The sequence below is a fragment of the Momordica charantia genome (genome assembly GCF_013281855.1).
Source record: "Momordica charantia cultivar OHB3-1 chromosome 5 unlocalized genomic scaffold, Mcharantia_2.0 BLBB01000005.1, whole genome shotgun sequence".
NCBI classification, from domain to species: Eukaryota; Viridiplantae; Streptophyta; class Magnoliopsida; order Cucurbitales; family Cucurbitaceae; genus Momordica; species Momordica charantia.
The window spans coordinates 7,011,442-7,155,620 of record NW_028275163.1 but is presented as its reverse complement, the minus strand read 5'-3'; the positions used below and the strand labels follow the sequence as shown (position 1 = coordinate 7,155,620).

The following is a 144,179-nucleotide window of genomic DNA, read 5'->3' as shown; positions in this document are numbered from 1 at the left end:
CCCCACATGGGTCTAAAAAGATTTTATCCCAATGTAATAGATAAGAAATGATATGAAGAAAGTCATCAAAATAAAACTAAAAAAGTAGGTGCATTGCATTCTTCCAATTCACTACAACAATCTAACTTAAAAACTCCACACTTGATAAACACAATGAATGTATTTCACATGTTCACAAGAAAGTCTTCATCATCTTTCATGTCAAATAATGCCCATTTATTTTGAGTTGGCTTCTTTGAAATTTTTAGATGAGTCATAGATCGGTAAGTTTAAGAGGCCAATTTAAGAGTAAATTGTCATTATAAAATCTTAAAACAGTAGATTTTATCCTGAACTAAGGTTCTCGTTCAAACATAGGATCTCTGGCTCGGATACTATTTTACACATGATCAAATTACTTCCTTTCAAAATAAAAAAAAGAAAAAGAAAGAAAGAAACATGATCAAATCACCCATCATGAACTTAAAAGCTTAAGATCATGGGTGGTAAATTCAATCATATATAGATACTCAACATAAATCAATCGGAATGAGAATGTTATTTATTTGATGTTGTTTATCTTTAATTTTTCAGAATCGGAAGAAATCTCTATCGATATTGTTTAAAAAACGGTCTGACATTAGAATATGATTAAGATATATAATAATTATTAAAATACATGTTTCTTATTTCTAGCTAAAATACAAATACACTAAGTAAATAGGTGCTTTTTAATTAAAACAATAAAAAAGTGTCATCTAATTTTAATGTATATAATAGGACACTTTTTTTTTCATACCATGTACTTTTGAGAGAGCTTCTAATAATGTGTAGTGTGGAATTTTGTTATTGTTTACTAGTGTCTTTGGGAATAAATTTTGAAAAAGTAATTTTTAAATAAAAATATATTTTTTTATAAGAGCCTAAAGAATAATTACTAATTAAGGATATATATTTATTTTAGCCTCTTACATAATTTGAGATGAGTAAATTTTTTTTTTAATTATTCCATGTTTGATAATAAAAAAAATCATCTCTTTTGATTGATCAAAAAGCTGAAGAAATATTTGAAAGATTAATTATCCAAAAAAATAACTTTAAAATGATTGAAACTACTATAATTACGTTTATGTACATTTTTTACTCTAAAATATATAAAAAAGTGTAGGGTCGTTTGATAACCATTTCTGTTTTTGATTTTTTGTTTTCTTATTTTTGGTTTTTAGTTTCATGTTTTTAAAAAAGAAAAACCATATATGTTATAACTTGTTTTTGTTTTTTGTTTTTAAAAAAATAGAAAAACAAATATGTTTATAACCATTTTTGGTTTTCTGTTATTAAAAAGTTAGAAAATTGAAAATATATATTAGAGATAAAATTCTATCTAGAGTAGAGATGACAATAGTGTGGGGCAGGATTGAAAATGCGCTCCCTCATTCTTGTACTCGTGAAAATTTTTAGTCCATCATCTCTACCTCGTTCTTCGATAAAGAAATCCAGAACCATATTAAAGAATGGTTATATTTTAATGATAATTTTATTTTGTTGATTATGTAAATTTAAAAACCAAAATAAAATATTCACACACATCTAAAAAATGAATTAGTATAGAAGTTTAAGGTCGAAATGAGTAAAGTTTCATTGTTCAAGACAAAGAAAATAATTATTTTAATACATAAATTAACATTAAAAAAAGGATGAAAATTAATGGTAAAACAACTATAGCATAATTTTAAACCGAAATAAATATATATATATATATATCACATTTTTTAAATAAAAAGAAAAAAAAAATTCCACTACAAATTGTTTTTTTTTACCTTTATCATTGCCTGCCAAATCTTATTAAATAAAAATATGAAAATCTTTTCAAATAAATAAAAAGGATGAACATATCATGTTATGGTGGAAAAAAAGACAAGTGGAGTCTGCCAATGAAGCATGAAGCAATAATTGACATTACTACTCATCTAAATTTCTTCCAATTCTTCATATTTTCATTTTATCTTCATATCATGTGAGGAGACACTAGACAAGAAGTTTTGTTTTATTATTATTATTTTTTTTCAAAAGAGAACTATTTGGGACATTTGATTACATGTTCTCTTTCTAGCTTCTTTAGAGAAAAAAAATGACTATTTCACATTTCATCAAAATTAGATTTTTATTTATGCCTTCAAAAATAGATTTTAAGTTTATACTGTTTTGGTATTTTTACTTTTGCGTTGATTCAGTTTGAGTAATGTAATTTCAAAACGTATATTTTGGTACATGTACTTTTAAAAAGTGGCTGTTTTGGTCATTTCATTTTCATTTATTTTGACCATAATTTTAACATGATAATTCACTCACTATTCTTGAAATGTAGTTATAAATTTGTATTAAAGTATTCTATTGTGTATAAAATTGCTATTATAATTTTGTAAGTATGGACCAAACTGAACATTTTTTTAATATACAAAGATCAAAATGAACATTTTGAAGGTATAATGACTAAAATAAATAAAAACTGAACATACAAAAACTAAAATGAACATTTTAAAAGTTAAAAGGTTCAAAATAAACCAAAATCAAAAGTACAATGGATCAAAGTAACGTCTGTACCAAGATTTTAACCCTTTTTTTTTAATAAAGTTTTGACAACGATTTATTAGTAACTTATAAAACAAAGATTGTTGGATACCTTCAATACAATAATTTTAGAAGAAAAATGAACAATTATTTTGAACCATTAGCTATATTTTCGCTCAACTTTTTATCATAAAAGGTGGATTTATTTTATGTAGAAAAAACTTACCTCGTGAATATTCATGACCACGATCCTCCTAATTATAACATTGCCCAATAGTAAATTGTCATATGTTGCTTTGAGATTTTAAAATTATTTTATTGAAATTCACATATCATCTATATCTACCAAATATCTCTTCAGTATATCTTTTACTTTTTTCTTCAAAACGCATTTGATGTTTCTCCTCTCTTTTCTCTCCCCCTACAATCTCTTACCTTCCACTTTTTTCTCTGCATCTCTTCCACTTTTCCTCTCTTGCTACAATCTCTCACCCCCAATTTTTTAAGCATCATCTTCATTTTTATTTAACGAGTTTTCTAAAAAATAAAAAAGCTATAAATTGTGATCAAGGGAACTAAAAACAAAGTATTAAATGAAAATATTTAAGAGGAAAAAACAAAAAATAAAAATATTGACAAAAAATATATAAAAAAAATAAAGAGAACTAAAAAACTTAACTCACTTGTTCAAAATTAGTCGTTCTTTATTCTCGATTATTAGAACTTGTTGATATGTTTCTCACATTGTTGCTATGAACATCCCAATCTAATCAAACTGCTGAAAATTATGTAGTACTTCATTTTAAATATGAGAAAAAACTATAAATGATAAGAAAAATAAAAAGTAAATCGGGATTGTGTACCTTTATACTTTAAATTGTCATTCTCTGTAGCTTAGAAAGGAAAAGTGAAGAAGATGTGTTCCAGAAGAGAGAAAAAAGAGGTGCATTAAAAGTGAGAAATAAAAAATATATTGAAGAGATATCGTGGAGATATGAATGAGATATGAATTTTAATAAAATAATAGGAAAAATCTCAAATCTGACCATACATGTAATAATAAGAAGCTTGTGGTCCTCAATTTAGAAGCTAGATATTTTTCTTTTTACCTAGCTCTACAATTTTTTTAATCCTTCAAACCCAAAAGTAACTATAAACATTATTGGGAAGAAAATGACAAAGTTTGACAAGATCATTTGTAATACTTATTAACATGACACAAGTTGATAAGTATGTAAATATTTAATTTTTAAATATATTCTTACATAAAATTATTAGATTTTTTTAAAATATTAAAATATAGGTTAAGTAATAAACTTAACCCATAAATTTTGATATTTATATCTTCGTCGATGTGACATGACAATTGGACTAACATAGGGTAACCAAAGAAAAAAGCTAGCTAGATAAAAATAAGAGTGAACTAAGGTAAAAAAAAAAAAAAATGGATGCAAAATGGGCTTACTTTTTAACTTTTTGTTTTTTTTTAACCATTAGCTCTTAATTTTATCTACCTAATTAAGTTTATTCCTTTATGCCATATTATGCAAAAGCATTATTGGTTAGTCTAGTCCGCGCGTCACATTCATTAATTAATTAAATAATGTTGTTAATCAAATGAAAACATATTAAACTTATCAAAATCTAAAATTTAAAAACGCGTAATTGAAACTTCTAAAAACTTTGAGACTAACCGACATAAAAAATTGTAACTTAACAACCTAACTTACATTTCGGAAAATATACTTCAAATAGATGTGTGTCATTAGTCAACGTCCATGTCGTAATTAATTTTTAATTTTGATTATTGAAAAAAAAAACAATATGTCACCTTGTCAATGTCCTTTATTTTCCTAGGTTCATGTCTTAATTATTTTTATAAAAAATGATATATGTGACTATGTTTTATGTCGTGTTGTGTCTTGTCTATTATCATAAGAAAAGTAAACTAAAATCATATGGAAACAAAAGCCCATCGATAATTCCATGTAGAATATGCAATGTCTGCCCACATTTTAAGGTACACAAAGACATGAAACATTGAATACCAAAACTTATTTGGAGATGATGATGCTTACTAGACAAACATAACAACTTATAAGAAAATATAACATGAAATTAACTAGGGTATGTACGTTATATAAGTACCGTTAAATTAAAGTCTAAAAAAAACAGAGAAAATCAAGGTCGGCTTGGTATGCAATCCAGATTTGTTTTCAGATTCACTGAATCAAATGGATTCAATGAATACATGTTTGACATATTTATTTTGAAAAACTGTTCTTCGATGTTGTGACCCAAAGAATTGAAATTCTAAAACAAGTTTCAATGTTTTTTGGTTTTTGACTTTGGAACTTTAAAATGCAGAATTAGATTAAGAAAGATAAAAACTTTCATAAATATATTATGACATGTTATTAACTTTTTTTGTTAGAATTAAATAATGTAAAATATATAATATTGTAAAATAATAATTCTACAAATTTATAAGGTGCTAATAAATTAATTAATATTATTCTATATCTAACTAACTACCACTAGTCTACAAATATAATACTAAACTCCTTGAATAATTTTTTAAATCGAGATTCAATTTTCAAATCTATACCAAACACAAAAACACTAGAAAAACCTTTGTTTGTGTTGAATCTCTTGTTTTCAGATACTTACTTCTGCTCATTGCTTCGCTGCCTACTCATGGTTAAGGTTATTCTTTGAACATTTAATTTTATCTTGGAAAGTTTTTTATGTTGTGACTTTAATTCTCTCATTTGCTTCGTTTGTATTATTGTTGTGTAAATAGGCCTTGGTTTGCCATTGAAACCTAAGGAAAATGAGATTTTTTTTTTAAAATAATTGGTTTTACCCTTTAGTTATACCATTGTAGAAATAATATATGGATCAAGTAAGAATTGTACTTGATTGATAATCTTGTGATAGATGAGTTGGATGAAGTTATTAGCTCGTAGAGAAGAAAAAGTGACGAAATACAATCACTTTACAACATGTAGATGGGCCTATTTGGGTGCACGTCTTTTCTCTCCAATATGGGACGTGCTCCAATTGAGTAATAATTTTGATATCCTTGAAAAATATATATATAACGCTCAAAATAAAATATGTTTAGTCAAAAGTGGCCTCTAGATTTTGGTCTTGAATGATGTATATATCGATAGTTTTTAAGAGAATTAAAGTCTTGATATCTCTTGCATCTCGGTTTCGATTATTAGAGATAAAAGGCTAAAGATGATTTTGGATTACAAAAAGAGAGAGGATTAAAGCATGATTGAGAATTATTTTAAGAATGGAAAATGTTTTTTAAAAATATAATATTAAAAAAATTATGTAAATTTAGACCCAAGAATCAAAATATCATATCGTTATAAAAATGTAGAACAAAATAAATTATCACAGTACCAAACATTCATACATTTGAAAAATGTTCTATATGACAATGCCGGGTGAGAATAATGATTAGCTAAAAAATAAGAGATCCAAATGACATCACACACCACACATGTAGAGGTAGGGGGGAGATGTTTGATGTCGGACACCGTTGAACATGTAACTCTCCCTACTTGGAGTCTTTCCTCTCACTCATTGGAAATGTCTCAAACAAAACATATCTTTCGGTATTTGACATGTATTCCTCTCTTAAAGTCGGAGATTCAAACTCTCGTACTCCCGATTTATTGTTCTAAAAAAAGAGTGCTCACCCTTCAAATTTTGCTCTAGAATGATGTGTAGGATAAATAGATTGAACCTTCTCACATCAACCGCACAATTTTCAAAAGAATCAATTCATCCGCATCATCGGGACCATGTCTAGGACCCAACATCAAATTAACACTTAGTTCCAAGAGCAAAGCAAAACCTAATTATTTTGTTACCATCTCTATGTTGCCATGCTCCCTCAAATCTCCTCAAACTATTAAAGAAAGTGCTCCTCAAGCTCTCTCCTTTCAAGAAATCTCCTCAACACAAGCACAAGATGAAGGTAAAAGAAATCCATTATTATTCTTTGTTGTTCCTTTGAAAGAACCATCCGAGCCATAGACCCTAATTATATCCCTCTTCTCTTTGTAAATTGAATAGTTATTAGGATGGATGCATCGCAAGTTTCGGCAAAACAGTGGCGAACCACTGAGAGATTTTGTTATTGGTAATTCCCTCTCTCTCATACCATATTGTATATGTTTTTAAATTTTGATATAATATGTTGTCAAGGTCAGTGTTGAAAACTACTACTACTTCGAGGAGTATTTGTAGGAACTAATAATCATAAATATCTACTCATTGCAACTATGAGTCCCCAAAGAATTAAAGTCATTCTTAAATTTCGGCTTTTTCCACTAGAAAAAAGACATTTTTTTTTCATAGATACTCAAGATGTGGTCAAACTAACAATCTTGGACTAACGGTAAAAATTTTTAAAATTTTTCAGACATCTATAAAATGTCATAAAATCTGAAAAATTTGTAAATCTCCATTTTTTCCTGTTAAAATTGTGCATCCACCAAGAGTCATTTAGTAAAACAAAATTTCAGTTTTTTGACAATTAACTGTCATAAAATTTTAAAAATTTGGAAAGTAGTGTTTTTTCCGACAAAAAACTTATCCTACAATTTGTGACAACCTTTTTTTTCCTCAATATTTTTTACTGTTCATAATTGTCATAGAAGACCAAATTCATAGTACTGTTTAGATGTTGAAGTATAGTTTTTGTCATTAAAATTTATCTCTAAATTCTCGATTTCTAATTCTTTAGAGGTTTTAATATTACAAAGAGGGTTAAAGGATAATGTTGGCAACCACAACTTATGAAATTGTTAGTTTTTGTTTTTGTCTTTTTTTTTTTAAGTACAAGTGGGTGGAAATTCAAATTCATGATCGTGCTAGTTATCACAAAGCTAAACTCGTATTGGTAAAATTGCTAAAGCATGTTAGGACTTTTTTGATAAAGGGAAAAAATGATTATCTTCGTGCTAAAACGATTTATGACAAGATTTATCTTTTCTTCTTTTTTTTTTTTTATAAATTCTTTATACGAGTGGTTGTATAAAATTTTCATCTTTTTATCTCTTCTTTATGTTATGAACCATTTCATTACACGTAAATGGTATAATCAATAATAAAACAAGTCTCGTTAGTTTTTTTTTTTCATTAATTCCCAACTCAGAATGTTACAAGAGTGATTTTCTTTTTAATTTATATCTAATTTATTTGTTTTATAAAATATTATAAAAAAAGTCAAGTATTTAAGGTATTACAAAATTAGATAGATTAAACTGTAATTTCATACCACTATTGTTAAAAAAATTTACATTTTTGTCCTTTTATAAATGATGAATTCTTATTTTTATTTTTTGTAAATTTAAGGGACCAAATAGAATCTTTAAAAATTTTCATATCAAATTATGAATAGGGACCATAACTATATTTTGATTTCCTTTTAAAGATCTTAAATTAGTTTCTATTTTATAGGATAATTAATAATCCGATTGTAAATTGTGATGGGTTCACTCTCAATAGGAAAAAATTAGTGACTATTTTTTTCCCTCTTTTAAGAAAAGGAATCTTAGAACTTCTAAATTTGTAGAACATTTTTTAAATAAACCACATCTTAGAAACATTATACACTTTTTTTTTTTGGTAAATAAAAATTATAAACTTTTTTAAATCTTTCAAAGTTTTTTGCAGGCCAAGCACCAAGTGATGACCCACAACAATATTTCCCAAGAACAAACATTATCAACAACAAACCCAATTTCAAACAAGCCCAAAGATCAGCAGACCTGAACCAAAGAAAATCCATAGATCATCAAGACTATGAATTAGATGAACCATTGGTGTCAATATCTGAGATCTTCCCAGGCTTTCTTGCCATTGGAACCCTAGGCTCCTCAGACCCAGCAACCCCAAAATTCTCCATCTCCATTGACAACATCACTGAAAGAGAGACTGAAAAAGTCACGGAGAATGAGCTGAAGCTGATCAACGATGAGCTGGAAAAGGTGCTGCTCGAGGCGGCCGACGAGGCCAAAGACGACGCTGGTGCTGGGTCGAGGCGGAACAGCCATGTCAGCATGGGAAGAAGCAGCCATGGGAGCATTGCTACTGCACTGAGTGGTAAGCCATTGGATGGGCAGCTGCCTGATCAGAGCAATGCGGTCAACGGTGGCGGTGCCGGGGTTTGCCCGCTGCAAGGGTATTTGTTCGGGTCTGCGGTGGAGCTGTCGGAGACGAGGACGGTGGCGAAGAAGGAGAACCGGACCTCGCTCGGGGAGCTGTTCCAGAGGAGCAAAGTGATGGAGGAAGTTGGAGGAGGTGATAATAAGGATGAGAATAAGGATCCAGGGGACAAGTATGGGATGCAGTTGATTAAAAAGAAGCCGAAGAAAAGGATGCTTAATGCTGCTTCAAGGAGCTCTTCTACTGCTGCTGCTGGAGCCTTTGATGTTTCAACTGAATCCAAAAAACTTCATAAGGTATACATCAAATTCTTTTTTTCTTCTTCTGATATATGGTATCACTCCTCGTGAGAGGAATTATTTAAGTCTCTGAAATTGCAAGTGATTTGTTTGAGTCCCTGACTCCATGCTTATTTCATTTTGGTTCCTACCGGTTAAGATCCCATATTGATAAGATAAAAAGATTAAAAAAATTTATAATAGAGATTGACTACTCCTCTCATTATCAATAAATTTTAAGATGAATCCAGGAACGAATGTAGTATTCAAAAGGAACCATAAAAATATTTATATATCTTACTTCTTGTTGTTAATTTTGGTTAATTATTTAACATGTACAAGTTAGAATCTTATAAGATAATTAAAAATAAACGAAATTCATTAAAATGGTTTTTATGCAAAACCAAAGATATTCAAAACACAAACAACAATGTATTAATGTCGTTACTTTTATTTTCAACGTGGGATCCTTTAACAATTCTAGAAACCATTAAAATTTAGTCCATGTTTCTCATCCTTAAAATGCTTGGCTATGGCTTTGTAGATTCTTCAAATGTTCAATAGGAAAGTTTATCCAGAAAGCCCCACAATGGTCAAAGAAAAGTGGGATCACAAGCCCCAAAAGAATGACAAGAAGAAAAAGACAACCATTGATGGAGGAGTCAATAACAATAAGACCATCAACAATGGAGCTGATAGAACCTCCACAGATGAAGACATCATGATGTTTCCAAAAAAGCTCATCCTGAAAAACACCTTAAGACGCTACAACAGCCAGTCTATTCCTCCACAAAACTCAGTTGATGATGATGATGCAGATTCTAACAAGGAGCAATGGATCAAAACAGATGCAGAATGTAAGTGAAATGCTCTTTTATTTCAAAGCGAAAAAAAAGTAAAATTTGCGAGCGTAAATTTATATTTTTAAGTCTTGATCACTGTGTGTTTTTAGAATTTCCACTATTTTATCGTTTTCTTTTGATTGAAGTTTAATTAGGAGACATCCTTTTATTTGACAACAAATTTCCAGCATTTCAAGTTATTTATAGATGTGTGACCTATAGGGTTTATGATGTGATTTTTTTTTAAGAATGATGTGGGATTATGGATGATTGAATATTAATCTTGGTTGAGAAACAAGAATTTGCATGAGATATTAATTAGTAGAAGTTGATCATTGTTACCTTTCAAGAATGAGAATCTATGGGACCAAATTTGTTCACGTCGGTAGGGAAAAGTTAGGCGACCTCCGTTACCCTTTGGGAGGCCTACACCCCATAGAAATTGTATATCTTAGATTGTCCCTTGGCCCGTAGATCTTGATACAAGGTTAGAATTCTAGTTCTTACAGGATGATATCTCACTGATGGCTGGGGGCCTTCTCCGCCCTCCACTCAAACTACGTAGGTCACCGTTACCTTTTAAGAATGATAATCTACTTTAAATTATTTATGAAATAGATCTAACCCCTTAATGTGTTTTTTTTAAAGTGAAGTTACAAAACTCAACTCAAATTTAATGCTTATGTTTCAACCAAAACAATATTATTCCTAGCTCTTTCCTAATTCATACATATCATTAAAACAAAATGTAATATCATAAAATTGGATCTAATATCATAAAATTGGATCTATCACACTCATAAATAACTTGTTTATTTTAAAATTTTGTGTTACTCTTCACTAGCATCCCACGTGAATGTTTTATTTTTCTTAACCAAAAGATATGACCAAGTTATGAAATTTTTTAAAAGCGCAAAAGGTTAAATTTTAAAATCTTAAAAAAGAATTTTAAACATATATATATATGTATATATGTATGAAACATATTGTAAACTTATGAATATATGAATACATCTTAGAAGGAGAGGATTTCTCACAATTATAATCTAGCCTTTCCAAATGAAATGTATTTATATAAATCCAATTTGCAACTTTGAAGATTGAACATCTTTAATTATTGCTTTAATTTTTAGTACTAACCATTAATATTATTGTTGTATATATGTCTCTTAGACCTGGTGCTGGAGCTCTGAAGCACACAAGAAAACAAGAATATGGCCACTTGAGCATATAACCTAGTATTCCTCGAATGCATGCATGTAGTGATGATGGTCTTGATCATGTAGTAAATAAACATAAGAGGGGACCTTTCCTCTGAAACGTTATTGTTTTGATGTTTGTGATTGTGAAATGTAAAGGGTATTGCATAATTAATAATGTTATTGTTAAGAAAAGAATATAGAAAATGCATATGTTTGTTTCTCGAGATAATGAAGGTAAATGAAAGAAATATATATATTTGTCTATTATCTGAGGAGTCGGCGGTAGCCCTTAGCCTTTATGTCCCTATACATGGGGTATAGACATTGTCCCCATACCTGTATATACCCAAGAAGTCATCGATTGGTGAAAGATGCGTCTCATGTGGCTTGAATCCAAGACCTAACTTCGAGGTCCCAAGTCACACCCAAGGTATCCTTTCTTTCCAAAGAAATATATTACTCATTTGGATTGATAAAAAAACAATGAGAAAATAATAAGAAAACATTTTGGGTGTAAATTTGTGTAGAAAGAGATTGGCGAGTGAAAGTATGTCGGTTAAAAGAGGAGGTTGTTAAGTTTTCCAACCCAATAAAACTAGAAACTATGATGTTTAAGGATCCGCGTCAAAAAGATAAAGGATCTAACATAGGTTTATAACACTGATTAAAAAACAGAGTGATCTGTAGTATATATAATAGATAAGGAAAATTATATCTTATAATATACCTGACCTAATTATACAACTAATTATAAGTCAAATAATAGACATAAAATAAGATGGTATGCGCTGTTTGGTCATAACCCAACCTCTACGAGTTTCTATTAGGATTTTTTTTGCTTTTGCTTTTGTTATTATTTTTTCACTCCTACAACAAAAATAGAGACTTTCAAACTTGTAACATATTATTCAAATGAAAGTACTTGAACATGAGAGACACCAAATTGTTAGAATTTCTAATAATATGGGTCTACCCATGTAAACATTTGATTTGTTCTTTTACTATTTAATTAGATCAAGAGAAATGATCTTGTGTAAGTTTGTTTAATGGAGTAATTATAAAATGAATATGGAAAAAATGTATAGATACCATAAAATAATTTCCAATTTGATGAAGGGCAAAATTGGAAATATAAAAACCATGTAACCGACCCGTGTTTTCATTTTGATCGGTTACATAGAGGTTATAGTCCCCAAGTTAGACAACGTTTCACAATATTCTCTCTATCCCTTCAGAGAGAAACGACTCCCTACTTCTTCTATTCAATAGAGAAGAGATTTGAGAACATAACAAGTCCAATCGTGGGTTATCTTAACTTGGAAGATCAAATCCCATAAATTTGCTTTTATCGTGGATTCAGGTACGCTTCATCTCATTTCTTGTTTAACTCTCTTGAATCAACATGGGAAATAGATCTATGGTCTTTTAAGTTATGTGTTTATTTTTCCTACAAGTGGTATCAGAGTCCTCCCATTGTTAATTCTTGAATTATGTTGATATCAATTCAATAAGGATTTTTAATCTTCCATCTTGAATGTTTTTTTTCTCTAGTGCATGTAGGGATGAAATTTGTGGTTAAATTGCCTTTGCAATTAGCAAGCGAAAATTGTCGTTTTTTTTATTAATCAATAAGTTCATATTTTGACTTTAAATGGTCAAAACAAAATATGAACGTATGTAAATTGATTTGAGTAAGTATTCTATCAATTTTATAGTTAATTTTCATATCTTCCATTAATGGTGGTTAAAGTTCAAACTTTTCATCGAAAGTTTTTTTTAAGCCCCTGTTTGCGGTTACGTTTTTTAGAGTTATTTATTTTGTTGGGTGTACGTATTTCGGTTGGCATGGATTTAGTGTTCATGTGCAGTCTTCAATTTATGAATTCGATTAAAATAAGAATTTCTTTTATTTTCCCATGGGTTTCATGGATTCAATGACCCTGAACATTTCACGTTTGTGTTTAAATTCAATTAATTAATTTTATAATACAACAAAGTGCAGTATTTAATTTTATGGTTCATAACATTAAAGTTTAGTGATTAACTTTGAGGATATACTGTGTTTAATGCATATTTTTTTTATGCATTTGATAATGTTATGAAATTTTTGCACTAAATTTATATTGTGTACCATTACATTGTTATATATTTTATTTTAGACAATCATGAATTCAAGTTTGGTAAATTAATTTTATGGTTAATTAAGATTACGTTAAACATATAATTGAATAATTGAAATTCGATGTCACCAAAGTGACCTCTCTTGCAGAGATTATTCATGAAAGTGTTTAATATTTGAGTGTTTGTATATTTTAACAAGTACTAGTCGGCCCAAAGAAAGGTTAATATTTGACGTGAATTACAGACATTTTTGTGGTGATAAATGTGTGACAATTATAAGGCTTTTGGGCATGTAAATAATAAATCGATCCAAATATATGTTTGTAATTTGACGTGCATTTATTCTCAATATTTGATCACTATGCCAAGATTATCGCTTACAGTCAATATTACTGTCCAAAGATTTGATGCTGATGTTGGGTTAGATATCTTGTGAAGGGATTAACCATTATTTGAATTTAATGATTATTATGGTTAATTGTGTTGGGTGTGTTTTCCTAAACTCGTAGTTTGTATTTATGTAGAAACAAATGTATATTCAATAAAGTTTTATTCAATAAATTTGTTGTTAAATTCATAGCATTGCATTGTCCAAAATCCAATAAACTAAACATCCAAGGTTATTATCATGTAACCGGGACAGTATATATATTCGGTATATATTTGATATACTGGCTATATAATTGATATACCCCTGATATATGAGGTATATATTTGATATACCTCTGATATACAATGGATAATGTCTCGTGAATAACCTAAACGGTCTATAGTATATGGATAAGGCTAGGTATCTTATTCTGGCAACACTTTGGATCCGGCCCACTCTATAAATGTTACAGACGACTCGATGCAGGTCGTTCGTGTGGAGACATGCGAGTGGGGGTATCCTATACAATGAGTTTGTATAAGATCGGACTGCGAAATAGTCAATCTTTAGATGTAACGCCTTTGACTAACAAATTGCTATTTTGATCAGACAACTCATTCTCAATCCTGAGTGAATTATGGACTCCTGCTCGTGAGGACTCGTCCTTTGATTTGTATGGGTGAGAATGACCCAAGTTGCCGACTCAATATTCCTACCATTTTGGGGACGAGACCGAGTGGGGAGCTAGGAACATAACTTCACAAGATGGAATTCACTCCTCCCCGACCTTAGGGGAGTAGATGAGTGTTCTCTTAATTACTGACTCTGGGACTTGAACAAGGGGCCCCACCCTCTCACTAGCTTGAGAGAGACTTCCGGTTATTGGTCGGACAATAATCGGGCTGTTCACTAAAGGAGCAGTGATATTTAAGGAGCAAGATGTAACTTAGAGGTAAAATGGCAATTTGACCCAACTTGAGTTACAAGTAGTCGTGAAGGATTGACTTGTCATTAATGGTCGTATATCCGTGGACACGAAAACATTCTGCAGTGAGAAGAGTGCAGTTCACTAAAGACCCGCAGTTAACGAATGTTGATTAACTCGGTTAATCACCCGCAGTTAACATATGTTTCTCTCATTCTCACGTTCTCCTTTATATTCACACTGTGAGTTCCATGCTCAGCCTCGTGTCGCCCTAGGCGCGGCTACCCTACGGAAGGTGTTTGCATGGTTCAATATCGAGGTGAATGGAGATATTATTCATAATAAGTGGGAGAAGGACATGTGACAACACATCCAGTGGTCTCCGCCATTGGTTTGCACCGTGAGGTTTCATACATGACCTGCGTGTCGTCCTGGAGCGACCATCCCTACGGAGGGTTCATTTTATTGAATCAAATCCAAGGAAAACACCAGAAATGGATAAGGGTCTTTTAGGTTTTGCTCCAATATTTTCCTTCCTTACTGCGGGATTATTGGGGCGGACCTCTGAGGTCTGAAAATGGTGAGTCACACTTAGAGTTGTTAAGTTAGTTAACAATTTTCTAACCAAATAAACGATGACTAAGGAATATAGGAATAAGAGTTATTCTGGTGTAAAATTTAGTTGAGAACATCTCAATTCAGTGAAGGAGTACTTGTCTGCCCTACGGTGGCTATTGCTCTAAATCACTGAAGCGTCGTTGCAAAACAATTTTGTTAGGGTGCTTAATTACTTTTGCTAAAATTTGATTGGGTTTAAAGGCTAATGTATGAAACTAATATAGGTTTGTTTTTACTTTCAGCATGTCTACTTCTATTATTGCACTCCTAGCCGCGCAAAAACTTAACGACGAGAATTACAAACAATGGAAATCGAATCTAAACACTATTCTCGTGATAGATGATCTTAGGTTCGTCTTGAAAGATGATTGTCCTCAAGCTCCTACGCCTAACGCCACTGTGGCGGTGCGCAACGTCTATGACAAATGGATCAAGACCAATGACAAGGCCAAGGTCTAAATCTTGGCAAGCATATCTGATGTGCTTGCTTAGAAGCACGAAGACACAGTCACCCTAAGGAGATCATGGACTTGCTGCTGAGCATGTTTGGACAACTGTCCTTACAGGCTCGACATGAAGCCCTTAAGTTCATTTACAACTCCCGCATGAAGGAGGGCTCCTTAGTGCGAGAACACATTCTCAACCTGATGGTCCACTTCAACGTGGCAGAGTCGAACAGGACTGTCATAGACGGGTAGAGTCGGGTCAGCTTCATTTTGGAATCTCTCCCGAAGTGTTTCCTGCCATTCCACAGCAATACCGTTATGAATAAGCTGGAGTACAATCTTACCACGCTCTTAAATGAGCTACAGGCTTACCAGTCTCTTATGAAAAGTTAGGGATAGGAATGGGAGGCAAACATTGACACCTTGGAAAAGTTCCACCGAGGTTCGACCTCTGGAGCCAAGTCTGTGCCATCCTCTTTTGGAAGTAAGACTTTCAAGAAGAAGAAGGTCACTGGTAAGGGGCCTAGACCTGACCCCACTGCTACCACTGCCAAGAAAGGCAAGGCCAAGGTGGAAGATAGAGGAAAGTGTTTCCATTGCAATATGGATGGGCATTGGAAGCGCAACTACCCAAAATACTTGGCCGAAAATAAGAAAGCCAGCGAAGGTAAATATGATTTACTTGTTTTGGAAACATGTTTAGTGGAGAACGATGAATCCACCTGGATACTGGATTCATGAGCCACTAATCATGTTTGTTATTTGTTTTAGGGAATTAGTTTATGGAGGCAGCTTGACGCCGGAAAGATGACTCTCAAGGTCGGAACGAGAGAGGTCGTCTCAACTGTGGCGATAGGGGAGCTGAAGTTGTTTACAAACAAGAATATGTATATATTATTAGATAATGTGTACATAGTTCCTAAAGTTAAAAGGAACTTACTTTCAGTTTCCTGTTTGTTAGAACATTTATATTTCATTTCTTTTAATTTAACTGAAGCGTTCATTTCAAGAAATGGTGTCAATATTTGTTCTGCCTTGCTTGAAAACAACTTGTATGTGCTAAGACCAACCATAACTAAAGCAGTTTTAAATACCGAGTTGTTTAAAAATGCTAAAACTCAAAATAAAAGGCAAAAAGCTTCTCACAAAGAAAATATCTATCTTTGGCACTTAAGATTAGATCACATTAATCTCAATAGGATTGAGAGGTTGGTTAATAATAACATTCTAAGTGAGTTAGAAGACGATTCTTTACCACCATGTGAGTCTTGTCTTGAAAGCAAGATGACTAAAAGACCTTTTACTGGTAAAGGTTATTGAACCAAAGAGCCCTTAGAACTTATATATTCAGACTTTTGTGGTCCGATGAATGTTAAAGCTCGAGGAGGGTATGAATACTTTATCTCTTTTATAGATGATTATTCAAGGTATGGTTATTTATACCTAATGCAACATAAATCTAAAGCCCTTGAAAAGTTCAAGGAGTACAAGACTAAAGTTGAAAATCAATTAGGTAAAACCATTAAAACACTTCGATCTGATCTTGGTGAAGAGTATATGGACTTGAGATTCCATGACTATATGATAGAACATGGAATCACGTCCCTGATGGGATGTGAGTCCCGGAGCGGAAGCGGATCATCACTCATCAATTTTGAGAAAACAAAATCAAAAGTGTGTAAAAGATGAAATACAGGGGGAAAATATTTTTACCTTTGAAGAACTCTTCTTCAAGTTAATTTCCACTCGAACACCACCACCGAATCTTTCGAGCTATCTTCTTGGGTCTCGAGAACACGCTTGTGGGAGCGTTTCTTTGGAACGAGAGGGAGAATTGAGAGAGCTTTTTTCTTGAGAAAGATGCAACTTGAAAGCACTCATTCATCTGGGTTGTTCTGCAGAACTGTTCTGCATAACCCAAAAGTAGGACGTTGGGTAACTCCCCACGTCATAACTGCCACCCCACTCCCCTGCCATTAAGAAGGGAGTGTTAATATTAAAATTAATATTAATATTAAATTCATATAAATAATTCATATAAATAATTCATATATAAATAATTATTAATATATATAATTAATTAATCATATTAATTAATAAATATTAATTAATTATTAATCTAATTAATAATCAATTAATATATATATGTATATATAAATCAAATAAATAATTAACGCTTAATTATTTATCACATAAATAGAATCATATTCTATAACATTTCTCTCCTATAACCTATAGTCGTAATATACATCTTATGCACATTATTTTTAACCTATAAGTTTTAATATGAATCATATTCATATTAATTTTATTTGAATCTCATTCAAATAATTTCTCTCGTAATATATAGTTTTAATTTAGAATTAACTATATATTATAATGTATCAATATACATATATTCCCTTGAGCAATTTGAACAATTCAAATTCTTCCAAAAATTTGATCATTGTTTTACCCGTAATGAGCTAGCAAAGGGACCTAATGGACGTACAGATCAGAAGCTCCAACGATACGAGATTAATCGGTCAAACTCATGACCGAGTTAATCAACATACATTAACTACGGGTCACTCCACTAAAGACCCGCAGTCGCACTCTTCTCACTGGAGAATGTTTTCATGTCCACGGATATACGACCATTAATGACAAGTCAATCCTTCACGAGTGTCGTAACTCAAGTTGGGTCCAATTACCGTTTTACCCCTGAGTTATATCTTACTCCTTAAATACCACTGCTTCTATAATGAACAACCCGATTATGGTTCGACCAATAACCGGAAGTCCCTCTCGGGCCAATGAGAGGGTGAGACCCCTTGTTCAAGTCCCGGAATCAGCATTTAAGAGAACACTCATCTACTCCCCTAAAGTCGGGAAGGAGTGAATTCAATTTTGTAAAGTTATGTTCCTAGCTCTCCACTCGGTCTCGTCCCAAAATTGTAGGAATATTGAGTCAGCAACTTGGGCCACTCTCACCCATACAGATCAAAGGACGAGCCCTTAAGGACAGGAGTTCATAACTCACTCGGGATTGAGAATGAGTTGTTTGGTCATCCTATGAAATAGCAATCTGTTAGTCAACGGCGTTACATTTAAAGATTGTCTATTTTGCAGGCCGGTCTTATACAAACTCATTGTATAGGATACCCCCACTCGCATAACTCCACAAGAACGATCTGGATCGAGTCGTCTGTAACATTTACAAAGTGGGACGTATCCATAGTATTGCCAGGATAAGGTACCAGTCTTATCCATATACTATAGACTCTTTAGGTTATTCACGGGACATTATTCACTCGTATATCAGGGGTATATAAAATATATACCTTGTATCTTAGGGGTATATCAAATATATACCTAGTATATATACTGTCCCGGTTACATGAAAATAACCTTGGGTGTTTAGTTTATTGGATTTTGGACAATGCAATGCTATGAATTCAACAACAAATTTATTGAATAAAACTTTATTGAATATACATTTGTTTCTACATAAATACAAACTACGAGTTTAGGGCAACACACCCAACAGTCCCAACTCTCAGCCCCTGGTACACCTCAACAAAACGGTGTATCAGAAAGGAGAAACAAAACCCTGTTGGACATGGTTCGATCAATGATGAGCTATGATCAGTTGTCTAACTTGTTTTGGGGTTACGCAGTGGAGACTGCGGTTTACATTTTGAACGTAGTTCCATCAAAAAGTGTTTCTGAAATACCCTTTGAGCTATGGAAGGGTCGTAAAGCTAGTTTATGTCACTTCCGCATTTGAGGATGTCTCGCACACGTGCTCATGACTAACCCAAAGAAACTGAAACCTCGTTCAAAAGTATGCCTATTCGTAGGTTACCCTAAAGAGACGAGAGGTGGTCTATTCTTTGATCCACAAGAAAACAGAGTGTTTGTATCGACAAACGCCACCTTCTTGGAAGAAGACCACGTTCGAGATAATAAACCACATAGTAAGGTAGTGATTAACGAGATTTCCAAAGAGGCTACAAACACGTCAACAAGAGTTGTGTTCTTTTGCTATTTAATTAGACCAAGAGAAGTGATCTTGTGTAAGTTTGTTTAATGGAGTAATTATAAAATGACTATGGAAAAAATGTATAGATACTATAAAATAATTTCCAATTTGATGAAGGGTCAAATTGGAAATATAAAAACCATGTAACCGACCCGTGTTTTCATTTTGATCGGTTACATAGGGGTTATGGTCCCCAAGTTAGATAACGTTTCACAATATTCTCTCTATCCCTTCAGAAAGAAACGACTATCTACTTCTTCTATTTAATAGAGGAGATTTGAGAACATAGCAAGTCCAATCGTGGGTTATCTTAACTTGGAAGATCAAATCCCATAAATTTGCTTTCACTATGGATTTAGGTACGCTTCCGCTCATTTTTTGTTTAACTCTCTTGAATCAATGTGGGGAATAGATCTATGGTCTTTAAATTATGTGTTTTATTTTTCCTACACAAATTTGTAATTCGAGTCTCAATACTTCGAACTTTTTATGATAAACTAAAATGACCATTCGAGAACTCGAACATGAACATGAGATGTGATACTCAGAATATTTCACTAATTGTGAAAGAATAATGGTTTACAATCAAGATGATAAATTAATCACACACTATTAACATAATATGCATAGTAACTCCAATAGTTCCAAATATGTTTTCCCTACAAGTTCGCCGAAACATCCTTCCATCCCACGTTTTTTTTTTTTTAGTTTTTTTATTTGACTACTTTTTAAAATGGGGTAAATAATCAAAATAAATCATTTTTATTAAAATTAAAGAAAGCAAATTCAAATTTTGTTTCCAACTTCCCAACTTTTGACTGCCATCTCGTTTTGGAATAAGCACGTGGATTTTGAATAGTCTTATAGGAAGGATTTTGAATTTTGTCCGAAGGAGCGGAAATTCAAATCAAATAGAATTTTAAATGAATTATTGTTGTGGAAACTTGGAATGTATCTCTTTTTACGTGGAGGATTTAAACCAAGTAATATTAATTACTAAATTTTAACCTTTCTTATGTTTAGTATAACATATGAGGATTTTTTTATATTTTCCCAACATTATTCTTGTAAATAGTTTGGAACATATATTTAGAATAAGTTTTAAAAATAGAATTATTTAAAAAAAAAGTCCTAACACATGATTTTTTATTGTTTGTTTATTTATAATATGGGGATGCAGATCCCAACCCACGATCTTTTGTGTGAGTAGAAGATGATGGAAAACTATCTCCACCCCACCCCTATAATGCTCCTAGGAAAAAATAGTTTTTGTACATAGTTTTTTTTAGTAAAAAATAAATAAATAACATTATCTCGAATTCAAATAATATACCTTACTATGGGTATATCTACCCTCAATGTTTAGCAATTTGCCAAAGAAAAAAAAAATCATTGAGGGTTGAACTAACATCAATGTAATTTTTACTAAAGCGAGCATAATTCAGCAACAATTGACATATATCTTAAACTATGAGGTTGTGAGTTCGATCTTCCATCTCCACATGTTATACTAAAAAAACATCAATGTAATTCTTGAAGTGACTTTGATAATCATGTTAATATGGTACGTTCACACGTGATATGAATTTAACAGAGTTTCCTGTTGTTATAGGAAGAAAAATACAGAACAGACGAAGCGACAAAAGGGGGATCGCCGAAGACCGTCGGCTCGAGCCGACCCGTGGCTGGCGCCGAGGTATTCTCGGCCAACCTAGTTTGACTCTCCTCGATCCTTATGCCCACCTGATCTCGACTCTTGATCCGACATTAGATCCACGACGAAACACATGGGCCCAGAAGTCCAGATATCCTAAAGAAGGATTAAACTTCTATAAATAGGGAAGTAAGCGAAACTCTAGAGGTATGCTCACAATACCCTACACTTTATACTCAACTACTTCATTCTAACTTAAACATCAGGCTGTGTGGCAAGAGCCACATCGGTCTTAGTGCTATTCTGTTTTGCAGGTCTCGTTGATCTCTTTATTCTAGAAGATTGGCGCTAGTTTGGCGAGATCCAAAAGGCCAAATTTCTGCATCAACAGTTGGCGCCGTCTGTGTGAACAACTAAGATATAAAAGCCAACAATATGAACTCTTGAGAGATCAACGACATTCCGACTACAATTGTCATCCGAGAAGAGGAATGAACCGAGCACGGGTCTTACGCGATGAGATTCTGAAGGAGTTACTCACGAATTTCGAGACAGTGAGAGCAACATGCTCATAACCCTAATCAAATCAACGAGGATGAACGACAAGGTCTTGATGGTGAAGTGAGAACATGTCATACCAGTAGTTCAACATCTCCAGTAGGTGACCACTTAACCACAAAATGATGGGAACAGATCACGCCATGAGATTAGATCATGGAACCAATTTGATACCCTCGACAGATAACGACGCAATCGACTGCGATGAAAAGGCCGATCCGAGCTATGATAACGACACATACACACATATGTTTGTTCATGATTATATTTCCACGTGGATTTGACTACTCTTGTAGGAAGGATATTTTGATTTTGTCCGAAGGAGCTGCGCAAATTCAAATCAAATTATAGAATTTTAAATGAATTATTGTTGTGGAAACTTGGAACGTATCTCTTTCTATAGGGAGGATTTAAACCAAGTAATATTAATTACTAAATTTTAACTTTTTTTTTGTTATGTTTAGTATAAAATATGACTTGGTATGGTTTGTTTATTAATATAATGTGGAGATGAAGATTCGAACTCATGACTTTTTGTGTGGGCCGTGGAAGAAGATGGAAAACTATCTCCACTCCGCCCTTATAATATTCCTAAAAAAATAGTTTTTGTACGTAGTTTTTTTCAATAAAAAATAAAAATTACATTATCTCGACTTCAAGTAATATACCTTACTATGGGTATATCTACTATCAATGTTTAGCAATTTGCCAAAGAAAAAAAAAATTCATTGAGCACTAACATCAATATAATTCTTGCCAAAGTGAGCAAATAACTAAGTGGTAATTGACATATATCTCAAACCATTAGAGTGTGGGTTCGATCCTCCACTCCACATGTTGTACTAAAAAAACATCAATATGTTCTTGAAGTGACTTTGATAATCATTTTAATACGGTATGTTCACACGTGAGATGAATTTAATAGAGTTTCCTGTCAAGAGTGTAGAACATATATACCTACAATATAATGACTATATGATCAAAATGATACTAAACAAATTACCATGAAAATTATATTTATATGAGTAGGGAGTTTGAAATGTACATGATATCTCCCTATAAAAGAAATGGAGAATCACCTCGTACCATAGATCGTGTTCTTAAAGCTAAGTAGATTGACATTTACTAATTATACAATGAATTTGGAGTTGGGGGATTGAATCTCCAACCTCTAAGAAAAAAGCAAAATACCTTAAACTGCAGTACTATGCTCATGTTGGCCTTATCTGACACCTGTGTGTCGAGTAGTTAAATTATAAATTATCCCTTCACCATTTTAAAAAGTGTTATGATAATTTCAAAGAGGAATAGTTAATACATACGCAAGACATCAAAGTTTAGGTGGAAACATAGTATTATTTTATTAGAATAAATAAAGAAAGATAATATTTTTCACATTTTTCAAAATAGAGCTTAAAACAAAAGAAAAGAAACAACAATCTAGAAGAAAGACACCATGTGCAATGCCCCAAGAAAAAAAAAATTAACCTAGTATATATATTAAAAATAAATATTGTCTACAAATAGAACGTGCCTAATTTCGGCATAATATTAAAATATGTTTACCAAAACAAAATAATAAATCTGAAAATAACTTTCATCTACAATAGTAAAGTAAAAAAAAAAAAAGATAAGCAACTAATCTAAGCATAGCTCCATTTTTTGTTAATGCATATAACATGTTTTATAACTAAAAAAAATGATAATATCTCAATTTTTTTGGAGATAAAATATTAATATCCACGGATATTTCTAAATATTTAAAAAAAATATTTAAATTAACAAATAAGCTTTTACGCTTTCTAAATAAATTTAAAATTCTTATTAGTAATATTATATCAAACACTAGTAATATTTTATTGACATATTTTAAAAAGTTTATCAATTTTTTACCATATAAATTTCGATTCTATCTCGTACGTCGAGATCGAACTCATAGACATATAAAAATCAGGTCGATAAAAATATCGACATATCAACAAAATTTAATATCGTAGTTGTACACGTTAATAAATTAAAGAGAACTTGCTTTTTTTCTTGGCCACAATCTAAGATTGTCCCTCTTTTATAATGAATGCTTCTTTCCCACAAGTTTTTCCTTGATTTAAATAAACATGAGAAAAGAAAATTCTTTGTTTCAAAGCTTACTCACTTTACAATATTTTCCCAATATGGCACAAACACCTCAATTTCAAATGAGTTGATAAATAAAAGAGCCTGTGTGAAGCTTGAATTTGAAAACTTACCACATGGAAAATAATTAAAATATTGGAGTTTTTTCAATGAGATTTTTATAGTAAAAGACCAAATCAAGAGTCAAAAATGATCAAATTATAAATCTGAAAACTTCCCAAACTCAAAATTTAATCAAGATTTTGAAATATTAAAATGAAAAAGTAGAGAAAAAGAGGGGAAGGACGAGAGACAGCCAAAAGGAGCATAGTTCAACGGTAATTGACATGTACCTCCAACTAAGAGATTGTGAGTTCAAATCCCCTCTTAAAAAAAAGGGCGAGAGACTGAGAAGAGAGTGATTTTAAAATTTATAGGTGCAATTATAATAATTACCTAGTCTCTATAACTAATAAAGGGGTGATTTGTACAATCTGTTCTATAATAATAGAGTAATTTTAAGAAAATATTGAATAAATAAAGCTAAGTACTTTTGTAAGAAAAGTGTCAAACATATTAATCTTTCTTAACAATAAAGGGCAACATTGTAATTTCACTTACTTTTTTATTTCAAAGTTTACCATTCAAAAACAAGAATTTTCATCTTTGACTGATTATAAAGATGAAAATAAGTCATAAGCTTCTTTAGCTAGGTGATAGCCCTTTTAATTTTCTTTGCATCTTAGACCATCCTAATTTTCTAGGTCAAATTACTATTCTGGTCTTGAATTTTGCCACAAGTTTTATTCTATCCTTGAACTTTTATATCTTAGTCCTTTAAGTTTTGAATTGAATTACATCTTTAGTTCCTTTGATTGATTAAATCTATTAATTTTTAAGCTATAGAGACAAATATGTTATTTATTCCAAGAATAAGATATGAAACCTAGAGAGCAGAAATAAATTTACAAAATTTAAAGCTCAAAATAATGAAACTTTTTTGTATAAAATATTGTTGGGAAATTAAGCTCTACACAATTTTTCCTTCTACAGTCGTCTCTAGCAAAACAAATTCAATCACACACACTAAGAGATTAAAGGAAAAACAATAACGAGATAGAGAGTTATACTGGTTCGCCCAACAATGGCTACGTTCAGTCTTCCGCTCATATGAGAATTGGTACAATGGCTCACAGATACCCCTTGATATTCACTCTCTAGAGGCCTCAATAAAAGTCTCCTAGCTTCTAAGTATTCTAACACAATATACTTAGGTATAAGAATAAAAACCTCACAAAAATCAATATCTAATTATTTGAATATGTTGATCTAGATCTACCCAACTCTGCTGTCATACTTCGAGCCGCTGCCTCAAAATGCCACAAGAAAACCTCTCAAATTCGGCTAACAAGTTAATCCCCACGACTACTAAAAACCTAGGCGAAAAGATGCTTTTATAACACTTACGTCACAACATTGAGACACTCTGATGTAGCGTCTCAATGCTGCCTCCCCCACGACAGCGTCTAGCGTCTCAACACTGCAAACTTTGCAGCGTGATCCTCCCGCTTTCGCAGCATTGAGATGCTCTGATGTAGCATCTCAACGTTGTCGTCTCAGCTAGTGTGCCTAAGCAACTCTCGTGCATTTCTTCATTCCTTTCTTCCCATTCTTTTCACTTTTATTGTTGTTTGGCTCCACCAATCCCGACGAATATATATACACAAGTATCTTAATTTTTGAAGGCATATGGTAATAGCATTCGGTAAAATAATGAAATTTTTATACATACAAAAAGTAATTAAAAACTTTAAATTTCACGCTAAGAACGAATTTTTGTAAACTATGATTCTAGACTTCAAATACATAAATAAGAAATGAACTTTAAATGATGTAAATATGAAACATTTCGTGAATATACATAAATAGGCTCGATTCAAATACAATTTTGATCTCTCAAATTTTGTTGGCTATTTTCCATTTATGTCTTTAGATTTTGTATTCATATTCTATTAGTCCTCCAACTTTGATTAAATTCCACTTTTAGTTCCTATAATAAAAGCGATAAATGTTCACATTTTTTTTCATTCAACTAATTAAGGCATTTTGCCAAGAGTTTCCACCTCATTTTTATAATATTAAATTTTTTAAAAAAATTATATCACAATATTTTTCAATGAATCAAACTTAACATTTTTACTCAGAAACTAAATATGAAATTTATAAAAGTTTGGAGAACTAAAATTGAGAATTTAACCATTTAATTAAAGAACCAAAACCGAAAGTGCACACAGAATATAAAATCAAATCAAACTTTAGAGAAAAAAAAAACGATATACGAATAATATCTACATTTAAACCAATTAGTTAATAGTAACTCGAAATATCATTTTTTGAGTTTATCTTTTGAGTTAATTTATATAGGTCTCTACTCTCTAAGGATATGTATAATGTATAATGTTGGCCATATGGTGCGCGAGATCATCTCATTAAAAAATCTAATTTTGTGATTATCGTGTTCAACTCATTGAAAACTTTTATCTAATTTCGAAAACCAAATAGTCATGTATTATGACAATTAGGTAATAGATACCCACTACCCAATTTCTATAAATTGTCAAATCATGATTCCTCATTTCAATAGCTTTAGGTTAGATTATGTTTATTATCTTTGTACAGATCTCTCCTTATTCTCATTCTCAGATCAAAATTGAGTATAAATAGTATGAGATCAAATCATAGAACTTTGAAATAACATTTGGTATCTTATCTACTGAGCTATGCTCGGATTTGATTCTCTACTTCCAATAATTTGTCAGAAGAAATGACATTAAAATGCCGACGTGAGCAAAACCCAACTGATCAAGATATTACTTACTTAAAAAAGAGTTGAAATCCAACCCCTATTAAACTCTAAATAAATAAATAAAAATAACAAAAAATTAACCTACCAAAGTTATTCATAATGTACTAAAAAATTATTTACAAAAATTTCAATTCTATGGACAATTGTACTCTAAAACAACATTAATCTTAATTGTTTCTCTACCTCTTTAGTTAAAATACCATCTTCAAACTCAATCTAAATTCTTTCTCTTTTCAAGTGACTTCACTACATTTTCATATTTTATAAAATATTATATTTGAGTTTGAATTTGATTCGGATAATACTGTTTTTGTAAAATTTTAAATTTTCAGCTGAATCTAAAAATACATATTGTTTTTATGTTGCTCTAAAAATAATTTTTTGCAAAAATTTCAAATCTCAATTATTGTAAAATAGTCTCTTTTTTTCCACCCATTTTTCTTACAAATAATATCCTTTTTTTTTCACTATTTGAGTTTTCAAGTAAAACGACTATGACCAAGCAAAAAAGTCATTGCCCAAATGAATATTAAATGGACTAGAAAAATCTCTCACGTCACGCTCACATGTTTGAAAAATATTATTAAATCCTAGTACATCGCATTTTGGGGCATCTTGCATTATTTTTAATTAAACTTTTAGAATAAATAAAAAAGTTTAATTCTTATTTTTATGATATAAAATTTCAAATATTGTTTTTTAATTCCTAAATTTTGCATTAAAGACCATTAAATTCTTTAAGAAATTAAATTATAAAACTTGGCTTCGTTGAAGGATAAATTTCGACCGATCATAAATTGTCATGTCATTATTTTATATTAATTATAAGTTGACATAAGTGTCCAAATTAAATTAAAAGACATGAAAATGTACCTTGTCTTTTAGGAGGTCATTCTAATCAAGAAATTATGACACATGACGATGGGGTAAAGTATAAATAAACCTGAGTATACTTGATTGGATTTGGTCAAAACCAAAATAAAATACAAAATACATTTAAGAATCGATTAGATTGACAAAAAGCACAAAGTTTGAGTTAGCCTAAGGTTCAAGTTAGCCATGCTAAAGACTTAGCACAAGTCTAGACTATGAATCTCATTTGTGAGGGAGGAAGATTTCTAAAAACTTCGAAAGAGAAAGAATTAAGAAAGACTTTGATCAAATCCAAGACTCTTTGAAGACAATAAGACTATCTAAAGACTTCCAAAGATCACAAGACTTCGAAGACTGAGAACAAACGCTTCAGTCTTCGAGTTCAGTTTAAGAGTCTCACATAAAAGAGAAAAATGTACTTTTGGTTCCTGCAGTTTAGATTAGATGCCAGATTGATCCCTGAAGTTTTAAAATAAACATTTTTAGTCCTTGAGGTTTGAAGTAGGTGTATATTTAGTCCTTTAAATTTCAAAATAGACATTTTTGGTTCCTAAAGTTTGAAAAAGTGTTATAAATGGTCCATTTATAACCTTTAACCGTTAGTTGACTTAACGAAAAAATGCGGTGGGAAATAATTAGATGACTGAATTTTTATAACTTGTTATTTTATGAGAGATGTGTAAAAAAAATTAATTTTTATCTAATTTTATTATCCAGGTCGTATTTTCTCTCTCTCCCCCTCATCTTCCTTATTCTTCACCTTTTAGCCACCGACTGCTGGTGGTGCTGCTGTAGTCTGTCGTCGCCCATTGGATCGCTCTCCCCACCCCCCATCGCCCACCATTGACTTCGCTAGAGAGAGGGGGAGAGCTATCCCCTCTCTCCAGTGATAGGGACAGTGAACTCTCTCCGACGTCCATCGCCCGTCGACACTTTCGCCAGAGAAAGGGGATAGTTCTCTCTTCCCCGTTCCAGATCCGACTAAGAAATGGGAAGAAGGTGAGGAGCATAAGGGAGAAGAGAGGAGAAAGAAAGAGGAAGAAGAAAGAAAAGGGCGCTTTAACATATTATATAAAAATCTATTTTTTTACTCCTCATCTAAAAATATAAGTTAGAATAATTCGCCTATTAATTTGTCGCATAATTTTTTCAACTAACGGTCAAATGATGTTCAGGGACCATTTAGAGCCTTTTTCAAATTTCAGTGACTAAAAATATCTATTTTAAAACTTTAGGGACCAAATAAACACATACTTCAAACCTCAAGATCAAAAAGTGTTCCTTTAGAAACTTCGGGGACCAAATTGACATCTATCCCAAATCTCAGACCAAAAAGTATATTTTTCGCTTCAAAAAATGTTGTGTGAACAAAATCATAAACACTTATTTTTTTTTTCTTTTTTGTTCATTTACTTGATCAATCAATGTCTACATAAACAAATATTTGAAGTCTCGCATATTGTAGCGTGAAGTCTCTAAATCAATCCTGGCTTTTGTTAAATGATGGTAAGAAAATTAATGATAAATAATAATTTATTTAAAGTTTAGAAACAAAAAATATAATATTTGAAAGTTTTTTTAGAACAAAAATAGTTAAAAGTTGAGAGACTAGAATTGATGTATGAAAATACACTCTCTAAATACACCATAAGATAAAAAAGTTTAAAAGTTTAAAGACCTGAGTTAAAGTTAAAATATGTCATTAACCCAGCACCATTAGGATATGTTCAATTATGTCTATGTTTTCAAAAGTTTTATTTTTACCTTTAATCTTTAAAATTGTTTAGGTCCATTAAAATAAAATACAAAAGTATTGTGCTTAAAAAAATAAAATTAAAAAAAAAAACTCTTATTGTCATATTTATTTATGTTTTGAAGAATATTGTGTCATTTCTTTTTAAAATTCAACATATTAAAAAAATAAAAAAAAAAGAATGACGCTTAAACCTGTAAAGGTTTAGGTAAGTTTGCTATAACTTTTTAGATGGACAAAATTTAATTTTTTAGCTAATCAAGAGTAATTTTCAAATTTTGCATAGCGTTCTGGCCATATAGCGAAAAGTAATTAATTTTAAAAATTCTAAAAGCAATACTTTTTTTTTAAAAACACTTAAAGCAATACTTTGAAGTTTGAAGGAAGCATTTAATTATCTCTTTTAAAAAATCACTTAATTAGTGTTATATATATATATATATATATATATATATATATATATAAAAACAATGAGGACATGTTTGAAAAAAAAATAGACATGTTTTATAGATGATTTTTCTAATAAAAATAACTTTTACAAATTAATGGAGTGATAGCCTTAAAATTAAAGTTAAATTATTATAAACTCACTCACTTCTTTTTTAATAGGTGAAGATTTGAACTCACGACCTTTAGGTCAAAAATCTATATCTTAACTAGTTGAATTAAGCTCATTGGAAACTCACCCACCCATTTTGAACATTTATGGTTCTATTAATGCATGAACTTTAAAAAAAAAAAAATGCATTTTTAAAATTTGAATTATATTCCTGTTTAATTTATGTGTTTTAGCACAGTTGTATTGACAAACGTAGATGTGATACTCCACTCCATCCTATGAATTTTGGATGAAGGGTTGAAATTGATAGCTAGTTGGACGAATTACAAATTAATGGTCAAAATACGTATAATTATTGTTGATCTACTAGATTTAAATTGTCCAAGTGTAATAGATCAAAATTAGGACTATACCTTATCTCAAAACTTATAATTTGTTGAATTGGTGTTGCCACTACAAGGAATGAGGCTTTAGGGAGAAGAAAGAAAAAAAACACTAAAATTGGATAATAATCGCTAGTTAGTTTTAAGAACAAAAAGCGTTTTGACGTATGAGTTGTCTCAGAAACGCGATCGCTCCCAATTTATGGCCACGAGAAGACTTGTATATCTAAAATATGCCATGGAATCCAAATTCAAGTTCATACCAACTCATAAGAAACTATTTTGAAAACAAATTTTCCAAATAAAATCTCATAGTTGAGAATTAATAACATAATAGGAAAAACCCAAGCAATTTCCCATATGGGTATTTTGACTATTCTTAAAATATTTGATATGAAATGTTCACCTTTTTTTTTCTTTTCTGTCAAGGATTAAATAACTTGTACTACATCATATGACTAAAAGAAAAAAAAAAAAAAGTTAGATAGAAAATTTTTCTAATATTGGTAGGTAGGAGGGTTAATAGTCAAATATAATGGACTATAAATAGTGACATTAAAATACTTTTAATAAGTTCCACATTCATTGAATCCTATTTTTTATTCAAGTTGAAAACTATGGCTCCTTCATCCATGAAAATTTGTTGTTGGACTTTTTCAAAATAACAATTAGTGTATTTCCAAAAAAATAATAAAAAGTAATAATAATTAGTGCGGTCCAATCAGAAGAAGAGAGAGAGGGAAAATCAATCAAATATTTATTTTTCACATGCTGAACTAATCTTCCATAAAAAGTGATTTTCACTCAATTTACTCAAAATAACATATATATATATATATATAAAAAAATGTTACTTTGAATCATCACTTTAACCCAATTATTAGCGTAAAATCGAGTATAGCTCAAATGGTTAAAATACATATTTCTGACCAAAAGATCAAAACATAATGAAAATTTTGATATGGTTATTTTTAAAAATATATGACAACTCTTCCTTAAATAAAAAAATAATAATAAGTTTAAATAAAATGTTAAAATATACCCATTAGTCTCTCTTCTCCTTTGAGAACAAATTAGCTAGTCTTCCTATTTAACTCTTATAAACAATTCAATCACTGTATTTTTACTTCCAACAACTTAGTCTTTATACTCCGTCAAAAAAGAAAAAAAAAACTTAGTTGTAATATGATTGAATCCGTTAGTTAAACTTTAATCAAAATTTGAGTGAAAAAAAAGAGACAAATATGCGGGGTAAAATGATAGGTCTTTCTATTAAAAAAAAAAGGCACAAAAACAAATGTAATTCAATTAGCTATTCATTTAAATGTTTCATTCACACCAAAATTTATAACCTCTAAAAGTTAATAATTAGGCATTGACTAAATCGTTATAAAAATAAGGTCAAAAATTTTAAATGTTAACATATTTACTTTCACCTAAAAGTATTGTAATCTGATATCAAAATAATAATAATAATAAATAAATAAATAAAAAGTATTCTAACCCATATATTTATTTAATTCAAAATTATATCATGTCCCATATATAGTTTTGATAAATTGATATATAGTTTTGTATTTTAAGTTTTAGTCAAGTTATTTTTGTTTAAGATTGCCTAGATTTAATTAATAGGTCATATTAAAAATATTACAAATAAACAATTCAATTTAATGAGTCATAGTGGTGGTAGATCAAACATAGGTTGGGAAGGAGATTCGAACTCAAAATCTTGTGGTTGTAGGTATATGTCAATTACTGCTAAGCTATGCGAAATAAAAAATAAAATTTTAAAACTTTCTAAGAGATATTATTTCTGAATGGAAGATAGCCTAATACAATTTGAACTTCACGTTTCAATTTTAGAATATATTTTATTTTATCATAAACTTACAGGCCGTTTTGCCATGAGGAGGATGTCGTTTTGTGATCATATGTCCACAAAACAATCCATTCTTGCAAATGCTGACTTTTACAAAGGAAGAAGAAAATCTCTTCTTAAAAATGTTCCTTTCACACAACATACATTTGGAACAATCTTTGCTGAATGAATCCAAAAATAAAAAATAAAAACAAAACCCTCTTTGGCTGAAAATTTTGGTTTGAATATTATTTGTTGAATTAAATATATTATATTTGTTCCTCGATTTTCGTGTTCATGTTGTGTTGCTACTTAAATTTTTAGATATTTTATTTTAGTCTTAAAGTTTTAATGAGATTTTTTTTTATGAATTATTAAAAGAAGCCAGTAAAAGCTGTGTTATATTCATTTATGTAATAGGTAAGAGATGTTTATTCTAATCGGGATGTTCATTTTTTTTTTTCATGGGACACGTCTCCGTAAGGATGGGAAACAAATTTTCCCACTGCCTAGATGAGGATGGAGACCAAGAATATATTCCTCGTCACCGTCCGCGTCAATTTTTTTTAATATCTATATATACACACACTAAAATAATTATATTGTCATATATACATATATACATACATGTATTGAAAAAAATGATCGTATTCTTATCTATCCATCGACCTAATATATATTTAAGAGAATTAGACCTCAGAAATTAAACATTAAATAAAATAATTTTAAGAAAATAATATTTATTAACAAATAATTTTAAAAATAAATGGAGAAAAATTTACCTGGGAAAACTCGATCCCTGCAAAATTTGGTGGGGAATTTCACGAGGATGAGAAATTAAATGGGTGGTGGGGATGGGGACGGGGAAGTCTTCCTCGTCCCCGTCTCGCCCCATGAACCTCCCTAATTCTAACGTTACTCAATTCAATATCAATAATTTTTATTGGATGTTGATTGTTTGAATTTTCAGTGCCACATTGGTAATGTTATATTCTTTGAAAAAAAAATATTGTCTGTCTTAATAAGTATTTGGAATTAAAAAAAATTTAATTAATTAAAGCCACATGCAGGCCAAATATTTGCCATATTAATATAAAAGTTTGTCAAATATATATACACATATTTTTAATCCAAATCTTATTTTAGTTTCTGAAATTGTGTCTCTTAACTTACAAACATTTAGTTTATTAACATTTTGTTTCATCTCTAAGTATTTTCTAAAAATCAACTATTCTTTTAATATATATATATATGAGTGTTTTTTAGAAATTGAAAAACTAAACCAAGTTATTGCTTGCTTGTTTTTTTTTTTTTTTCAAAAGAGAGAGAGAGAATTTGAAGAAATCAGGGCAAATTCATTTTTAAATACAGCTTTATAAAACATTCTATAAAATTGTTAATTAAACAAGAATTTAATTTTTTTTGTTTAAAATAATAGTTAAAACGAATGATGTTAAATTACAAATATTCTTGAAATTTTAATCAATTTTTTTTAAAATACTTCAAAAAATATTATATTTTGTTTTTAAAATTGGCAAATATATATTTCAAAAATTAAAATTTAAAACAAAACATTAAATTATTATAAAATAAATTCTTAAAATTTCAAAATATACGTTAAAAGACATCACATTTATACTACATCTACAAAAATTTCTAGTTTGTATAAATGCCTTTTTTTAGGGACTCCAACCTCTAACCTAAATAACGTCTTAAATCTCTATTGTATTACTTTTAGTAATATCACAATATATTATTATAATTATTTTATATAACATTCATAATCTATTAATAATACGAACTTAGCTCAGGATATATGTCTGACCAAGAGATCGTGAGTTCGAAACTCTTAGATGTACCAAAAAAAAGGTAATAATAAGTCGAAAAAATGGCCAATAAAACACATGAATTTCGGAGTAGCTCTTTTAAACAAAAAGATGACATGGGTTGCAAAAATAATCCAATTTTACTGTCCATGCAAACTCTTAGCTCTAAGTTCATCCGAAAGCCAACAAAATCAGAAAAAATTAACGATTAAATTATATATTAATTTCATCCCTTATCTTTCAATTTTGTGAATTTACAATCTTAATAGTAACTTGAATTTGATGTGGTTTTCTAACACTCAGTAATTGGTAAAATCATTGAGAATCTGAGATTAATATACTAATGGTTAAATTGCATTTTTAGTATGTTTAATCTTAATTTTAATTTAATAATAACAAATAACAAATATTCAATGCGCCAAGGTGAGCATAGCTCTCAATGATAATTGATATATATCGAGAGGCTGTGAGTTCGATCTCCAATCCCTACATGTTGTACTAAAATATATATATATATAAATATATATATATAAATTCGATGCTCACCTCTCCCGTTGAACTAAAAAAAATAAAAATATATATAAGAGATAATTTAGTAATTTAATACATTTTAGTCAAGCCATCGTTCAAATTGCAAAGAAAAGTACCTATGTACGAATTATAATTGGTTTGGTCAAAACCAACCCATTATAAAATTATAATAATATTTCTGTTCTAAAGTCATTTGAATTATGTTATTAATCCCTTCAAACTTTTATAATATTATAATGAAAAATATTTCATTTGGTTAAATTATTTATTATTTTTTTGTATGGTCTTTTCTAGTACAACATGTGTGGAGGAGAGATTTTTCCTTGTATAGTTAAATTTATTTTAGACAAGAATGAATTAATTCTAATATGTTCATATTTTTTTCTAGATTATTTGAGTAAATAAATTGATTGACCAATGTCTCACCCAACCTGACATTGTATAAAAAAAAAAAAAAGTTGCTAAGTATTGGTAGCGTATTTTTTACTTATATCTTAATTTTTAGCCAAAATCTACTTTTCAAATTAAATTTATTTTATTAAGATTTGTGGAAACGTTCCAAAAACAAAAGATATATTATTTAATGCTTTTTTCTAGAACAATTGACATAGACAAATGGTGCCATGTTACTTTTAAGTTTCTTGTTTTTGACAAGTTTTTTTTTATTAATTCTTTTTGTTTTAGGAACTAAACAAAAAATATATATATACATATACTTTTGTTCAAACTTGACTAAGATTTCATAATTAACCAACCTTATTTAAAAGGAATTAAAAAATGATAAAACAAGAAATTAATTTAAGGGTTGCTTTTAGTTTTTTTATGTTTGTGTGATAAAAACATTATATGTTTGATTTTAAGTTCTAAAATTTTAGCCAAATGCTATTTATTTATTTATTTTTATTTTTATACAACATGTGAAATAAACATCTAACTCACAACTTTTTGGTTGGAGACGTATGTTAATTATTGCTGAGCTATGCTCACTTTGACAATCAAATACTATTTGAAAAAGTAGTTTTCAAGATATTTTATGAATGATATGTTTGGTGCAGTTTTTAAAACTATTTGTAAAAGTTTTTTTTAAATGATGTGTTTTGGTTTAGGTATTTATTAAATTAATTTAAAATATCACCCATGTTAATCAAGTTTTACTTGAAAAGATTATCAGTACTGTGTATGATAGCAATTAAAAAGTAAATATAAAAAAATTTATTTCTAAACAATTCAAGCTAAATACATCATTAGATCCTAAAAAATTCATTTTCTAATTTTTTAAGTAAAAAAAAAAAAAAACTATCAAGTGTCACTCCAACACTTCTAGTACTTTAACGTATATCAAAAAATTTTAATTTCATTGCTACTAAATAACATTTTTAGAATTGTACGTAATAATAAAAAAAAATTATTTTCTATGAATGAAATATCTTTTAATTGTTAAATATTAATCTCACCCCTACTTTATTGAAAAAAATAATGAACAAATTATAATTAATAAACAAGTTGAATTTGTTAATCAAAGTACAACCCCTATGATATTAAATATCACCCTAGTGTGTGATCCCCCACCATTCAAACAACCTTAACCTATTAAAAAAATAAAAACTTTAAATATCATGATACTACTATTTTATTCAACCAGAGGATTGCTCAATTCATCAAGACATATATCATTGATAAATAATTCAGGAGTTTGAATTTAAAAAATATATATTTGATATCCATAAGTGTCTGGATCAATTTGGTGTCGGTATTGAAAAATACATAGAAATTAATTTCTAAGATAGATGGTCATCATGCAGTTTTATGCCGTCAACCTGAGCACTGCTCAACTGACTAAAATGTTTATCATTGATAAAAAAGTCAGGAGTTCGAATTAAATACATACACATATATATATCCATGAGTGGTGCTGGTGTCACAAAAAATATAGGAATTAATTCTTAAAATAGATAGTTACATGGGTTTGAACCAATTTTCTCATTTTTATCGCTTTTGGATCAATGAATAAACTTTTTTTTTTTTGGTAAAAAACTTTTTCAATCAAGCTGACATAGACAAACATACCAAGGAAAAAAAAAAGAAAAAAAAAGTCATTCAAGCCAATCTCTCTTAATTTGCTGACGTGTCATGTTATAATTTATAATATATCTTCCTCGTAGCCACAACACAATTAACACATTTTTTGGCATAAAATAAAAATAAATAAATAGAAGGAAAAAAATAAGAAGAAGAAGCTTCCCTTTATAAATGATATCACCTTATTACTTGTCTTTCACGAATATTCAAAGTTCAAACACAAGTATTATTGAAGAACCTCTCATTTCTAGCCCGCCATTTCTCTCTCTCTTCTGCACCAAACGAATCAATGATGGAACAATATTTCCCATCAACTTCCCTCTCGCTGCACCAGATGCTGATTTCTCGAGCTCCCGAGCTCGCCGGGATCCATGGAGCTGGCCCGTTACAGCGCCCGCACGCCTCCGGTGGGTTTCCGGTGTTTCGCGATGTTTCTATCGACGACATGTCGGTCGATGGAGTGAGGAGTATGAAGGATGACGTCGTTTCGCTGAGTAGAAGCGTCCGTTTTGTTGATGGGTCAGCCGGGGAGGGAGTGGAAGAGCTGGAGAAGAAAGCGGCGGGGGCCGGGACGAGTACAAGGACGACCGGGCCGGAGGCAGGGCGGGGAGATTTTGAGAAGAAGAAGAGGAGGCAGAGATATGCCTTTCAAACCAGGAGTCAAGTTGATATTCTTGATGATGGTTATAGATGGAGAAAATATGGACAAAAGGCTGTGAAGAACAACAAATTCCCAAGGTAATTCAATTCTACTTTCTTGTTGGTTTTTCTTTTTCTTTTTTTTTTTAACTTTTATATATAATAGTGCATGAGATTCAAACCTTATTCGATTCATATTGAAGGTTGTTTGTTCGTGGATTTTTTTTCCTGCAAAATTTGCATAAAAAAATTAGAGTAATAATTTGAATCTACTCTATTTTAAGAGAAGTTTATAGAGTAATTTAGGAATTAATAGTAATTTAGTTGGCATTTTTTTTCTTTTTTTTTTGCAAGCAATTTAGTTGCCATATCGGTGGTAATTGAATTTTTAGGAATTAATAGAGGAGGGTTGATGTGTCATTAAATTTTGTTCATATATTTGGATATGTAGGTATGAGAAATCCATTTCAAGCTAGTCAAATTTTATTGATTATGCCAATTGTCATTTTTGTATGTCAAATAGGATTGGAGTTATATTCATGTGTTGAAATAAAATTAAACAATAAGTTAATAATACATCAACTTTTTTAAATAAATTTTAATAGTTCTTTTTTAGGGAATAAGCTAATTGAAAACTTGAAAACTTTTTATGTATTAAGGGCAAGGGTAAAATTGAGAATCCTAAAAATCAATAAACATTTGGTAGCGTTACCACTCATAAATCTTTTTAGGTTGAAATCTTTGTTAATATTGGATAACAATTTTTGTACCTTTTAACATTGGATAGATATGATAATTATGTTCTTAGCGTTAAAAGATGCACTTAAAAAGTCAATGGTATTAATTATTTTAAAGTTAAATATAATTTTTCTTCTCTATAATTTAAGTGCTTCAATTTGTTGATATGATTTTATAAACCAACAATGCCTACTCATGCTGTTATGATAAGGTAACCATATTATCTTAAAATCGCTTTCAAATTCTAAGTCAAACTAAAAATAAAAAATAAAAAAAAATTCAAAATATTAATTTTGTTTTTTAAGTTTGATTAAGAATTCATATTTGTTATAAAGAAAATGAAAAACATACTAAATAAATAATGAAAACATAAGTATAACTTAAAAAAAAAAAAAAAACGAAATCATTGTCAAACCAAATCAACAATCCTAAAGATAGAAAAATAAAATAAAACAAAACTCATTTGATAACAATTAATCAATATTAGATTGATTTTTTTTAGTACAACTAGTGGGGGCGGGAGATTCGAATTCATGACTTTGACCGGTGACATTTACCGTTGAGCTAATCTCATATTGACTCAATACCTAGATTAATTAGTCATATATGTCATATATCTTTTTATAGTTGATTACTAGTAACAACCAATTAATTAGCACATACGCCTTCCGTAAGATCAAAGATTCAAATCCACATATCCTAAATATATAAAGATGACTAGAATATAATGTATGAGTGAAGGAACCTTCAATAGCGGGAAATGTATATGTGTGTTAACAACTAAACTATATACTCGAGTTCAGAGTAATTAATTAAACCCTATATTCAATACTTAACTAATAATAAACTAGCTAGCGTAGATAATGAAGTTAATAATGATTAGGGTTGATTGAATTATTTGGGTGAAATAATTATGTTGATAACATTTTGTTTGGGTGATGAATTGAAAAATTGCAGAAGCTACTATAGATGTACACACCAAGGTTGCAAAGTGAAGAAGCAAGTGCAAAGACTGACTAAAGATGAAGCTGTGGTTATGACCACTTATGAAGGCATTCACTCTCATCCCATTGACAAATCCACTGATAACTTTGAGCATATTTTGACTCAGATGCAAATTTACACTTCTCATTGATCAATTTTTTTTCCCCACATACAACTTGATATTATTCATCATCATTGTAAAGTTCATTACAATTTTTTCTATAAGAAATCTAAACATTTTTCCTACGTCATGATTTGAGGTTAGATTCTTGTTCGTTTTCTTCTAGGTTCAACTCTTTCAAGATCTCTGTGTCTTTTCCAAGAAAAAGTATTCTTTTAACTTTATTTGACAAACTAATGGGAAGAACTAAAATCCAACGCTAAAAGGAGATCTAGAATAATGGGATATTATTTCGTAGGCACAAATTTTTCTTCCTACAACAAGATTGGCGCTAGAGTTATTTTGTTGTGTACTCCCTCAACTTTTGAAAGAATACAAAGAATTGAATGGTTTCAGCATAATAACTGATGGGACTATTATTTTTTTATATTTATAGAAAAGTGAAATATAGTTGTAAAGATTTTAGTTTTAAATGGATTTTTTTAATAATTATTTTTTAAAAACAAATGACAAAAATAGCAGCGTAGGTTTCAAAGTAATTATAAAAATGTGATTTGACCAAGTCGCTGGTTTGGACTGCGATTTCATCGTAAATCGTAGCCATTGTCCGCGATTAATGCAAAGTCGCAGCTATTGTCTGCGACTTCTCCCTAACGTGGCTCCATGGGGAAGTCGCAACGACTTCCCTTTGTTTTTTTTTCCTATTATGTTGAATTTGGATGTCTACCCACTCCCTTTTGTTCTTTTTTTTTTTTATAACTGAGAAGTCGCAGCCATTATTTTTATTTTTATTTAAAAAAATAGAATTTAAGAAAATTGTATAATCTTAATTTTCTACATATTTGGAAAATAGTTCATGCATTACCTACAACATGATGGACATCTTCATGTAATGCAATAATTTAAAACAAAATAATTATAAAACAAAAAAAACCCTAATTATCCATACCTCATATTCAAAAACGGCCTCTTTATACCTTCACTTTTATGTTTTTATTAATTTAATAATTTTTTATCGATTTAGTTTATATTAAAATTAAATGTTATTTTATAGAACATAGGAAGAGAAAGCCTAAGAAGCTAAATGACATTTTAATCATCGAATTGGTTTTAATCTAATTTTAAACTTTCAGATTTAAATGATATTTTAATTAAAATTTAAAATATAATGACAAAAAATAAAAAAAATTAATCACATCTTAATTAAATTTCACAATATTAATAAAATAACAATAAAAAATTAAAATAGAAATAAAATAAAATAAATAAATAAAAAGGTTTAAATGACATTTTAACCATCAGCCTCTTTATATCAACAAGTATTCGTCGCTGAAGGCAACTTTAGCGACGAAAGGAAAATTCATCGCCAAAGCTTTCTTCGGCGACGAATCTTTTTTTCGTCGTCGAAGGTGGACCTGGTGACGAAGATGAGTTTCGTCGCCAAGTCATCGTCGTAAATGTTTTTGGTGACGAAAAGAAAATTTCGTCATCGAAACCTTCTGGCGACAGTCCAACAGCGACGAAAACTTTTCATCGCCCAAGGTCTTTGGCGACAAAATTTTAGCTAGCTTTTGGTGACGAATTGTGTCGTCGCCAAAACTTGCACTTACATGACGAAGTTTATAAAACATGATCTTAACCTTATTGTAGTGCTAGTCATAAGATTTGCGTCACGCGATGCTTATATGCTTATATTTTAAAACGTATGTGGCGTACATAAACACAAATATATATAAACATAACAAGATATGAGACATTACTTACTAATAGAGTCATAACTTGTTTGGCCCTAGGAAACAATAAACACATCTCAAAACTTGTTTGCCAACTCCATTGAGATGTTGGACACGTTTCATGCGAGACTCAAACTCTAATCTAAACGATGATATTTTGTGCAACTCTTTTGATGAGATATACATAAATATTATGTGACCTATTTTTAGACCAAAAACTCATTCAGATAGTTGGTACCTGGTTAGTTAGTGACGCAAGGTCTCAAGTGCCCGAACAATATTGATTTCAAATACATCAACTTGATACTATATTTTCATAAAAACGTTTTGTGATCATATACACATGCATCCAAGTCTCGTGATATAAACATAACTTTTAACAAGATGCAATACGCAAAACAAACATCAATTCAAACCTACATAAAATAAAAGAATAACATCATACAAAACAATACATAAAATAAAAGAATAACATCATACAAAACAATCCAACATTCTGAGAGCTGATCGATCACTTACATTAATAGAGAATCCAAAAAATTATTCATTGTAGTTGATAACTAATAACTTAAGAATTTTAATTAGGAGGAAAGATGGTATGGTTACCAAAAAGAAAAGGAAAGATTTATCATTTCAAGATGGGATGGTTTATGTGTGGGATCACTATTCAAATTCTTCAATTTCAAATTTCAAATTTCAACTTTGAGAACAATTTCGTATTTATTTTTTCATGTTTTTTTTAATTAGAAAATATTTTAAGAGATATTTTAGTTATCTTGAACTAAAATTTAAACTAATTATTTAATTAATAAATAATTTTTATGCTAATTCAAAAATATTCAAATAGTCCATAAGTCTTGCTAAAGGCAATATATATCAAGATTCAAGAGCCTGCCACATGACCTTCTCGCTTGGAAATACATGTCCGAAACCTCAGTTGAGACATGTCTAGAATGAGAAAGGACAAGAAAAGTTGTCCTTTGATTGACTCGATGGAAGTCCAGTTCGACACTAACCGCGACCACATATGACATTGGCATTAAACAAGCCTATTAAAAAGTAAGTCGAAGAGCCAAAATGATAGGACAACACTTCCCAAAGCCCTCTTATAATGCAATCCTTACTTAGCTCGGCTCGATACCAGTTCAGCTAGGTATTAAATGTTGGAACAAATGAGGATTAAATGAAAAGATTGTTGTGTCGTAGACGAAGTCACTATCCTAAAAGCAATTACGGTACGACCATGATGCTACATCGTATGCTTGCCAATTGCTCCCCAAGGTTAACACAACTTCGAACCCAGACGTGCACTCACCGAGGCCGAATGAAATCAATAAACGTGCTCATAAAAGTTTTCTTTCTCTGTTATGAAACAAAAATAAGTCTTTATTTATATAGAAACAGTATAAAATAAAAAGAAAACGCAATTGAGAGAGCAAAATGAAAAATCAATCCAATCGATTAATAGATAATAATAATTTTGTATCAGTAAAACTTATCGTTCTTGTCATCCTCTTCATCTCTTTTGAACATGATCAACAAACTCATTCGTGGCATCAACTGCAATACACTTGATACCAATTCAAGTGCAATACACTTTTGAATCACACAGTATGTTAAACTTCAAACTACTGTACGTGGCCAAGTACCACATCGGTGCAAGCTTCTATTTGTAGGTTCAATAATTTTCTGTTTGTAGGTTCAATAATTGTCTTGATTGAATAGAAGTCCACTTTCGGCTCTCACGCTGACTTACCACCTCGTCCATAATCCTGCGTTAACAAGCCTAATTCATTATTCTATATAAACTTACCCTCATAAAAAAAAAAGAGGCGTTAAAATCAACCCAGCTTGAAAAACTTTCATATGGAAAGTTTCATATTACTAAAACCACTTAGGGTGTATTTGGAAGTGATGGTATAATGAGTGATTTTGAAAAAAGAAATTTAAGTATAATTGATTTTTCAAAATTACATATAAGTGATACCTTAAAAATCAATTTAAAGTGATTTTAAATTTTCTTAAAATCAATTTTTTAATTTTCCAAACATGATCAATGGGAAGGGAAGTGATTTTGACAATGATAGATTTGGGTCATGCCAAAATCACTCCCGAACGCACCCTTAATCAAATTGTTTGACAATTTGGAACTAAGATTAAGAAAGGTCAACCTAGATCTAACATTTTATTAGGCATACACATTACAAACATAATTATAACATGAAGATCAGTCTATTCGCAATCACTTTTATGAAAATTCATGATAATAAAATATTGACACACTTGGTGGTGACAATATATATGTGTAACGTTAATGCCCATGATTTGGATAAGGATTTAAAATTTGGATTTAAAACCCGACAGCCTCAACATTCACCTTAGCTACTTTCAAGAGTAGAGACTATCCTTATGGACCAATAAAATTATTTCAACATTTTTTGTCCTCATGCTTCCTAAACAAATTTCATTAGAGGTCATCTAATATAGGATTACTTTTCGCTTGGCTTTAAACTTCTTATAATTGGATTATTGAACAGAAAAATGTATGTTGTTAGTATATGTAGTAACTATCAATTTTTAACATTAGTACAACAATCCTTGGTTATGAAGTTTGATTAAGCTAGTAGGAATCCAGAATTTACCACTTCTTTTTTCCTTTTTGGTAAATTTATATATCCGTAGCCCAATTCAAAGTAAAAAAGATAAAGATAATATATTTTGCTTGCCCTAAAGAGAAGAGAGACACAAAAATTCATTAACAATTAGATTCTCAAATAAATTAGCCTTTGAAAAGTGAAAAAGCTCAAATATTTATAATTGTAATATTCAAAAGGCAATTGCCCATTAAGAAAGAGGAGTGGCGACTGGCAATTGGCGTTAGAGTTACGCGAATTAAATTTAAAAAACACAAAAATAAATAAATAAATCCCGAAATCGGACGATTCTAACCCTCAAAATTCGTCGATACTATAAATTCTCGATTAACCCTCAAAGTTTCTGGAACCCTCGGCCAACGCTGTCGTCTCCATTTTTTCTCTGTAAAACTCAGCGTTGTTCTCAAGCAGGGCGGAGGAGAGCGAGTCTCTGTTATCTCTTTCCCGGCGGCGGATTCGAAGATTGCGGTAATGGATCCCGACGCGGTGGCGAAGGCATTCGTTGAACATTATTACTCCACCTTCGACGCCAATCGAACCGGTCTTGCGAATCTCTACCAGGACAATTCCATGTTGACGTTTGAAGGTCAGAAGATCCAAGGCGCGCAGAATATCGTAGCCAAGCTCACTGGCCTCCCCTTCCAGCAGTGCCAGCACTCCGTTACCACCGTCGATTGCCAGCCTTCCGGCCCCAACGGCGGCGTGCTCGTCTTCGTCAGCGGCAATCTTCAGCTTGCCGGAGAGCAACATGCGCTCAAATTCAGTCAGGTAATCGGTTTGTTGCTATCGATTTGATGCCCTGTTTTAGCGATGTTGAATATGTAGGTTGATTTTGGTTGGATCTGTTGTTTTCTTGGAGCTCGCCGATCCTAGTTAGAGGGTTTGACTGCTTTACTGAATTTGTTGTTGTGATTATCTCTAATTTTGCGTTTGTGCGCTTGAAATATCATTAGATTTTTGGTCATCTGCGTCGTCTTTGTTCATGTAGATCTAGGGCTTTTCGTCTGAACTCTTTTTGCTATATTTGGATAGCGTAACTGTAGATCAAGCTTGAGATTGTTCTTCTTAATATATTTGGTGTTTTGCAACTGCAGCATGTCTGAGATGATTTATGTTTTACCATTGGGTTATTATTTTTTTAGATGAAGTACTACGGGTTGAACAAGTTCATTTGGCTATCTATCTGATTTACCAACATGGGCCTAGTTAGGAACTTGAAGCTGCCTGATTTTCAAACTCTAATAAGTTAGTTCTAATTTGTTTTAACTTGGAAGTTGCTGTTATTGTTTGTGGGAGTTTGTGAGGTGACTAAGAAAGTTCATCCTGCTGTTATGTTTGAACGACAACGTTGCCACTGGGTTCGTCCCATGTGGCGGCTTTCTTCCTATGTGCATGTTGTAACTTCCTTGGCTTATTATGATGATATCTTTGAAGCTATGATACGTTTAATCGAATTTGGTCTTCTTAGATATATTTTTTTATGGGACTGCAAGAGCAATGTATTTGTATGTTCTTCAATAGTTTTTGTAATTCAACCTATTTGCAAAATTTATATGGAATTGAATTTATTTTAGAACAATGAACATATTGTTAAAACAAATTATGGAATGATATTATATTTTATATTCTCTGATGGGTTTTTCTCTTTGTGTTTATTATTATGAAACAACTTCGATACTGTTATGAGATTCTTGGAGAAATTGAGAATTTGTTAATATCTCTGAAAGATGAAGAAAGAAAGCATAGTTTTAAATAGTTAATTACAGGATGAACTAATGGCTAAATTTGAACATTTAACTGCTTTGTGGACAGTTTTCTTTCTTGTTAACTGTGAATTTATGTTTTGTAGAATTTTGACTTGTTTACTGATTGTATTTAAGTAGGTTGGGTCCCATACAATGCACATACAAAATTTTTCTAACCAAACTGTATTCGCTATGTGCTTTCAGATGTTCCATTTGATGCCAACCCCACAGGGAAGCTTCTTTGTGCTGAATGACATTTTCCGATTGAACTATGCTTGAAGTGAAGATTAATGGGTGGCCTGAAATGTCACGATATTCAGCCAGTTTGTTTATCACCGTTGGGATTTTTTAGACATTTGAAATGGGAACTCGGATTATATTTTATTGTGTTTATGCTTCAATGTGTGCCTATAAAAAGTCGAATTTCTTGGTTGTCATTGAGAATTGATGAAATAGATGGTTTCATTCAGGTGATTTGCTCAATACTCCCTGCATACTATTCAGACACAAGTATATTATATGCCGCACCATTATACGAGCAGAAAATCACCGCTCAATATTGGTTTATGACATAATGTTAATAAAACTTCTTCGGCATGGACATCGAAATACGCAATGTTCAAAATGGAATCAAAATCAGAATTCTTCCATTACAAAAGTACAGTCATTACAAATACTTCGATGGCTCTAACTTTATTCTGTGGCACAAATATTACAGGGTTTTAGTTTTATCTTATCTATCATACAACTTACATACGGTTGTTGAAATGATTGGTTGTGCCTGGAAAATCGAATCTCAAAGAGCTAGCAGCAGGCAGCATATCCATGGACCAGCTTGGATGATCTTGATGATTGATTTGCAGAGCAGGTACGCTATTCTCCATCCAAGTCAAAATCTGGTAGGCTCACATGAGGTAGGGCAGGCATATTAAGGTGAGGCAATTCAGTAGCTTCAATCTGATTATGTATTGCTGAAGTTGTCTTCTTTTTGAGAATTTTGGCTAGGGATTTGAATGGGTTGCTCAACCCACCTCTGAGTTTCAAAATGAAAGACACCTCAGAGACTTGCCAAGCAACTGTGAGGATTATCATTGCTGAAACTAAGCAGTGAGTTATGAAATTCTGCCTCTTCACTTCTTCTAGTTCTTTCACTACTGCCTCTTCTTCTCTTTCCACTTTGGTTTCACTTCTTTCCACATCCTCTTGTTGAGCTGAAAGTTGGGAGTGCTTGCGCCTCTGTTCTTCTCGTGTTGATTCCACCTGTTAATGGCAGTGAAGGGCAACTAGTTGTGGGTTATTTGGATACATATTATAGGCCAAATGGTTTTTAACAATTATTCTGAAGTTCTTTGAAGAGAGAGAACTTTATTCACAACTAGAAAATGAAATAAAGGATTTTGACATTTGACTGCAAGCAAAAAGGTTAGAAGAACTGTCTTCTAATCATCTCTACCATTTTTTCTTTGGTTCTCTTCAAGTTGCAAAATGATTTTTTCTCTCTCAAAATGTTGGGTTTTTTTTTGCATTTTGTTTAACTATTTTCACTCATGTATTTCCCTTTTTTTTAATGTTTTTTAGAATATAAGTCAAATTTTTGAAAAATAGTTTTCAAAAACTTGTTTTTGTTTTGTAATTTATCTAAGAGTACAAACTTGTTTTCCTTAAGAAAGGTAAAAATATACAAAGGAAATGTTTTGAAAACAAACATAATTTTCAAAAATATAAAATTAAGAACTAAATTGTTACTAAAACTACATTTTTATTTTCCTAACTTGTCATTCAACTTTTTTTTATTTAACGATTTAACTCCCATTAGGTGGAAGATTAAATCATCAACTTTTGGAATGGTAATATGTGATGGTAAAAATTGGGGCTCAAAATATTAGTTTTTTAAAAAATTAGATAAATGAATATTTAGAACACTTTTCACGTAAGTTTGTCTCCTTTTTTTGGTTGAAGCTTTGGTGTATCCTTGAAGTTGTTTGATGGTGTGTTGGTTGGTGATCTTAGCGAAGTATGGCTGGCCTTTGTGGACCTCCAGAGATTCTTTATGGTGACTTTTTTCTCCCCAATTTTCCTTCAAGTTTAAATTAGGTTGAATGATGATAGTTGAATCTTTTGGCTTTTAGAAGATACTCGAATATCTCAGGATGTTCGGGTATCCTAGAATGCCCGTACGGAAGGCGTTCGAGTTCATTTGGATATCTTTTTGAAACATGGGTTTTCACGATTCCTATGTCGAAAACATCCTATATTGACATATTTGTCCCTTCATTATTTTTTCATATATTTTTTTATCAAATTTCTTTAGTTTTTATTTGTAATTTTATAATTTAAGTCAATTAATGTAATATTGACTAATAAGCAATTAAGTATAAACATTTTTTTAAGGATGATATTTTTCTTCTTAAAATAATATAATGAATGAATTTCACCAAATATAACATTAACTATATAATGGTATTTTTTTAAAATATTAAAATTGAAAATAAATTTTATATTCAATATTTACTTTTAAAAAGGTTTTTATTTTAATATGAATTCTACCGACATACAAAAATTAATACATATACATAACTAATATAAAAAAACCTAAAATATTAAATTAATGGTAAGAATCTATTATATAAATGTAAGTTATATCATATTAATGGAATTATATAAATATTTGTAAGGACATTTTTTGAACATTATATAAATTTAGAACATTTTCAGAAGATGTCGAACCTCTGGTTTGATGATATTTTGAAGGAAGACGAAGTAATAAGTTTTTATTAGTAACCCTTTGGCTCGGTGGATTTTCAAAGCTAAGTTGTAATTTTGATGTTACATAAGGCTAAGAAAGTTTCTTTATCACTAAATATTAATAAAAGAGAAATAATTCTTTATGTCAACAGTCGTCTTCAATGCAAATAGAATTCTAACCAGAAGAAGAAAAACAAATCAACACAAATCGTAACCATTCAAAGCTTTTTCTTTGGGTAACAAAAGAACAACAAAGGAAAATAATTCCTCAAAACTAAATGAACCAAGTATTGAATTGAGTTTAAAATATAAATATAGCAATAGAGAAAGGAGCAATATGAAATAGAGAAAACAAAAATGTAATGGTTGGGCTACACTTTATAATATGAAAATAATTGACATACATACCAGAAAATTAATAGTTTATTTTAGTCATTACATTTGCTGCCAGTGAATTATAAAATATAATAGAGAAATTGGAATGTAATGAATTATAGAACATATGTCTGGTATAAAATTTAAAGGCTTCAAAGTAAAATGTTATTGGATCATGTTGAGAATGAAAGACACCCATTTAACTTAAACTAATAATTACTCCAGAATAAAAAATTAATAAAATAGGATTCATTTAATATAAAATGAGATTCTAAATTCAAATTTCTGAATCTGTAAAATATCATCACACAGAGAGAGATTAGTGATTGTAAATTTGTAATCTAACCTGAGAAAGCAATCGGGAAAGAAGAAGCAGATCGTCGGCGCCGGAGCTCCGATGAGAGGCGGCTCCGTTTTTCTCCTCCGCCGATTCCGCCATCTAATTTCATCAATTTAATTCGTCAAAGAGTATCATATCATATTTTTCTTTTTTCTTTTTTAATTTTCTGGTGGAAGCCTGTCCAATTGATCTTCTACCTACACGTGTCCATTTTTGTGTTTTTGTTTTGTTTTCATTCCATTGCCGCTTAAACTTGAATATATGTTTTTGAGGGCCCGCTCTAGAAAGGCCTTATATTTTACCTATAATATATAATATTGATATTTATTTAATTTAATTTTAATTTTAAATTAAATTTAAAATTTAAAATATAAAATAATTTACTAATTTGTTTTTTTAATTGACCTCAATTTGATGACATATAATTTTGTCATTATAATTACGTGACAATTTTTAATTTGTCGAAATTTATTAGTCAACCATGTTATTTCAAATTGCCTTAAAAATCTCAACCTATTAGGAAAAGCTCTTCAAAATTTTAGGTTATGGGAGACTTTCCATATTTTTTTATCTTTTTATTTATTTTTCTCAATAACCAAAACTTTTCAAGTTCTATAAAAAAAACTTCATAAATATATTACTTAGGTTACACTAATTTTAAGTTGAATTCTCGCCCTCTATGTGTCAGTACTCTCCTCTCTCACTCTCGATCTCTCTCAAATCTCAAATTTTCATCTTGATCCTCTATGTGTTCTCACAATATTATCAATTGTAAATTAAATTATATAAAAAAGGTAAACGCTTTTACAAATAAATATCTTGCTTATAAAATATTATTAACAATATCGGTAATAGTTGTTTCTGCTGGAAGAAGTTTTTCAAAATTAAAATTAATCGTATTTAAAGTCAACTATGTCAAAAGAAACATTAAATGGATCGTTGATATTATTCATTGAAAATGATATATCAATGAACTTAGATTATCAAAATTTGATACATAATTTTGCATATCAAAAAGTAAGAAAAATAAATTTTATATTATATTTTCTATATTAAAGCCTCTCAATCAAGGTTTTGTCTAAGGTCTCGTATCATCTTGAGTCGCCCCTAATGCTAGAATAACAAACTAGAATATAGTTTAACGAATTAAAATATATATTTTTAGTCCAAGGTCAAAAAAAAAAAAAGAAAAATTCGTGTCGTCCAAATAAAAAAAATGTGTAGGACAATATTTGCCTTAGACTTGAAAAGATGTTCTAATTTTTAGAATCTCATCCATTTTCATTTGAAGAATAGTAAAAAAAAAATGTATTATTATTCTATTCAATTAATTATATATCGAATGAACACTTTTTATCCATGAAATTTAGAATATGTGTCTATTTGGTTCATAAAATTTTAATAAAAATAGACATTATTGATATTTGAGGTTTACTTATTTGGAAAAAATATACTAATTTAATATTATAGTTGTTTCTATCCTCACCCACCGTTCCTATCCTTATAGGCCGGAATGAGGAAGAAGGAAGGATAATGAAAATAAAAACCCACGAATATAATATTAAATAACATATTTTTGTCAAATAAGTAATTTAACTGTCACATCATTTTAAAGTCAATCAATAAACGATTAAAGTAGCTATGAATGACCATTTATAACTATTTATTAAATTTCAATGACCAAAAATGTCAACTTTGAAACTTCGATACTAGATAGATATATATTCCAAATTTCAGGGACAAAAAATGTTCATTTTAAAATTTTATGGACCAAATAGATACAAGACCAAAAGTGTATTTTTTTTCTATATAATATTTAACCACTTTAGTGGCATTTAAAAAAAAAACAAAAAATAATCATATTTTTTTAAATACATATTTTTATGCCATTAAATATAATTTCCCCCGTTTTTTTTCCTACTCTCATTTTGTCCATTTTCTATCTTTAAAATCGTAAAAAATATCTGTAAAATAATTGAATTATTTTTTACCTATAAATTCAACAAATTGTATCAATTTTCACTTCAATTTAATCATATTAAACTCTAATTTTAGATATGTGTTGTTACTTTTACTCTAATATTAAATTTTCATTACCCACTAATTTTAATAAAATAAAAGACTCGCTAGCTTAATGAAAATCAAAAACAAATTGATTATTGTTATAAAGGGATCTCTCTTACAGATTTGAATAGAAAAATTAACTTTTATGACATTTTCGTATTTATCCTAACAATTTTATACCAAATATATATTTTTTTTAATTCACTCTTATTGATATGGAAATATTTTTGTAACCTACTTTAAATTTTAACTGAATTTCATATTGATTCTCTTTTTGTAGATTAGTTAATGTTCGAGGAATTTTAAAATATGATTTCAACTTGATTTTTGAATTAAAATGAGATTTTCCGTTAAAGATTACGAGATCTGATTGGACAAAGAAAATGTTGAAACCCTGGTTGTAAAATTGCTTTTTAGAAAACATACCATCTTCCCTCTCTTTTGCCAACAACTCACTCTCTCCTCTCTATTCTCCAACTCTTTCTCCCTCTAAAATCAGCCATATCATCTATCTCTTCTCATATCCCATCACAATTTGGTGGAATGCGACGGTGAGAGTCTACGAAAGTCCAACCCCCGACGTTATCCTTTGTTCCGGCGACCTTTCACAAATCTCTCTCCATTCTGTGGGTATTCTCTTGTGAGTAAGGTCGATGAAATCTTTGTTTTCTTTTTCGTGTACGTCTTGGTAGAAATTTTAGGTTGATTTATATGTGGTTTTTTGCTGTAAAATTTAACAATTTTTTGGACTGTTTTTGGGCTGAAAATTGGAACTTTTTGGACTGTTTTCTGTATAAAATTTAACCATTTTCGGGACTGTTTTGGGGCTTAAAATTGAACTTTTTTGGACTATTTTTTTTATTAATTTTACAAATTTGAAGACAATTTTTTGGTGTTTTGGAGCTGAAAATTGAATCTTTTTTTGGTTGCTTTCGGGCAAAAATTGAATGATTTTGATACTTATTTTAGTTTTTTTTTTTTGCTAAAATTAAGGATTTTATGTGTAAATTAATTTTTAATTGACTACCTCAATGCTTTGTTAACTCCCGTGCAAGTGCGCAAAAATCTTCAAATTAATTTTTAATCTCTTTATTCGCCGTAAAAAAGGAATAAAACAATTTTTGACATAAAAAGGAAATTGGTTTTCAAAATAAGAGATAAATCGTTTTAAAAATAAAATTAAAAACATGTTTAAAGAAAGATAAATTTAAAATGGATTTTAATTAAAATAAATGATTTTTTCAAAATTCAAGATAAATTTTAAAACTTTCCAAATAAATAAAAAGATTTTAGAATAAAACAAAGTTTTTCAAATTCACTTTGTTTTAAAATTAATAAATAAACAAAAAAATAATAAAATCTTTTGAAAAACTCCCAATATTCTTGAGGTGGCCTTCGTACCGCTCATGTTCATATTTTATAGAAAAATGTGAATTAATAAAATACTATAAAATATGAGATATTTAAAATAAAACAAAAAATATTTTTTAGACCAATAAATTAATAGGATAATAATATGGTAACCGTTTTCGAATGGATGTGGTAGGATGCTAATATCTCCCCTACACTCAATCAAACTCTATTTTTATAATATTGGATGAAAATATCGAATGAAAAAATTATACCCGAGTACCATTTTCCTTAGTAGAATATGTGAGGATAGAAAATCTATGTCATTTATCGCTGAGCTTCGTTTTCACAATAACGACCTGCCATTAACCACGCAAAATGAGCATCTTGTATGTCCGTTTCACTCTCCATCACTGCGGTCCCTCACACCTTTTTCTTTGTCATTCCAATTCTCATCTCCATTGACTTTTCCAACCGCTCACTTTCAAACCAACGTGTGAACCGTGAGTAGAAATGTCAGTAAAATATTAATATTGCTTCAATACTCTCAACACGCAAAAATTAAAAAGAATTTATAAAAAAATTATTTAAATTAATTAATAAAAATTTCATTCCTTAAACAAAAATCTTGTTATTATGTTTGCATTAATAATACGATGTTGATGAAAATATAGACATGTTTAAAATTTTATACTCTTAGTTACACCCTTTCAATTGCTCTCACTAGTCAACACAAACCATTGATTTTTTTCTTTAGCGAATGCAAATGTTGGGAAGGAAAAACAAGTCTTGTTATGCGGGAAGACTAGAGAAAAGTCTCAGATACATTCTCCTACAGTGAAGGTATGACTCAGGTGTTTGTCTCTCTTGTCCAGATCTTTTCTTGCCAAAGACACTCAAGCTCTCCTAGTTAACCAACTTGTAGCCGTAAATTATTTTTCTACAATGTTTTTTCTTTTTCTATTCACCTCCTTGAGCGAGGATTGGAGTGTCTGTTTGACATGTCTTTTTCAAAAGTATCTTTTAACGAATCACTTATTATTATATAAGCCCGAATAAAATTAGTTAAATGTTTCATCTAAAAACACTTGTTTTTTAACCATTTCTAGAATTTCTCAAACCCTTTTGATTGTTAAAAAAGTTTAAAAAGTACTTATAATGGAGTAAAAAACTACATTTTAACCGCTCTTTATTATGTAAACCAAAAACTACCCATTACTTTTAAAAATCATTTTTAGTAATTTATACAGACTTTAAAAGGCATATATCAAACATACTAAAGCAAAACCAAATGATTTGGATTAAAAAAATTTTAGTTGAAAATTTTTCTCATAAATTGATTTAGTTGTGGAGTATCGAAACTAACTTAGAAAAGTTAAAAGGTTGCTTAACCACATAACTGTATATATTAAGTTGACATAACCGATTCCTATTAATGATAATATTTAATCGAAAGACCCGTAATAATATATATATACAACCAAAAATTTTGGATATTAACTCTAAATTAAAATTAAAGATAATTTGACAATTAAAATATGTAATTGGATCAGTAGAGTTTGGCCCAAAATTATCCAAGCCCAATGACCCATCAAAAGCCTATGTAAACCTCAGAGGGGAACCTCATTATTTTGAGGGTTCATAATTTCATAATTGAGAGAATTCACACCAAACAATCTTCACATCAAGTTCGAGAGAATGAATCAAAAGATAAAGATTAGAACACATGATATTCAACTCCACGAAATATAATTTCTCTAGAAATCTCGTGTGAACAATATATATTTTAATTAAATTAAATAATATGGAGATTTTAAATTCAGCATTATCTTGTTATTTTATGAAATAAAAAGACAGTTCGGATTACTGATGATTAACTTTTTATTGAAAAGTCTTGCTCGTCTTTTTGAAAGTTAATTATAAAAAAATATATATGAAAATTTAAAATGTCTTTATTTCATGGAAATTTCTTCTAAAAAAACAAAATGGAAAATAATTAGAATACTGGTCTTCTTCTTTTGAGGGTCCCGCCTAAAGACAAATCTTTGTTTTCTAGTTATTAGTTCAATATTTATTTTATATTTTGAGGAGTTCATATTTTATTATTTAATAAAATATAAATTAACAAAGATGAGCCATTGAAACCAAACAAATCCTTTTTAATAATAAAGTAAATACAATAATTTAGATCTACTATGATAAAAAAAATTTTAACGGTGCTGTGGAGTGCTAATATACCTAATCTATAGAACTGGGATTACAATGTTAGTTTAAAAACTAACTAAAATAAAATTACTAATTAAATTAAATTGAAGTGTATTTTTCTCATAATAATAACTATATGTATCTTGCAATAAAACTTAGTCTTTATTGCCCAATGAAATGTGTCAAAATACTTATTTTGTCCACGGTTTTTAAATATTTTAATTTAGTTCATAAACTTTGGTTAAACACTTGTTTTAGTTCTTACCATTGATTTAATTTTGAATTGACTATTTAACATAAATTTGAATATACTTGATATTCAACATTTTGCTCTATCTATATGTAACTTCAAATATTTATCCAAATAAATATATACCTTTCTCTTTTAAGTAAACCAAGAAAATACCTTACGTTAGATTTTATTAAATAATTAAAAAAAAGGTGTGGCATTCCTAGACTAAAATATAATTTGTACTAAAATAATATAAAAGTTCGAAGATTTTTTTTTTAAACTATTAGTTTGAAATTGTTGTGGCGTTTAAAATGATTACAATTAAAAAAATCCAAAGTGAGTATAGTTCAGCCTATTTAACATATATCTCCAATCATGTGAGTTCGAATCTCCACCCCTACTAAAAAAGATTACAATTGAAAAAGGAAAAAAAAATCAACTATGACGGGAAGTAAATTAGTATTCGGTAAATTTTAGTTTAAAAAACAATTGTTGTAGTATTTGGTAAATTAATATTAAATTATTGTGATTGAGTTATAATGACTAACATAGACACCACTAAAATCTGCATTATTTTTTATAATTTATAAACTTGGTTACTCCAAATTAGTCAGACTCCATCCAATCAATGAAGTCAAAAAAAAAAATTAAGGAAAAGCATTTGGTATAATTAAAAAAAAAAGAAAAGAAATAGTTGCATTTAAGTAATCAATGTGAAAAGGTAAGAGATAAGGATATAGTCATATGAGAAAGAAATGGTGAAATATAAAATGGAAGACTTAAAACTTTGTTAATTATTATTATATTAAATAAATTAATGTTCCAATAATTAGCGAAGTATTTTTTGGGTATAAAAGGCAGTGAGGATTGGAAAGAGGAAAAAGAAAAAAGGCTATGGCGGATTGGGGCCCAGTTGTGGTGGCTGTGGTTCTCTTCATTCTGCTCTCCCCAGGGCTTCTGTTTCAGGTCCATGGCAGCGACAAATTCCTGGAGTTCGGAAGCTTCGAGACCAGCGCCACCTCCATTTTCTTCCATTCCATCATCTTCTTCGCCCTATTCTGCATCTTCAACCTCGTCCTTCACATTCATATCAATATATAATCGCAATCGCCAATCGGAATCGGACTCTGTTTTTTCGAATTTCTAGGTATCCTCTGCTTCTGTTTCTTTAATTTCGATTCTGTGTTAATGAAATTCTGCTTGTTTTTTTCCTGTAATTGATCTTCGTTGTTTCGATATCCGTTTTCGTTTCCGCGGCGGCGGTAACGACGGAGAAAAAACGCCCCTCCGCCTCCGCCGCCGACCGATATCGGTGTTTGTTTAAATGGAAATTCATATTACTCTGGTTTATGTTATCAATCTGTTTACTCAAATGTATTCATTTTAGTTTCAAATATTTTTCATCTTTTTTTATTTTTTACTTTTCATTTTTGTTTAAAATTTTAATTTTATGTTGATGTAACAGCTCGGAGGCCAAGTATCCATTTTGTACGTTACTGTTTCTTGTTTCTTGTTTCTTGTTTCTCGTTTCTCATTTTAAATTTTATTAAGAAATTCAAGTATTTGACAATTATTTATGTTTTTTGCTCCTAAAAAACATTCTGAAAATCGATAGAAATTTTAGAAACAACGAAAGTAAGTTTTTTTGTTTTTCTTGTTCTTATTTTCAATTTTTTCGAACTTAACGTTACCGAATTAGTCCCTAAAATTCTGACTCTCACCTATATTTTAACTATGATATTCAATATCCGTCGACATATTCATCAATATATCCATGTATCCATAGGTTCGACATCAATATGTGGGGTAAATCGATATTTCTATAATATTACCAAAAGAAAATCGACAAAATAGGAAAAATATCAACAAAATTTCATTAATATATATATAATATTAATATTAATCATTTTTAACTTGTTTAGAAATGGTGAAACGGGTATTCATTAATTTAAATATTTTTTCTAGTTTTTTATTTTTATAACTTGTCCATAAACCTTCATCAAGATCGACATTTTATCTACATTTTCGTCAATATTTTCATGAAATTATGTATTCGACATTTCCATCGACATCACATTAGAAACTTATTTTAACTTTAAAAAATCAATAAATTAAATTTAAAACCAGAGGTACTCTACCTTATCTTATTTTTCCAAAAATACATAAATTAAAGTTCCATTCTGTACATAAGAATGATCGAACAATATTTATATTTATATGTTTATAACAAATTGGGAAGTGAAGCAAAAAACTTGTTTTGATTATTTCCAAAAGTTATATACGATTTTGATAATAACGTTTCTAAAAAATAGAAACACGAAACATAATTAATTTCAAAATACTTAGGTTTCCTAATAAAATTTGGAAACAAGAAACACGAAATGGGAACGTCATGGAACGAGCCCTGAACTGAAGTATTGAGGAACATTGATAAATTGCCTTACCCAATGTATAATACTCAATTGAATTTTCTTTTTCATATTATTTGTTTCATAATATTAACTTTTCCTCTAGGTCTCATCATTTACTCTCTTTAACTACAATTTTTCTACCATTTGGATTTTTTTCTCTAACTCCCCTCTTTCCATTATTCAACTTCAATATTCTAATACTTGTCTCATAGATGTTTGACAACTCATTATTATCTTAAAACATATCTGTTTTTCATTTTTTTCTCTCTTAGTTGTCAAACATCTCATGTTACATAGACAAGCATTTTTCATTTTCAATTTTAGCCAGATGAAAGAAGTTACATAGGTCGAGTTATTCATTTATTATTTTAAGTAGGTCAACTTATTTATTATAAGTATTGCATGTGGGTGGATCTTCCCATTATTTGATGGGTACATCTATCCATATTTTAAAGTCTCACTCAACTTCCATTAACAAGCATGCTTAAAAAAATAAAACGTTCATACTAGTAAAAACTAATCATTTCCATACTTATTTTAAAACGTTCATACTAGTATAATTGATTTTTCAAAATCACCCTCCAAATGATGGCTTAAAAATAAATTTAAAGTGATTTTAAATTTTACTGAAATCAATTGGAAGTGATTTGATGATTATGATCATGTCAAAATGACTCCCAAACACACTCTTAATGAAACAAATGAATCAATAGGTAAAGGTAAAGTTGAGAGCTTTTTAAAACAATAATAATGAAATTAAAAAATGATAGGAATATTAGGTACCAATATTTTTATATTTAATCAAGTATAATTTAAAACAAATTATTAAATCTAAAAGTTATCATTTTGGTTATTTTTTACTATTAATTTTAATGTAACTAGTATTAGTTGCTTAATAATATAAGATAAGAATAACATAGCATCACGTGTGTTAATTTGTGTAATGTATATAAATGATGGAATGCAATTTGTCATTATACATTTTTATAAATAGATTAAAGTTTAATGATCAAGTGGGTTTTCAATTCAATTCAACCCCAGATAACCTTAATAAATCTCAAGTCTTACCAAATACAGTGACAGGCCAACTAATGTATCAGACTTTCAATTAATGATTTTCTTTTTTCTGAATTAATTTTTAGGTTTATGTTTTGACATCTAGTATGAAATAAATATGTATTTTTAAATTAACAATTTTTTTTAAATTACACATTAATATGATTCAAATCAAATTCAAACTGAAATGCAATATAAAAATACAATTAAAAAAGCCCAAACTTATGCCATGTTTGAAAAGAAAAAATTAAAAATGGTACAAAAAATAGTATAAACTAGAATATGTATTATATATATAGCATTATGTTTAAAAATTTACAAAATTACATTCCGAATTAAATTGAAGTAAATTAAAGTCCACAAATCTAGCTAATTGGTGAGTTCAAATCTCCTCCGCAACATATTGTATTAAAAAAAATCCACAAATTTGTGACCTTTTTAAAAAAAAGAAACAAAAAAGTAATTATATTTTTATAAATACATATTTGTTATCTACCCTTTCGTGTAATTTCCTATAATTTATATGCTACGAAGGAACATTTTTCAAAGACAAAAGAAATTATTCTCATCTTATCTTTTTAGTACAACAAGTAGAGGTAGAATATTCAAATTCGTGGATTTTTAGGTTGCTAAATATTACTAGGCTAATTAAGCTAATGTTGGCTCAGTCATTTGGTTTTTGTACTTGAATAAAAAAAAATCTATTTTTTTTAACTATTTTCTTTAAAGAAAATTTATAAATTTGGTCTCTACAATAATTCCTACGTCTATTTTGCCCTAATCTCTTAAAATAATTCATTAATTCATTAAGTCAATACATTTTCAATTTTGTATCCGAGGTTTACTCAACACCTTTGTTTTAGCGCTTACGTGACATGATGATCGTATTAATCGAGATCATGTGGGCAAATTCAAACATTTAGTCTTAGTCTTTAGATACAAAATAAGTATGTTGGCCTTATTACCATTTTTTAAAAAATATAATACTAAATAAATATAACCTTAAAAATTTAAGAACAAATTAGATCAACATTCATAGACTAAATTTATAATTTAATCTTTTAACTTTTTTAATAAATTATTTACCAAAAATCTAATAAAAAAATTAAGCACATATTTATTCATGTCGACATTGACAAATATTTGAAGCTATGTAATAGATTAGGCATTATTAGTTTTTCAAATATATGGACTGTTAAATTGGTGATGAAAAATCAATAGTAAATATTAAAGTGGTTTTTATGCAAAATTTTGAACACGAAGTAAAACCTTTTAAAGTTGAGAGAATTGAAAATAAGAATAGAAATTACATAGTCGTTTCATAACTATTTTTTTTTCTTATTTCTCACGTTTCCAAAATTTTGTATAATATGTTTAGAAATAACAAAATCAAGTTGCTCGTTTTACCTTTTACTTTCCTGTTTTTATTCAAAACATTAATAAAAGAATTATTTTATCATTATTGTATAAAATGCAGGCTTTTTTTTTCATTTTCTAAAAAATATTTAACAATTAACCATACAAATTTGATTAGTATAACCCGATTTGTGTGATTACATTATTTATGAACGGTTTGATCACATAAAGTTTTTAACCTGAAAAGCTAAATTCCATGCATCGTTTGTAAGTTGCATTCTTTTTTCTTTTTGAAAATTGCATGTGTATTATCTTGACTTAGTTGTTGCATGCTTTGTAATATAATTTAAATATAAGGTTTAAATTTCCCTTTCATTCCTAACTATTTATCTTCATTCCACCGTTTAACTTTTAATTTTCGAAATGTCTATTTTAAAAATGAACCTTAAATTTTTTAATACATACTCATCTTTGACCAATTTATGTAGCTCTAACCATATTAACAAGCTATTAATATATACTTGAAACTAAATTGTCAATTTGTTAAAAGTAAAGTAATAGCTCCAAGGAGGATAGTTAATACTTATGTGTCGTGATCCCAAAAGAGAATGTTGTATACGTACACCTTACCTGTCAACGAGTCATTGATTGGTGGAAGTTGCGTCCTATGTAGCTTGAACCTTATTCCTTGAGATCCCAAACTATCCAAACTATCCCTTGGAAATTCTTGTCTTCAAATTATTTTACAACGTCAAAAAACACATACATTATTTGGACATGATTGTTGCCTTGGTTGAAAATAAATTTAAGGAAATAATAATTTCTTCAATAATTAACACGGATAATTAATGTAAGAAACGGAAATTATGAGTTGTGGCATGTCTATAAACGTTATCCATAGAGAAGACATGCTCCTACCACTCAACTCCAAAAAATATAACTATAATACTTCCAGAGATCTTGTGTTCAACTAAATTTTCTTACCAATCTAGCTCTTCGAAATAAAATACTGAAGAAGAAAGAAAATTTGATTTAATTTAAAAAATATATATATATTTGTGAGAAAATTTTGAGAAAGATCGTGAAAGCACTCCCTCTTATTAAGGAAATTACTTCCTCTTAGGAATAGTGAACTACCAAGTTAAAAGAATAAAATAAAGTTAATAAAAATATGAAATAAAATAAAATCTTTAAAATATCCAACATCCCAAACCCTATGAACCCTACTCGAACTTCTTCAGCTTACCAATTTCATGCTAACAACTAATAGTTTAGCACTCTCGAATAAAGGTTTGGATTAGGGTACGGAAATAAATTAAGATTTTCCGTTTGTAGATGTTAGATTTATATATAATATTTTGAATTATTATTAGATAATATTATTTGAATTAGTATATAGTTTAAATTATATTATTTGAATTAGATTTTCTATTTTATGTATTCTCTATTTTCTTTTTCTTCCACTAAAATTAAGAGAAGAAATCATCCTTCCTCATTTCATACGAAAGTGCAGAGATCATTTATTTGTCGGATAAAATCAATTCAACTGCTTTTTCTTTCTCTATATCCTTAGTCCAATAGGGCTTCTTTCACCAGACAAGAAAGAAAAAAAATTGAAATATATCATTCTAGTTTTTATAGAAAAATTACAAGAAGATAAAAGGAGAACGAACCAAGTGAAAGAAGTAGAGACTACGTCGGAGAAGAAGCACATGAACCAGGTAAACACCGAAACCCGTCGATCCGACTCGGGTCGACCGTGGTTGGCGCCAACCAGGTCTGGGTGCCGAGGTGTTGTCGGCCCATGGTCGAGAACCCTCCTTTAGTTCTCCTTGACTTTTGTGCAGCCCGATCCAAACCTGCCCTATCTCAACCCTCGATCCGACATTAGGCTCACAACGAAACACATGGATCTAAGAGTTCAGATTTCCGGAGTAATTCGACTTAGAAGTCTCGTCGATCACTTTTATTCTAGAATATTTGTACGAATTTAACGGAATTCTAGGTGGCGAAATTTCAATGTTGATGGCTTAGTTTAATTAACGAAAATTACTAAGAGAGAAAGAGGAAAAAAAACAAGAACAAAAAAAGGTAAAGTGAAATTGTTTAAAAAAAAATGGTGAGTTTTTTAGATGAGCCCAAGTATAAAAGGCGGTGAGAGGGAGGCGCGAGTGGTGAGTGAGGAACCAAAAACCAGAGGAAAAAAAAACGATGGCGGATTGGGGCCCAGTTTTTGTGGCTGTGGTTCTCTTTCTTCTTCTATCTCCCGGCCTTCTCTTCCAGGTCCCCGGCCACCATCAATTCGTCGAGTTCGGCAACTTCCATACCAGCGGTGCCTCCATTTTCATCCATTCTCTCATCTTCTTCGCCCTCCTCTGCCTCTTCACCTTCGTCGTTCAGCTTCACATCTACATCTGATCGCTCTTAATCGCAATCGCAATCGCAATCGGACCGCGATTTTTCACCTATTTCCAAATTCGAGGTATATATAGATCTGTCTGTTCGTTTGATTTTGCTTTCGAATTGTAGATTTTACTTGCTTCTTCCGACTGCTGCCTCCAACTGTGACTGATCTTCGAGATCTCGAGATCGATTTTCGTTTCTTTCGCTGCCTATGTATCTCTCTCCGATTCTTCTTGAAGACAAGAGAATGGACGGAGAGAATGAAGTGAACGACGTCGCCGGTGGACTGGCGGCGGTTGCGACGGAGTAGAAGGCAGGGCCACCGCCTCCGGCCGTACATATCGTTTTTTTTTTCTTTTCTTTCTTTTTTTAGGAATAACGAAGAAGCAAATTATATTAGTATGACTTTGTGTTAGTTTAAAAAATGATATTAACGTTAATAGCCGATTGGTTTCTCATATTTGTGAAGTATTTTTAAATTTTTCTTTTTTAATGTTTTTAATTTTATCCTTCTTCGTGTATTGATTTATTTCAATTAGGATAGGACCTTCTGTTAAAGAAATTGCAAGAAAGATAAATTAAAGAAATTAATTGAAAATTTAGGTGATTGTTTATCTTACGTGTCCAAAAACAAAAAGTTGAGAAATTCTGTTTATTTATTTTAGGCATTTGCATATTCTATTTTCATAAATAGCAGAAAGTTTAAAATTTCACAAAAATGACATAATTCAAAATTGAAATCAAAGGTAATATAAAACATACTAAAAAAATTAAGTTTATGCGAAAATAATTAAAAGTTGTAATGCTTTGAAAAATATATATTAAAAATTGATATTAAGAGATATATTTTAAAAGTATATCTCATTTTCTAGTGCAAGAGGCATGGATGTTTTAACAAAAAAAAAAAAACTATGCTCAATTTCGCAAAATATAGTATGTTTGTGTATATAATATACACATTCTCACTGCGACTTTTCAATCTCTTTCCTTTTTTAGTTTCTAGGTTTTGGTCTATTTATCTATTAAAAAAATTATTTTTTACTTCCTATATTAATTTTTACTAGTGAATACTAAACTCATATGAGTGTTGTAGTTTTTATCCTGATCAATTCAATACACGTTAACTCATCCACTAATTTTTGTTCAACACAATGTAAAAAGTTCAAAGAACTTACTAATTTAATAAAAATCAAGCTTCGTAAGTTAAGTTTGATTAATACACGAAATTGACCATTAAATATAACTCTGTCAAAACTTAAAATCTTCGACAAATAAATTGAAAGTTTATAATTCATTTTTATCTAAATACTATGAATTTCGTTTTATAATTCATTTGACACATCAGAGAACCTTTTTTTAACACATTTTCAAATAAAAATCTATCAAAAAGTAAAAGTTACTACATTTTTTAAAGTCTAAGGATATCAAAATTTAAGGTACAATTTGATGAAATTAAACATTTGGGGTATACCTTATCAAATTCAGGTTATAAATGATTTTTCCCCCCTAGAAAATAGTAGTAATAATAATAATAATAATCTACCAAATATAAGAAGTTTAGATGCCACTATTCATTTCATCTATTATTTGATGTGGGTGGCGTTATTTATTATAAGTATTGCATGTGGGTGGATTTTGGGTTATGTGTCCATCCATATTTTAAAATTTATTTAAATATTATTTTGGTTCTTATACTTTTTATTTTTATTTATTTTAATCGGTAAACTTTCAATTTTTGTTCATTTTAATATGCTTTTCGAAACGTTCGTATTTTGATTCTGGTACTTTTAGGAAATTATCATTTTGGTTCCTTCATTTTCATTTTCATCTCATTTCTTTTCTTTTTATAATTTTAGCATGTTGTTTCCCTCATTAAATTTTGTTGAAATATGGTCATGAAGAACTTCTACGTTGCGTTAAAATTTTATAAATAAAGACCAAGTTAATTACGATGGAGATAAAAAGACGTTTTGAAAGTACAATTATTAGAATGAAGAAAAGTTGAAAATATAAAGAAAAAAAATTAAAGTTTGAGAGCCAAAACTACCTGCCTAATCATATTTAAACATTTGAAAGTTGATCAAAACTTACTACTTACATAAACACATTTCAAATATTTTTATTGTTATTACATGATTTGATTCAATCAATTAATACATTAAAGATAAAATCAATTGAAAAAATAATAATTTTAAGCTACTTATAAAATCTAAGAATATATCTTTTTTTCTTTTTTTAATTTAACGTAACTAATATTAAGATTTTTCTTTTCAATAATTGTAGAGTCAAGATCAAACCATCGACTCCACTAAATTATAGTACTATTTTTTTAAGATTAAGAAAATTATATATAAAATATAAAGAGAGAGACTATAATTTGTCACCACTCGTTTTATTAATGATTTCAATCTTATTCAAGTGGGGCTTGAATTGAATAATTTAGAGGAGTGGGTTTTGGTGATGCAAGTAACTTTAATAAATCCCAACCTTTACTCAATACATTGACAGGCCAACTAATGTCAGCCTCTTTCAATTATTGTTACTGCCTTTTTCCTAAAAGTTTCCAAAAAGTTTAAATTTTATTCTAGTTTCTTTGGCCATGTGTCGGATTTTAGTTTTTTATTTTTTAAAGTTAAGCTCATGAACAAGACTTTCAAAAGTCTATGAGTTTATTTGTTTTGGCTAGAATAAGCACTTTGTTAATTATGTTTAGAGCTTATTTTCTCTCTATTATTTAACCATTTTCGATATTGGTTTTATGTTTTCTCTTTTCTGGTACGGTCTCTCCAATACTTATGTAATATGTAGATCGCTTTCTGCGGCTTCATACCAGCACAAGGCACAATACTCATTATCGAAGATCGTTCTCCGATTCTGTCCCTACAAATTGTTATGGGTTTTAGAGTCCAACAAACTCAAACGAACATCCGATCCAAAAATGAGATCTGGTCGAAATTGGTGAGTCCAATAGATCTACTGTCTTGAGGGGGCATGTTAAATATCTCATGTAGAAAAAATAGACATTTCTACCACATGGTGTATTGGGAATTCGCCTCAAGTTGAAGTTCATAAAAAAAAAAAAAAAAAAAAAAAGGAATGCCTAGGTTAGAAGACAAGGCCATTATTAGGCTCCCTTATCTTTTGCACGTGGGATTCTTAACAATTTTACTTGTCTACTTTTTAAAAATACTTTCAAAATCGAAGCAAGAAAACTAAAAAAGAAGGATCCATTTCATAACCATCTTATTTTCTATTTTCTATCTTTGAAAATTAAGTTTATAAACACTATTACCACTCGTGTATACAAATTTTAGGGGGAGAGAAAGTAACGAGAATAACAAAATATGATTTCACTTAATTGAATTTTTGATACAAACCTCCCACCTATCTATAATGTGAAAATTCACAATCATAATATAAATATAAAATCTAAATTAAATAATATAATTTATAATCATAAATCTAATTCAAATAATATCTAATAATATTATCTACCAAGGGTACTTCTTTGTTTGATAATCTATAAAGATTGTTTAAAAACCTAAGCTAGTATTTGAAAACTAAAGGAGGAAGGGTTGATAAGCGATTGGAAATCTTATTAGATATTATTTTTTAAATATAGAAAATTAAAAATGAAATCACTTTAATTATCACGTTTATTTGCTAATTCAAATATAGTGAGAGAATAAGGCATTAAGTACCTTTCTCGAGACTGAAGGTCCGACACCCTCACAATCACTTTAAATGAATAACAATCTTGTTTTTAAATAATTGTTTTTTCTACTTGCAACTTTTTTACTACGTCTTTTTTATTGCTCTCAGAAAAACATATTTAAATGGTTAGTCGAATTTTAAAAACAAAAACAAATTTTTAAAAATTATTTTCTTAGTTTTTTTGGTTTTTAAAAATTGGCTTAAATTTAACACTTTAAAAAATACTAACACCAAAAGTAAAATGATTATCAGTCTCAAATTTTTTATTTTTGAAAAATTTTCATATATTTAAAAAGCTTTTTTTAAAACTAGTATGCTACCACGTGCATTGCATGGAAAATTTTTAATTTAATTAATTTTATAATAACATAAATAAAAATATCACTAATTGTAAAAAAAACAGAGAAGAAAATTAAGAGATATATATATATACCTACCTTCTTGATAATTGCAAGACAACACATAACTTCAAAATTAAATTGTAACATCTCAAATCAATAATTCATAATATATATTAACTCATGCGTGCTCTCTGAGATATCTCATAACATCTTGAATTGCTCTTGAGATTGCTTAGACTTTAAAAACGAAGGAAATGGAAGATAACAAAAGTAAAAAAAAAAAAAAAAATAGGCAAAATAAAACTCATATTGCTAGTGGAAAATTGTGGAAGAACTCTTTGTTATAATAAGTGGATGTAATAGAGTTATAAAGCTTTTTAAAACTCTAAAATTAATTATGATAGAAGATAAATCTATAAATTTTTAGTAAATAAACGGTAACACTTTTCATATTCAAAATTTTTAGTTCAAATTCATATTATTAATTGAAATAAATTTCAAAGTAATAAGTGTAAAGCTGGTATATTTATAAGTTTGTATATATAAATTATAATTCTTTTAGATTTTAAGACTTTTGTATTTTTAGATTAAGTTTCATCCTATTCTTTTGAGATTTTGAGATTCTTGTTATTTTAAGATTAAATATAATATAATTAAAAGTAATAATTATTAAATTAATGTAGGTAAATAAACTTTCCATATTCCAGCTCTTAACTCATCCATTTTTTTCTTTTACTTTATTTTATATTATAGAAATAAAATTAATATGTACTTTGAATTTATAAAAAAATTCATTATTTGCTTATATATTATTGATAAATTTATTTTATTATTCTTAATTAGTAAAATTATAAAAATATGAGATTAAAAATAATAAATTATTAATAAAATAGGTTGAAAGCGAAAATATATAAAATATCTTACCGGACCACTTTTTAATGAATTTTAGGTTACATTTCATCATTTTCAATATATTAATTAAAAAAATAAATAGGTATTTTAATATTTTTATTTTTAAAATGTTGTTTTACCTAATATGGACCCTTTATTTTTTAAAATATTTTGTTTGTTTACTAAAGATTCATTTTCACAGCTAACATTTTGTTATTTATTGAACTTTTTAACTTGAGATCAAATTAATTTATTGACTTAAATAATATTATGATTAAATTTATTTAAATTAAAAGGATTGAAAGTTTTGTATCCCACCTTTTAAGATTCCATATAAGTTATTGTTGATAATTAATTTATTAATTTACTATTTAATTAATTAACATATTTTGATGTATTAACTTATATTATTTTTGTCAACAATAAGAACGTGAGCTTGTAAAATAAAATTGCTCAAACGAAAAACATTATAAATAAAAAAAATACATTAATTATAAAAGAACAATAAAAAAATAATAGTAACAAAAAAAATACAAATCATAACTATACATTAATCTTTTAGAGTAGATATCATCACTCTTGATAATTACTTGACAATACTATTATTGAACTTCATAAAGTTGTGGAATGATACGTCGCAAGCCAAGTATTCGAGATATATATATTTGGCACGTACATTCATTGCAACTTGATGAATATGTATCTCTTGCAACTTGATGAATATACATCTCTTACAACTTGATGTATATGCCACCAACATTTCAAGAAATTTTCAAGATTGAATAATCTTTGAAAGATGTTTTGAAAGAACCAAGAATAAAGTAGTGAATGTTGTGAAAAATATGGTGGGAAGAAGCCTATTTTTATAGTATTAGAAGATAAGAAGTTACAAAAGCTTTTGAAATTCTAATACTCTTGAAATTCTAGTATGAATTATAATTAAAGAAAAAATTAATTTCATGTTGTAGGAAAACTTGGTGTATTCTAACCTTTCAAATTCTATGCATTTATTAGTATTGATAATTAATAATTAATTTAATATTTATAATCTATAGTATATATAAAAGGGGTTATAGGGAGAAACTTTTTCTCCTTATTTTGCCCTTTTAATTTCAACATTCTCATATATATTTTGAGGGTAATTTTGTCTTTCAACTATAAAATTTTCTCTCTCACTCCCTATTTCTCTCCCGCCCACGCCACTTTCTCTTTTTTTTTTTCATTTCTTTTAAAATATTTAATCTCCATTGTTACAAATTTTACGTTTCTCAAATTAATTTTCTCTTTTTAATAAACTATCCCTCTTAAAGGTTAGAATATAAAGAGTTAGAATATGGAGGGTTTTGTCTCTTTATTTCTATGTTAAAAAGTTAGGCTCTGAATTAGTTTGGTGTCTAATAGCTTAGGTCTGTAAATCTAATAAGTTTCAATTGTGTAGGATGTAATCAGTTCGGTTCAAGTCTGTCCCAGTAAATTTTTTTTTCCAAAAATCGACCCTACCCGAATATATTCCGCTCATGTTTGGGTCAAGTCAGGTCTTTTTGGGTTTTCCTTAATCTATGTGATTGTAGACATGCATGTTCCTCCCTATGAACGACTTTCATTTTGTTTACATTGGAGTTGGGCATCTAGCGTGATTTCAAACCCACGACAAGTGGAGTTGCCGCCACTATCTGTTGCTAACTGCTGTCATCATTTTCGTTGGAGTCGCTGTCACGGGGTTGTCTGTTTTTCAAATTTTGTCGAGGAAAGGGAGAGGAAGAGTGAGGGGAGAGGAAGAGGGAGGCGGACACAAACTATAAAAAAAGATAACTCTCGATTTTGTTAACTCGAACCGAACCAACCGCCTATTTATCCAATTGAACCAAATCAAACCAACCATCGATTTTCGGGTCGATTTGGTTCATTCTGCCCCTACAATTATGCATCTAATTAATCTATTCAAGATCTGGATCAAAGAGTACCAAACGAGACAGTAGAAGAATTTTTCACATCCACCTACCTTTATTTTTTATTTTTTATTTTTTTCTTTTGCAAACTTCTTCGAAAAAAGTTTAGGATTTTTTTTGTTTATAATGCTAAAGGTTATTTACAAAAATATTCTACTCCCCAGACTATTTACCAGAATAATGCTTTGGAAATACGACCTGTGAAGTGGCAACAAGTGGTCGTCGACACTAACGTGACGCTTGTAAATTTTTCTTTTTTAAATTACACTTGGTCGTCTCTAAGTCCGTTTTTAAACAACGTAGTGTTTTTTTTTTAATTACTCAACATGTCGTCTCTTCAAGAGACGACCAAGCCATGTAATTTAAAAAAAAAAAATCGAAATGGTCGTCTCTAAGAGACGACCAAGAGCAACATATCGTCCCTTGAAGAGACGACATGTTTAGTAATTAAAAAAAACAGCGTGACGGGCTACACTGTTTAAAAACGGACTCAAATGTTATTTAAAAAAAAATTTACGTGATGCTTATAAAGCGTAAGAGACGATCAGTTGTTGTCACTTCACAGGTCGTCTCTTGAACAGACGACTTACTATTTCCAAAGCATTATCCTAGTAAATGGGTTGGGAAGTAGAATATTCTCGTAAATACTTTAACGTGTAGCATTATTAAAAAAAATCCGAAAAATGTCTCGTAAACTTCTTTTATTTATTTATTTATTTTTAATTTTTAAATACCAATTGGCTATTAAATATTTGATTTAAAAATTAACAACAAATATCCCGCGTCTTCCGACAAAGGGAAAAAAAGCAAAAGGTGGCGGTATTGCCGGAGCAGCAGCCACAACCACCACCACCACTGTAAAATTCAACCATTTCTGCTCCCTCCACGCCGGCCACTGCTGCTCACTCATCCACAGATATGGCTTCTCAAGTTCGTAGAATCAAGCTCGGTTCCCAAGGCCTGGAAGTTTCTGCGCAAGGCCTCGGTTGTATGGGCATGTCCGCCTTCTATGGCCCCCCCAAGCCCGACGCCGACATGATCGCTCTCATCCACCACGCCGTCGCCAGCGGCGTCACTCTCCTCGACACCTCCGACGTCTACGGCCCTTTCACCAACGAGATCCTCATCGGGAAGGCACTCAAGGGCGGCGTCAGAGATAAGGTCCAATTGGCCACCAAATTCGCAATTAATCTCGCCGACGGCAAGAGGGAGGTCCGCGGAGACCCGGCCTATGTAAGATCAGCTTGTGAAGCCAGCTTGAAGCGCCTTGAGATCGATTGCATCGATCTCTATTACCAGCACCGGGTTGACATCAGGGTTCCAATTGAAGTCACGGTTCGTATTCGTAGATTCTTTCTCATTCTCTTCTGCTGATGTGTTCTTTGTATTATACCAGCCGGATTTGAATAGATTTTGTTCGTTTCTGTTTTACTGCGTTCTGCCGTAATTGATATTTGGGTCTTTGACTTGTGACTTCCATGTCTTGATATTGAAACGAAGCCCCACAATTGACTCAAATTTCTGTCTCGAGTTTTGATTATTGTGGGGTGTCATTAATTTCATCCCAATTTAAGCACAATTCATGAGGATGGTAGTTTCCTGTCTTTGTTAATGTGTGACTAAGCTTTTATACTTGGTTAGTGTTTAGGTCTGCCTTTAGGACTAGGAGTATATCTTTTTCCCCTTTTATTTTTTATTCAGCTTGCTAAAGGGCTGAAAAATTTCACCTTCAACTTTTGGATCCTAAACTAGACTTGTACCTTCAGTTGAAATCAATTTTGAACTAAAATCCATTCTTCTTTCTTTGGACCGGAAGGCTGTTCAAGAGCTAGACTTGATAAATGGCGGAACTTGCTCTTGTCTAAGGGGGGTCTACTTACGCTCGCCCAACCGGTGTTGAATAGCCTTCCGGTTTATTACTTTTCTATACTGAAAGCTCCTAAGGCTGTGATTTTGACGATGGAAAAGCTTATTAGGGACTTCATTTGGAATTGAGGAAATAACAAGAAAGGCAGTCATCTGGTTAATTGGAGCACGGCTTCGCTACCTCAAAAATGAGGGGGGCTTGGGGTGGGATCTTTAAAACAGAGGAACTGGTCGCTGCTTCTTAAATGGCATTGGAGATTTGCACATGAAGAAACCAGTTTGTGGAGGAGGGTCATTGGAGCTATTTATGGTGTTGAGACCCACGGATGGACGACTAAACCTTTGAAGTGCTCAACGAGGGGTCTTATATTCATAGCCTCCAAGGGGGACAGAGTGAGATTTTGGGAGGATGTGTGGATGGATACAACTCCATTATGGGAAGATGTGAGAGAGAGAATTAAAACTCAACATTGCTATTACAAGAATAGGAACCCTTATGGACACCCTTTCTTGCAGAATATATAGCCAAACGCCATCTTTTTTTTACTAATGAATTTTTATCAATTTTTCTACTTGCCTAGCAACCATCGTTTTACAGTATTTGAGTGGTATTTTATCTGTTTATATTTCAGTCTGATGCTATTTCTTTCTTGCATTTTCTGGCTCTGGTTGGACTGTAGATGTTGGTCCATGATCCACTAGGACCACTACCTATTTTATAATTTTTTTTGGTTCAAGTCCTAATTTCTGCTATGCGTCTTGAAGCTCAACAGAAGCTGACTACTGTGCATCGGCTTCCAATTACTTTGCTTCACCAATTTCTTAAAGATCCTTTTGTGTTTCTTTTGTGATCACTGGTTATATGGTGTTATAATATGTCCTTTATTTAGCAGCCGCATGTTCCGGTTTTTCATGGGCCTACATAGCACGTCCGAATTGATCTACATTCTATTCTTAAGCAAGCTATGAGGAAGGACATTTGCTCGAAATTTATTTCTTAAGTTTTAACCAACTTAGTTGAGTTCATTGTTCTGATGAGCATAAATATGTGTGCACCTCATTACTTTTATGATAGAATGAGTTGCATTTTTACAAGTTGTGAAAGTTCTCAGTCTTTAACTTCTCGTAACATTCTTCCCCTTCTTGTCTCTGGAAAGATTGGAGAACTTAAGAAGTTAGTCGAAGAAGGTAAAGTGAAGTACATAGGTCTGTCTGAGGCTTCAGCTTCCACCATCAGAAGAGCACATGCTGTTCATCCAATAACAGCTGTGCAGATTGAGTGGTCCTTGTGGTCAAGAGATGTGGAGGAAGAGATAATTCCTACTTGCAGGTGAGGAATTATTAATGCCATTATCTAACCTTTTTCTAGATTTATTTTTTATCTCAATATTATTCTTTCAATTTTCAAAGGGAACTTGGCATTGGAATTGTGGCATACAGTCCTCTTGGACGAGGCTTCTTCTCATCTGGGCCTAACATTGTTGAAGGTCTAAAAAATGATGACTTCCGAAAGGTTTGCCTCTACATAGTTAATTGTTTCCTATTTATTTGAAACAACTCTATGGTTATTAACTCAATCGAAGTTTAATTCATATAATTTTAAAAAATTATCGAGCTGGTTTGTTATTAACAACCGCATCTTCTCTTCATTACTTTGCTTCTGCTGGTGTTTCTCAGAACTGAATGAGTACATAACAGAGTGTTTAAATTCCAGGAACATGCTTGTCTGGTTAACTTTTAAGTTGTAGCTAACGAGATTCTGTTTCCAATGACATCATTTCTTCTTGTTTAGACTTTGCCACGGTTCCAAGCCGAAAATCTGGAGCACAATAAAACCGTGTTTGAGAAGGTTAGTGCAATGGCAGAAAGAAAGGGATGCACCCCATCGCAGTTGGCTCTGGCTTGGGTTCACCACCAAGGGGATGATGTGTGTCCCATTCCCGGAACGACTAAAACTGAAAATTTCAACCAGAATATTGGAGCTTTGTCTATAAAACTTACTCCTGAAGAAATGGCTGAGCTTGAAGGCCTTGCTTCAGATGATAATGTCAAGGGCGATCGGTATCCAAGCAGCATGGCGACATGGAAGCACTCTGAGACACCACCCCCCTCTTCATGGAAAGCCTAAGGTCATACCTCTATCTAAAGTTGCTTTGCATGCTTATGGATTTTGTCACGTGTTTCTAGAGTCTGCTGTGTGTGATAATTTTTTAGTGAAATGAGCGTGGCATCTTTTATGTAGCTGAAAAGTTGTGAAAGTGTTATGATTTATCGTCTGGTTGTTGGGATGATGTCTTGTGTTGGATTGGTAAAAAGCCAACATCTTGTATGCTCTGTACTTGAATATGAGAATGTTGTTTATGATAATGGAGTTATAGCTTTGGATTAATGGAAAGTTCGCTATATTCTTGGGAAACTATCAGAAAATGGAAACATCAAGTAGGTAACAAGTGGGTTGATCATATTAGTGTTTAAGAAAAATATAGAAAACCAAAAGAAAAAAAATACAGAAGTCGAAACTGAATTTTTTGAAAACCAAAATACCAAACTAACCATCAAAATCGATAAGATCTATCCAAACTGAATTGACCGACTATTTTTGAGGTCTATATTTTGGATCAATTGCATTGTCTCCATTTTATTAATTCTTCAAACCTTTTGACAATGATCTAGCCGGGTATATGTCCATAGGTTGACGACAAAACATGTGAAGTTTAAATTGTACAATAATCACACCAGAGACAACACAAAGGATGTAGCGAAGAAAATACTCATTCGGTGTATTCCATATTATCGGTATTCATGGGTTCCATCTCAAAATTAATTGGCAATGAATGGAGTAGCCCACTTATATTATAAACTTGTTTTAGGTCTCTTATCTTTTCAATGTGAGATCCTTAACATGCCTCTTTAAGATGGTGTCTCTTTTGAGGTCACTAATCTTGACCGAATCTCATTTGGGACTGGAAGCTCTTTTGAGCTTGTAGACTCTAAAACCATATTAATATTTATGGAATTTCATCTCAAAACCAATTTGTAGCCTACTTATGTTATAAACCTTTGGTAGGTCTCTTATCTTTTTAATTTGGGATCCTTTAACACATATATAAAGAAGTTCGGACAAATGGTTTTACATATCTGGTACATTAAAGAAAATAGTTAGCGACTTAGCAGACAAGTTTTCATAGATAGAATGTTCAACAACATGCAGCTAAAATGCATGAGATGAACAATAAAATGATATTGTGGTGAGCCAGAACATTTAATCCTGGATGAATTTAGACTATAGGTGAAGACAAATTGATTGATTTCATACTCAAAATAGTATTATCAGGTAGCACTTTTCATGTCCTGGTTCTACCGTGCACTTGTGTAAGCAAACAATGATTTAATAATACCATCGCTTTTGTGTTGATTTTTTTGACATGGGAGACTCTTGGGAATTCTTGATGAGGGCGATGGTTGTGGAAAGTTTTTTTATATTTTATTTTTCTTCTTAATGTTTAATAATGAAGGATAAAATTGAAACTTATTACCATTAGGAATCTCAAACCTTGTGATGCTTGACAAAAAATTAAAAATCTGTACTTTCTAGACATTTTTTGTAACATGGGAAGCTCATCTATGTTGTTATCCTAAAATACTATGGTTTTGTACAAAAAGTTAAAGGAACTCGTCTTCCCCTTTTAAAATGTAAGTTTTTAATTATCAAGAGGAAACCAAACTTTTAGGGAATATTTGGTTCATGAGCTTGGTTTATGTAACTCAGAGTTAAAGAAATCAAGCTTATGTTTCTTACACGAGTTTGTTTATTATAAGCTATGAATTTAGGAGTCCTATACCTTAGGTAGATTCGGCATACATAAATTTATAATCAAAAAACCTATCTTATTGACCCATCTAAATTTGAGGTAGATTCGGCATACATAAATTTATAATTAAAAAACCTATCTTATTGACCCATCTAAATTTTCACAAATCAATTGTTTGCACAATTCAAAGTTCAAACACATATTACACCAGCTCAAATTTAACCCATACTTGTTGAATCAAGCTAAACATCCTTTAAAACTTTAAACTATTAAAAGAAGTAGAACGAAAGAATATGTTAAATTTCTCGTGATAAGAACAAGGTAGTGACCATTTTAGGTTCGCTCTATTTAGAAAAGAAACTATAACATAACAAGAAGACAAAAAGAGAATTCTAAAAGAAACAGAAGGAATCAAAGACAGATATCGGAAAAACAGAAAGCAAAAAGCTTGAGGAAAAAAGAACTTCTCATATCAAACAAACTACAGAACAGAAACTTAATCACGGCACCAAAATTCAAAAACGCCATGAATAAGATCTGAGAAAACTCTACCATATAATGTAAATATAAAGCTCATCCAAGTCCAATCATTTCAAACTTTTGCAAGTTCATATCAGAAAAACCAATACTAGGATCCATCCCCTCCTCAATCTCCTTCCTCAGAATCTCCACTCTCTCAAGAATCCCTTTAACTGCTACATCAAAAGCATCCTCAAAAGTCTCCAATCTTGATCTGGGGTCTGCATAAATCATCCTAGGAATCATTCTAATCACCTCATTTCTCATTTCCAAAATTTCTTTACTAGAAATTCCCTCCAACACGTCACTGACATTTACCTCTTTGCCCTTCACTCTCTTTGAAGGTATGTAAACAGAGTACTTCTTACGATCCTTTGGAAAATGCCAAATGTACTGAGCAAAAGCAGTCCCAGGGTGGAAAAAAACAGGGATACAGCCAGCTAACATGGCGTCAAAAATTGATCTTCTTGTATAGGAATCCCCTGGCGGCTGCAGACAGAAAACAGAGCTTAAAAACGTCCTCGTCACTTCCACAGGGTCTCCACACTTCCTCCCTCCGGGAATACAGGCCAAGAAGAAGCAGTTTCTTGAAGCTGTACACTGGTTTATGAGCTCCCCTCTAATGGAGGTTTCCTGTTTTGGCCTTAGCCCGCCTATGAAGGAGAAAAGGTAGGGTCTTTCCCGTCTTTCCACCTTCCTCTGCCACTCTATGATCTGGGCGTCGGTTGAAGGGTGGAAATAAGTGGGGTATGGGATAGCAAAATCGTTGTTCCAATACCCGGTTTCAATTGTCAGCATTGTCATGTTGTTGGGTTCTGGTAAAAGCATGAGCTTTGTGCCCCAATCTGAGTCATTTTCATTGTTTCTTCTGAAATCCCAAGTGATTCTTCCTCCAATCAAGAAATGGTCTCTCCCCCACATGGTTTTCCACTGAGGTGTTTTTGAGAGCCATCGAGCCAATTCAATTGGGCCTTTGTCTCTTATTGAGGTGTTGAATCCCCAGAGATAAGGCCCAACATCCAGACCCGAATAGAATGGCACGAAAACTGCTGATGCTAGAGAGGAATTCTGTGTTAAGCACTTGTATTGCTTCATTCTGTGGTGGAAAATGACTTCCAAGGAGAATTGGTTGGTGTAATACCAGCCATTGTTGGTTAAAATTCTTTTGTTGCTATAAACTTTTGGGCCTAATCCCATGTTTTCCCACACGAATCTGCAGATTTCTGACCATTTCAAATGGGGTAATAAGCAATTCTGAATTAAATCGTCGTTGAATTTCTTGGGGAGGTCATGCATGTAAATGTACTTCCCTTTGCATGAAGGGTCCTCCTCTGTTTTGGGTGGCAATTTTTTTGGCTCTTCAAAGATGTGCAATATGGGTTTGGGTTTGATTTTGGTTCTGGTTTTTCTGCCTTTTCGACGAGAACTTCTTCTGCTTGATCTTCTTGATGAATGAGAATTGGAGGAACTGGTCTTAATGGATTGTTTTGGTTTTTGGTCAATGCGTGAGGTTGTGGTGAGAGTTCCAATGGCTAATTCTTCAGAATTTGGATCAATGGGTGATGAGGAATTGGAGAAGTCGTTGGTTAAGAGAGTGGCTTCCTTTTGTCTGGTTTCATACAAGGCAGAGTAATCAACACATAAGAGCAATATAGAGCATAGAATGAAGGAGGTTAGAACAATGAAACGGATTGGATTGGTGCATTTTGGAACTATGATCTTCTGCATTTTTCATCTGTTTTCAATGGAATTCACATAAAACATTGGCACCAGGTTGACCGATACTTAGTGGCGCGAGACAACTAACCGGGACTGAATTTGACAAGAAACCATCAGCACATGCAGGAAATATCTAAATACGTTCTCGCGAGACAACTCTCTCTAAAGATGTAGGCAAAATGGATCCATAAAATCCTATGGAAGAGTTGTGACTTTGACTTAAAAACACAGGTGTCCGCAAAGCTGTAGAACAACTCTCTCTAAAGATGTAGGCAAAATGGATCCATAAAATCCTATGGAAGAGTTGTGACTTTGACTTAAAAACACAGGTGTCCGCAAAGCTGTAATACGGATAATAGATTATTGTACAAGGGGTTAAACTAAGAGAGAAAGGATGAGAAATATGTATGAGAATATGCAAAAGATGAAGAGGTTTGTGTGTTTTATGATAGAGAATGAGAAAAAGAAGTGGAAGATGGAGAGAGATGAGAGTTCTTTTCTTGGAAGGAATGAGAGAGATAGGAGGAAGAAGAAGAAGAAGAAGAAGGGTGTTGTGGTTCAATGGAGGAAATTGAGGAGGTTTTGGAGAAAGCCATTAAATGTAGAATGCGCCATACAAGGCAAAATATTTACGTCCTTCAATGGAACCTTCTAAACATAACCTCCCTTTTATTGTCTATTTTCCATCCAATTTTATTCGTTCATTTTTCCTTACTCTCCCAACTTCCTCTCTTCCTCTCAACTTTCAAGATTTTTGTTTAAAAAAATTGAATAATTTTCTAAAGTCTCGTTTCATAACCATTTAGTTTTTAATTTTTTGATTTGGAAAATTAAATTTTGAAAACACTACTTTTCATGTGTGTATTTTTTTGCTTTACATGTGCTCTATGGAGTTGTTTTCAACTTCTAAGCCAAATTTTAAAAACTAAAAAAAGTTATGTTTTTTAAATTTGGTTTTTTATTTTTTTTTGACAAATTGTTTTTGAAATTTTATTTTATTTTTTATTTTTTTATTTGTAATGCAACGTGCAGAGGAAGCCATAGCTAGAACTGCGAAAGCTTATGATCTATACAAAGCCGCTTTGATTTTTCATGCATGCTTTCATATGATTGCATCCCAATTTCAAATTTTTTTGGACCCATAATTGCAAATCTAGCACAATTTATATAAAATATTATACAAACAAAACGTAAAAAAATAAAGTAATATAAGTAAAACCATAATTAAAATAAGTATATTGGGTACGTTTGGTAATGTTTCCGTTTCTTGTTTTTGTTTCTTCATTTTTAATCAAGAAAAATAGAAATTCATGGCTCCAGTACCGAAAAACTTGTTTCGATTGTTTCTAAAATTTTTATATAATTTTGAGAATTTTTTTAAAAAAATAGAAACAAAAAATATAATTAGTTGCAAAATGCTTAAAATTCTTAATAAAATTGGAAAAGAAAAACAAGAACGTTTACCAAGTAGACCCCTATTATTATTATTATTATTATTATTATTATTATTATTATAGATAATCAAGACATGCACTTTGCTTTGGTATACTTTTATTTTTTGTTTTCTATTTTTTGAAAATTAATAATGTAAACAGTGTGTGTTTATTTAGTTTGTTGTCTATTTTTTTAGTTTAACTTTAAAAACTAATAAAAATAATTGTTTTAAAATTTGATTTTGCTTTTAGAAATATAATATATATATATATATATGCATAGTTTTTAAAAATTAAAACTTAAAACAAAATTGTTATAAAATAGGATCTCACTAATTACAGTCAATTAATTAATAGACATACAAGTTTTTAAATTAATGGATAAATATGTCTTCTTCTTTTTGAAAGAAGGATCAATGATGAAGTTGTGATTGACATGTACCTTTAACTATGAAGTTGTGAGTTCGATTCTCACCCCACATATTGGCTTGTGTGTGTATGTGTATCTATATATATTAGTGATTATAATTTTTTGAGTACTTGATTATAATTAATAGGTACGTCAGTTATTAATACGGTTTTAAAAGATAAAATATTTGCAGTTATTAAAAATTTTGCTATAAATTGGTAATAGAAAAAAATGGTTTTATAAATTGTACTAAGAAATTGCTTTTATAAATTAACATATTTATAAATACTTTAGAAAATTGAGCTATCTATTCAAGTTTTCCATTACCTTTTTTTTTTACAGATGTGAGCCTGTCTTTATCTGTTAGGTAATATTTTGGTCTTATTATTTCTTTTTTCATTTTGATTTTTATATTTTCAAAACATCTATTTTGATCTCCATACGTTTTAGGCTCGCATTATCTTCTTATCTCATTTTTTTTCATTCACAATTTCAATACGGCACGCACTACATTCAAGAAATTTCTTAAAATGTAGTAATAAAATAGTCATTTTTTAATAGTACATAAATCAAAATGGACATTTCAAATAGACCCAAATGAAAGAAATTGAAAGTACTAGGACCAAAATATTATTTAAACTTAAAAAAATAAAAATGGGAAATTTGTGTTATTTTTTTTTTTAAAGAAAATGACCACTTTTTAAAAGTAAATAAACTAAAATTGACATTTTAGAAGTATATGAATCAATATGAACAGAAAAAAAATTGTACAAAATGAGTAGGTGTGAAAATTGGGAAAGACCATAATAATATTTAAACTTATTTTTAATTATTACATTGCAAATAAATATATGAACTTAGAAGCTGCGACATATAAAAGGAAGTAGAACCAAACCGCAATGCCAAATTTATTCTTAGAAATACCATATTTACTTGCTAGAAATGGAAACCTAGATATGGAAGGAATATTATATTGTTTGTTAAGAAATCAAGGATCGAAATTTATGGGTCTCGAATCAGACAAAATTTTGGTAATTATTCATTATAAAGATTTGTATAAATTTATGGCTGTTTGGTTGGAAACTCGGATTCAGTCCAGCGAATACTTGTTTGACAGAAATTCTGAAACGATTTTTTTATGTTTTAAGTGTTTTCAGATTCAGAATTTGAAATTTTGAAGATGCATAATTACATTAAAAATGATAAAAATTTTAATAAATATATCACTTCATATTATAAACTCATTTATGTTTGTTAAAATTAAAACAGGTAAAATATAATGTATTCTAAACTATATAACCTTGTAAAATAACAATTATACAAAATTCATAAAAAAATGTTAATAAATATAAGTTTAGATTAAACTAAAATTTAGTTTCACCTACTTTTAGTTTACAAAATATATTACTAAACACACATTGAACAATTTTTTAAATTGCTACCAAGCACATATCTGAAAACACTGAAACTAAAGAATACAACTCTGGTTTTCATTAAATAGCTTGTTTTCAAATTTCTGTTTTCTGATTACCAACCAAACAACCAAACGTACCCTTAATTTCATTAAAAAATTTCATCAATTTAGTTGATTTACATTTGGGCCATGTTTACGAATGAAAATTGAGAATCAATTTTTGTTTACCAAATTGTAGAAATAGAATCAAATATTTGTACTCACATTATTCATCTCATTCCCTGAGAAGGATCAATCTTATTCCTTCTCTACAACTTTTTCAATCTCATTCTATTTTTTATTTCGTGTACCCTACACATTTATGATAATTATTTTACTACTTTTACCATTTATTTATTGGGTATCAATGAGACCACTAATGATTTTAACAATCCTATACACAAATCGTATAGCAAATAAAAAAAATATCGAATCTACAGAAATTAAGCAACTAAACACTTCAACTTTCACTCAAGCAATGAGTAATCAAACAAGTATGATTCGAGTTATCCTAAACCATTAATAACGTAAAAATACTTAATAACACAAGTAAATAAAATCTAAGGACATGTGAATTAGAGGAAATAACCGGAGCATCAATAGTAAGAAATAGGGGATTATCTCTGGTTGCTATGTTGTTACTAATCGATACTCTAGTGACGAAGTTGTTGGAGCTACTAACCAAAGCGATATCTTTACAGACTACTGGATTTTTCATTAACCAAACCCCATTTGAGTTAACCAAATATTAGAACATTTTATAGTTATATTAGGCGAGTTTTATTCCTAAATACCCACAATCCATATTAAACGATAGATCTAATATAGATTAAAGCCTCTCTCACCCTATTACAAATTTTTGAAACCTAATAAGAAGCTAGTTAAAAAATGTTAGATCAATTGTATTGAAACGATGAATACATATTTTAATAAAGTAAAACAACTTCATGCACTAGAAAATTGATGGTCACAGGCAAAGATTCATAACCCCTCAAATGAGTTTAGTTCAGCTCGTATTCATCGTAAAATAAAATCAAAGGAGAAGAGATAGAAGTTACGGCCAAAAGCCTTCCAGCTTTCTTTTCAACCTCCTTTTCTTCTTCTTCACTGTCAAGCTCAGGCTAATTTTCCTAAGAAATGGCAGAATATTCTTCTTCCCTTACTTCCTTGATTTTCTCCTCTTTTTTCTCTAGGGCTTTGACCCCCTCTTTTGGATTGGTGAATGGGGGCAACACCTCTAAAAGCTTTTATAGCTCCCAAAAATTAGGAAAAAACAAATAAAACTTGTGTTTTAGTAAAAATCCGCCGTAATTTCATTTACTACTATTTGCTCGGGTAAATTCTAGCTCAGATCAAGTGAGAAGCTAAGAAAAAGTATCATAAATGGGTAAATTTCCATATAAAATCACATATTATGCCAAACTCCAATTACACAGTTTTTACCACTAGACCGCTTCTAAATCATAGCTAGATCATTCAAAAACATCTCTACCTAAGTTAAATTTAAGCCAAAATAACTTTTTTTAAGAGAGTTATTGGAGGCTGGTAATTTTTTTAATTAATTATTTTATACTTGATTATTTATTTTTTATTTATACTACTAATAATTTTTATTATAATAAAATTTTTATATCAAATACAAAATTGAAAGATCCAACTTTAGGGACATAAAATTCAATCTTATTTCTAATAGTTAGTACAAAATTTAAAGAAGGTCGAAAAAGGACGAAGACAAACATGAAATTGAAAGTTAAGCTATTAGATAATGAGATTTATCCCGAAAAAATATAGGATTAAACTTGTAATTTAACCGTATTTCAAAAAAAAAAAATTGTAATTTAACAACCCAAAAAAAAATCTAATACACTCAAAATATATACATAAATATATAATTATATTTACACTCAAAATATCTACTTCCTTCATTAATATATATGCATACAAATGATTTTCTAAATAGAAAAATTATATACACAAAAAGAAACTACATGCCAAAGTAAGAAAAAAAGAGAGAAAAGCTTCAGTTGAAATGTGGCTATGGCTACCACTTTCTGCCAAAAGTTAATAATTTTCAGTGAAAAAGAAGAAACATGAAAGAAAATTGTGAAAAGCTGTTCTTGCCAAATCTGTTCCAGATAGAAGATGACCGGAGAAGGCCTGCGGTTTACAGCTTCTTCATCCACACCAAAAGGGCAGGCAATTTCTCAGCTCATGCGTCACCTCAGTGAAAAATGAACGGCTTGGAATTGGGGAAGAGTCTTTTTCTCTTTGGCTTCTAGCTCCGTCTTGTATTTGCTTGCCTTTTACTTCAAAATGGAAAAACAGATACTTTATTATCAGCTTCGTAATTGTAGTTAAATTCACGTGGCTAAGATGGGTTTCGTCGCCACATTCAATGTGGGGATTCATTACCTCATAATTTTTTAATATCCTCCGTCCACTGGGATCTCGAAAGTATCTTCTTGAGTGAAATCTCTCTCTCTCGCTCTCTCGTCTCGTGCTCAATCGACTGTCTAGAATTGGGGATGCTTGCAGTGTTTCTTCGCTCCTTCGAGGATTAATAATGGGTTCTCTTCGCGCTCCCCCGCATTGCTCTTTAACTTCTTCGCATATTCAGTTGTCTAACAGATTCCTACTCCCACGTCCTCTAAATTGCCACCCCCATCACCGGTTGCAATGCTGTAAAAACCCTCTACGCTTGATCATTTTTTCTCCACCTGGGGTTTTCCCTTCTTTTTGTAATCAGAACTGTCCATGGAAGCGCGGTTCTCAGATCGTCTGTGGGGTTTCCTCTGCTTCTCAACAAGCTGTCAGGTTGTTAAGTGGCCTCTCTTCTTTTTCTTCTACTTGTTTTCATGATTGGTACTTATGAGGTGTTCTTTTTAATACTTCATCCAATTAACTCAAGTATTACAGTTATGTGATCGTGAAATGCTGTTGGTATTTAACAGGGAAGGTGAAGAGCTTAAGAGGACCGGGAAATCGGGGAGTGGCGGGAAGGTCCTTCTGAAGGTGAGGTTAGACCACCAAGTTGAATTTGGGGAGTCTGTGGTAATTATAGGGTCGTGTAAAGAGTTGGGATCATGGAAGAATCAGACTCTTCTGAATTGGAGTGAGGATGGGTGGAATTGCGATTTAGAGCTCAAAGGGGACGAGCTAGTGGAGTTCAAGTTCGTCACTGTGAGGAAGGATGGGAGTTTGCTGTGGGAATCTGGAGATAACCGGGTTCTCCAGCTGCCTAAGGTAGGGAGATTTAGTTCAGTTTATCAGTGGAACAAAACTGGGGAGGCTGTGGAAATGTTGCCTTTGGATGCAAAGGAGATTAATGAAGGAGATGAAATATTGCTTTTGGAGGTAGTGGAGGATAATAAAGGAGATGAAAACGACCAGGAGGTTGAAGCTGGCAATGGGTCTTTTGCTGAAGTTGGGGCCAGTCCTTTTGTTGGGCAATGGAAAGGGAAGGCTATCTCATTTATGAGGTCTAACGAACATCACAGCCGAGAATCTGAGAGGAGTTGGCACACTTCTGGTCTTGAGGGGTTGGCTCTACAGTTGGTAGAGGGAGATAAAAATGCTAGGAATTGGTGGAGAAAGGTATTTTCCCGGGTTTATCATTTTTTTTTTCTCTCTTTCTCGTTCTCTTTAACTGATTGAGCTGATAGATCATAGATGTGTATGTTTCTCAGGAGGTTGATGTCATTCTTTAGTCTATCTCGTTGTTTCTTTCATAGTCTCTCGTTTTTTATTTCTTTTTGGAACACATCATGGTTTATAATGTAGCATAGGTTATGTGTTGATTATGATGCACGTGTTAATGATGAAAATTCCAAAACATTCATTGTCATTAAGTATTTGAAGTTAGGGGTGAGATAGTGAAGTACGAGGCAATAAAAATAGCTTTCATTTCAAGTGCTTTCATTTCATTACTTAGACCAATCATAGTGGTCACCTCATATTAGGTTATTTTGTTCCCCTTGGAAAATCATGTTGTGGCATAAGATCATTGTCAGCAAGTATGATTATCTCCCTAATGAACGAGTCTCTAATTGAGAGTCAAAGGCACTTTCAAGAACTTGTGGAAGTCTGTTGCTTGGGGGTATATGTAATTTTATAGTTTTGTTAGGTTATTTTTTGGGGTTGGCTCTTTGATTTGTTTTCAGCACTCAGCAGGAATGATGGTCGGGGGATAAACATTTTTCCATGCCTCTATCATTTGTCCTCCTTGAAGTTTGCTCCTGTGACTTCTATTCTTGTTCATTTTGAGGGGTCCTTATCGTTCAATTTTGGGTTCAATCGTCAACAAGGCAACAAGGCCTTGTTTCGCACCCTCACGTTGCTAATGCCCAGACCCCTAGGTCAAATGGCTGTGTCACCACATCCCATTTGACTAAGTGAGAACACTTCCCCTCCTCTCCTCTATCCCTTCCCATAAGAAATCCCTCGTGACCTTTTTTGGGTATTACTAACTGAAGTCGGCACCTTAAATAAGGAAAGGAAATAAATTAGAATCCCACTCAAAATAGACGGGATGAGAGTTTGTTTACCTTTTAGAGAACAAACTTCTCTTCCAAGAAGAGAGCTATTTTTGAATATTTTGTACAACTGAATCCCAAAAAGAAACACTTCTAGGATTATGCCCAAGATGAAGACCCAATATAAAAAGGAAAAATAACCAACCTCACACCCCACAAAGAATGAAATTATTTTGTAATTGTATTGGCTCATTGTCAAATTTCACCCAGCTTTAAGGTCAGTTCAAATATCTGTGATTGATTGCTCAAATCAGAATACATCTCATTTACGAATCCCATAACTCCTTTGCAGTAGATTATAACATAAACTGACACTGATCTCCTCATCCATAAAATTAACTAACCAAGTCATTACCACAGAATTTTCAGCGTCCCAAGTAGTAAATAACTAATGTTTTGCAGCCGATGCTTTTTTATCTCTAGTAAAAGCTGATTTTTCCTTCTGACGAATATAGATTCGAACACTTCGAGACCAATGAAGAAAGTTGTCTCCTTTAAACTAGATGTTAGTTATTTGGATAGGTCACTACTGGGATTGAACCAGGTTTCGTAAATTTTAGAGTCAAGTTACTTATTTGTTCTCTTCGAAGATGCATCAGCCATGACTACTAGTTTAGGAAAGACAAATCACGAAAGAAACCCTGACAAATGGTAGATGGAGCCCTAACAGGTATCAAATAGACCCTGAATGCCATACCTTACTAAAGGCAATTCTCTCGCGACATAGTTCTTTTTTTTTGATAAGAAACTGAGAGAAATGTATTAATCATAAAAGGGAGAACAACCTAAGGGCAAGGGGTAGAGAGAACCCCTCCCCAAAAAAAACTACTACATGAGCGCCTTCCAATTGTGAAGGATAGAAACAAGGGAGTAGTTACAAAAGAATTTGCTAAAACTATGACACCACCTAGATGCAGTGAGCTGTATATTACTCCACAAAACATGAAATTCTATTGAAAAATCTTCAAAAAGTCTTTTGTTTCGTTCCAGCCAAAGGTTCCACATAACTGCTGCCACCACGAAAGTCCACAAGGTTCCTTTGGAATTTTTGAATCCACCACCCACTAGGGCTTGAAGAAGCCACTCATCTACTCGCTGCGGGAGGCAAAGGTTCAAGTCGAAGTGGCAAAAAACTAGAGACCAGCATATTTGGGCAAGAGAACAATGGAGAAATAAGTGATCGATGGACTTCTCTGCCTTAAGGCACAAGGGGCACGCAGAGGGTAGCAAGCTCCAGTTACTGCACTTCCATTGAAGGCAATCCTGAGTTTAATCCACGGTGGGCCACCGACCGAAGAACGACTTTAATCTTCTTAGAGACCTTTGTCTTCCAAATCTTCTTGATGGGGGGGGGGGGGGGGACTTGGTAGTGAAAGCTTCACCTGAAGCATCAATCTTCCATCTCACCCCGTTTATGGTCTCTCCCAATGTGATCGTATCTAGCTGATTGATTAAGACTAGCCAGCTGTTGACTTCTCTGTCGAAAAACCCCCTTCGAGAGCCTAGGTTCCAATCTTGTTGCTCTGTGTTCCAACATCTATGGATGGTATCCTCCTTTCTCACAGAAAGTAAGTAAAAGTCAGGAAAGGCCATCTCCAACGATTGATCTCCAACCCAATGATTCTTCCAGAACCTGATTTTCCTCCCATTATTTGCCTTGGAGGACAGGAACTTAAGGAAAAGGTTTGTGTTGTTTGCAATCGCAAACCATGACTGCCCTTTTGCTGCACCTTTTGGAGTGGCAGTAAGCCATCCATGAGGAAGGGTGCCGTAAATACTTTCCACCACACGCCTCCATAGAGTATCTTCTTCTTGAGTAAACCTCCGCAACCATTTAAGTAAAAGAGCGTGGTTTCTCTGCTGAAACGAGCCTATTCCAAGACCACCGTGAGAAAGAGGGAGAGAGGTCCATTCCAATTTCACCAGATGGCTGCAAGGGTGGTAGGTACCTCCATCCCAAAAGAAGTCCCTAACATACTTCTCCATGGTCTTAATCACCGTTTTGGGAGCCTTCAGCAAAGATAATAAAGGGGTAAGCTGCTAAGGACCGATTGGGCCAAGGTTAGGCGTCCACCTTTAGAAAGGGTGAGGTTTTTCCATTTAGAGAGCTTGCATCTAAACTTCTCCAACATTGGTTCCCAAAAGCCAATGGAGTTTGCATTACCTCCTAGAGGGAAGCCCAAATAGTTGAAAGGAAAGCTTTCAATTTTACACCCAATGGTGCTTGCAGCTAAGAAAAGAACATCCTCCTCGACGTTTATCCCTATCAGAGAAGTTTTCTCTACATTTATGGACATGCCTGCAACATAGACAAAGAGGGATATAATCCCCCACCAATCCAAAAGATCTTCAACCCTTTCCCTGCTGAAAATAATAGTATCATACGCATATTGGAGATGTGTGAAGGGGACTTGTTTAGACCCCACCAGAAAACCCTTCAGAATCCTTCTCTCATGACAAAAGTGCACAAGACAACTCTAAAAGCGTCTCCAATTAAGGTGAAGAGGAAAGGAGACGAAGGACAGCCTGGCAAAGATTTTACCTCTAGGCCTCCAATTTATCAGAACAGAGAAATTCGCAGAACCAATACACCCTTCGATCCACTTGCACCATCTCGTACCGAAGCCTTTTCTCTTAAGAACAGTCGTCAGAAAATTCCAGTCCACCATATCGTATGCCTTTTCATAATCAAGCTTGAGGATGAAGCCACTTTTCTTGGAAGCTCGCCACTCACCTACCCCTTCGGAGGCAACCAGAATCGCATCTAGGGTATTCTTGCCCTCAACAAACGCTGCCTGGGTGTCGTTAATAATAGAGGGGAGGTAATTTTTTAGTCTTTCGGCCATAACCTTTGCTATAATTTTATCGAGAGAAGTGACCAAGCTAATGGGGTGGAAATCCCTAACTTTGTTAGCTCTTTTCTTCTTGGGGATAAGACATATATAAGTTTCGTTTGTTCGCCTATTGATGATCCCATTTTGGAAAAGAGTCTTAGAACACTCTAAGTAAGTCGGGCTTCAAAATGTTCCAAGACTTTGTAAAAAACTCATTTGTCATCCCATCAGGACCCGGGGATTTGAGGGTGCCAAGTTTCCTGATAGCATCATGCACTTCCTCTTCACTAAAGGGAGCCTCCAAGTCAAGACTGTCCTGAGGACTAAGAGGGTTCCATTCCATACCATCGAAACAAGGCCGAGGGCCGACTTTAGCCTTATACAAGGAATAAAAAAACTGACAATTTCCTACTCAGATCTCTGTCTCTGAAGTGAGAGGGTTGCCTGTGCTTAGTGTGCTATCTTCCAAGATCGAAATTATGTTTCTACATTTCCTTTGAGAGGCCCACCTATGAAAAAAGTTGGTATTTTCATCCTCCTTCTATTAACCATTGCAGTTTACATTTTTGTGCCCATCTTTGCTGATCTTTAATGATAACTTCCTGCAGGGAGGCTTTAAGATTAGTTCTCTCAGAAAAGGATACAGGGGACGGGGATCCTCTTTCTTCTTCTTGGTCAAGGAGGTTTATTCTGGCTTGCAGATCTGTTTTCTCATGGTCAATAGCTCCAAAGGTATCCTTATTCCAGGCCTTTAAAATTGTCTTGAGACCTCGAAGCTTCTCCATGAAAGCATATCCTACCCACCCCGAAGGGTTCAGATTCTTCCACCACAATTCTAACGAGGCTTTGAATCGTGGATGAGAGAGCCACATATTCTCAAAACGAAACGGAGTGGAGCCCCACTTCTGGAAACCCGAGCTAAGTTGAAGAGGGAAGTGGTCTGAAGTTGTACGGGTCAATCTTTGAAGCACCACATCCTTGAAAACATCTAACCAGTCCTGGTAAACCAAGAATCTGTCAATACGGGAGGCAGAGAGGTGTTCCCTAAAAGCTGACCACGTGAAGGTAGCATTGTTGATATGGATATCAAACATCCCCAGCTCTACAATTAACGAATTGAAATCTTTCATACTCTTAGTCACCCTATGCCCCCTGGATTTTTCATTCGGATTCTGCACTACATTGAAGTCACCTCCTAAGCACCAGCATCCTGAGCAGAGGCCTGAGAGATCCATAAGTTCTTGCCAAAAGAGATTCCTACCCTAAGGGGTGGACAACCCATATACTCCCGTAATCCAACCTTGCGCAAGATTGTTAAAGGAGAAGAGAATAGAGACAGAAAAAGAGCCTAGAACAGAGTCAAGTACCTCGACCACATCTTCTTTCCACATAATGAGAATTACCCCCGCGAAACCTTCGGCATCTAGGGCAATCCAACCCGTTCTTCTAGAGCTCAAACTTCCTTAATAACTTTCCTACCGATCGACGAAAGTTTGGTTTCTTGCAAAATCATTAAATCAAGACCCGCTCTGATGAGAGAGTCTTTAACAAGAGTTTTTTTGGAGGATGCTCCTAAACCTCTCACATTCCACCAATCTTCATGTGTCCACATTAGTGCCCGGAGCGATCTGCACTAAGTCTTCTACATCTTCATCTTGATCCTCTGTTTCTAAAGCCTCCTCTTCCTCTTGGTCCCCTGCCTCTGATTCGTTTTCCCAAGATTTGAGGAGGTTTATAATCTCCCTTCTTTTTTTCTTCTTTGCCGATTGACCTGTTAGGTTTTTCGTGGAAATAGGGCGAATACACATGTGCCATTTCTTGAGCTCTTTTACCATCTTCCTTGAGAAAGGTGGGGTGAGAAACCAGGGGAAGGGCTCTCTTTTCTGACCACCATCTGACTTTTTGACTTTGTTGCCTCAAGGCAAGCCGTCTCTGGGACTATCTCTTCTAGGTCTTGCTCTTCTTCTCTAAAGCATAGGGAAAAGTCCTCAGGGAGGTCCTCCTCTGGGTTTTTTTCGATCTCTGCCTTGGATAGGGGCTATCTAAGCTAGAAAAGGAGAAAACCGACCCCTCTTCATAATCTTTGTCCAGTGCTAGCTTCTATTTTTGTTTTCGAGGAGAGCTAACAGAAGGACTAGCAAAGGTGGAATACACCTTCCCTTTCTTGTCAAAGTGTCTTATCTGATTATCCTTCTTAAAGGAGACCCCTTTTCTTTCTTCTTTATTGTCTTTTTTGTCAACTTTGTCTACTTTCTTTTTATTTCTATGAGACCCAAGGGTGGGCCCCTCTTCCGTTAAGGTTGGAGTCACGTGGCTCGAGGGCTGGCAGTTTCTTTCACTGAAAGAGGTGTTTCACTGAAAGGCGGGTTGAGGTCGTCGGAGTCATGGGTAGGGGGGGGATGGAGGTAGGGAGAGGGAGCTGTGAGGGCGGGAGAGAGTCATTCTATTTGCTTTCATTCCTCTCGTGACATAGTTCAGTTTGACCAAGATGCGAATGCCCATGGTCTGCTCAGTATAGTGATGGATTTCATGGCCGATGTGTAACTGGCACGAATATAACGACATGAAACGAGTTCCCCACAAAGCATTTTTCTTTTGTCCTCGAACATTCAAATGTTCTGTTCGATTTTGATGCTTGGGTTCTCATGTTCTAAACCCTTGCGATTGATTGGGAAAAAGATCGAAAATGAGAAAGATGGATTGTTATCCATTGAAAATCCATAGGAATTCCTCGGGGATTGCCTGCGTTCTAATAGATATTCTGTCTGTAGTTGACAGCGAACAAGTTGGTAGAGAAGGTGTTCGACTCTGGTGCAAGGTGCAAATAACAGAGCAAAACGCAAAGAACAAAGCAAGGTAACGAACAAAAACACCCCTCCACTTGGCGGCATGAAGACTGGACGATAGCAGCACGACATAATATCTATAGTTCACGAAGAACAGAGATAGCAACGAACAAAACCCCGGCAACGCGAAGACTCAATGACAAACGTGAAGATACAGTCCGCGACTGATGGCGAGGGCGATGATGACTAGAGTTAGGGTTAAGGTTTAATACCAAGTCAATTTTAAGAGAAATAGAATTATTTTATTTCTCTTATTCAATGGTAAAACCCTAGGTCATCTTAAGTAGAGGTGAGACACGTTACTAAATAAGAAAACTAGGACAATAATCTACTGATTACAAATAATATAAAAGAAGAAGCAACTAATAAATATTTACAATAGTTATTTACTAAGAATACGTAAAATCACCTTCGATAACTATCTTCTTTTGTGATTTACACTAATTGGGACGATCTATTGGAACTTTCTTTTGAAAGAGACCAATTTTTAGAAGAAATAGAATTATTTCTCTTATTCAATGGTAAAACTCCAGGTCACCTTAAATAGAGGTGAGACATTGAGACACCGAGACACGGTACTAGAAAAAGGAATCTTAGACCATAATCTACTGATTAAAAATAATATAAAAGACGAAGTAATTAATAAATATTTACAACAGCCCAAAAGGGCAGTCTAGTTAGCAAAGGCTTGGGGTCTTTTGGTCATACTGACTTAGAGATCTCAAGTTCGAATCTTCTGGTGAGCTTAATACCAAAACCCCTTGATGTCTCTCGAGTCTGGGCCTTGGACGGACGCGGGTGCTCCTAGGTATAGGGGAGCAGAAGCTCCGACTTCTGATTCTCAAAAAGTAATTATTTACTAAACATACATTTTTTTTTGAACGAAAAACAAACTTCTCATTGAATTAATGAAAAAGAGTATAAATATTCAATGGTACAAACTCTTGAGAGAGTGAAGGAAAACAAAAAGCAAATAAACAACAAAGATTAAGAGTAAAAACAAAAAGCCCCCCAATTAGAACAAATAAGGGAAGAAGAATAATTCTCAAAGATAGATGACACAGAGCACCACTGTGAAGCTTTAAACTTAGCTAGGCTAAACCGATCAAACGGAGGTTTGCGCTGATCCTCGAAGGTCCAGAGATTTCTTTCAAACCAAAGCTCATAAAGCAAAGTTTTAATTTCATTTATCCATAAAAGACGACCTTGAGGAGATAAACCCACCCTTAGGAGTAATTGATGAACATTGTCCACAGCTACACCGCTGAAAACCCACGATAAGTTGAATTCATTGAACAACAAAAACCAGTGTTGGGTGTGAAGTTGGCAAGTTTCCCTCCTTTTTATCTCAGTCTCCCTCTTGGTCATAATCCTAAGTGCACTTAGTGAGTGGGACCCTTGTTGGGTGTGAAGTTGGCAAGTTTCCCTCCTCTTATCTTGGTCTCCCTCTTGGTCATAATCCTAAGTCTGCTATCTTTTGGACGTTGGTGCTGGAAAAGTTTTAGAAACGCCTCTCTTCCACGAAGACTTTCTTTTCGAAAGGTGGGAGACTCACGTTAATTCATTATGTGTTGAGAGGCATTCCGAATTACTTTCTGTCTCTTTTCAGGATCCATGTGAAAGTGGGTGAAGGGTTATTATGAGGGACTTTCTTTGGGAAGGAGTGGAGGGGGGGGGGGGGGGTGCAGCTCATCTTATTATCTGGAAAGAGGTGTCCAAGTGACCCCGTCTTCTTCTACTTTGTCTTTTCTTTCTTCTTCCTCTTCTCCGTCCCCAGTGACCCCTTAATTTACCTCTCTTTGGAAGATTAAAATTCCAAAGAAGATTAAGCTGTTTGGGTGGCAAGTCTTGGTAAAGTCAATACCTTGGATCAGATTCAAAGGATGTCTTCCTTTTGCCTGGGCCCGCAGTAGTGTGTTCTGTGTAGGAATGCAGCGAAAGATCTTGAGCATTTTTTGAGGTCCTGTCAGTTTGAGCAGGAGTTATGGCGTCGGTTTTTAGAAGTTTTGGTATTGCTTGGGTTCGCTCCAGAGATTGTAGGGCGATGATGGAGGAAGTGTTGTTATTCCCCCCCCCCCCCCCCCCCCCCTTCGTGACAGATGCCGTTTTCTTTGGCAAGCGTGCTTTCTGGCTTCTTTATGGGGTATCTGGCTGGAAAGGAACAATAGGCTATTTGGGGGTGTGGGAAAATCTGTGGATTACGTTTGGAACCTCATTAGGTTTAATACTTCTTTATTGGGTTCTTTTGTAATTATCCGTTAGGTCTTATTCTTTTGGATTGGAGCCCGTTCTTATAAGGGTTCTCTTTTGGGCTGTTTTTTGTATGCCCTTTTTGTGTATCTTCTTTTTTCATTTCTCTCAATGAAAGTGCAGTTTCTCATTTAAAAAAAAAAAAAAAACCAGCATTGCAAAGCATAAGGACATTGGAAGAAGAGGTGAACCAATCTCTCCCCACTAGCTTGACAAAACACACGGATGAAAATGGCAGACAACTTCTTTTGTAGAACATTATCGGTGTTCAACTTCCCTTTCATGATAATCCAGATGAAAAAGCTAACATTACATAAAATCATCACATTACGTAACTATACTTCCTTTGTGATTAACTCTAATTGGGACGATTTATTGTAAGCTTCAATTGGAAGTACTAAGATTTTGCATATAGTTTATCACTACATGAATGAAAAGCTTTCAAAGAAAAGAAAAGAAAAGAAAGTTATTGCTTTACTTCTGGCTTTTCAGCTCTTGAAATTTATTTGAATTTACTATCTGCTTCATTTGGCAAATTTGTCTAAACCTATTATCCTGAAACATTTTCTGACTTTTACTTGCAGCTTGATGTTGTGCGGGAATTATTAGTTGGAAGTTTGCATCCTGAGGAGCGCCTGGAGTCATTAATATATTCTGCTATCTACCTGAAGGTTTTCTTCAACATTTTATTTTATTGATCTTTTGTTGCCCCCTGTACTCCTATATTCTCAAGATCCTTCTTGTGCAGTGGATAAATACAGGTCAAATCCCTTGTTTTGAAGATGGAGGTCATCACAGGCCAAATAGGCATGCTGAAATTTCTAGGATTATATTTCGTGAATTAGAACGATTGTCCTCCAAGAAAGATATTTCACCCCAGGTAGTCTACTTCTACTACTCACTATATTTTAACCTCTATTTTCTCTGTCATAGTTGGTTCTGACTTTGGAATAACATAGTACAGATCAGCTTATTTTTTCATCATACTTGTTTTGGAAAAATAGAAGACACAGTTAAAAAAAGCTGAAAATGGAAGAAATAGAGGTAGCAACCGTTTAAGGTAAAAGGCTGAGATAAGGAAGTCTTTATACTGATAAGTGCAGGCACGTGGCACTGCTGTATTGGTACAAGAGAAAAACAAAATAACCAACGTATTAATCTATAAAGCAATAAAACAATGACCTAACCTATTTGAGCTAAAAGGAAAAATAAATACTAATATATGCATAGAACAGATTGAAACCAACATAGGCTAAATTAGTGCATAGATAAGGACCGAGCTTAGCGCGAAGACTCAGTGCAGAGAATTAAGAAAGTAATATAAGCCATGAGATGAACTCTTCTGTTTATTAATCCCCTTCCAGCCCATAGGGCAAGGAAAAACTGTGAACTTGGTATGTCTGCAGTTGATCCTTAGAAGGTGCTGAATTTGCACTTGGTTGTTGAGATTTTTTTCTCTCTCACAAAATGGTAATCAATCTCAATGTGATTTGTTCTAGCATGTGTCACAAGATATGTCTCAAGGTATGTGGCATTTATATTATCACAAAGTAGTCAGGGAGGATAAGATAGAGGAATACATAATTCTTTTAAAAAACTTCGAATCCAAACTAACTATACTGCAGCATTGGCAAGGCCTTCAATATTCCAATTCAGCATTTGAACGAGAAACAACTTGTTCTGTAGAACTCCAAGGGGAGGAAGTATGTTTTTAGTGTGTGGGCTTAGAGATGGGAGAGAGATCCGAACTTTCCCCTTGAGCTTATTCTTCTTGATTACCATGAATCTAAAGTGAGTTCTATCAAAAGTAGTACTAGAATAGTACAGTTCTAGAGAATGGGAGCAAAAAAAAAAAAAAAGAGACCTACTAAATTCCATGGAGATCAAGATTGTAGGAGTTCAAAGTGCTGTTGCGAAGGAGCTTGTCTAAACTAAGGGTGTAAGAAGCTTGGTTTGCTTTGAGTTGGTTTTGGGTCAAAACCAATGCTGAATTGATATATTGATGTAAGAAAAATAAGAAACTTGCGTTGTACTGCACTCCAATCCAGTTACAAACTCATCACTTTTACCTTTTTATGTACTTAGTTCATGTATGCTTCAATTACTGACTAATATGCTTTTTGACTTTGCTTCTCTGGCTGAAAGCTGTTTTATTTTCCTTTTACATTCAGGAAATCCTCATTGTCCGGAAGATTCATCCATGCTTGCCATCTTTTAAATCAGAATTTACTGCACCTGTTCCTTTAACACGTATTAGAGATATTGCTCATCGGAATGATATCCCTCATGACCTCAAGGTAACATCTTGAAGACCTGTCACTATCAGATAGAATTTTTTCACTAGAAGTCACTATTGGTTCATTGGAGAGTACAATTTATATGTTTTTGATTGAAGTTCCACATTTCAGCAAGAAATTAAACATACAATACAGAACAAGCTTCATCGCAATGCTGGTCCAGAGGACTTAATTGCCACCGAATCAATGCTTACAAGGATAACCAAAAATCCTGGAGAATATAGTCAAGCCTTTGTAGAGCAGTTCAAAATATTCTACCGAGAATTAAAAGATTTCTTCAATGCTGGAAGGTTAGATTACGAAAAAATTCAACACTTCTTCGTTCCATCTTTCCTACATTTTTATGCTTGATGTGCTACATGTACTGTAATATATATGTAATGAATCAAATGGCATATTGCTTGACATGTAACCAACATGGATTAGCTAGATTTCATTTGACCCGTGTTCTAATGCAACAACCTTCTATAGAGGCAAGAAATCTTGAGAACAGCAACGGATCTGAGCTTGGTAGTCTACTCCTTAATTTCAAAGAATTATTGGCCCAAGCTCTTCTAGATCATACACTATGAATACTTTACTTTGGGTAATGTCGTTCAATTGACATCTCAAGTACATAAAGACAAGTAATATATGTTGGAACTGCAAATTATTTTTTTAAGCATACAAGTGAATGTACATAATTGATTTCAATTTTTTAACAATATGTTGAATCATTTAGAAGAATCTTTATTTCATTTTGTTCGAATCTCTTACTTCAAGGCATTGCATTACTCGAAACATATTATTAATTTCTACAATTCTTGAAATGTTGCATATTGTTAGGAACACCTTTAGGGTAGATGAAGAAGTATTATTAGGATATTAAAGGGTATGTTGGTTGACTTTGTCGTTATAAATAAGGTGGGTGGGGAGGGGCCGAGGGGGTGAAGGCAAGAAACGGTTTCATTGTTTAGGCCTGAGTCTTACTCTAGAGGGAGTTCTTCGAGTTCTTTGAATTACCCGGGAAATTTTACTGCTGGATAAGATGCCTGATTCACATTTGGATTTCTGCCTCCCAATCCTGTCTTCTATTCTTGATGGTGTAACTTCTTCATTTGCCTTGAGTGTCAAATCAAGTGTTCTCATCACCTCAATCTAATGTTCCCATCATTATAAAGCTCTATATCATCCTATCAAACATGGATTGGATCCTTGAGCATACATGCTTAGTTCGATCAATATCTTGACACAAATCCTTTCCAAATTGTTTAACTTCTTTTCCACTACATCCATTTGAGCTTTTAGATTTCTGTCATCTATTTCTTAAATTAATGTACTTATACCAATTTGATGGAAACTAGAGAATTGAAGTAGAGATAGTATAAAATACTTGAAGAAAATACAATAAAATATCCAAAGTCATTCAAGGAACTTGGAGACCATTTTGAGTAAAACTCAAGCCTAAACAACTTAACCTTCATCCCTTTTCACTCACTCTATTTGTAACTACCTCTATAACAAACTTCTTGACCCATGCCTAACATACCTACCATAAGAATATTTCTATATCTACTTGTTCAATTAGTTAGAAGTTTAGATTGTGTGGACTTAGTTAGTAGTTGTTTTAAAAGTTGTTTAGGTTTGTTTAAATTTAGCAAATAAATTTTCTTTTTTGTTAGGAAAGTTAGGAGGTTATTCCTAGATTTTGTTTCCTTTTGTAACCTATATATATAGTGCCTCAATCTGATCCAGTTATTGATACTTTAACCTATGTCTTTATCATTTATCTGATTAAGTTTGTTGAAATCCGGTAAAATGAGTCAATTTATTGAGCAAACCCAATATAAAAGTTATTTCTACAAATGAGAATTTTGTGCTATTTCCAGCCTTGCCGAACAACTTGAATCAATCAAGGAGGCTGTTGATGAAAATGGCTTGTCAACTCTTTCCTACTTTTTGGAGTGCAAAAAGGTGATATTTTATCATGTTATTGTTTGTCTATATAAATTTAATGGCAAAAGTGATAAACTAAACTACGATAAGCTGATGGGTTGGGTGGTGGTTTGTTCATCCTTAACATAGTATCAGAGTGGGAGGTTCTGTGTTCGACCTCATGCATTGTTGTTTCCTCCCTATTTACAATGATTTACACTTGTTGGACCTTGTGCAATTATCCAAGCTCATAAGTGAGGGGGGATATCTAATATATGAATTAAATTTATCCAACCCATCAGCTTAAGTTTTGAGTTGAGTGGTGGTTTATTCATGCTTAACAACTCTTATCTTTTGATCTCTTGTTTAAGATATTATCTTTTGCAACATTTTATTCTTAGAAGTTATATGCATATGAGCTTTCAATTCTCGAATTGATAATTCCATATCTGAAGAAATAAATATTTTTATTATTGACTTCTATTTTTGTACTTAGGAAATTTGTGAAAAAATTCAGGTTGCTGAATAGATCTTGGTAGCTGAGGATTTTTATGGGAGAAAAGCATCATGTTTCTTCTGTAATTCTCAAAAAAAGTTTGGTTTCTGCTGACACATGATTAGTAATATGTTAATCTGGGTAGCACATGGATGTACTTCTCTTCACTTAGCCATATTGGACTAACTGTGAACTCATGCTTAAAAGATTTGCCACCTTTTTTTTAGTTTTTCCTTTTTAACGCGAAACAAACTTTTCATTAAATATATGAAAAGGAAGAAAATGGTTCAAGGATACAAACCTCCAAAAGGAAGGAAAGAGAAAAGAAAAAGTAACCAAGTAACAGAGATCCAAGGACCAAAACCAAAGACAGAAGCTAGAGGAAGAACAAAAAAAATACGAACTTCTCATTTATTAATGAAAAGGAACAAAAATTGTTCAAAGGTTACAACCTCTCTCAAGGAGAGAGAGAGAAAAAACGAAAGAGAAGAAAAGAGAAAGCAAGAACCAAAGATGTAAATACAACCCCAAAGAATAAGAAAGATAAAAGACAAAAAATACAGAACGGTCAATCAAGCAAAAATACTTCTGCCCACGACCCTTTCAATGAGAGATAAAAGCCATAATGAAATAAAAACTGCTGTTTTTCCAGGAACCATTAGAACTCTTCATTTTCCAGTCATTGATTACTTTTTCCACAAACTTCCAAATTGAAAATGAAACTCCTCACCATCCCAACATTCCCCGCTGCAAAAGAAGCCCTTTCAGCTTCAAAAGACAACTTCATTTGCTGGACCTCATAGGAATTCCAATCGACCCCTGCTGAAATTAATTGAAGAAGACCTTTCAACATCAAAAGGCCCCTGCTGCCTTTTATTCTTTTGAAAAGAACTCCTTGAAAAACCAACTTCCAACCTTTAGGCTGCCTGCTTGAAGTATAAAAAGACACTGGGAAGAACTAAGGCTCAAATAAAAACAAATCATTATAGCAATGGGACCCCGCAACAATTATGAGGAAAGGTGAAAAGACTGTCAAATGGAGATAGAAACCCTTCGAAACCTCTTGCCTTAATAAAAACATGCAGAAAGGATAAGGCAAAAACCCTACAAACACCTCTTTCCTTAAGAAAAACCTTCAGCATCTTGGACTAAGATAGATTCTGTTAGGTCCCAATTGTGAAGACTTATAGTAGGAAGGGTAAATAGGTAATTGGAGGGTTGTTGGGCCATAACGGCCAAGAAAGAGAAGGTACTAGCTACGAGTAGGGGGGAGTGGGTAGGCCTATAAGGGAGGGAATAATCAACAACACCACCTCCCAAAAAACTCTGAAAACCAATTGTAGCCACAAAGAAGAGATAAAAGGACAAATAAATTCTGCTATTTTCCAAAAACCATTAAAGACTTTCCTTGAAAGCCAAGATAACTCCTCAAAATCCAGCCATTTCACCAGATCGCTCCATAACTGCTTGTAATGTCTTTGTAAAGTTTGCCAAAGTAAGTTGCTCCAATATGGTTTCAACATTCTCTGCAGCAATATTGAAATAACATTCAAAAGTAGCAGTTTACTCTATTTTTCATGCTTAATTTTAATAAATTTGGTAGGACTTCCAGGCCTCCATTTCTTGCTTTCTCCTTTTTTCCTAATGTAGTTGAATAATATTATGGTTTCTTTCCCACCACGATTTTTTTTTTTAATGTTTGGTAAAGAATGTTCAGATAACTAGGTTGAGTATGAAGAGATGGTATTTTATTTCCAGAATCTGGATGCTGCAGACGAGTTGGGAAGTTCTTTCCAAAAGCAAGGCACTGATCTGGTTTTCAAAACTATTCAATCCTTGAATGCTTTGAGAGAAATACTTGTAAGAGGCCTTGAAAGTGGATTAAGAAATGATGCTTCTGATACTGCAATAGCCATGCGACAAAAGGTGAGCTGATTGCTAAGTATTTATTTATATAATCAATCAAGTCAGAATTCTTTACAGACCTTATTTTCTGCTTTTTTATGCAAGTACAGTGGCGTCTTTGTGAGATTGGGCTCGAGGACTACTTATTTGTTCTTCTTAGCAGGTACATGTTTTTTTGGAATCCTAGAGACTTCGTTTCTTGTCTATTATAGAGGGCCTGGAGGCCTACAGTACATGGTGATTAGAATTGTTTGTACAGCATCATTTTTAGATAAATTTCTAGGAAGGATGTGACAGTTGTGAGCCTGTTTAGTAAACGAGCTATACTCGGTGGACCAACCTTAGAGTTAAGGTTGGCCATGTTTGTAGGAGGCAGTAGACTCCTACAAGCGAACACTTTTCATTCTTTTTAAGCACATGTATCTTTTGGATCTTTCTTCCTGTTTAGTTTATGCTTAGAACTCAACCTGTAGAATAGATCCTGTTCAAGTAAGGTTATTCCTGTTTAAGTTATCCTGATTTCTTATAAGTTTATAACACGTGGAAGCATTTTAGGGAAACATTTTGGGGTTAGCTCTAGGAGTTGTGAGGTGAAAAAGATCTTAAATTCTATTTTTCTAGCGAACTGAACATGTCCTCACATTTGATTGAATCACTCTAGATTCTTGAGTTTGTTATGTGTTGTTCTTTGCTGGTTTCTTATTGTGCTCGTCAATTTAGGATTGTGTTGGATCCGTTATGGAATCATCTCCACATATGACATATCTTTTGAATTTTTCTTAATCTGATACTTCTTTTAGTATACATTTAATATGACAGTAAAAGTTCTACTCACAATGCTGGACTGAATTGTATTAAGCTTCATATTAACATCTCCCAGAAAGATGCTTTTATTTTTACCCAGATTATTTGATTCATTTTCAGTCACCCATTTCACAATTTTCTGCTTCTGTTTGTTCGATACTTGTTTTATGCTACCTAAATAGATATTGAAAAGGTCAAACGTGAACACATTTTCTAATGTAGATCTATTTCTGAAATATAAAAACCTCTATTCTCACCAAGAGCCTTAAAATAAAAAAGAAACAGGGCCACAAAGGAGCCGGCGTGCCATATAAAGTGAAACAACGAAACAAAAGAACATGAAACCTAAATTTAGGAGTACCTTGATAGGAATGGCCCTTAGGGTAATTAGGGATATTATTAGGGTACTGAGGGTACCTTAGTAATTAGATAGGGAAGTTGTTAGGGAAAGTTGTTATAAATAGAGTGAGGGTGTAAAAATGAAGGTAGGCAATTGGTTAGTATGTTTTAGGCAAAGTTGATTGGTCATATTTGGAGGCAGTCATGGAACAAAAAGGCTTCGGCCGTAGATGGAAAAGATGGATCATGGGATGCTTGTCTTCTGCAAACTTTTCCGTTTTTATAAATGGCAGACCCCAAGGGAAAATTCTTGCAAAACGAGGCTTGAGACAAGGGGATCCACTTTCCCCTTTTCTCTTCACTTTAGTAGGAGATTCTGATTGGTTCATTTTTGTAGTCAAAGAAGGCTGATTAGAGGCTTCGGAATTGGTAGACAGATGGTGGAGGTCCCTCATTTGCAGTACGCGGATGACACTATGATTTTCTGTCCAAATGAGACAGGTATGTTGGAAAATTGGTGGATGATTTTAGACATCTTGCTACAAGCCTCCGGGCTGTCTTTGAATTTAAAGAAAACGGCCATCATCGGAATCCATGTAGAAGAAGACTTGCTTTAGGCCACTGTTAGAAAGTTGGGATGCAAAGTGGAAAGGCTTCCCTTTCCCTTCTTAGGAATTCCTTTGGGGGGCAATTATAAGAAGAAAGCTTCTTGGGAACCTCTGTTTGATAGAGTCTGACAAAAGATTGACAAGTGGAAGGACCTTTTATCTCTCAAAGGGTGGTCGGCTTACACTCGCACAATTTGTGATTACCAATCTTCCTCTCTACTTCTTCTCGGTCATAAATGCTCCAACAAGAGTTATTAATGAAATCGAGCAGTTGACACAGATTTTTTTTGGAATGGGGGAAGTATAAAAAGCCTTTGCTTGGTGAATTGGGGGAAGACCGCACTTCCTTTGCAATATGGAGGTCTCGGAATAAGGACTTTACATCAAAAGAATAATAGTTTACTGCTTAAATGGCTTTGGAGATTTACCTAAGAAACCAATGCTTTGTGGCGGAAGGTGATTATAAGTATCTATGGTAAAGACTCCCATGGGTGGTGTACACTTCCACCTATAGGGCGTGCGAGGGAAGACTGTGGTTTGATATTTTTAAAAATAGCACATTCTTTTCCAAGTTCCTAGAGTTCAAGGTGAGAAGGGGAAGTAGAGTTAAATTTTGGTCGGACAAGTGGATTGGGAATGATTCTCTCCAAAATTTGTTCCCTGCCATATTCAACCTTTCTACAAAAAAGGATGCTATGGTAGTTGATTTTTGGAACATGCATGAAAATGACTGGGATCTAGGCCTGCGTAGAGGCTTTTCGATTGGGAGGTTGAGAGCTGGATGGGGCTTATCCAAGTTATAGATTGGTGCGGCTGGGGGAGGGTGAGGATCGAGTAGGCTGGTCTCTAGACAAAATGGTTGGTTCTTTACCCGTTCGGCCTGTTTGAAATTGGTGGAATGTAGGCCCTCTTTGAGGTCCTCTCTCATTTTGGCAGTGTGGAAATTTAAGGCTCCAAAGAAGGTCAAAATCTTTTTATGGTCCCTTGCCCATGGAAGCTTAAAAACCCATGATAAACTCCAAAGGAAGTGTAAAAACGATGCTGTCCCGTCCCCCTAGGTCTGCACTTTTTGTATGAAGCACAGTGAGAACATGGATCACATATTCTTGCACTGCCATTTTGCGACTCAGAGTTGGTACTTCCTCCTAAATATTTTTGAGATCGCCACTTGCTTCCCAAGACAGATAGAAGATTGGATGGCTCAAGTTCTTCATGGGTGGACTCCCCCTAAGACAACTAGGTTTATTTGGTGTTGCGCCTCAGGAGCCCTCCTTTAGCATCTTTGGCTTGAAAGAAAATCTCGTGTTTTTGAAGATAAGTCCACTACTTTTTATCTTTTTTTAAGGAATGTACAGCACACTGCCTCATGGTGGTGCATCAATTATAGTAAATTCTTTTGTAATTACAACCTATCCATGTTCATGCACAGTTGGATAGTGGTTGTTTAGCTTTTTAGGTGGGGTTTCCTCTACCCCAGCCTTTAGGCTGTTTCCTCCTTTTTGATATATACAAAGTATGTTTCTTATCCAAAAAAAGAATACTCAAGAGAGGAGAGGGTCCAAGTACCTCGAATAACTTGGGAGATATTGTAGTTATTCTATCTTTTTATATTTCAATATATTTCTAGTTTGAGTTCTATCATACCTCTTATGGCACCGCAATATATGGATCTGAGACTTTGGAGTGGTTTACTGGCTCAAGCTTTACTATAATATAGGATGCCCTTGGTTTTCTATTTGGAGAACCCGTGGCTCAACAACTAGAGTTTTAAATTCCATCATCCTAGACAAAATGCTGTTAGTAAAAATAATTTTGCAACTATTTTGGAAATTTGGGGTAATGAGTTGAGGTGGAATTTGAATAGAAAATCTTTTTAGAACTTTGCTCCTATGATAGCGAGGACAAAAGAGTGGACAAATTGGAGAATTTTGGAGTCTTTTTTGTTATAGCATGCATCTTGATCAAAGTTTGAAATGTGAATGTCAAAGAAAACGTCGAGATCTCGATTTTATAGAAATGTTGATGAAAATATTGACATCGACAAAAATTTTAGGAAAATTTTTGGGAATCATGAGAATGATTTGAATTAGTTAATGAAACTTTAATTATGTCTTAATTAGGCTATAATTAACTCTTTTAATCATCACATCTATAAATAAAAGTAATATTTTTGTTGAGATGTCAACATCCATGAAAAATTTAGACAAAATGGAGTGTAAGTTTTGATGAAAATGGTTCGAATTAGTTAATAGGAATTTTATCGTGACTTAATTAATTAGGCTATAATTGGTCCCTTATAATTGCCATATCTAAATAGGTTTGAAATATTGAACGCTTTCAGGGAAGAAAAGAAACCAATGTGAAAAGAGTTAAGGCTCCTAGCACTCTCTCCCTTGGTTCAATAAACTCCACTAATGAAGTTTGACTCATAGGACTTCTTCTCTTGAATTTTCGGATAATGAATTTGAAGACGATGATGGGGTGGTTAGGATTAGTAGCTTGGATTCTTCCCCAAAGTCTGAGCTTCCTATCAAAGATTATGGTGAGCAATCCTTTGAGGAAGATTTTCAGATCCTTTTTAATGAGCAAAAAGAAATTGAGAAGCCAGAATCTTCAAAGCAAATATTCATTCCTTTTTTGTTCGAAGAAATGGGGATTTCTCTTGTTTCGATTGATAGGGCCCTATGATTCTCAATTTGTTGGTGAAAGATGTTTGATTCCAAGAAAGGATTTTCTGTTTTGTTCTTGTGAGCTTGGTGGGTTTGTGCTTTGGTGTTTAGAGTTTTGGAAACTGAAAAGTCAGGGCAGTTTATTAAATGTGTGTTCTTTTATTTTCAAGTTAACCTTTTCGGTTCTCAAGGCAGTTTGCTTTAGCATATATCTTCGTGTGAAGCTTGGACATTCTTATTGGTTCCTCAGCTTTAACTCTCAAGGCTGTTTATTATTATTGGCTGGTATTTCAAGGAGTCTATGTGCAAGGAAGAAAAGTAGCAGACTTTATTTATTTATTTTCATTGATAATATGAAAAGGAAGAAAAAAGTTCTAAGGATACAAGCTCCCAGAGGAAGTGAAAAAAAAGTAGCAGACTTTATCATGGGTCTCTTTTTGAAGAAGGAGATTTTATTGGCTAGGTGTTTTTTTTTTTTATTATGAGAAACAAATATTTCATTGATGGTATGAAATATACAAAAGGCCATAAAGGCAATTACAAGAAAGTCTTCCAAATTGTAATAAGATCATTTAGAGACTAGCTATTAAAGGGGTAGAAACATTTACACCAACCAAGAGCTAGAAAAATAACTCTATTAAAAAAGATGTTATAAGGAAGGACTTTGTCATTAAAGACCCTATTGTTCCTCTCCAACCATAAACTCCAAAGAAAGGCGGCCCGAACAAGCTGTACCCAAAGAGTTGCTCTTTCCTTCTTGAATGGATGTCCCGCCAATAATTGGTCAAGAAAGGAAGAAGGTTTATTGTGTAGGGCTGTCTTCCACCTGAAAGCAGTGAGGAGATGGTTCCAAAATCGTGAAGCAAAAGTACAATGGATAAAAAGATGACCCTGTGTCTCATGAGCCCCATAACAAAAATGACAGCAATTTGGAGAGACTAGAGAGAGCTATGTATTGGCTAGTTTATGGGTGGGGGGGGGGGGGGGGGGGTTTCTTATAGAGAGTTCTTCCCTTGCATTTCAATTTTCTTTACAAGTCTCTATTGAAGACATCATGGATCTTTCTTTACAAGTTGCTAAGGAAGACATTGTCTCCTCCCTTAAGTTCATATCTAGTTTATCCCCATCTCAATTGGATGATTATTTGTCCTCTCTTAATTCAGAGCTTATCAAAATTCCTAAAGAAAGGGTTGTTCTGTTAGAAGATCATTCCAGAAGAAAGTTGGAGTTAAAAGCTGAGAGGGATAGAGAGATTGCTGAGATTAGAGCCAAGTTTTCTCAAGATCTCAAAGGTCTGCTTCAAGAAGATGTTTCTGATGATCAAGATACCTAAAGCTTTTGAGTTTGTTTTCTTGCAATTAGGAGGTTCTTTCTTTTTTTTTTCTTTTGATAAGAAACAAAAAGATTGTATTATGAGGTTCTTTCTTAAAGAAGTTCTTATGATCTTTATGTTGCTATTATTATCGTTTTGAGGGTTGTAATGCCCTTTATGGGTTCGGTTTCCTCTTTTTTCTCTGTTTTCTTCACTCGCATAGCTTAACGGTTGATGTATCTATTTCTATTTCTTTTCTTGAGGTTAGAGGTTCAAATCCCCACTCCACATTTCTTGTCCCGAAGAAAAGTTCCATAATTAAAAAAAAATAAAATGTAGGTATAGGAAAAAAGAGAATAAAAATCATGTCATTTTAATTAAAATACATAAATAAATAATTTATAAAAAGAGAGAATGAATTGGATGTGTGAAGACTGAAGATATAGGGAGGGAGAGAGGAGAGAGAACATGTAAGAATGAGAGAGGAAGGGGTTGTTGGCTTAAAAGAAGGAATATTGAAAATTGTTCTTTTTTGCTTCCCACATCGTTAAGGTGGTGGGAGTTAAAAGTAAAACCTTCCCTATAAATTCTCACTACCCTTCTTCCCTCTATCATCAGTCTGGGCTTAATAATATCCAATTGGGCTTCAGCGTGTGGGCTTGCTAAGTACGTCCAGTTATATATATATATATATAAGCTTATTATATGGACTATAATTACTTTTGTTGAATATCACTAGTATAATCTAGATAGGAAGTACCAAACTGAAAGTTGATCTATTCTGATGGTCTTTAATGTCACTGATGTTATTAGATTCTTAAATGTGCTTGAGGCAACAAGGGGTGCTGATTGGCTGGCAGACAATGTGAAGTCAAAGAATGTAAGTTCTTGGAATGATCCACTGGATGCCCTTATTTTTGGCACTCATCAGCTGGGTTTATCTGGATGGAAGCCAGAGGAGTGTGTGGCTATTGAAAATGAGATTTGTGCTTGGAAGGAGAGAGGTCTCGCTGAAAGGGAAGGTAACTGTCGTCTTTAGCAAAATATAGAAAACCGTTTTTTTTAACAAAAAATATAAATATCAGAAAATGGATTTACTGTTAATTTGCTTATTTGATAAGAGTGTGTATTTTTTTTTTGGGAAAAAAAATATTGCATTAAAGAATAAAGATCTTCTGATGGTCCAGTACAGCATGGAATCATTAGCCTATTTCCTAACTGTTCTCATTTTTTCCCTCACAAAAGCACATTTTGTTATTTAAATCCACCTTCATTTACATAAATATCATCATTTATCCGATGTTTTTTTTTCTCTTCATGCTTGCTTACTTCCTAATCTTTGCGTCAACCAATTTTTCTTGTGCCTAATTGATCCTCAGGAAAAAAGAAAAGAAAAAAAGAAACTTAGGGCCTTTCTTTAAATAGAGAAGAACCATATACAAAAGGAGGAGGATAAGACATCCTCCGAACCTAAAGTGGAAGGAGATTACAAACATGCTCCCCCTTGCCGATGGCTTTAATATATGTATGTTTATCAAGAGGCTATAGATATTAAATCTAATATATAAAAAATATTCTTATTTACTGCCTCAAATCCTTCTATTCTTTCCAACCAAATCTCCCCCAGTTATTTTGTTCAACCACAACATTTTTCTCCCCAAATGGGTGAGAACACCAAAATCTGTATCATACAGTCCTTTGGAATTCCCGAGGAAATACTATTGAATCCCAAACTTATGGGATGAAGGACCACCAATCCAGAGGAAGAAAAAGTGCAATACATCAAGATGTTGAAGGAGGCAGAGCTAGTTACATAGATCTAATAATACAGGGCCTTATGTTAACATATTCCAAAAACATCCTAACCAACTTAAAATTTTGTTTCCTCAATAATTTAACATCTTTTAGAAAAGGGAACTTAAAAGTCAATAATGCTTATACATTTATGTACTTAAAAAGAACAAGTTTGATGTTTTTCACCCTAAAAATTTATGATCTCTCCCCTATATTTCTTTTCATTTCCACAATTCTTTTCTACAAACAAATAAATAAAAGTTTGAACAATTTAGTTAAGTGTGTAAAAATTGTTCATCATATGTTCACAACTGCCTGACATGTGTTTATTGTGCTTGGAAAATGTCCAACATGTGTCCAACATACAGATGTTTGACACATTCAATTTGTTCAATAAATGTTGGACATGTATTTATTGTGCTTGACAAGTGTCAGCATATTTCAAACAAGTATCCGAGTATTTGACTTGGACACGTTACCCAAATTAAAGTGCTGGGCCTTTCATAGCTTTTATCAATCAGTAATTCTAGCCATCAAATCTGAAAGTTGAAAGTTGAGATAGACCCATATTAGTTTTGAGTTATCTTGATGAATCCTTTTGTCTGACTTAATGATTTATATGCTTAGATAACCACCTCATGAATTTTTTTATTGTTTTAATAAAGGAAGTGAAGATGGCCAAAAAATTTGGGCATTGAGGCTTAAGGGTACTCTTGATAGAGCAAGGAGGCTGACTGAAGAATATTCTGAAGCACTTCTTCAAATATTCCCTGAGAAAGTTCAGGTAAAAGAAATATCTATGCATCATAAATATAACTAGTTAATGTGATGGTAATTTCCTGAACAATGAACTTATTCTGTGTGGTGGTTTTGTGGGCTACTGGAAATTTATAAATGGCTATAGTTCTCGAGGAATCTCACCATTTTAAATAAAACCTTTGTTTGAGACTTTTGTATAGGATTATATGCTTCTTATGCTTCTAGTTACAGTCGGAAATTGTAACTTGTCTTACGTTAATGTAAACCTAATTATTTATTGTTCGAGTTAGATAGTTTGTAACATTCTGCAGAATCTCTGATTGGAATTCGTTTCAGGTGCTTGGAAAAGCATTTGGGATCCCTGAGAACAGTGTGAGAACATATGCTGAAGCTGAAATTCGTGCTAGGTATAATTGTTTGCGTTATTTTATCTTTCTTATCTTCATTACAGTTAGTAGACTAAGAGATGATGCTAAATTCTATTGGGAAACTGTAGTGTTATTTTTCAGGTATCGAAGCTTTGCACTATTCTTTTGAAAGCAGTCAGAAGTACACTTGGGTCCCAGGGTTGGGATGTTCTTGTGCCAGGATCTGTTGTAGGAACATTTGTTCAGGTGCTCTATTTTTTTGTTTAATAATAATTGAAGTGTTGAAATAAAGACAAAGTTCATAAAGAAGTTATGTGAGGCTCACCACTAACATTGAAATCTATCTCATAACAACACATTGAAACACAACTTATCTGTTCCTTTATAGAGGACCTTAGCTAGAAATTCCACAAAACATATCTGAAGTATAAATTTCTTAATAGAAGACAGTGAGTTACCTTGCTTACTAAAGCAAGTTTGAGATCCTAAAAGGACGTTATAGTTTACCATTGTCGTAGCCCTTGGCAGGCGACTCTTGCTAGGCAAAGAACTTCGTTTGGGCAATAGAATCTAGGGAATGTAAATGACTTTTCTTTTTGGCTAGCCAGTTCCTCATTAGTGAAGAAAGATATGCTAGAGCAGGGATTGAAAAGAAGGGTTTGCTACTGTTGACGCTCCTAACAGCTAAAGTACTTGGCTGACTTTTGCCAGTCCTGCCACAAGGTCACTAGAATGAAAATTGTAGATAGCTTAAAACTGTGAAAAATATGGTGTGCTAGCGCTAAGATTCCCTTGCACAAGATGAAGAAAATCCAAAGATAAATTGAACTAAAGATGAAAGGATATTTATTTAATCATTCTAGGATGTATTTGCAAGACTTTGGAGGAAATTTAATGATTCAACCACTCTTTAGTCTCAAACCTCTGTCACAACAGTAGAAGTCAAGTGGTTTTTCTTCCTCTGAGGTGAAGGAATCAAGAGGAAGGGCACCAAAAACAAGGAGAAGAAACGTGTCAAATTTGGAGGCTTGCAATGATTGAGGCTGCTAGGGCGAATCATTACCATCTTTATATAGCAGGGCTACGATGTTTAAAAACTATTTTGTTCTTGAATCAAGAACAAAACATCTTGAAGATGAGAGAAAGTTACTATTTATTGAAGGATCGAACTGGAAGTATTTTTAAGTTCAAAATTTAGTAGCTGCAATTGGCTGGCATTGGTTGTTCAAGGAGTTCGGCATCTCAGTTTGTCTTCCAAATTGGATTTAGACCTTGGTGATGGAATGCTTTTCCGGCTTCAGTTTTAAGAACAAAGCCAAGGTTTTATGGAATTGTGCAGTTTGGGCTTTCTTGTGGCTTCTTTGGAAAGAGAGAAACCATAGAGTTTTTGTAGATAATGTCAGTACCAAGGAGATTTTTTGGTGTAATGCAAAGTGTTACTTTCTTCGTGGTGGTGTTAAAAACTTAAAACCAGAAAGAAATCTTTTGTAATTATAACCTCATCATGATTTTGTATGATCGAGATGTTCTTTTGTAGTTTGTCTTTGTTTTGAGGGTTTCCTCTACCCCTACCCTTAAGTTGTCCTTCCTTCTTTTGAATATACAAGCTTTGTTTCTTTAATAAATTAAAAAAAAAAAAAACTGGAAGTATTTCTCACCTTGACGTTAACGAAAAACTGATCGTGCACCCACCAATGAACTAACTTTACAATAACAATGAAATACGAAAAATGAGATTAATAAAGAAACAAAAACTCAATTCAAACTAAATTATGAAACTGATATCCTTATAGGTAGTAGGTTCCTATCTTTTAGAGAAGAAAGAAACTTTTGAAGATCCTAGGGACTAAAGAGTTCTACATCGGTAAAGGTATCACGAGAAAAAATCATGGGTTGTTTGCTTCCTCACAAAGATCAGCTAGCTTATGAAGAAGTGGAAAAGAAAAAGGAGACTAGATAAGCTATTGTAAATCAGATATATGATACTGTATCAAATTGCAGATTGTACATCATCCAGAATTTAAAAAATGTTCTTGATGTTTAAATTACCTATGGAAATTGTCACTGATAGTGCTCTAAGAGGGCATTGCATATCTATTGGCAATGCAATTTTCTAATCATGTGTATTTTTTTCTATATCCTAACTACTAAGCAAATTTCTTTTATCGTTGGATTTGTTCTTTAGTCTTTACTGTATGGAATCTTTTCTATTATTTTGTCTGCTGCCACTATCTGTTTTTGCCTCACTGATTTTTCTTTTCACTTCCGTCTTAAATTTATTGAGGTGATTTGGGAGTTTGCTTTTTGTAGAGACTAGGATTTGTGAGTCTCATTAATGAAGGATATGTATAGACAAATATACAAGGTTGACCTAACAATGTAAAAGACGATAAAGGACAAACTAATACAGATTATTACAATATTATAAAATACACTAATATAAATACTCTAACACTCCCCCTCAAGTTGGTGCATATATGTTAATCATGCCCAGCTTGTTAGAGAGAGAATCTATCTGTGTTCCATTCAATGCTTTAGTGACAATATCTCCTAACTGCTTTCTAGTCTTTACATATTCTGTAGCCACCAATCCTTGTTGTATTTTCTCACGTACATAATGACAATCAACTTCAATGTGTTTAGTTCGTTCATGAAATACTAGATTAGCTGCAATATGGAGAAATGCTTGATTATGACACCAAAGTTTCATTGAAGTGGTGATGCCAAATCCCAATTCCGTTAGAAGCTGATATGTCCATACTAATTCACACGTCGATTGTGTCATAGTTCTATATTCTGATTCAGCACTTGAACGCGACACCACATTTTGTTTCATACTTTTCCAAGCAACTAAATTTCCTCCGACAAAGACACAATATCCTGAGATTGATTTTCTATCTTCCTTAGAACCTGCCCAATCAGCATCTGAAAAACATTTTATATTAAGATGACTAGCATAGAAAATGTTCCAATGCAGCCCAATGGTCAGTCGTAGGAGAACTCATATACTGACTCATAATACTTACTGGATAAGTTATGTCTGGCCTAGTAACTGTAAGGTAATTCAACTTCCCTACTAACCTCTTATATCTCTCAGAATCTTTCAACAACTCTCCTTCCTTTGTAAGTTATAAATTAGACATCATCGGGGTACTACATGACTTAGCAGCTAACTTTCCTATCTCAGTTAGCAAGTCAAGTACATATTTTCTCTGATAAAAGAATTCTCTTCTTGCTTCTTATTACCTCAATTCTTAAGAAGTATTTCAACATTCTAAAATCTTTAGGGTGGAATTGACTATGAAGAAAAGTCTTGAGTGATACGATATCTGATGTTTCATTACTAGTAATCTCAATATCATCAACATATACAACTTTTAAGATAACACCGGACTCAGATTGTTTATAAAAGATAGAATGATATGACTTACTTTTCTTCATTCCAAAGTCCATGGCAAGAGCAGTAGATGAGACGAATCACAAACCCAAATCCCGACACAACAGCAACAGACGACGACATCAGTAGTCGGCGATAGCAACGGCGGTAGTGGGTGGCGATACTGTAGCGACGATACCGATGAACACTTGCGAAACTTAAAACCCTAATGGGCACAAAACCTAAGATTCAAAAAATTTTAGAGGGAACCTAGAGCTCTGATATCGTGTAAAGACTAGGGTTTGAGATAATCCGATAAAGACTATTTTCATTAATGAAGGATATATAGATAGGGTTGTTCACGAGTTGGGTTGGGTCGGGTTAGGAGGGGTTTTAGGACCAATCCGAATTTTCGAGTTGGCCATATATAGGAACCGTCGGGTTTGAATTGGATGGTCAACCCAACCCAACTCAACCCAATATTTTCGGGTTGGGTTGTCAGATTGTGTTTTTTTTTTTTAATTTTTAATTATCGCGGGGACGGGGAGTTAGGATTAGAACTAAATGGACGGATGAGATTAAGATACCAAATGAAAGAAGATAATATGAATTATGAAAACCTTAAATAAAGGGTTAGGGTATATATATAAAATTAAAAAAAATACATATATATGTATAAATTCAGCTTGGGTTGGGTTGACCTGATTTTTTAAAGGTTGAACCCAAGACCCAACCCAACCCGATCGGGTTGAGAAAATCACAACCCAACCCAACCTACTTCATCTACGGTTTGGGTTGGGTTCGTCGGGTTTTTTGGACAGCCCTATATATAAACAAAGATATAAGGTTGACCTAATAATGTAAAAAGACGGTAAAGGATAAACTAATACAGATTATTACAATATTATAAAATACACTAATTAAAATACTCTAACACTTTCCGATCTATATTAAATAAATAATGTTGCATTACTATTTAGTCCAAACGTTAAAGTCCTATCATAGGGGCTTAAGCAAGGAAACTCAAAATAATCTTATAAAGAAAACATTTGAAATTGATAATGTTCTAATATGAATATTGACTCATGACAATTTTTGATAAATCTGTGTTCTAGGGTTTTTTTTCTTTGAGAAAATATAGAATTTCGTTATAGAAAAATATAACAAATTTCACTGATTTATCCTTTTAGCAATGGGAAAGGAACTTCATCTCCATATGGTAAAGTACCTGAGTATATTATGACTAGAACATTCTTGAAGACATGAATACGAAATGTGTTGATCCTGCATAAGCTAGCCTGCAACTCAAATATATTTTTAATAGGAAACAGAGATATAAATAGAGAAAAACAATTCAAATATCATGTACACTAATCCACATAGCTACTTGTTAGAAATTTATCATTGTGCATCTGTAATTGTGAGTATGCCTTCAGGTTGAGAGGATTGTCCCAGGGTCTCTTCCCACATCCGTAGAAGGACCTGTTGTTCTTATGGTTAACAAAGCTGATGGCGATGAAGAGGTTCGAAGCTAAAATCCCCCTTATCACTCTCTCTATCTATGATGCCTTATTGTTTTTCATCTCTCTCTTATGATGGTAGTATTATAACGAGCGTCCATGAAATAAAATAAAAATAAAATATTGTTAAAGTGATGATTTGCAGATAACAGCTGCTGGGAGTAACATAGCGGGAGTTGTGCTGCTGCAGGAATTACCTCATTTATCTCATCTTGGTGTAAGGGCTCGACAAGTAAGTGCAGTCTCTCAAAAATGATGTATTTTTAAAATGCTTTTGAACAATATTAATGAAATTGCATATGGGCTTTGTAGGAAAAAGTTGTATTTGTGACATGTGAAGATGATGAGAGAATTTATTCTCTGCAGAAACTTCTCGGGAAACATGTGAGGTTGTCCATATGTCTATATTGTTTACTTTTCCTCCCCTACATATGGTTTTTGGTTCAGGTTCTTATTCTTGGTGATTATAGGGTGATGCTTTACCAACTGTTTTTTTGATTGGATGTGTAGGATGGAAGCGTCTGCAACTGCCGTTCAGATATGTCCTCCATCTGATATTAGCACTGATAATTTTCCTGTCAGAACTGATGCAGACGAATATGTGTTTACTTTTGAAAAGTATAGTATTCAAGATCCCCTATTGCCTGCCTCTAGAGCTCCCTTCTCAAAACAGGTTTCATATATTGTAGTTAAACCATTCCTCAATTACATTGCCATATCGGCCTTTGTTCTTTCGTTAAAAGATCTGCAAACTTCCTTTCACTAGACATTTTCTTTCCTCTCTCGTTTGTTGGTTTTTCCCAAAATTAGTGATGGCTGAACTTTTTGTCTAGGGAATTTCTTCTGGAGTGGTACCGCTCGCTGATGCAGATGCTCAAATTGCAGGTGCGAAAGCTGCAGCTTGTGGTCGTTTGGCTTCTTTGGCTGCGATATCTGATAAAGGTACATTCTGGATCTACACTTTTCTCTCAATGAAAATCTATAAGCGATATTTCATGCATCATAAATTCCTTTGAAGAAAACTATGTTTGAGCTGTAATGTTTCTAACCCCAACTGAACCAGTTTAAATTTCTCACATGATGCATAAGGAAAATTTCAGCTAATTATATCCTAAGAGTAATTTAAGGAACTACTAAGGAAAGAGGTTATTTCTTCCTCTCGAGCTAAGCACATTTCCTGTATTACTGTTATATGAAACATTTCAAGTACTCACAGTTACTTTCAGCCACAGAACTTATATAAAATGAAGGGAAATTACAAAGATCACCTGTAAATTAAAAGGGGTTACAATCGTATCCTCAAAAGTTTTAATTTAAGTAATTACCCTCAAACTTATAAGATCGTTTCAATTAAACCCTATTGTTATAATTTCATTACTTGTAGCTTGAAAAAGGAAACCACCATTGAACGAATTCTTAGAATCGGACTTTAAGCTCTAAACCACTTTGAACTATGAGAGTTATTTTAATCATACCCTAAATCTTATGAAGTTGTCTTAGCACCGTTACTCAACTTACCCAACCACTAACGTGGGATTTAATTGCAATGATTTCATAACTTTAAGATGTTAACTTTGGTAAAGTGTCATTGTAGCAAATTTATAGTTTAGGGGAAGTGTTTGTAATTTTCCCTTAGATCAATAATGAAACAAAAATTTAATTCCAAGTGGCATAAACTAGATGGAGTACCAAAATTTCCCCAATTAGAGTGATAGAGAATTACCCTCTGAAGCTTATTTGAATATATTAATCCTTCCAAACTTGTTTCTGATTGGCTAAATCTGAGGTTTGGGTGTGCGGTGTGCCCCTTGTATGAACTCCTAGACTTTGTTAGTAATCAAGGGGTATAAGTTTGTGAAACTTTCTATGACACTTTAGGTGATTGTTTAAACTGTTAGAAGTGATTTTTTTTGTTTTATCCATATCCATTCCAAGGTCAAGTAGGAAGTTCATACATACCTCTTCTTCCAGGTACTGAGAAAAAAACATTATTTATATTTATTGAATGGAGAGGCTACTCAAGATTGGCAGCTAAAGATATTAATATTGTCACTGTTTCATATGTTTTCAAATAATTGGTCCTAGAGGTTTCAAGTGAACTCTTTAGTTACTGTTAATTTGAGAGAGTAAAAAATATACTCCTTAATTCAAACATGTAACTTAGGTCTTTTTATATAGGAGAATGACCTACTACAAACAAGGAAAGTAATAAACACCATAAAGACTGAATATCAACAATAAAGACTAAATATTGACAACTAATATTGACACCTAATATTTACACAAATATTAATAAATCCAACACTCCCCCTCAAGCTGGTTTGAAGATGTCGTCCATAGCCAGCTTGCTGATTAAATTGTCGAATTGTTTCTTTGGAAGTCCCTTGGTTAAAACATCGGCAATTTGCTCTGTTGTCGGAAGATAAGGGATACATATTGTACCTGCATCAATCTTCTCTTTAATAAAATGTTTGTCAACCTCGATATGTTTGGTTCGGTCATGTAGCACTGGGTTATGAGCTATAGATATGCCAGACTTATTGTCACAATAAATTCGTATAGGTGTCGGCTGAGGAATCTTCAATTCTTCAAGTATCCTTTTGATCCATATACCTTCACAAATTCCATGAGCCAATGCTCTAAACTCTGCTTCAGCACTACTCTTGGCCACTACATTTTGTTTTTTGCTCCTCCATGTAACTAGGTTTCCTCCAACAAAGGAACAGTAACCAGAAGTAGACCTTCTGTCGGTAGTACTTCCAGCCCAATCTGCATCAGTATAAACTTCTACTTGGAAGTGGTTATTCTTTTCGAATAAAATACCTTTTCCAGGAGTTCCCTTCAAATATCTCAAGATTCTGTAGACAGCTTCAAAATGAGTTGGTCCAGGTGCATGCATGAATTGACTTACCATACTTACAGCAAGTGCAATATCTGGTCGTGTATGTGACAGATAAATTAATCTTCCCACGAGTCTCTGGTATTGCTCTCTATCCTTTATTTCTTCTGTGTTTGCTGCTTGTAATTTCAAGTTAGGTTCAATAGGAGTTTCTGCGATCCTGCAACCAAGCAATCCTGTTTCTCCAAGTAAGTCAAGAACATATTTTCTTTGATTAACGAATATATCTTTCTTCGATCTTGCGAATTCCATTCCTAGAAAATATTTTAATGTTCCCAAGTCCTTGATTTGAAACTCACTTGTCAGATTTTTCTTGAGACCAGTTAGTCCTGCTTCATCATCACCAGTGAGAATAATGTCATCTACATAGACAATCAGAATTGAGATTTTATTATTCTTAGAGTGTTTATAAAATATAGTATGGTCAGCTTGACTCTGGAGAAATCCATAACTCGATATGACTTTTCCAAATCGTTCGAACCAAGCTCTAGGAGACTGTTTGAGGCCATAGAGAGATTTCTTTAATCTGCAGATTTTATTCCAACCGAGTTCTTTTTCAAAACCTGGTGGCAAATCCATAAAAACTTCTTCCTCAAGGTTGCCATTGAGAAAAACATTTTTCACATCAAGCTGGTGGAGAGGCCAATTTGAATTAACTGCAAGAGACAAAAGAACTCTAATAGAGTTAATTTTTGCAACAGGAGCAAATGTTTCCTGATAGTCTATCCCGTAGGTTTGTGTGAAGCCTTTAGCTACCAGTCTAGCCTTGTATCTCTCGATGCTACCATCTGCATTACATTTTACGGTAAACACCCATTTACATCCCACTGGTTTCTTATCCTTTGGCAATTCTACTATCTCCCAAGTATTGTTTTGCTTTAGAGCATTCATCTCGTCCATGACAGCTAGTTTCCAATTTGGATCTTCTAAAGCTTCATGTATATTCCTTGGAACAAACAAATTAGTTATCCTAGATGTGAAGGCCTTATGACTATTTGATAGTTTTTCATATGAAATGTAGTTCGAAATAGGATATTTGGTACAACTTCGAATGCCTTTTCTAATGGCTATGGGAACATCAAGGTCAGAGACAACAGGTGAATTATTTTGAAAATTTGAAGAAGAGGGATTACCAGACAATGTTGAAGAGAGAGGATTATCAGACAGTTCAGTTTCATTTCTCGGAGTCTCAGATTGGCTTTGTGAAGGAGTAACTATTTGATCTTGGTTCCTCGGATTGAATTTGCTTCTAGTATAAAACTTTAACTCAGAACTAGGATTTGTAAAATCGTTCTGTAGTATTTCTCCCCCTGATTGGACAGTTTCTATGCTTGGCATTGAAGGACTAGTAAAATCCAAATAGGTAGGACTAGGAAGAGGAACAGAAATATCCCAAAAATTATCTTCCAAATTCATTTTCTCCCCCTAAAGAGAATTTTGGGTAAAATATGGTTGATTTTCTAAGAAAGACAAATCTATACTCACAAAAATTTTTTTTGTCTGAGGATCAAAACATTTGTAACCTTTTTGACCTGAAGCATAACCTAAGAAAACACATTTAATAGCGCAAGGGTCAAGTTTCGACCTGAAATGACTAGGTGTGTGAACGTAAGTAGTACAGCAAAAAACTTTGAGAGGTAGATCATAATATATGCGGGATGTTGAAAAAATATTTTTAAATGACTCAATGGGAGTTTTGAAATTTAAAACTTTAGTAGGCATCCTATTTATTAGGTAGGTCGCTGTGAGAATCGCTTCCCCCCATAAATATTTTGGAACATGCATAGAAAACATTATAGCACGTGCTACTTCAAGTAAATGCCTATTTTTTCTTTCAGCAATCCCATTTTGTTGAGGAGTATCCCGACAAGTAGACTGATGAACCATACCTTTTTCTTTTAAAAAATTTCCCAAAAACTTATTAAAATACTCAGTTCCATTATTAGAATGTAAAATACAAATTTTTGTTTGAAATTGAGTTTCAATCATCTCATAAAAGTTTTTGAAAATGTCTTTCACCTCAGATTTTTTTGACATTAAATAAACCCAAGACAGGCGAGTATGATCGTCAATGAAAGTAATAAACCATCTTCTTCCACTATGAGTACTGATTTTAGAAGGACCCCAAACATCACTGTTAATTAAGTAAAATGGTTTGGAAGCTTTATAAGGTTTTGGAAAATATGTGGAGCGATGATTTTTTGCTAAAAAACAACTTTCACAATTAAAAGATGAACAATCAATTCCCTTAAATAACTTTGGAAACAGATATTTTAAATAGAAAAAACTGGGATGTCCTAGTCTACGATGCCAAAGCATAATTTGTTCCCTAACAGGAAGAGAACTAATACTACTAAGACCCTGTTTCATCAAAGTAGTAGAGACCATCAATCATCCTACCGCGGCCAATTATCCTCTCCGAGTTCTGATCCTGAAAAATACAATGGGATTCAAAGAAAATAACACGACAGTTAGAATCTTTAGAAAGGTGGTTGACAGATATAAGATTACATGCTAATTGTGGAACATGAAGGACAGACTGTAACGAAATGGGCTCAGTCAATTTAATGGTTCCTTTGCCTGCAACAGAAGAAAAACTACCATTTGCAATTCTAACTTTTTCATTGGAATATGAAGGAAGGTATGATTCAAAGAGATTAGAAGAACTTGTCATATGATCAGAAGCTCCAGAATCTATAATCCATGGAGATGAGTTATTACACGAGAAAACCTTAGAATAAATACCTGTTTGTGTCAAGGATACACATGAGTTATTAGACGGTAAATTGGAGGATAGCAATTTCAGGATTTGATGAATTTGCTCTATACTTGAGTCACCACGATTATCACCAAACATTTCTCTACCATTATCAGTTGAGATTTGGACCATTTTAAATAAACAACTTGTCCTGAACAACTTTGCCTGAACAAAAACTGACAACAGAATCACACCACCAGATAGTAATTAACCAAATCAAATCAGGCCACAAATTGATATTAGAAATGAGATAACCATAACCAGGAGAGTTGAACCAAGTCAGAATAAGTTACGGCAGATGAACCAACCCAAACCGATTTGAACCAAAGCCCTGAACAATACTTAGAAAATCTCCGACGGACAGGATTGATGGTCATTACAGAGGCGGCGGTGAGATCTGCGAGCAGAAGAGGTCGACTGTGAGCAGAAGATGGTGACCGACAAGAGTGCTGGCGGATCGAAGACGGCGAGGATGTGCGACAGGCAGAGATGGGCGATCACGAATACCAAACGAAGGAACGCGGAGGTCGATTGATGAGGGGTCACGCCGCGGTGGATCTGTGCGGATGACGGAGACCGGCGAACGACAGGTTGCGTCGCGGATGGGAGTAGCGGCGGATCTGTGCGGATGTCACCGGTGCAGATCGACGGTGAGGACGACGGATCGACGGCAACAGCTGCGTTCTCGTGGGCAGTTCGTCGGAGGTAGACTTATCGGAAGGAGGAATGGATGCCGGCTAGGGTTTTGATTGACAGCTAGGGTTTTGATTGACGGCTAGGGTTTTGAAATTAGGGTTTCGTATTTTTGATGATGGCTAGGGTTTTGAGAGTTAGGGTTTACTTCCTGAGCTCTGATATCATGTTAATTTGAGAGAGTAAAAAATATACTCCTTAATTCAAACATGTAACTTAGGTCTTCTTATATAGGAGAATGACCTACTACAAACAAGGAAAGTAATAAACACCATAAAGACTGAATATCAACAATAAAGACTAAATATTGACAACTAATATTGACACCTAATATTTACACAAATATTAATAAATCGAGCAGTTACTAATGTCGCGATGAAACTGCAATGCCCTTGATTCCTCTATTGTTTCCTTTTTCCAATTTATATTATCTATGGTTTCTTGTTCTGTTTAGGAATCGTCGATTCCGAATCGTGATTGAAGATTTTATTATTAGCGAAGGCTCCTCATTTTGCATCAAATGTCTAGCAAGAAAATAATCATGATTTTAATGAACAGGCAACTATTCTATGTAAATTTATGATTTTAGATGAGCAGGGCCAAAATTCATTTCGAACTAAAATATAAAAGAATAGAATGGAGAGAATGGGAAAATGGTTCCAAAATATTTGTATTAAATGTTATTTTTGTCATTCGGTTAGGGACTTGGGAACTGCTTTGTTCTGATGTGATGCATTTAACGAACGCTCATACTCAAATTATGCTCGAACATATTACAATTACCAGTATGCTCCCATTAATGCACATTGTTGTAATACATGCTACCTGAAATTGATGAATATATTTTGTTGCCAGATTTTAGCAATCTACAGATTCCTGCTGCTTTTCGGGTACCTGCAGGTGCAGTGATTCCGTTTGGTTCTATGGAGTCGGCTTTAGCTCAAAGTAATTCCATGGAAACATTCAAATCTATTTTGGAACAAATAGAAACAGCAAAAGTAGGAGTGGAACTGGATGAACTCTGCAATCAACTCCAGGAGTTGGTGTCCTCTCTGCAATTGACACAAGACTTAATTGATGATGTTGGGAGAATATTTCCTGAAGACTCACGTTTAATTGTCCGTTCAAGTGCAAACGTCGAGGATTTGGCTGGCATGTCAGCTGCAGGACTTTACGAGTCAATTCCAAATGTGAGTTTAAAAAATCCAATTGTTTTTGGTGGTGCCATTGGCAAAGTATGGGCGTCATTGTACACTCGAAGAGCAGTTCTCAGCCGACGAGCAGCTGGGGTACCTCAGAAGGATGCTTTAATGGCAGTCCTGGTGCAAGAAATGCTTTCACCCGACTTATCATTTGTCCTACACACGTACAGTCCGACTGATCAAAATGTCAAGTCTGTTGAGGCTGAGATTGCCTGCGGACTAGGTGAAACTCTGGCTTCTGGCACCCGTGGCACACCCTGGCGTCTTTCATCCGGGAAGTTCGATGGTCTAGTTCAAACACTGGCCTTTGCAAACTTCAGTGAAGAACTAAGAGTTCTTGCTGCTGGTCCTGCCGATGGCGAAGTGGCACGTCTGACTGTAGATTACAGCAAAAAATCATTGTCTACCGACCCGAAATTTCGTGAGCAGATTGGTCAACGTCTTTGTGCTGTTGGCTTCTTCTTAGAACGCAAGTTTGGCTGCCCACAGGATGTCGAAGGCTGTGTCATTGGTGACGATATTTATATAGTCCAGACACGCCCGCAACCATTATAGAACCTTCTGTGGTTCTAATGGTCTGCTTGGAGCCAGAGACATGAGATAAATCAGTCTGCTGTTACTATCTCAAGACAGAAATCCGAAAAGAAAATGTCATTCTTTTGAAGTCTGGCTATACTATCTCAAGACAGAACATCCGAAAAGAAAATGTCATTCTTTTGAGGTCTGGCTATAAAGTGGAGGTACCTTGTAAGTTGTAACTAACTACAGTTGCTGCTATATCACAATTTCTTAGTAAAGCCTTAGGGTAATCTTATTGTTTTTCTATTACTTAGTAGCTCTGTAACAAGGTATGTTATTTCAATGAACTATTTTGCCATAATATGAAAATAAATCAATATTAGTTATTTAACACCTATTAAATTTTTTTTATAGGCATGAGATGGATATCTGAACTCTAAATATACTAGTTGAGGCCAAGTAAGCTCTCTTACATATCCAACATCTAATTTGCCATTACTATTTTGGAAATCCTTCACTTGTAAAACCTCCCATTTCTTATGTAAGGGTATTTTGGTTTATCCACTTTCTGTAGTATGTTGTAAATGTTTTAGAAATTTATGAGATATGATCTGCGATCTTTTTATATGGGTCAAACTCATAAGCATAACTAAAATCATCCTCGAACTTAGCCAATGACACTTAGGTTTTTAGTGCAATTGTGCCACTTAGATCAAGGTAAGCATAAGTCCTTGAACCTTCAACATTATGTTTGTCATCCATGCACTTAAGACATTTTGAAATATTATTCATGCTCAAAGAGTTGTGAGGAAGAAGTCGAGGAACCATGTTCAATTACGAAGTATGGATTTCTATCACCGTGCAATGTAAATACGTCCAGGAGATTTCGAGTCCCTTTCTTATGATTAGTAAGAAAGGGTGGGAATTTTTTAGGGACTAGCTTGCTTCCCATTACTCGACAAAGGTTTTCCACTATCTGGTTCTTTCTGGAATGTGGGATCGTGTTAGATCATGTCCGAGCAGCCTACTTCACAACCTTCACCTAGTAGTCAGGCTGCATCTTCTTTCCATTGTTGGGTTCTAATTGTTTTATGATGATCAATTTTAAGATCTCCATTTGCTTCTCTTCTTCCAACATGAGGAATTTATTGGCTTAGTCAAGGGGTTTCTCCATCACCAAAGGTTTGTTTTTGGCAAAGGACCAAAAGGCCACACCAAAAGACCGTTATGGTTACATGGTCGCTACTAATATCACAGACTCAATAGTGATGACCTATATGGTAGCTCATCAAAAGTTGTAGATGGAGTGCTACTCCAATCAATGGAACTCCAAGAGTGTTGATCTTCTAAACTAGGTTCATTGACACAAGTTGGAACATTAATGATTTGTGGGCTATCATTAATGAAACATCTAGAACTAATATATATATATATATAAAAGAAATACTAGTATAAATTCGACGTCTCATGATGTTAAAACTTTTATGGTGTTTTTTACGACGTCACCTATTCCCCATCACGAAAGAATAACGTTGCAAAAAATGCATTTCATGATGGTTAAAAAACGTCACGAAAAAATGAGACTTTCTTGACGGTTATGAAGTGTCACAAAAAAGATTTCGTGACAATTAAAAAACATCAAGAAAAAAAAAATTTATGATGTTTAATAAACATCACAAATAAAGAGAAACTGTAACGGTTTTAGATTTTGTGACGGTTAAAAAAACGTCACGAAATATGACCCACATAACTCATAAGTCCATGTAGCATACCCTGCCTCACATGAAAGGGGGAAATTATATGATTTTGGTGGGACTTTGTTTGATTCACTAAATGATGTTCCCATTTAGTAGACTCGTAAACTTTGATGAAGTTTTGAATTTCCTATCATAGATTGGGGTTTATAAATATTAATCTTTAGTCCTTTTGAATATTTATAGATCATAAAAACATCTAATCTTTCCGTTTTTTTGGAAGAGGAACAAACCAAGCTTAATCCATTAGCTGAATATTATTTTTTAGTAGAAAATTTTCTACCACAAACAAGGGAAAAATGGTCTTTATTAACTACACATAATCTCAAAACTTAGATTGGATAACTCTCACTAATACAATAAATTAATGCAGTGTTGATCCTAAGATTTCTCATCATCGTTGGGTATGATATACTTCTTAATATAAAGTGTGAATGTGCCCCATTAAATTAAATCGTACCCCACGAACAAAAACTAAAATTTGTGTCGGTAGGAAAGATCATATTGCTCTAAATAAATCTCACTTTTAACATCAAAATTTGACCTCTATTAATTCTTTTGATCATTTAAGAGCACTTATATGACATATAACTAATGTGAGGATGATGGACAAACTAGAAATGTTTCCAAACCAAAACCAATTGGGATTAAGAAAAGAAGCACACACCACCAAAGATAATAATGATCAAAACCCACCAAATCAATGGAAAAAAAATGATCATAAGATTTGATTTTGGTTTAGAGTAGGAATTAAGCAAAAACAAGAGAAATCAACACTTGTTGGGAGGGCCTGCCCCATATATCAACCTCTCTTTAATTATTAATCTTTTAACAAACACACAATCATTTAATTCAACAACTAACCAAATGGGAATGCTAAACCTCTTATAACGTCTTCTTAGAGATAATGTTTAACATCAATCTGAGTATAGCTCAACTGGTTAAGACATTTATCTCCGACCAAAAAGTCGTGGGTTCGAATCCACACCTTTACATGTTGTACTCGAACACAAAAAGAATAGAGACCATTTAATGGTTTCAATCTCTACCTTCGTCATAATGTTACGTTTTCTAGTTTGCAAGATTGACATAATAAGAGAATAAACTTAAGAATAACGGTCAACACTCATATTTTACTGGCCACCATTAAATTTTTGATAAATAGGAGGGAGAAATGTAGAAAAAAAAGTTTTTTTTTCCAAAGGTGTCAAACTTTTTAGATGGGTAGACCTTCTAAGTATTCTTCTAAACTTTAAAAAGGAAATATCAAAAAGGAGCTAAAGGAAGGTTGTTTACTTAACCACCAAATGCTTTGAACATTTTATCAAATTTGGTTTTTGAGTTCTCTCTTTTACCAAAGTTTTCAAACATAGTGTTTTGGAAGTAATGTCATTAGGATATAGAATAATAAAATAAGAATTTCAAATGTGATTTGAATTTAAAAACTCACATGGAATCTCATGTGAATCAATAAACACCACTAGAGGAAATTTTTACTAAACGCATAATATAAAAAGAATACGAATTGGGACTTTAAGTTTGTAGAAATGATCAGGCAGTACTCCTGCAGTAAACTAGTTTCAAATTTGGTCCCCAATGATTTTAAAAATTTCAATTCGGTCTTTATAATTTGGGCTTAGTTTCAATTTGGTCATTTAACTCGTCTACATGCTTGGTTTAATTAGCCACTCTCATATATACCTTAACAAATCATTCATATTGTTATTGTATTAAATATGCGACACATTTTTTTATTTATGTGACAATGAGCTAATATTTTCTCATTGTTTGATTGTATTGGCGAGGGTTTAGGGCTAGGTCAAACTGAGTAAGTTTTTTGGTAGGTAAAACATAGTTTAGAAACGATTTGTAAGATTTGACAAAATCATAAGAACTAAGTTAAAACTTCTAAAACTACAAGTAAACTTGTATACTAACGTAATTAATTTTAGTGTTGAATTTTCAATTTTATCCAATTAAACTCTAAAAATGAATATGAGAAATCAATACTCTCAACTATTTTCTCAAAAAAAAAAAAAAAAAAAACTCTCAAATGTTTTTTTCCAACCTAAACCTTGCCCACTAGTTAAAACATAGATTCGAATCCTCACTCCTATGTTTACTAAATAAATTTTCTTTTTCTACAAGGATTTACGAGATTAATTTGGTGGGTATTGATTCGTTTGATCATATTAGATGCGTTTTATATCTAGCTTTATATGTGGAAGTGATAGTAAAATCGGTAGACCAGGTCCATTGGACTTCTTTTTCATTGTTTTAGGTATAGAGTATTTAAAAAAGATAAAGCATGTATATTAATTTACTTAAACAGTTAAAATATTTCTACCTTTTTTAAGGGCTCATTTGATTCAAGGAACATTGATGTAAGGTAATAAACTAGCTAGTTAGATAAAATAAACTCAAAATCGAAAAAAGAAAAAAAAAAAATATATATATATATAGTAACACAAATATATTAGGACAAGAATTGTATATTTTGAATGAAGAACTGATACACAAATCACAATCCCATTTTGAGCAAAAAGTAAGAGAATAATCAGATGAGAAGAGCACTATCAAAACCAACCAATTTGAAGAACACAATAATATAATCTCAAGAGGAGGGTGTTGGCCACTTCTTTTGGATTTCAAAGTGGTAACTCACATCCAAATAGCATTTTCCATCATCATCCACAAACTGCGTAACCAAAAATAAATAAATAAAGATTTTGATTTTAAATTTTCATCAGACATGTCAATATTTTAATTCGCATTTTTACATGTTGATAAGTTTAACATTGACATGAGTGGTGAATCTATATTTCTATAGTATTACAAAAGAAAAATTGACAAATATTTTAAAAGAATCCATAAATTAATATATAGACTTAATATTAATCTTCATAATTATTTTTAACTTAGTTTAAAAAGAATGAAATGTTTATCGATGAATTTTTTATTTTTATCAATATTTTATCTATACTTTTCTTAACATTTTCAAAAAAAATCGAGATTTTGAATTTTCCATCAATATCAATATTTCAAACCTTGACCCTTAATACAACATTTCTTTTTCCATAAACTATTCGCTGAAATAAAAATCGTAGCCCTATTTTCGATAATGGTTTCGTTTTTCATTTTTTATTTTTGGAAATTAATATTATAACATCTGTACTAATGTTTACTTTTTCTTACCCCTGAAAAATGCTTTTTGAAATTTTAATCAGATTCCAAAAGTGATAGGGTTTTGAAAATGAGAAGTTAATTATAAAAATTTCAAAAATATCTTTAACCACTAAAAAATACTAGAATCAACTAATTTAAACATAGTTCAACGGATTAAGATATCTATTTCTAATAAAAAAATCGTGAAACTTTCGAATCTCTATCCTATATGTTATCCTGAAAAAAATACTAGAGTCGAAGTTTAGGTTTTGACCTTTGTTCTGGCGGAGTACGACCCTCTGGCAAGCATGCCAGAGGGCGTAGTTTCTTCCTCCATTTCAATAACATAAGGTTCTTTTTGGGGACTGAAAGTTCCCAGCATTTTCTTGGTATGATCCACTGCCAAATAAAATGATACCCATCAGACAAGAATAAATTCAGATGATGCTGTTAAAAAGCTTTTGAGTTTGAAAACAAACCTCTTACACCGGTCTTCCAGACGGTGTTCGTGTACTTAAGACCCGAAACAATGTTCTCGGTGACGGTGAAACTGAACCGGAGACGGTACCGGGAGCCTTCCTTGAGGGCAAAGAGGCTGCTGCTCTTGGAGGTTTTGGTAAATGGCAATGGCAGCACAAGATCTGGCCGCCCTGCACATTTGATTGTTAGCCTCAGCACCTTCACTTCTGCTTCTTTGCTTTCTGCTTCACCAAACAAATTATTATTAAACGGACTCTTACTGGTCGTTTCGTTACGTTTTCGTTTTTCGTTTCATGTGTTTAGAAAATATATGCAAATGTTGTTTAATAAAGGATTAGAGAGATCACACGTACATTTTATTTTATTTTTTCTAAAAACTAAAAAATTAAAAACGGAAAACAAATCAATGATAACATTGCTTGTATAATATCTATAAAAAGATTAAACTTTTCGTAACTCATTCATCAATTTAAGTTAGGGTTGATTGGTGATTTAATATGGTATCAAAATCTTGATATTATTCTGGCCAGTGTCACTAATTTATAAAAGATTAAATTTATTGTAATCACTTAAAACGAAGGAAACTCAAAAATCCAAAATCAAGATAGAAAAAAAGATAGTTCATATTATTTTAACCTCCAATGGCAGAGAGATCAACACTACCCAACAATTGTTCCTTCCATTTCCTCAAGCTTTCATCATCCTGTGGAAAGAAAATCAAAAGAGTAAATTTGGGATGACTTTTAAAAATAATTCTTTTTTCCCTATTTAAAAAAATATTAAACTTATTTTTATACTATACAATACTATTAAAATTAAAAAGAAAAAAACATTTTTTTTCCAAGGGAGCACCTTTCTATTTTTTCAAAAATTCTCTCAAACTCACTCTCGTGTGAAACTACCTTATCTTTCTCGAGTTGTTCCTTGAGAGAGAATTGAGGACCGAGATCCATTTCTCTCTCTGGCTTAAGTTTGTCATCTTCGTCTTCCTCGACGATCTCTTCTTCTCCTTCTCGTTCGTTCATCGTCCTATCGATCTCTTCATCTCGAGGATTGAACTTAACGTCCTTGGTTGAGAGAGAACCAACCATAGCCGACATAGAAAAAGAAGAAAATAGAGATGCTTTTTGCAGCTAACTTTGCTAAAAATAGATGTTTCCCTCCCTTTTATATATAATAAATGTTGTGGAATGTAAAAGAAGGGGCAAGAGAGAGAAAGTTTAGGGCAGCAATATATAATCATTTTGTTCAAACCATATTACCAGCCAACCCTTTTTTCATACACAATAAAATATATATGAGTTTGTATGGTGCATTATATGTACCAAATCAGAAGGATTTTGTATTAAACAATAAGCTACATTATCAAATGATTATGGACAAAGTTCAATTCTTGTCTTGTAATTCAGTTTGAATCAAATTATTTTGATTTGAAGTTGAGTTAGCATCGTATTTATTTAGTCTCTATAAAATTTAAATAAAAAAAAGGAAAAAAATTGGTTAGGTCTCAAATTTTTTTTAAGTACAACATGTGGGTGGGGGATCGAACTCACAAACCAGATGTATATACCAATTATCCTGAACTAGGCTCGCTTTGACGATTAGGTCTCTAATTTTAATAGAGTCAATCTAACAGCATGTCTCAAATCTAATCTAATTTATTTGGTTGTTAGATTACATCATCTTATCCAAATATTATATATAGAGTGGATTACCATCTCATAGAGTTTGTTAACTAATGATAACAACCATGACTAAATTAGATAGAGTGTAGTTTAAAATCTATGAAGGTATATAAATTTTTTTAAAGTTTAAGGATAGAATAGACATAATGTCCAAATTATAGGGACGAAATTTGTAATTTAACTTAATTTTATATCCATCAGTATCGTTCAAATCCCCATGATGGCCACCTATACCTTAGCAACTAGTAATTCCTATGTGTTTTCCAGCACCGAATGTTGTAGGGTCAGGCGGTTGTCCTGTGACATTCGTCGAAGTGTGCGTCAACTAGCCCGAACAGTCACGGATATCAAAAAGGAAAAAACCAGTATCATTGTTTTTTTGTGGTGTGTCTTGGTATCTTTTAAGGCATTTTTGTGCTTGGTTTTATTTTTCTAGAATATAAATATGCCTTAAACGTTGAGAGTTATTCAAAGTTCGCATTATCAGATTTGAGATTTAAATCCATAGGTGTTGTCTCATTATTCTACTTAAACATTTGACTAATTAAGTTAAATGTTTAAAAAAAAAAAAATTGGTAATGGTACTTTTGTTAAAGTAATGACTTAATCCTTGAACTTTAGTTTGTAACGATTTAGCATGATCTGTATTTTCAAATTGGCAACAATTTAGTATCTAAATTTTAGTATGTAACAATTTAGTCATTGTAGTTTAAAATTTACGACCGTTTTGTAACCTATATATATAAGAAACTTAACGACAACAACAAAAAAATACGATGGGGATTAAATCGTTATAAACTTTAAGCTATAGAGACTAAATTCTTACATACTAAAGTTCTTGGACTAAATAGTTACCAATTTGATAATACATGGACTAAATCGTTATAGGCTAAAGTTTATGGACTAAATTGTTACTTCAATAAAATTACAATGACCAGAAGTGTTTTATTTTTTACAAATTCTAGAGGATATATATCTATAAAAATAAGCAAGTGAATACGTAGAACATAATGCATAAAAAGCTACGAGAAATATAGAGAATTTAGGTATACGACTCAACAGATCAAACCTAGAAATAAGATGGACGAGATGAATTAGATTATTTCAAGTGTATTTCTATGTCTACGTGGATGCTAAATATATTTTATTATGGATAAAAATATTAATCATACATATAAAGTTATTTTTCTGTAAAACGTATTATAAGGCAAAAGATCATGTAAAAAAAAAAACAGAGAGAAATCTTTTTTTTCAATTTTCAGTTGGTTCTTCCAAGGAAAAAGAAAAAAGCCCATAAAACAAGATTGATTATAAATGGGTTAGTTGAGTCACATGGGCCAGACCACCAATGGGCCTATAAAACCATATAAATGGGCTTACCTGAACATTATCATTATAAGGTATGCTTTCTTCTTTTCTTTTCTTTTTTTTTCCTTCTTTTTAGATTTACTAAACCAAATAAATTAAATGGATATTTGTATAGTAAATTTAATTTTAAATGCTATTTTTCAATTGTATGGTTAAAAATTCTGAAAACAACATTTTTTTTTTTACGTTTGTAGTGTTTGTAGATTTTTGAATTTGAAACTTTAAAATGGAGATTATATTAAAAATTATAAAGACTTTGATAAATATACTATCTCATGTTACAAAATTATTTTATTTTATTTATTTATTGTTAAAATTAAAACATATAAAATATAATTTGTAAAATAATAATTCTACAAAATTTATAATGAATAAATTAGTTAATATTGAACTAAATATTTTGTTGGTTACTATGATTCAATTTTAAAATCAGCTATCAAACACATATTAGAAAATACCAAGAATACAACTATCTTTCATCATTTCTTTTCAAATTTCTATTTTCATATCACTAGTCAAATGCACTCTAAAATTGAGTTTTCAATGAGTCAATTTTTCATCAACATTTTCAAATATTAATGGGTATATCAACATGAAGATGAATTGACATTTTCCTAGTAACCACACCGTTAGAAGGCTGCTAATAGAGAATGTTTGTATTTCTTTGGATTGGTAGTAATGGAACAGTTTCATTTCTCCTTTAGAGATTTTTCAAGAATACCAACAAGACCTTCTCTAGGATAAAACAAGCCAAACCTTTGATCGACCTGGAAACATCACAAATTCTAGATGTCGATAGTCTGACGCTTTACTCCTACCCCCACAAAGAACTCCTGAATGAGCGCAGCGCCAAATATGGATATGATACTAATATTCCTAATTTTTAATTTATTTAAAAAGAGTCCAATCTTTATTTATTTCATTTAAATATTTGTTATAAAATTTTTATTTTCATATATATCCATCAACATCGATATTTTCCTCGATATCTTACTAAACATTTGAGCACGTTATGTCACTGTTAATTTTTAGGAGAGAAAATAGAGGGAATGACAAATAGAGTTTAATTGAATTGAATTGCTTGATACAAGCTTAATGACCTATTTATAATAGTATAATGCCTAGTCATAATAGGAATAGGAAATCTAACTCAAATAATATAATTCTAAATTAAATCTAATTCAAATCTAATTATAATTCAAATAATATTATCAATGCCTCCCTCAAATTCACAATACTATACTAAATTGTGAGTTTGCTAAATAAGCCAAAACTAACGCCTCAATCAAAATAGAAAAACAAATCTAATATTAATAACAAAACTAAACTAAACCAAATGAAGGTAAAAAGCTACAATAATGCTGAAGCGGCAGAATGTTGTAGAAACTATAACATGACAACGAACAACCATGCCAACAACCAATGTCAATGATAATGCCAATACCAATGCCAACGCCAATGTCAACCAACAAGTCAATGCTAACCAACAACCAATGCCAATGTCAAGACCAATGCCAACCAATGTCGATGAAACACACGAGTCCACCGTCAAATTAAATCCTCCTTGAATAATACATCAAACATTATTTATCTTCTTCTCCATCTCCCTCCGTATCTTTATCTTCTTCCTCATCCTCTTGCATGTTATCTTCCATATTTGATTACCTCAACTAAAGTGGCTACGATATCATGTTAATTTTGAGGGGAGAAGATCATAATAGGGAGAATAACAAATAGGGTTTAATTGAATTGAATTGATTCAGACAAACCTAATGACCTATTTATAAAACTATAATTCTTAATCATAATATAAATATGAAATCTAATTCAAATAATATAATCCAAACTAAAACTAAATCAAATCTAATTATAATTCAAATAATACCCCTACAAATTACAATTAAAATCCTAAAATTTTAAAATTCAAAATTTTGAAAGTGCCATCTAACACATTTCCATGGTAAAACTACAACAAAAGAAAGTCTATGGTTAATTATTATTATTATTATTTTGTTAATTTTTATTTTATCCCTATGATTTGTGTCTTATTTCAACGATTTATAGGTTGGTAAATTCTCAAAACATTCTTCAATTTACCATTACTGTCAACTTTGAGCAAGACAGATTTTGAAAGACTTAATAGAAGTTTAGCGTATAAATTAAAATGAAATACAATATACAAGGCTAAATTAAAAGGAAAATTGCAGTGGGTAGCAAAAATCTCTTATATATTTTAAAATATATCACATGCATGTTTCTAAAATTTTAAAATATAGCAAGAATTTTCACTTATATTAGTACACTACTAGAATTTTTGGATTTTGTGATGGTACTGAACAGTAAAATACTGTTCACGATTGTCTAAATACGTCACGAAAGGTTAAAACGCATTTTTGGAGGGAAAAAGTGGAGAATTCCGGATTTTTGAATTTTAGTGACGCTTTTTTTCCGTCACGAAAACCTTGAGGCGCATTTTTGGCGGGAAATGACGGAGTGTTCTGGATTGGCGGCTTTTTCATGACGCGTATAAAACGTCACAGAATATTATTTTTTGTGACGTTTTATAATCATCACGATACGATAAGAAGATTCCAGTCTTATTCGTGAAAAGGTATGGCTTTACGTGACGTTGTTTATATGTCACTATAAGTTGGAAAACTGTATTTTAGTGACATCTGATAAAACGTCACTAAAATTGCTTTTCGTGTTAAAGTCAGTTTTCCATGGATTTTTTTCATTAATCCAAAAAGATTTAAATAATGCTTACATTTTCAATACAATGGATTGCAATTTGATATTGCAAATCATAAGAAAAATAAAAATGCAAATTTTTGTTGAAATTTATAAATTACAAAACTGGAGAAAAAAAATAAAGAATTTAACTATTTTAAGCTAATTTGTTGGAATGTAAGTTAAGAAAACATAAAAGTCTACAAGCCTAAAATTTATTCGAAATTTTTCTCTCAAAATATTATTTAAATATTGAGGATCAAATAATTGCGATTTTTCTTTTTTACTTTCTAATTTTACCTATATATTTAATACCCAATATTTTCATATATTTTTTCCTTCATCGAAAAGATTTAATGAATCTTGAGAAAGGAAATCTTGAAAAAAACAAATTTTGTTCTGTAGAATGTAAATTTCAAAACATAGAGAAGAGGAAAAAAAATAAAATTAACTACAAAATCTTTTAAAAATTATTTTGTATTCTCTAAAAGGGTTAAGGTTTCCTAAAAACTTCTCCTTCAACTAAATCCCTAAATCTCCCTTTACCCTTTCAGACGAAATCCCTAATTTCTAAACGACTCCCCATTGTGTCTCTTTGTTCTGCCGCCCTCTCTATTCGACTTCACGTTCTTCATCATCGGCATGAATCTCACCGGCTTTCCCACTCTCACTTACAGAGCTGCCGTCTTCGCCGCCGCCAGCGCCGCGTAGTCCTCTTCGGCCACCGAAGACCCCCAACCTCTGAAGAAAGAAGAAGAACAAGCCAATCCAGTCACTGCCATCGAAACAACTTCCTCTTCTCCTTCTCAGGTACAATTCCAAACTCATTTCTTTCTCTGCCTCTCTGTTGTTGGATTGGGAAGTCAATCCCATAAGAAATATAAATTTGTGTGGGTTTAGGAAGTCAACTGAAGTTATATAGTAGTGTTGGATTGGGAAAGAGAGGGCAGCATAGTATTACTGTAGGAGAGGAGATGGTGAAGGGAATAACTAAGCTGGGAATGGTATGGGTGGTTTTGCACCGTCTGATTGGGTTATGTAATTTAGGGTTGGTGTGTAAAGAACATACATAATTCTGTAATTATGTAATTTGTATTTGAGAATACTAATACATTCTAAATTAATATATTAGCTTCCTTGTTCATGTTTAATATATTTCAACTTTGTTATGGTAAATTAATATATTTGCGTGTTCGAACGACAATTTAACAATGTGATATTTATATTCGACGACATCTACAGTCAAAATTAAATACGTATTCAGTGGCTCTCTTTTTACCGTCACAAAATGAAATCATTAGTGACGTTTTTAAATCGTCACCAAAATATTTTTTAGGACGCTTATCAAACGTCACGAAATTCACTTTTCGTGACGTGAACACCGTCACAAAATACAATTTTCGTGACGTTTAAACACGAAAGGATGTCACGTGACCTCTCCTCCCCTTTTCAAGGTCTTTCCGTGACATTCTTTAATCGTCACGAAATCATTTTTCATGACGGTTTATGAACGTCGTGGAAGTCCATGTCTTTCGTGATGCTAATTAACCGTCACGTGTGCTAATTTTGGTAACGTTTTTTAAACGTCTCGTAAAAACGTCACGAAAGATTTTTATGACTCCAAAAAAACGTCACGGTAGACCGAATTTCTAGCAGTGGTAGTATATCAGATACTCAAATCAGTAGTATATCAACAGTATATTTGACATTCATATCAGTAGTATATTAGATGTATATCACATACATATTGTACAGATACTCATATTAGTAGTATATCAGATGTATATCAGATACATATTGCAAGTATATCAGACACTCATATCAATAGTATATCAGATGTATATCACATGCATATATCAGTAACCACATATATTATAAATATATTACAGATGTATATCATTTGAGTAAATTTGTCATTTTCAAATTGGACCTTCATTTAAAAAAAAAAAGTGCTATATTTGAAAAAATTAAATATGGTTGCTATTTTGCTAATTTTACTAAATTTTTTTTGTACAAACTAAATTAGGTGGTATAATTTTTTATAGGAAAAATTGTAAAAACCACCACTAATTATATGGGTGGTTAATATATCAATTTCACCATTTTTTCTCTTTTTAGTACAACAATGGTGTGGATGGGGATCAAACGTCCGACCTCGAAGTGAAATTTGATCAATTTCACCCTTTAAGCTTAAGGAATGATTGTAATTAATACTTAGATACGAAAACTGCACAACCCACCTTTTATTTAAGTACAACAAATGTGAGAGAGATGATTTAAACCTTCGATCTAAATAAACGAGTAGAGATATTAACAATATTTTTAATTTCAGAGTTTGATTGTAACCATTCTTTAAGTGGTTAGTACATTCTACAAAGGTTCAATTAGCACACATAGTAAGCTTAGGATGATGCTCGATAAAATTGAAAGTTTGAGGGATTCTAACGATCTCTATAATTCATGGTGGTTTTCTTAATATTCTCCATCATATATATCGAATCTAATGTTTTAAATATTGATGTCAATAAAATATCCAGATCTCAAATTAATAGAAGGGTTGAGGGTATCTGCTCGGGATGCCTCGAAAGTTCACACCACATTGTGCAGCCTATACACATCAAGCACGGTCATGTTGGTTGCGCCCTCTCTAAAGAACTACATCCCTTGTACAACTCATACTAAAGCACGACCATGATGACCGCACTCCCATTTGGAGGGTCGCGCCTTTATGCGGCTCACATCACTAACGCATGCGATGCGCTCTATGCACACCCAACGTGGCACACACACTACCATCACGGCCTCACTAGCAGTACGCACGCGTGGAGAGTGCCAACACTCTTGAAATCACTGTGGCCCATCGACCAAACCCTTACGCACCAAGCGTGGCACAGATACGCCACCACCACGGTCCACCGGCCCAAGCCTTACGCACCCAGCGTGGCGTGTGCGAGTGGTGGGCTAACAAGTCGTGGTGATGGCATGTGTGCCACGTTGGGTGTGCAAGTGGTGGGCCGATGGGTCGCGGTGGAGGCATATATGCTCGCTTGGTGCGCAGGGTTAATTACGATTGTAATTTCAGATAGGTTTATATCTCTATTATAATTTCAGATAGTTTTAGTAACAACCTTAAATAATTTATGATTCCGATATTCCTAGTAAATAACATCAATTGAATACTATTCTCATTTCGATTGATTTGATTTCAATTATGGGTAAGTTAACATATAATTAGTTCATTTTAATTTATGTGCTATTAAAATGATCACTTTGGTCCTATACTTTTAAAAAGGGACAATTTTTAATACCTATTTACAAAATTTAACTCATGTATTACACATAACAGAAACTATTTAATATGAAGTTACGATTACATTTTAAGAAATATATTGAGTTCAATGTCGTGTTGAAATTGTAATAGAGAAAATAAGATTAAAAATAAATTTAAGTGACTAAAATGGTCACTTTATAAGATACAAAGATCGAATTGTATGATGACCGTTTACCTTAAGAATTAATTCCTTTGTGTTTCTCGATCATATGATCCAGTAGATGCACCTGAGATTAATCGAGGTGTGTGTAAACTAACTTGCACACATGCATATAAAAAAAATAACTCCAAGATTGAACATTTTGAAAGTATAAATACTAAAATTAACCAAAATTTATGAAAATAATATTAAAATAAAAAAACAGAAAAAAAAAACAAAAAAACAAAAAATCAACGAAACTGTACATGCCAAAACAAACAGGTGGTCCCTCCAAATCCCAAAATTACAAAACACGAGGGGCACAGCGGCAACGCCAAAAACCGACATCTGACTGTCGCGGAGCCATAAAAACCCCGTCAGACCAACCGGCATTTCCCCGTCCCCGGTCATTAATTCTCCCTCCCGTGATCGTACTGAAAAAAAAGTAAAAAAGCGAACCACTATATAAATAAATAAATAAATAAAACCACGAACGCTTTGGTTTCCGGCGCGTAAACGGCGGCCGTTTCTGCTTCTGCTTCCGCTGCGTACGGTGGTCGGGTCAGGAAAAGTGAGCGCGAGCGAGCGGCGGTCGGCGATGGCGGACGGTGCCGACGGGGGAGAGGTCACTCTCAAGGACTTGAAGACGAAGATGGCGGAGTTTGCGAGAGAGAGGGACTGGGATCAGTTTCATAGCCCTAGAAATCTCCTTCTGGCTATGGTAATGCCTCCTGTTTTCTTACGCCTTTGCAATGTGGATTAGAATTTGAATAATATATATATATATATATCTTCTTCCGCCTCTCTTCATCGCAGTCGGAAACTAATTGAAAGAAAATTTTTCGGTTTATTTTTCACGAGAAATGAGAGGATCATCAAACAGTTTCAGCCGATCGACGTCCTTTTCTTACTATTTTTTATACCAGTTTTGTGCTAATAATGTCTATTGGGGATTTCTCGTTCGTTGATGGATTCTTCGATACTCTCTCTTATTCGTTTAGGGTTTGACTGAACTTTGCATCTCTCTCTAACTATTTTGTGCTATTCTTGTGATGACTGGAGTTACGTTGCGTTATAGAAGATTTTGGGAGTATGATTTCTGCTTGGCTTGAAATTACTTAATGCGTATGTGACCAAATATTGGTGTTCTTCTGAGTAGATTTTACCGATATGACCGCCCAGAATCTGTCTCATTTATATTTTACTAAGCAATCATTCTCAAATTTTAGGAACAGTAAAAGCAGCTTCCGATTGCTATTTGAAACTATGGAAAGTGAATTAAAACGTAGGCAGAGAATCATGATAGCCATTCCATTTAGTGGGTTATTGCTCAATGAATCATATAGTTTCTCTACCAAGTTTTTGTCTGGTTTTGTGAATTGAAACATAGAGAACCCAACCGTCCTTTAATTTGTCTGTCAAATGGAAAATGTCTTAACAGTATTTTCTTTGTCAGTTTCTCTAACCCCCTCTCTCAACTTGTTATCTTGTTCATGATTATGATTTGTTTTCTGTTTTGGGATTCTCTCAGGTGGGAGAAGTGGGGGAGTTATCTGAGATATTCCAGTGGAAAGGGGAGGTTCCAAGAGGGCTTCCTGACTGGAAAGAAGAAGAGAAACAACACCTTGGGGAAGAACTCTCAGACGTTTTGCTGTACCTAGTTAGGCTTGCTGATATCTGTGGGATTGATCTTGGGAAGGCAGCTCTGCGGAAGCTGGAGCTGAATGCCAAGAAATACCCAGTCAAGCTCTGCAAAGGCTCCTCAAGAAAACACACACAAATCTGCCAAGAAGAAGATCATTGCAGTGAAAATGGTGGAGAAGAAGAAGACCCCACCAAAGAGTGACAGCAGCAGCAGCAGCATAAGAGAAGGCAGTGATGGTGTCTTCTGAACTTTGGGTATGATTTCATGTCTTTATGACTTGACTTTGGATAGCTTCTAAATTTTGTTGTTGTTGTCATTCGTCACGGCTCTCCTTTTGTGAGTTTTTTTTTTTTTCTCTAATCATACTTTGACACATTTTGTCCTTTGCTAAGCACTTTTCAGCTACAGAACACTCTAGCTGTCCCCAAATACGCCCCACTCTTCTACAGAACTCTCTCAAGTGGCTGGTTGATTTGGATTGTGTTGGGTGGTTTTCTAGAGTCGATGTTGTTTTTATACTGTTGTTTTTAGTCTTAGCATGGCACTTTTTCAAACTATGTTTTAAGAGTGGCTCATATTTTGTGTAACTCTGGATTTGGTATTTAATCTTTTGAAAGTTTCATTTGGGACCTTTTGTAAAAGCATCTATTAAAATTTATTAACAAAAAGTTTGATTTGTTATTAAATCGTTATTTTATTTAACATATTTGGACGAGAGAAAATTTTCTAATATATTATGACATATCCTCTTTATTCACACTATGATTTTGCTTTTATAAATAACTCTTTAGTATTTATAGACATTATATATTTATAAATTATGTTGATGTAGCTACCAATGAATGGGAGTGGTATTCCCGCTATTATAGTACTAAAAATATTCTCATTATGAAGAAATCAATTTTAATGATGGACAAGTTGGATTTCATGTGTTAAGGAGCATTGAGTGACATAAAGCAATATATTATTTTTTTTGCTTAATTAAAGCCTTGAAATCCTAAGTAAATGAATAATTCAACAGAAAATGTTGTCTTAAAACATGTCGCTTCTCATTGGAAGACCGGTCAATTAAATTCTTAACTTTATTCAATTTCAATATAGAAACAGGATCATTTGAATGGAAAGGAGGCTACATGTTCATGGAGACAATGACTGCAAATCATAGGTCAAATAGAAAAGAAATCTGTCTTAAAAGTTAAAACTCCTCGTTTGAAAAGATAATTCCATGTAATATTTTTTATTAAATCGCTACTTAGAAGAGAAACTTAAGTACAAATCTAAAGAGAAGGACTAATATTCAATAGAAAATCGAAATATATCTTTGAAAAGAAAGTTCAGTTAAGAGATTTTAGTATGGAAGTAGCAAAAGGTTTTTTTAGCAAGGTATTTATTTTTATTTGATTCAGTGGTGCATGTTGAATACTAAAATAATTGTCCGAATCAGTGTGGGTTGGTATCTGGCATGGTATGGTATGGTCAGAGGGGCAGAGACTGACACAGGGAGGGGTGTCTTCTCAATTCTCAGCGGACATTTCCAGCTTATTCCTTTCGTACCCCTGACCGGATTTTCTTTCCCTCTCAACCTCATAACATTACCATACCCACGTGGAATCGATATGTCTTTTCCTTCCTTTTCATTTCCTTTTCCTTTTTCCTTTTATAAATTTGGCTTCGATCGTCGATATTTCATTAATATTTTCATATCTATATAAATTTGATATTGATATAAGAAATGAATTAATATTTTTTATAATATTACAAAAAAAAATTTAAATAACATCACGATGCGCTGGATATTGATACGAGAAATGATATAATATTCTCATAATATTGCAAAGAAATTTAAATAATATTAGTATTAATATTTTTTAATTTATTTAAAAATGGTGAAATGTTTATTCGTTAATTTAGATATTTGTTATGAATTTTTTATTTATTTTTTATTTTTTAGAAATATGCATCGACATTTTCATGAAATTGAAACCATGGTATTTCTATCGATGTCGACTTTTAAAATCTTATCTAAAATGGCTAAATATATATCAAATTGTCCCTAATTTTTTTTATATATTATTAAAATTTTTCATTTTTAATCTTAATGTATTACAACTTCTCAACCAGGTCATTCTAAAAATATATTAAAATATGTTGATAAAAAGTTTATGTGTCTTTGTTATATATTTGAATATGTGGGAATGTCAGTTAAAATAAATGGTTTCATTGATGTGAAAATTGGATTTCATTTGTCCAATTTTCAGGGTTGGAACAACTCTCTCCCTCCACTCTTTTAGCAGCTCCAAACTTTCACTCTTCTGCCAGTTCCAAACTTTCCTTTTGGATGCATTGATTCATTCCTATTCACAAAATCAGTCTTGTTCCAAGCGTTAGAATTGGAATATGTGTTAGCTTTAGATGTGTACCTTTTTTAATACTCTTTGTCTTCCATCAATTGATCTTCAATTTTGACAGCATAATGGTACATGTATCTTCTAGGTAAGTGGATTTCTATCAACCAGCATGAGCAATTTTCCGATTCAAACCTCCAAGAAATCTAGATATGGTGTCTTCCTCTTCTTCTCGGATTTGGTTTTTAGCATTAAGGTCTCCATCTCTTGATAATACTCCAGCAACACTTTTCATTCCCTGCCTTAAAGCTTGCAGTTTAGTTTTCAAATCTCTTTCATAGTGTTTTGGAACGTACCTCCTTCTCATGACTTCTTTGAGTTCTTCTCAAGTGTCTAATGGATCCTCCTCCTTCCTTCTTCTTTCTGATTTGAGATTTTGATACCATTCACCGGCATGATTGGTGAATTTAGCAATGGCGAGTCTCATCTTCGTATTCTCACTATATGTATAGCAATCAAACACATGTTCTATCTTCCTTTCCCATTGCAAGTAAGCATCGAGGTCCGCCGTTCCACTAAAGGGTAGAATTTTGAGTTTAACTCTGCATCCCTATTTTCATTTAATCTTTCAAATCTTCTAGGTTGCATAACGTTGGCAAAGTTATTTCGTCCTATTCCTCTTCCATTTCTTCTTCCTCCAACTTGTCTTTCTTGTTCAGCAAAGTCAAACGCATCATCTTCTTGTAAGGCTTGTTCTTCTCTTTGTTGTTGCGCTCTCATTTCTTGTCTATCTTCCATCATCATTTCCATCATACCTTGAATTGCTTGAAGAATAGCCATATTAGGATCTTGTGGTACTCCATCCTATGCCATTTTGTTTGGAATAATAATAATAATAATAATAATAATAATAATAATAATAATAATAATGACCTTTCCACTCTTCTCACAAATATTTCTCACTCAAGGAAAGACATGTTTATCACTCAAAAGGTAGGCTTTTGGTACTAGGTCAAAACATGTAAGGGTTGACTTAAAATTTGGTGCAATCTTGCTTAAGGCTTGATATAACCAATAAAAGGAATAACTTTCACAAACTAAGACTTAGAGTGACTCAATCTTAGAACCAGCAACTTAAAATTTGAACGAAACACAATACAGTGATGAAAACTTTTCCTGTGATTCGGATCTTCGAATGTTTTTTTTTCTAGTATTTTCTTTCTTTTGCTACTGATTTTCTTTTTCTTTTCTTTTGCTACTGTTTTTTTTCTTATGAGTTTTTTTTTTTATCCGAGAGCAAAATACACGAATTGCAAGGCAAGTTGTAGTATGCCTTATGACACTTTGTAAGAAACTTTCGAAAAAAAATGACAGAAAATAAAGTAAAGATATTTCACCTCTAGAGCCGGTCAAAGGATGTCGACCAATACTCTAATACCAAATGATAAGCGCCAAGGTTGCTCGGGTTTACAAAGCTAGAGATGCTTCTAGGATCCTTACAAACATTCAGTACAAAAGAGACTAACTTACTGAATGATTCCAACCAAGAGTAAGGTTAGAAGATGAATCACTCTTAGATCACACTTAGAATCTATGATGGTTACTCCTAGATCCTAGATGACTCACTCAAGAATTAGCTTGATCAAGACTAATCCAATGAATCGGTTTAACATCAAACCTAAAACAAAGTTTGAAAGAGACAACACCAAATGCGTTAAGGAACAAAAGTTCTTGATTTCAACATGAATCAATGTGTCAAAACAAGGTGATTACAAGCCTTTAAATAGGTTAAGGGTTGTTCAACAAAGGAATACCAAAAGTTCTTCAAAATCCTACTTAATGCAAATTGAAAAAAATAAGGCATGCAAATTAAAACTTGATTGCACATCAATCTAGACTCTTAAATGTGGATCAGAAAAACGTAGTCATGCTTCAAATCGTCTTATCTATTTGTAGGAGGCGCTTCACATTTGGATATGGTTTGACAACTTTTGACTTCACAAACTCCCAAGAGGTGCAATCTGCAAAGCCACCTGTTCACAAATTTGCACACTTTTTTTGTCCTCCGTACCATCTCTCAAAATAGACAACTTTCCTCATGACAATTTGCTCAATTCTCTTCTTGACTCATTGAAGTAACATTGTAAAGAATTTTGGCTTAAAAAATCTTCATCTCCTTGTGTGTATTAGCTAACCTTTGAAGATATAATATGAAAGCATCTTGAATCTTCTTTGCTTTGCTTCTTGTGATTGCTCCCTCAGGTACATTCAATGGATCAGTGGTTGGATTTGCATCAACTACAATGGCCCTCTTACAGGTGAGAACCAACCCGATCGACTCTCTTTTTGTCCTAGGCTAAAGAGAAACTCACGATCCTCTTTACTGGTTCAGGATCCAACCAATTGACTTTTCTCACAACTCAAGGTGTACCAACACCTTAATATAAAACCCAATTTGAAAATAAATAATGTAAAAACACAACTGGGTTACACAAGATTTTGCACCAAAGTAATAGCTAAAAAGCTACACTCTAATTTATCTCTCACAAAGAATGAACAAGTTATGTGTAGGAGGGAATGAAAACTTTGCAAAAAGTTGAGAGAAGAATTTGAAGAGAGAAAGATTTCGCTTTGATAATTGGTGTGTGGAGAAGGATGAATTTCGAGGCTTTAAATAGAGTTTCGTGGATGAAACTTGGCCATTGGATTTAGGGCAACAAATGATGCACGATGTAGATTAAGAGGTGCAGTAAGGAAATTAAATAAAAAGGATTTTGGAGAATGGGAGAAATTTGTGGAAATTGAAATCAAATTCATGGAAATTGAAATGATTGTAAAGATTGAGAGTGATCAAGGAGATTGAGAGAAATTTGTGGAAATGGATTTGTAGAAATTGAAAGTGCCACGTGTTGTCTTCTCATTTGTTTGAATGTTGGATTGGATGTCATAAGTAAGTCATCTTGATGTTACATGTCAACTTCTAAGTGGTCCACTTATCCATGTCATCCATCACGTAGGATTTGTCCACTTGTCCATATCACTCGCCATGTATGATTTTTCTCTTGACTAGTTTTGACCAACTTCTTCGTTTGAACTCTGATTTGAGTGATTCGAAAGGTGTTGATTTTGTCTTTTCAACCTCTATGTTGTAGACACTTTGAAACACTCAAATTGTTAGTTTATACTTGGTTTGTGATCATCAAAATATTTGATTTGATTGAAACCTTAACTAACAACTTTGGCCTCAAACAGATTAATTAATTCTTATCACCCCACTTAAAATAATTTCATTTTAGACTCGAGGTTTTACTTTCTTACGATTTATGTCTACAAATAAAATTATTATCGGCACATTTACCCTTCACCAACCCATTCATAATTATAGTTGGAAGAAACTACCATTTTGCCTCTATAATTATCTCCTTTCTTGAAACTTACCAACCATCTTTCTGTCATTGTCAAAGCGAGCATAGCTCAGCAGTAATTGACACATATCTCTGACCAAGAGGTAACAAGTTTGAAACCCCACCCCACATGTTGTACTAAAAAAATCTTTTTGTCATTTCATACGGGCTAAATCTTTCTATTCTCGAGACTACAAGATATCTTGTTGCCTAGGATATGAACTAGCACTCGAGAGAATCACTTGAAAACTTAACCGATATGAAATGGTGCTACAATTTGCACTTTTCTTAATTAGAAAGTTGTAAGTTGATAGCGCACTTTGAGTAATATTTTATGACATTAATATTAGAATTATTTGTTACTTTTCATTTATTCATGACATACTTACACACGCATAAGATAAATTTTGCAAGAATGAAGTGTCAGGAGGAAACGAGACATAATTGGATCAAATTGAGAGAAAAATTAAAGTCAAAGTGACTAAGGATGAATACACAAGAAGGATTGGAGCCTAAAATCAGAGGAGATAGCATTGAGATGCTATACATAGTGCTCAACGTCCAACAATACAAATTTAAAGTGTCTTTGAAAAATATGTCATAGCATCTCAACGTTGTGTAGCATCTCAACGCTGTTAACAGCGTCTCAATGTTATGGCCTATAGTGTCCCAACCCTGTTTATTATGTCTCTTGTCGCGATTTTTTTTTTTTTTTGGTGAGAATATGATTTTCCGGCCACCGAAAGAATGAATTTTAGAGAGGTTTTTTGGCAGTTTGCCTTTTTGGCCAATTTGAAAGGCAATGAGACCATTAAAGAATTGAGAAAAGAGATGTTCAAGACTCAGGATCGTTGAGGTCACTTCGAGGATGGACAATTGACACACCGAACTTAGTTTCTTCTCCCTTCCCTTGATTTTTCTAGTTTTGTTATGGATCTTTTATTAGGATGTTGTTGTTTTAGATTGAATATAAGTAGCTAAACTTATTTTCTCATGTATTGATGTAACCATTGAACTTTATGGATTGATTGTTTGATTCTCTTGATTGGATGCATTTGAATATTCTATTTATATTTCTCCATACTTAATGCTTTTAATCTACTAGTCATTGATTGATTGATATTAAACTTAAAATCTTAGGCTCGAGAGAGGTATTTCAGAGTTAGAATTGGGATGCAAAATAAAGGGATTTTAAGATATCGAGAGATTTAGGGTGCATTTGGTTGGTAATCAGTAAACAAAAATCTGAAAACAAGAGATTCAACAAAAACTAGAGTTTTATTTTTTGTTTTCAGATATATGTTTGGTAGCAGATTTTTTTTTTTTTTTTTAAGAAATGTTTGGTAACAGATTTGGTAATTGAATCTCAAGTTTAAAAAATTGTTGGATGTGTTTTAGTAATATATTTGTAAACTAGAAGTAATTACAAACTAAATATTTCGTTTAATCTAAAATTATATTAATTAATTTATTAACATTTTTAATGTATTTTGTATAATTATTATTTTACAACGTTATATAATTTAGAATAGATTATATTTTATAATATATTTATCAATGTT

The 144,179-nt window shown here is 32.6% G+C and overlaps 10 protein-coding genes and 1 pseudogene across 14 annotated transcripts; 9 read left to right on the top strand and 2 right to left on the bottom strand.

Annotated features, from left to right (window-relative positions):
- The first annotated feature begins 6,428 nt into the window (after positions 1 to 6,428).
- LOC111014637 (protein LAZY 1) lies at positions 6,429 to 11,328 on the top strand. The gene is made up of 5 exons (XM_022289427.2): positions 6,429 to 6,547; positions 6,646 to 6,712; positions 8,251 to 9,038; positions 9,565 to 9,877; positions 11,036 to 11,328. The coding sequence occupies exons 1-5, from the start codon at positions 6,542 to 6,544 to the stop codon at positions 11,053 to 11,055; spliced, it is 1,194 nt and encodes a 397-aa protein (XP_022145119.1). The 5' UTR covers positions 6,429 to 6,541; the 3' UTR covers positions 11,056 to 11,328.
- A 25,483-nt stretch (positions 11,329 to 36,811) lies between these two features.
- Positions 36,812 to 39,245, top strand: WRKY75 (WRKY DNA-binding protein 75). Its single transcript, XM_022289494.2, has 2 exons — positions 36,812 to 37,358; positions 38,955 to 39,245. The coding sequence occupies exons 1-2, from the start codon at positions 36,910 to 36,912 to the stop codon at positions 39,130 to 39,132; spliced, it is 627 nt and encodes a 208-aa protein (XP_022145186.1). The 5' UTR covers positions 36,812 to 36,909; the 3' UTR covers positions 39,133 to 39,245.
- A 4,579-nt stretch (positions 39,246 to 43,824) lies between these two features.
- Positions 43,825 to 45,717, top strand: LOC111014726 (nuclear transport factor 2B). Its single transcript, XM_022289531.2, has 2 exons — positions 43,825 to 44,257; positions 45,439 to 45,717. The coding sequence occupies exons 1-2, from the start codon at positions 43,961 to 43,963 to the stop codon at positions 45,511 to 45,513; spliced, it is 372 nt and encodes a 123-aa protein (XP_022145223.1). The 5' UTR covers positions 43,825 to 43,960; the 3' UTR covers positions 45,514 to 45,717.
- A 113-nt stretch (positions 45,718 to 45,830) lies between these two features.
- Positions 45,831 to 47,624, top strand: LOC148211207 (uncharacterized). The gene is made up of 3 exons (XM_088124579.1): positions 45,831 to 46,102; positions 46,240 to 46,341; positions 47,194 to 47,624. The coding sequence occupies exons 1-3, from the start codon at positions 45,831 to 45,833 to the stop codon at positions 47,321 to 47,323; spliced, it is 504 nt and encodes a 167-aa protein (XP_087980705.1). The 3' UTR covers positions 47,324 to 47,624.
- A 7,785-nt stretch (positions 47,625 to 55,409) lies between these two features.
- Positions 55,410 to 55,904, top strand: LOC148211206 (uncharacterized). Its single transcript, XM_088124202.1, has one exon. The coding sequence runs from the start codon at positions 55,440 to 55,442 to the stop codon at positions 55,644 to 55,646; it is 207 nt and encodes a 68-aa protein (XP_087980328.1). The 5' UTR covers positions 55,410 to 55,439; the 3' UTR covers positions 55,647 to 55,904.
- Positions 55,905 to 61,527: 5,623 nt separating this feature from the next.
- Positions 61,528 to 62,231, top strand: LOC111014687 (uncharacterized). The gene has a single exon (XM_022289490.2). The coding sequence runs from the start codon at positions 61,580 to 61,582 to the stop codon at positions 61,784 to 61,786; it is 207 nt and encodes a 68-aa protein (XP_022145182.1). The 5' UTR covers positions 61,528 to 61,579; the 3' UTR covers positions 61,787 to 62,231.
- Positions 62,232 to 69,437: 7,206 nt separating this feature from the next.
- LOC111014695 (putative aldo-keto reductase 2) lies at positions 69,438 to 72,921 on the top strand. The gene is made up of 4 exons (XM_022289499.2): positions 69,438 to 70,001; positions 71,690 to 71,862; positions 71,943 to 72,045; positions 72,325 to 72,921. The coding sequence occupies exons 1-4, from the start codon at positions 69,585 to 69,587 to the stop codon at positions 72,658 to 72,660; spliced, it is 1,029 nt and encodes a 342-aa protein (XP_022145191.1). The 5' UTR covers positions 69,438 to 69,584; the 3' UTR covers positions 72,661 to 72,921.
- A 1,872-nt stretch (positions 72,922 to 74,793) lies between these two features.
- LOC111014645 (putative xyloglucan galactosyltransferase GT12 pseudogene) lies at positions 74,794 to 76,591 on the bottom strand (annotated as a pseudogene).
- Positions 76,592 to 81,981: 5,390 nt separating this feature from the next.
- PWD (chloroplastidic phosphoglucan, water dikinase (ATGWD3)) lies at positions 81,982 to 121,198 on the top strand. 3 transcript variants are annotated; one of them, XR_002601924.2, is made up of 20 exons: positions 81,998 to 82,691; positions 82,829 to 83,471; positions 92,924 to 93,010; positions 93,088 to 93,219; positions 94,511 to 94,636; positions 94,748 to 94,926; positions 96,505 to 96,589; positions 98,805 to 98,972; positions 99,062 to 99,114; positions 105,497 to 105,705; positions 107,143 to 107,261; positions 107,573 to 107,643; positions 107,733 to 107,850; positions 112,417 to 112,503; positions 112,646 to 112,732; positions 112,813 to 112,889; positions 113,011 to 113,173; positions 113,334 to 113,442; positions 119,706 to 120,799; positions 120,986 to 121,198. XR_002601924.2 is itself a non-coding variant. In XM_088124077.1 (19 exons), exons 1-19 carry the CDS (start codon positions 82,441 to 82,443, stop codon positions 119,757 to 119,759), a joined length of 2,766 nt encoding a protein of 921 aa, XP_087980203.1. In that variant the 5' UTR covers positions 81,982 to 82,440; the 3' UTR covers positions 119,760 to 119,902. The 3 variants fall into 3 exon arrangements, 2 of the variants coding, with proteins under 2 accessions (XP_087980203.1, XP_022145159.1); XM_088124077.1 differs by lacking the exon at positions 120,986 to 121,198 and having other exon boundaries at positions 81,982 to 82,691; positions 113,386 to 113,442; positions 119,706 to 119,902; XM_022289467.2 differs by lacking the exon at positions 120,986 to 121,198 and having other exon boundaries at positions 119,706 to 120,964.
- Positions 121,199 to 124,759: 3,561 nt separating this feature from the next.
- Positions 124,760 to 127,121, bottom strand: LOC111014694 (rho GDP-dissociation inhibitor 1). The gene is made up of 5 exons (XM_022289497.2): positions 126,873 to 127,121; positions 126,607 to 126,673; positions 125,970 to 126,191; positions 125,765 to 125,889; positions 124,760 to 125,023 (listed from the first exon to the last, which is right to left on the bottom strand). The coding sequence occupies exons 1-5, from the start codon at positions 127,068 to 127,070 to the stop codon at positions 124,940 to 124,942; spliced, it is 696 nt and encodes a 231-aa protein (XP_022145189.1). The 5' UTR covers positions 127,071 to 127,121; the 3' UTR covers positions 124,760 to 124,939.
- Positions 127,122 to 135,697: 8,576 nt separating this feature from the next.
- Positions 135,698 to 137,509, top strand: LOC111014625 (uncharacterized). Of its 3 annotated transcripts, none has more exons than XR_002601919.2 (3): positions 135,698 to 135,944; positions 136,755 to 137,122; positions 137,271 to 137,509. XR_002601919.2 is itself a non-coding variant. In XM_022289415.2 (2 exons), the coding sequence occupies exons 1-2, from the start codon at positions 135,822 to 135,824 to the stop codon at positions 137,067 to 137,069; spliced, it is 438 nt and encodes a 145-aa protein (XP_022145107.1). In that variant the 5' UTR covers positions 135,699 to 135,821; the 3' UTR covers positions 137,070 to 137,509. The 3 variants fall into 3 exon arrangements, 1 of the variants encoding a protein (XP_022145107.1); XR_002601918.2 differs by having other exon boundaries at positions 137,261 to 137,509; XM_022289415.2 differs by having other exon boundaries at positions 135,699 to 135,944; positions 136,755 to 137,509.
- The last annotated feature ends 6,670 nt before the right edge of the window (positions 137,510 to 144,179 follow it).

Excerpts from the sequence above, each read along its gene's own strand:
- LOC111014637 (XM_022289427.2), top strand. Across the intron at positions 9,039-9,564 it reads AATCCAAAAAACTTCATAAG|ATTCTTCAAATGTTCAATAG; the intron begins GTATACATCAAA and ends ATGGCTTTGTAG. Across the intron at positions 9,878-11,035 it reads GATCAAAACAGATGCAGAAT|ACCTGGTGCTGGAGCTCTGA; the intron begins GTAAGTGAAATG and ends TATGTCTCTTAG.
- WRKY75 (XM_022289494.2), top strand. The coding sequence starts at position 36,910 with ATGATGGAACAATATTTCCCATCAACTTCCCTCTCGCTGCACCAGATG. Across the intron at positions 37,359-38,954 it reads AAGAACAACAAATTCCCAAG|AAGCTACTATAGATGTACAC; the intron begins GTAATTCAATTC and ends GAAAAATTGCAG.
- LOC111014726 (XM_022289531.2), top strand. The coding sequence starts at position 43,961 with ATGGATCCCGACGCGGTGGCGAAGGCATTCGTTGAACATTATTACTCC. Across the intron at positions 44,258-45,438 it reads ATGCGCTCAAATTCAGTCAG|ATGTTCCATTTGATGCCAAC; the intron begins GTAATCGGTTTG and ends ATGTGCTTTCAG.
- LOC148211207 (XM_088124579.1), top strand. The coding sequence starts at position 45,831 with ATGGACATCGAAATACGCAATGTTCAAAATGGAATCAAAATCAGAATT. Across the intron at positions 46,103-46,239 it reads ATGATTGATTTGCAGAGCAG|GGATTTGAATGGGTTGCTCA; the intron begins GTACGCTATTCT and ends AATTTTGGCTAG. Across the intron at positions 46,342-47,193 it reads ATCATTGCTGAAACTAAGCA|CTTTGGTGTATCCTTGAAGT; the intron begins GTGAGTTATGAA and ends TTTTGGTTGAAG.
- LOC148211206 (XM_088124202.1), top strand. The coding sequence starts at position 55,440 with ATGGCGGATTGGGGCCCAGTTGTGGTGGCTGTGGTTCTCTTCATTCTG.
- LOC111014687 (XM_022289490.2), top strand. The coding sequence starts at position 61,580 with ATGGCGGATTGGGGCCCAGTTTTTGTGGCTGTGGTTCTCTTTCTTCTT.
- LOC111014695 (XM_022289499.2), top strand. The coding sequence starts at position 69,585 with ATGGCTTCTCAAGTTCGTAGAATCAAGCTCGGTTCCCAAGGCCTGGAA. Across the intron at positions 70,002-71,689 it reads GGGTTCCAATTGAAGTCACG|ATTGGAGAACTTAAGAAGTT; the intron begins GTTCGTATTCGT and ends GTCTCTGGAAAG. Across the intron at positions 72,046-72,324 it reads AAAATGATGACTTCCGAAAG|ACTTTGCCACGGTTCCAAGC; the intron begins GTTTGCCTCTAC and ends CTTCTTGTTTAG.
- PWD (XM_022289467.2), top strand. The coding sequence starts at position 82,441 with ATGGGTTCTCTTCGCGCTCCCCCGCATTGCTCTTTAACTTCTTCGCAT. Across the intron at positions 107,644-107,732 it reads GAAGCTGAAATTCGTGCTAG|TGTTATTTTTCAGGTATCGA; the intron begins GTATAATTGTTT and ends GGGAAACTGTAG. Across the intron at positions 107,851-112,416 it reads TTGTAGGAACATTTGTTCAG|GTTGAGAGGATTGTCCCAGG; the intron begins GTGCTCTATTTT and ends GTATGCCTTCAG.
- LOC111014694 (XM_022289497.2), bottom strand. The coding sequence starts at position 127,070 with ATGTCGGCTATGGTTGGTTCTCTCTCAACCAAGGACGTTAAGTTCAAT. Across the intron at positions 126,192-126,606 it reads TGATCTCTCTGCCATTGGAG|AAAGCAAAGAAGCAGAAGTG; the intron begins GTTAAAATAATA and ends TTGGTGAAGCAG. Across the intron at positions 125,024-125,764 it reads CGTACTCCGCCAGAACAAAG|TTTGTGGATGATGATGGAAA; the intron begins GTCAAAACCTAA and ends TTGGTTACGCAG.
- LOC111014625 (XM_022289415.2), top strand. The coding sequence starts at position 135,822 with ATGGCGGACGGTGCCGACGGGGGAGAGGTCACTCTCAAGGACTTGAAG. Across the intron at positions 135,945-136,754 it reads GAAATCTCCTTCTGGCTATG|GTGGGAGAAGTGGGGGAGTT; the intron begins GTAATGCCTCCT and ends GGATTCTCTCAG.